Below are 144,179 nucleotides of genomic sequence, written 5' to 3' on the forward strand. Positions count from 1 at the left end.
GGGATCGAAGGAGGCAGTCTTATGGTGTGGGTGTGATAGGGGGTAGAAGGTGGCAGGCTGGTGGTGTGGGTGTGATAGGGGCTAGAATGGGTGCAGTCCATTGGTGTGGGTATGTTATGGGATAGAAGGTGGCAGGGTGGTGGTGTGGATGTGTTAAGGGGCAGAAGGTGGCAGGCTGGTGGTGTAAGATGGCAGGCTGTGGGTGTGGATGTTTTATGGGATAGAAGGTGGTAGGCTGGTGGTGTGAGTGTGATAGGGGGTAGATTGGGGCAGACTGGTGGTGTGGGTGTGATAGGGGGTAGAATGGGGAAGGCTGGTTGTGTGGATGTTATAGGGGGTAGAAGGTGGCAGGCTGGTGGTGTGGGTGTTATATGGGGGAAAAGGTGGCAGGATGGTGGTTTGGGTGTGTTATGGGATAGAAGGTGGCAGGCTGGTGGTGTGGGTGTGATAGGGGGTAGCAGGTGGTAGGCTGGTGGTGTGGATGTGATAGGGGAAAGAAGGTGGCAGACTGATGGTGTGGGTGTGTTATGGGATAAAAGGTGGCAGGCTGGTGGTGTGGGTGTGTTATCGGATAGCAGGTGGCAGGCTGGTGGTGTGGGTGAGATAGGGGGTAGAATGGGTGCAACCCGGTGGTGTGGGTGTGTTGTTGGATAGAAGGTGGCAGTCCTATGGTGTGTGTTTTATAGGGGGTAGAAGGTGGCAGGCTGGTGGTGTTTGTGTGTTAGGGGTAGAAGGTGGCAGGCTGGTGGTGTGGGTGCAATAGGGGAAATAATAGGGCAGGCTGGTGGTGTGGGTGTGCTATGGGATAGAAGGTGGCAGGCTGGTGGTGTCGGTGTGATACGGGGCAGAAGGTGGCAGGCTGGTGTTGTGGGTGTGTTAGGGGTAGAACGTGGCAGGCTGCTGGTGTGGGTGTGATAGGGGGCAGAATGGGTGCAGTCCGGTGGTGTGGTTGTGTTATGGGATAGAAGGTGGCAGTCTTGTGGTGTGGGTGTCATAGGGGGTAGAAGGTGGCAGGCTGGTGGTGTGGGTGTGATTGGGGCTAGAATGGGTACAGTCCGTTGGTGTGGGTATGTTATGGGATAGAAGATGGCAGGCTGGTGGTGTGGATGTGTTAAGGGGCAGAAGGTGGCAGGCTGGTGGTGTAAGATGGCAGGCTGTGGGTGTGGATGTTTTATGGGATAGAAGGTGGTAGGCTGGTGGTGTTGGTGTGATAGGGGGTAGATTGGGGCAGACTGGTGGTGTCGGTGTGATAAGGGGTAGAATGGGGAAGGCTGGTGGTGTGGATGTGATGGTGGTAGAAGGTGGCAGGCTGGTGGTGTGGGTGTTATATGGGGAAAAAGGTGGCAGGATGGTGGTTTGGGTGTGTTATGGGATAGAAGGTGGCAGGCTGGTGGTGTGGGTGTGATATGGGGTAGAAGGTGGCAGGCTGGTGGTGTGGGTGTGATAGGGGGTAGAAGGTGGCAGGCTGGTGGTGTGGATGTGATAGGGGAAAGATGGTGGCAGGCTGATGGTGTGGGTGTGTTATGGGATAAAAGGTGGCAGGCTGGTGGTGTGGGTGTGTTATCGGATAGAAGGTGGCAGGCTGGTGGTGTGGGTATTATAGGGGGTAGAAGGTGGCAGGCTGGTGGTGTGGGTGTGTTAGGGGTAGAAGGTGGAAGGCTGGTGATGCAGGTGTAATAGGGGAAAGAATGGGGCTGGCTGGTGGTGTGGGTGTGAAAGGGGGTTGAATGGGGCAGGCTGGTGGTGAGGGTGTAATAGGGGGTAGAAGGTGGCAGGCTGGTGGTGTAGGTGTGTTAGGGTTAGAAGGTGGCAGGCTGGTGGTGTGGGTGTGATAGGGGTTAGAATGGGGGCAGTCTTGTGTTGTGGATGTGTTATGGGATAGAAGGTGGCAGGCTGGTGGTATGGTGGTGTTAGGGGTAGAAATTGGCCGGCTAGTGTTGGGGATGTGTTAGGGGGCAGAAGGTGGCAGGCTGGTGGTGCGGGTGTGATAGGGGGTAGAAAGGGCAGGCTGGTGTTGTGGATGTGTTAGGTAGAAGAATGTGGCAGGCTGGTGCTGTGGATGTGTTAGGGGTAGAAAGTGGCAGGCTGGTGGTGTGGATGTGATAGGGGTAGAAAGGGGCAGGCTAGTGGTATGGCTGTGTTAGGTGTAGAAGGTGGAAGGCTGGTTGTGTGGATGTGTTAGGGGGCAGAAGGTGGCAGGCTGGTGGTGTAAGATGGCATGCTGTGGGTGTGGAAGTGTTAGGGAATAGAAGGTGGCAGGCTGGTGGTGTGGATGTGTTAGGGGGTAGAAGGTGGAAGGCTGGTGGTGTAAGATGGCAGGCTGTGGGTGTGGATGTGTTAGGGGATAGAATGTGGTAGGCTGGTGGTGTGATTGTTATAGGGGGTAGAATGGGGCAGGCTGGTGGAGTGGGTGTGATAGGGGTTAGGATGGGGCAGGCTGATGGTGTGGATGTGATAGGTGTAGAAGGTGGCAGGCTGGTGGTGTAGGTGTTATATGGGGTAGAAAGTGGCAGGTTGGTGTTGTGGGTGTGTTATGGTATAGAAGGTGGCAGGCTTGTGATGTGGGTGTGATAGGGGGTAGAAGGTGGCAGGCTGGTGGTGTGGGTGTGTTATGGGATAGAAGGTGGCAGGCTGGTGGTGTGGGTGTGAAAGGGAGTAGATGGTGGCAGGCTGGTGGTGTGGGTGTGATAGGGGAAATAATGGGGCAGGCTGGTGGTGTGGGTGTGTTATGGGATAGAAGGTGGCAGGCTGGTGGTGTGGGTGTTATATGGGGTAGAAGGTGGCAGGTTGGTGGTGTGGGTGTGTTATGGGATAGAAGGTGGCAGGCTGATGGTGTGGGTATGATAGGGAGTAGAAGGTGGCAGGCTGGTGGTGTGGGTGTGTTAGGGGTAGAAGGTGGCAGGCTGGTGGTGTGGGTGTGATAGGGGAAAAAAGGTGGCAGGATGGTGGTTTGGGTGTGTTATGGGATAGAAGGTGGCAGGCTTGTGGTGTGGGTGTGATAGGGGGAAGAAGGTGGCAGGCTGGTGGTGTGGATGTGATAGGGGAAAGAAGGTGGCAGGCTGATGGTGTGGGTGTGTTATGGAATAAAAGGTGGCTGGCTGGTGGTGTGGGTGTGTTATCGGATAGAAGGTGGCAGGCTGGTGGTGTGGGTGAGATAGAGGGTAGAATGGGTGCAATCCGGTGGTGTGGGTGTGTTGTTAGATAGAAGGTGGCAGTCTTATGGTGTGGGTTTTATAGGGGGTAGAAGGTCGCAGGCTGGTGGTGTGGGTGTGTTAGGGGTATAAGGTGGCAAGCTGGTGGTGTGGGTGCGATAGGGGATATAATAGGGCAGGCTGGTGGTGTGTGTGTGCTATGGGATAGAAGGTGGCAGGCTGGTGGTGTGGGTGTGATAGGGGGCAGAAGGTGGCAGGCTGGTGGTGTGGGTGTGTTAGGGGTAGAAGGTGGCAGGCTGGTGGTGTGGCTTTGATAGGGGATAGAATGGGGCAGGTTGGTGGTGTGGGTGTGTTATGGGATAGAAGGTGGCAGGCTGGTGGTGTGGGTGTGATAGGGGAAACAATGGGGCAGGCTGGTGGTGTGGGTGTTTTTTGGGAAAGAAGGTGGCAGGCTGTTGGTGTCGGTGTGTTAGGGATAGAAGGTCGCAGGCTGGTGGTGTGGGTGTGATAGTGGGTAGAATGGGTGCAGTCCGGTGGTGTGGGTGTGTTGTGGGATAGAAGGTGGCAGTCTTATGGTGTGCGTGTGATAGGGGGTAGAAGGTGGCAGGCTGGTGGTGTTGGTGTGATAGGGGGTAGAATGGGTGCAGTCCGGTGGTGTGGGTGTGTTATGGGATAGAAGGTGGCAGGCTGGTGGTGTGGGTGTGATAGGGGGTAGAAGGTGGCAGGCTGGTGGTGTGGGTATGATAGGGGGTAGAATGGGTGCAGTCCGGTGGTGTGGGTGTGTTATGGGATAGAAGGTGGCAGTCTTATGGTATGGGTGTGATAGGGGGTAGAAGGTGGCATTCCGGTGGTGTGGATGTGGTATGGGATAGAAGGTGGCAGGCTGGTGGTGTGGGTGTGATAGGGGAAATAATGGGGCAGGCTGGTGGTGTGGGTGTGTTATGGGATAGAAGGTGGCAGGCTGGTGGTCTGGGTGTGTTAGGGGTAGAAAGTGGCAGGCTGGTGGTGTGGGTGTGATAGGGGGTAGAATGGGTGCAGTCCGGTGGTGTGGGTGTGTTATGGGATAGAAGGTGGCAGTCTTATGGTATGGGTGTGATAGGGGGTAGAAGGTGGCAGTCCGGTGGTGTGGATGTGTTATGGGATAGAAGGTGGCAGGCTGGTGGTGTGGATGTGTTATGGGGTAGAAGGTGGCAGGCTGGTGGTGTAAGATGGCAGGCTGTGGGTGAGAATGTGTTAGGGTATAGAAGTTGGTAGGCTGGTGGTGTGGGTGTGGTAGGGGGTAGAATGGGTCAGGCTGTTGGTGTGGATGTGATAGGGGGTAGAAGGTGGCAGGCTGGTGGTGTGGATGTGATAGGGGAAAGAAGGTGGCAGGCTGATGGTGTGGGTGTGTTATGGGATAGAAGGTGGCAGGCTGGTGGTGTGGGTGTGATAGGGGGCAGAAGGTGGCCGGCTGGAGGAGTGGGTGTGTTAGGGGTAGAAGGTGGCAGGCTGGTGGTGTGGGTGTGATAGGGGGTAGAATGGGTGCAGTCCGGTGGTGTGGTTGTGTTATGGGATCGAAGGAGGCAGTCTTATGGTGTGGGTGTGATAGGGGGTAGAAGGTGGCAGGCTGGTGGTGTGGGTGTGATAGGGGCTAGAATGGGTGCAGTCCATTGGTGTGGGTATGTTATGGGATAGAAGGTGGCAGGGTGGTGGTGTGGATGTGTTAAGGGGCAGAAGGTGGCAGGCTGGTGGTGTAAGATGGCAGGCTGTGGGTGTGGATGTTTTATGTAATAGAAGGTGGTAGGCTGGTGGTGTGAGTGTGATAGGGGGTAGATTGGGGCAGACTGGTGGTGTGGGTGTGATAGGGGGTAGAATGGGGAAGGCTGGTTGTGTGGATGTTATAGGGGGTAGAAGGTGGCAGGCTGGTGGTGTGGGTGTTATATGGGGGAAAAGGTGGCAGGATGGTGGTTTGGGTGTGTTATGGGATAGAAGGTGGCAGGCTGGTGGTGTGGGTGTGATAGGGGGTAGCAGGTGGTAGGCTGGTGGTGTGGATGTGATAGGGGAAAGAAGGTGGCAGACTGATGGTGTGGGTGTGTTATGGGATAAAAGGTGGCAGGCTGGTGGTGTGGGTGTGTTATCGGATAGCAGGTGGCAGGCTGGTGGTGTGGGTGAGATAGGGGGTAGAATGGGTGCAACCCGGTGGTGTGGGTGTGTTGTTGGATAGAAGGTGGCAGTCCTATGGTGTGTGTTTTATAGGGGGTAGAAGGTGGCAGGCTGGTGGTGTTTGTGTGTTAGGGGTAGAAGGTGGCAGGCTGGTGGTGTGGGTGCAATAGGGGAAATAATAGGGCAGGCTGGTGGTGTGGGTGTGCTATGGGATAGAAGGTGGCAGGCTGGTGGTGTCGGTGTGATAGGGGGCAGAAGGTGGCAGGCTGGTGTTGTGGGTGTGTTAGGGGTAGAACGTGGCAGGCTGCTGGTGTGGGTGTGATAGGGGGCAGAATGGGTGCAGTCCGGTGGTGTGGTTGTGTTATGGGATAGAAGGTGGCAGTCTTGTGGTGTGGGTGTCATAGGGGGTAGAAGGTGGCAGGCTGGTGGTGTGGGTGTGATTGGGGCTAGAATGGGTACAGTCCGTTGGTGTGGGTATGTTATGGGATAGAAGATGGCAGGCTGGTGGTGTGGATGTGTTAAGGGGCAGAAGGTGGCAGGCTGGTGGTGTAAGATGGCAGGCTGTGGGTGTGGATGTTTTATGGGATAGAAGGTGGTAGGCTGGTGGTGTTGGTGTGATAGGGGGTAGATTGGGGCAGACTGGTGGTGTCGGTGTGATAAGGGGTAGAATGGGGAAGGCTGGTGGTGTGGATGTGATGGTGGTAGAAGGTGGCAGGCTGGTGGTGTGGGTGTTATATGGGGAAAAAGGTGGCAGGATGGTGGTTTGGGTGTGTTATGGGATAGAAGGTGGCAGGCTGGTGGTGTGGGTGTGATATGGGGTAGAAGGTGGCAGGCTGGTGGTGTGGGTGTGATAGGGGGTAGAAGGTGGCAGGCTGGTGGTGTGGATGTGATAGGGGAAAGATGGTGGCAGGCTGATGGTGTGGGTGTGTTATGGGATAAAAGGTGGCAAGCTGGTGGTGTGGGTGTGTTATCGGATAGAAGGTGGCAGGCTGGTGGTGTGGGTGTTATAGGGGGTAGAAGGTGGCAGGCTGGTGGTGTGGGTGTGTTAGGGGTAGAAGGTGGAAGGCTGGTGATGCAGGTGTAATAGGGGAAAGAATGGGGCTGGCTGGTGGTGTGGGTGTGAAAGGGGGTTGAATGGGGCAGGCTGGTGGTGAGGGTGTAATAGGGGGTAGAAGGTGGCAGGCTGGTGGTGTAGGTGTGTTAGGGTTAGAAGGTGGCAGGCTGGTGGTGTGGGTGTGATAGGGGTTAGAATGGGGGCAGTCTTGTGTTGTGGATGTGTTATGGGATAGAAGGTGGCAGGCTGGTGGTATGGTGGTGTTAGGGGTAGAAATTGGCCGGCTAGTGTTGGGGATGTGTTAGGGGGCAGAAGGTGGCAGGCTGGTGGTGCGGGTGTGATAGGGGGTAGAAAGGGCAGGCTGGTGTTGTGGATGTGTTAGGTAGAAGAATGTGGCAGGCTGGTGCTGTGGATGTGTTAGGGGTAGAAAGTGGCAGGCTGGTGGTGTGGATGTGATAGGGGTAGAAAGGGGCAGGCTAGTGGTATGGCTGTGTTAGGTGTAGAAGGTGGAAGGCTGGTTGTGTGGATGTGTTAGGGGGCAGAAGGTGGCAGGCTGGTGGTGTAAGATGGCATGCTGTGGTTGTGGAAGTGTTAGGGAATAGAAGGTGGCAGGCTGGTGGTGTGGATGTGTTAGGGGGTAGAAGGTGGAAGGCTGGTGGTGTAAGATGGCAGGCTGTGGGTGTGGATGTGTTAGGGGATAGAATGTGGTAGGCTGGTGGTGTGATTGTTATAGGGGGTAGAATGGGGCAGGCTGGTGGAGTGGGTGTGATAGGGGTTAGGATGGGGCAGGCTGATGGTGTGGATGTGATAGGTGTAGAAGGTGGCAGGCTGGTGGTGTAGGTGTTATATGGGGTAGAAAGTGGCAGGTTGGTGTTGTGGGTGTGTTATGGTATAGAAGGTGGCAGGCTTGTGATGTGGGTGTGATAGGGGGTAGAAGGTGGCAGGCTGGTGGTGTGGGTGTGTTATGGGATAGAAGGTGGCAGGCTGGTGGTGTGGGTGTGAAAGGGAGTAGATGGTGGCAGGCTGGTGGTGTGGGTGTGATAGGGGAAATAATGGGGCAGGCTGGTGGTGTGGGTGTGTTATGGGATAGAAGGTGGCAGGCTGGTGGTGTGGGTGTTATATGGGGTAGAAGGTGGCAGGTTGGTGGTGTGGGTGTGTTATGGGATAGAAGGTGGCAGGCTGATGGTGTGGGTATGATAGGGAGTAGAAGGTGGCAGGCTGGTGGTGTGGGTGTGTTAGGGGTAGAAGGTGGCAGGCTGGTGGTGTGGGTGTGATAGGGGAAAAAAGGTGGCAGGATGGTGGTTTGGGTGTGTTATGGGATAGAAGGTGGCAGGCTTGTGGTGTGGGTGTGATAGGGGGAAGAAGGTGGCAGGCTGGTGGTGTGGATGTGATAGGGGAAAGAAGGTGGCAGGCTGATGGTGTGGGTGTGTTATGGAATAAAAGGTGGCTGGCTGGTGGTGTGGGTGTGTTATCGGATAGAAGGTGGCAGGCTGGTGGTGTGGGTGAGATAGAGGGTAGAATGGGTGCAATCCGGTGGTGTGGGTGTGTTGTTAGATAGAAGGTGGCAGTCTTATGGTGTGGGTTTTATAGGGGGTAGAAGGTGGCAGGCTGGTGGTGTGGGTGTGTTAGGGGTATAAGGTGGCAAGCTGGTGGTGTGGGTGCGATAGGGGATATAATAGGGCAGGCTGGTGGTGTGTGTGTGCTATGGGATAGAAGGTGGCAGGCTGGTGGTGTGGGTGTGATAGGGGGCAGAAGGTGGCAGGCTGGTGGTGTGGGTGTGTTAGGGGTAGAAGGTGGCAGGCTGGTGGTGTGGCTGTGATAGGGGATAGAATGGGGCAGGTTGGTGGTGTGGGTGTGTTATGGGATAGAAGGTGGCAGGCTGGTGGTGTGGGTGTGATAGGGGAAACAATGGGGCAGGCTGGTGGTGTGGGTGTTTTTTGGGAAAGAAGGTGGCAGGCTGTTGGTGTCGGTGTGTTAGGGATAGAAGGTCGCAGGCTGGTGGTGTGGGTGTGATAGTGGGTAGAATGGGTGCAGTCCGGTGGTGTGGGTGTGTTGTGGGATAGAAGGTGGCAGTCTTATGGTGTGCGTGTGATAGGGGGTAGAAGGTGGCAGGCTGGTGGTGTTGGTGTGATAGGGGGTAGAATGGGTGCAGTCCGGTGGTGTGGGTGTGTTATGGGATAGAAGGTGGCAGGCTGGTGGTGTGGGTGTGATAGGGGGTAGAAGGTGGCAGGCTGGTGGTGTGGGTATGATAGGGGGTAGAATGGGTGCAGTCCGGTGGTGTGGGTGTGTTATGGGATAGAAGGTGGCAGTCTTATGGTATGGGTGTGATAGGGGGTAGAAGGTGGCATTCCGGTGGTGTGGATGTGGTATGGGATAGAAGGTGGCAGGCTGGTGGTGTGGATGTGTTTGTGGCAGAAGGTGGCAGGCTGGTGGTGTAAGATTGCAGGCTGTGGGTGTGGATGTATTAGGGGATAGAAAGTGGCAGGCTGTGGGTGTGGATGTGTTAAGGGGTAGAAGGTGGCAGGCTGGTGGTGTAAGATGGCAGGCTGTGGGTGTGGAGGTGTTAGGGGATAGAAGTTGGTAGGCTGGTGGTGTGGGTGTGATAGGGGGTAGAATGGGTCTGGCTGGTGGTGTGGATGTGATAGGGGGTAGAAGGTGGCAGGCTGGTGGTGTGGATGTGATAGGGGAAAGAAGGTGGCAGGCTGATGGTGTGGGTGTGTTATGGGATAGAAGGTGGCAGGCTGGTGGTGTGGGTGTGTTATGGGATAGAAGGTGGCAGGCTGGAGGTCTGGGTGTGTTAGGGGTAGAAAGTGGCAGGCTGGTGGAGTGGGTGAGATAGGGGTTATATGGGTGCAATCAGGTGGTGTGGGTGTGTTGTTGGATAGAAGGTGGCAGTCTTATGGTGTGGGTTTTATAGGGGGAAGATGGTGGCAGGCTGGTGGTGTGGGTGTGTTAGAGGTAGAAGGTGGCAGGCTGGTGGTGTGGGTGCAATAGGGGAAATAATAGGGCAGGATGGTGCTGTGGGTGTGTTATGGTATAGAAGGTGGCAGGCTGGTGGTGTGGGTGTGATAGGGGACAGAAGGTGGCAGGCTGGAGGAGTGGGTGTGTTAGGGGTAGAAGGTGGCAGGCTGGTGGTGTGGGTGTGATAGGGGGTAGAATGGGTGCAGTCCGGAGGTGTGGTTGTGTTATGGGATAGAAGGTGGCAGTCTTATGGTGTGGGTGTGATAGGGGGTAGTAGGTGGCAGGCTGGTGGTGTGGGTGTGATTGGGGCTAGAATGGGTGCAGTCCGTTGGTGTGGGTATGTTATGGGATAGAAGGTGGCAGGCTGGTGGTGTGGATGTGTTAAGGGGCAGAAGGTGGCAGGCTGGTGGTGTAAGATGGCAGGCTGTGGGTGTGGATGTTTTAAGGGATAGAAGGTGGTAGGCTGGTGGTGTGGGTGTGATAGGGGGTAGATTGGGACAGACTGGTGGTGTGGGTGTGATAGGGGGTAGAATGGGGAAGGCTGGTGGTGTGGATGTGATAGGGGGTAGAAGGTGGCAGGCTGGTGGTGTGGGTGTTATATGGGGAAAAAGGTGGCAGGATGGTGATTTGGGTGTGTTATGGGATAGAAGTTGGAAGGCTGGTGGTGTGGGTGTGATAGGGGGTAGCAGGTGGCAGGCTGGTGGTGTGGATGTGATAGGGGAAAGAAGGTGGCAGGCTGATGGTGTGGGTGTGTTATGGGATAAAAGGTGGCAGGCTGGTGGTGTGGGTGTGTTATCGGACAGTAGATGGCAGGCTGGTGGTGTGGGTGAGATAGGGGGTAGAATGGGTGCAATCCGGTGGTGTGGGTGTGTTGTTGGATAGAAGGTGGCAGTCCTATGGTGTGGGTTTTATAGGGGGTAGAAGGTGGCAGGCTGGTGGTGTTTGTGTGTTAGGGGTAGAAGGTGGCAGGCTGGTGGGGTGGGTGCAATAGGGGAAATAATAGGGCAGGCTGGTGTTGTGGGTGTGCTATGGGATAGAAGGTGGCAGGCTGGTGGTGTGGGTGTGATAGGGGGCAGAAGGTGGCAGGCTGGTGTTGTGTGTGTGTTAGGGGTAGAAGGTGGCAGGCTGCTGGTGTGGGTGTGATAGGGTGTAGAATGGGGGCAGTCCGGTGGTGTGGTTGTGTTATGGGATAGAAGGTGGCAGTCTTATGGTGTGGGTGTCATAGGGGGTAGAAGGTGGCAGGCTGGTGGTGTGGGTGTGATTGGGGCTAGAATGGGTGCAGTCCGTTGGTGTGGGTATGTTATGGGATAGAAGGTGGCAGGCTGGTGGTGTGGATGTGTTAAGGGGCAGAAGGTGGCAGGCTGGTGGTGTAAGATGGCAGGCTGTGGGTGTGGATGTTTTATGGGATAGAAGGTGGTAGGCTGGTGGTGTTGGTGTGATAGGGGGTAGATTGGGGCAGACTGGTGGTGTCGGTGTGATAGGGGGTAGAATGGGGAAGGCTGGTGGTGTGGATGTGATGGGGGTAGAAGGTGGCAGGCTGGTGGTGTGGGTGTTATATGGGGAAAAAGGTGGCAGGATGGTGGTTTGGGTGTGTTATGGGATAGAAGGTGGCAGGCTGGTGGTGTGGGTGTGATAGGGGGTAGAAGGTGGCAGGCTGGTGGTGTGGGTGTTATAGGGGGTAGAAGGTGGCAGGCTGGTGGTGTGGGTGAGTTAGGGGTAGAAGGTGGAAGGCTGGTGATGCAGGTGTTATAGGGGAAAAAATAGGGCAGGCTGGTGGTGTGGGTGTGTTATGGGATAGAAGGTGGCAGGCTGGTGGTGTGGGTGTTATATGGGGTAGAAGGTGGCAGGTTGGTGGTGTGGGTGTGTTAGGGGTAGAAGGTGGCAGGCTGGTGGTGTGGGTGTGATAGGGGATAGAATGGGTCAGGCTGGTGGTGTGGGTGTGTTATGGGATAGAAGGTGGCAAGCAGGTGGTGTGGGTGTGATAGGGGAAACAGTGGGGCTGGCTGGTGGTGTGGGTGTTTTATGGGATAGAAGGTGGCAGGCTGGTGGTGTGGGTGTTATATGGGGAAAAAGGTGGCAGGATGGTGATTTGGGTGTGTTATGGGATAGAAGGTGGAAGGCTGGTGGTGTGGGTGTGATAGGGGGTAGCAGGTGGCAGGCTGGTGGTGTGGATGTGATAGGGGAAAGAAGGTGGCAGGCTGATGGTGTGGGTGTGTTATGGGATAAAAGGTGGCAGGCTGGTGGTGTGGGTGTGTTATCGGACAGTAGATGGCAGGCTGGTGGTGTGGGTGAGATAGGGGGTAGAATGGGTGCAATCCGGTGGTGTGGGTGTGTTGTTGGATAGAAGGTGGCAGTCCTATGGTGTGGGTTTTATAGGGGGTAGAAGGTGGCAGGCTGGTGGTGTTTGTGTGTTAGGGGTAGAAGGTGGCAGGCTGGTGGTGTGGGTGCAATAGGGGAAATAATAGGGCAGGCTGGTGTTGTGGGTGTGCTATGGGATAGAAGGTGGCAGGCTGGTGGTGTGGGTGTGATAGGGGGAAGAAGGTGGCAGGCTGGTGTTGTGTGTGTGTTAGGGGTAGAAGGTGGCAGGCTGCTGGTGTGGGTGTGATAGGGTGTAGAATGGGGGAAGTCCGGTGGTGTGGTTGTGTTATGGGATAGAAGGTGGCAGTCTTATGGTGTGGGTGTCATAGGGGGTAGAAGGTGGCAGGCTGGTGGTGTGGGTGTGATTGGGGCTAGAATGGGTGCAGTCCATTGGTGTGGGTATGTTATGGGATAGAAGGTGGCAGGCTGGTGGTGTGGATGTGTTAAGGGGCAGAAGGTGGCAGGCTGGTGGTGTAAGATGGCAGGCTGTGGGTGTGGATGTTTTATGGGATAGAAGGTGGTAGGCTGGTGGTGTTGGTGTGATAGGGGGTAGATTGGGGCAGACTGGTGGTGTCGGTGTGATAGGGGGTAGAATGGGGAAGGCTGGTGGTGTGGATGTGATGGGGGTAGAAGGTGGCAGGCTGGTGGTGTGGGTGTTATATGGGGAAAAAGGTGGCAGGATGGTGGTTTGGGTGTGTTATGGGATAGAAGGTGGCAGGCTGGTGGTGTGGGTGTGATAGGGGGTAGAAGGTGGCAGGCTGGTGGTGTGGGTGTTATAGGGGGTAGAAGGTGGCAGGCTGGTGGTGTGGGTGAGTTAGGGGTAGAAGGTGGAAGGCTGGTGATGCAGGTGTTATAGGGGAAATAATAGGGCAGGCTGGTGGTGTGGGTGTGTTATGGGATAGAAGGTGGCAGGCTGGTGGTGTGGGTGTTATATGGGGTAGAAGGTGGCAGGTTGGTGGTGTGGGTGTGTTAGGGGTAGAAGGTGGCAGGCTGGTGGTGTGGGTGTGATAGGGGATAGAATGGGTCAGGCTGGTGGTGTGGGTGTGTTATGGGATAGAAGGTGGCAAGCAGGTGGTGTGGGTGTGATAGGGGAAACAGTGGGGCTGGCTAGTGGTGTGGGTGTTTTATGGGATAGAAGGTGGCAGGCTGGTGGTGTCGGTGTGTTAGGGATAGAAGGTCGCAGGCTGGTGGTGTGGGTGTGATAGTGGGTAGAATGGGTGCAGTCCGATGGTGTGGGTGTGTTATGGGATAAAAGGTGGCAGTCTTATGGTGTGCGTGTGATAGGGGGTAGAAGGTGGCAGGCTGGTGGTATGGGTGTGATAGGGGGTAGAATGGGTGCAGTCCAGTGGTGTGGGTGTGTTATGGGATAGAAGGTGGCAGGCTGGTGGTGTGGGTGTGATAGGGGGTAGAAGTTGGCAGTCCGGTGGTGTGGATGTGTTATGGGATAGAAGGTGGCAGGCTGGTGGTGTGGATGTGTTTGTGGCTGAAGGTGGCAGGCTGGTGGTGTAAGATTGCAGGCTGTGGGTGTGGATGTGTTAGGGGATAGAAATTGGCAGGATGGTTGTGTGGATGTGTTATGGGGTAGAAGGTGGCAGGCTGGTGGTGTAAGATGGCAGGCTGTGGGTGTGGATGTGTTAGGGGATAGAAGTTGGTAGGCTGGTGGTGTGGGTGTGATAGGGGGTAGAATGGGTCAGGCTGGTTGTGTGGATGTGATAGGGGGTAGAAGGTGGCAGGCTGGTAGTGTGGATGTGATAGGGGAAAGAAGGTGGCAGGCTGATGGTGTGGGTGTGTTATGGGATAGAAGGTGGCAGGCTGGTGGTGTGGGTGTGTTATGGGATAGAAGGTGGCAGGCTGGTGGTCTGGGTGTGTTAGGGGTAGAAAGTGGCAGGCTGGTGGAGTGGGTGAGATAGGGGGTAGAATGGGTGCAATCAGGTGGTGTGGGTGTGTTGTTGGATAGAAGGTGGCAGTCTTTTGGTGTGGGTTTTATAGGGGGTAGAAGGTGGCAGGCTGGTGGTGTGGGTGTGATAGAGGTAGAAGGTGGCAGGCTGGTGGTGTGGGTGCAATAGGGGAAATAATAGGGCAGGCTGGTGGTGTGGGTGTGCTATGGGATAGAAGGTGGCAGGCTGGTGGTGTGGGTGTGATAGGGGGCAGAAGGTGGCAGGCTGGAGGAGTGGGTGTGTTAGGGGTAGAAGGTGGCAGGCTGGTGGTGTGGGTGTGATAGGGGGTAGAATGGGTGCAGTCCGGTGGTGTGGTTGTGTTATGGGATCGAAGGAGGCAGTCTTATGGTGTGGGTGTGATAGGGGGTAGAAGGTGGCAGGCTGGTGGTGTGGGTGTGATAGGGGCTAGAATGGGTGCAGTCCGTTGGTGTGGGTATGTTATGGGATAGAAGGTGGCAGGGTGGTGGTGTGGATGTGTTAAGGGGCAGAAGGTGGCAGGCTGGTGGTGTAAGATGGCAGGCTGTGGGTGTGGATGTTTTATGGGATAGAAGGTGGTAGGCTGGTGGTGTGAGTGTGATAGGGGGTAGATTGGGGCAGACTGGTGGTGTGGGTGTGATAGGGGGTAGAATGGGGAAGGCTGGTTGTGTGGATGTTATAGGGGGTAGAAGGTGGCAGGCTGGTGGTGTGGGTGTTATATGGGGAAAAAGGTGGCAGGATGGTGGTTTGGGTGTGTTATGGGATAGAAGGTGGCAGGCTGGTGGTGTGGGTGTGATAGGGGGTAGCAGGTGGCAGGCTGGTGGTGTGGATGTGTTATCGGATAGCAGGTGGCAGGCTGGTGGTGTGGGTGAGATAGGGGGTAGAATGGGTGCAACCCGGTGGTGTGGGTGTGTTGTTGGATAGAAGGTGGCAGTCCTATGGTGTGTGTTTTATAGGGGGTAGAAGGTGGCAGGCTGGTGGTGTTTGTGTGTTAGGGGTAGAAGGTGGCAGGCTGGTGGTGTGGGTGCAATAGGGGAAATAATAGGGCAGGCTGGTGGTGTGGGTGTGCTATGGGATAGAAGGTGGCAGGCTGGTGGTGTCGGTGTGATAGGGGGCAGAAGGTGGCAGGCTGGTGTTGTGGGTGTGTTAGGGGTAGAACGTGGTAGGCTGCTGGTGTGGGTGTGATAGGGGGCAGAATGGGTGCAGTCCGGTGGTGTGGTTTTGTTATGGGATAGAAGGTGGCAGTCTTGTGGTGTGGGTGTCATAGGGGGTAGAAGGTGGCAGGCTGGTGGTGTGGGTGTGATTGGGGCTAGAATGGGTACAGTCCATTGGTGTGGGTATGTTATGGGATAGAAGGTGGCAGGCTGGTGGTGTGGATGTGTTAAGGGGCAGAAGGTGGCAGGCTGGTGGTGTAAGATGGCAGGCTGTGGGTGTGGATGTTTTATGGGATAGAAGGTGGTAGGCTGGTGGTGTTGGTGTGATAGGGGGTAGATTGGGGCAGACTGGTGGTGTCGGTGTGATAAGGGGTAGAATGGGGAAGGCTGGTGGTGTGGATGTGATGGTGGTAGAAGGTGGCAGGCTGGTGGTGTGGGTGTTATATGGGGAAAAAGGTGGCATGATGGTGGTTTTGGTGTGTTATGGGATAGAAGGTGGCAGGCTGGTGGTGTGGGTGTGATATGGGGTAGAAGGTGGCAGGCTGGTGGTGTGGGTGTGATAGGGGGTAGAAGGTGGCAGGCTGGTGGTGTGGATGTGATAGGGGAAAGATGGTGGCAGGCTGATGGTGTGGGTGTGTTATGGGATAAAAGGTGGCAAGCTGGTGGTGTGGGTGTGTTATCGGATAGAAGGTGGCAGGATGGTGGTGTGGGTGTTATAGGGGGTAGAAGGTGGCAGGCTGGTGGTGTGGGTGTGTTAGGGGTAGAAGGTGGAAGGCTGGTGATGCAGGTGTAATAGGGGAAAGAATGGGGCTGGCTGGTGGTGTGGGTGTGAAAGGGGGTTGAATGGGGCAGGCTGGTGGTGAGGGTGTAATAGGGGGTAGAAGGTGGCAGGCTGGTGGTGTAGGTGTGTTAGGGTTAGAAGGTGGCAGGCTGGTGGTGTTTGTGTGATAGGGGTTAGAATGGGGGCAGTCTTGTGTTGTGGATGTGTTATGGGATAGAAGGTGGCAGGCTGGTGGTATGGTGGTGTTAGGGGTAGAAATTGGCCGGCTAGTGTTGGGGATGTGTTAGGGGGCAGAAGGTGGCAGGCTGGTTGTGCGGGTGTGATAGGGGGTAGAAAGGGCAGGCTGGTGTTGTGGATGTGTTAGGTAGAAGAATGTGGCAGGCTGGTGCTGTGGATGTGTTAGGGGTAGAAAGTGGCAGGCTGGTGGTGTGGATGTGATAGGGGTAGAAAGGGGCAGGCTAGTGGTATGGCTGTGTTAGGTGTAGAAGGTGGAAGGCTGGTTGTGTGGATGTGTTAGGGGGCAGAAGGTGGCAGGCTGGTGGTGTAAGATGGCATGCTGTGGGTGTGGAAGTGTTAGGGAATAGAAGGTGGCAGGCTGGTGGTGTGGATGTGTTAGGGGGTAGAAGGTGGAAGGCTGGTGGTGTAAGATGGCAGGCTGTGGGTGTGGATGTGTTAGGGGATAGAACGTGGTAGGCTGGTGGTGTGATTGTTATAGGGGGTAGAATGGGGCAGGCTGGTGGAGTGGGTGTGATAGGGGTTAGGATGGGGCAGGCTGATGGTGTGGATGTGATAGGTGTAGAAGGTGGCAGGCTGGTGGTGTAGGTGTTATATGGGGTAGAAAGTGGCAGGTTGGTGTTGTGGGTGTGTTATGGTATAGAAGGTGGCAGGCTTGTGATGTGGGTGTGATAGGGGGTAGAAGGTGGCAGGCTGGTGGTGTGGGTGTGTTATGGGATAGAAGGTGGCAGGCTGGTGGTGTGGGTGTGAAAGGGAGTAGATGGTGGCAGGCTGGTGGTGTGGGTGTGATAGGGGAAATAATGGGGCAGGCTGGTGGTGTGGGTGTGTTATGGGATAGAAGGTGGCAGGCTGGTGGTGTGGGTGTTATATGGGGTAGAAGGTGGCAGGTTGGTGGTGTGGGTGTGTTATGGGATAGAAGGTGGCAGGCTGATGGTGTGGGTATGATAGGGAGTAGAAGGTGGCAGGCTGGTGGTGTGGGTGTGTTAGGGGTAGAAGGTGGCAGGCTGGTGGTGTGGGTGTGATAGGGGATAGAATGGGGCAGGCTGGTGGTGTGGGTGTGTTATGGGATAGAAGGTGGCAGGCTGGTGGTGTGGGTGTGATAGGGGAAACAATGGGGCAGGCTGGTGGTGTGGGTGTTTTATAGGATAGAAGGTGGCAGGCTGGTGGTGTCGGTTTGTTAGGGATAGAAGGTGGCAGGCTGGTGGTGTGGGTGTGATAGTGGGTAGAATGGGTGCAGTCCGGTGGTGTGGGTGTGTTACGGGATAGAAGGTGGCAGGCTGGTGGTGTGGGTGTGATAGGGGGTAGAATGGGTGCAGTCCGGTGGTGTGGGTGTGTTATGGGATAGAAGGTGGCAGGCTGGTGGTGTGGGTGTGATAGGCGGTAGAAGGTGGCAGGACGGTGGTGTGGGTGTGATAGGGGGTAGAATGGGTGCAGTCCGGTGGTGTGGGTGTGCTATGGGATAGAAGGTGGCAGTCTTATAGTATGGGTGTGATAGGGGGTAGAAGGTGGCAGGCTGGTGGTGTGGGTGTGATAGGGGGTTGAATGGGTGCAGTCCGGTGGTGTGGATGTGTTATGGGATAGAAGGTGGCAGGCTGATGGTGTGGATGTGTTTGTGGCAGAAGGTGGCAGGCTGGTGGTGTAAGATTGCAGGCTGTGGGTGTGGATGTGTTAGGGGATAGAAAGTGGCAGGCTGATGGTGTGGATGTGTTATGGGGTAGAAGGTGGCAGGCTGGTGGTGTAAGATGGCAGGCTATTGGTGTGGATGTGTTAGGGGATAGAAGTTGGTAGGCTGGTGGTGTGGGTGTGATAGGGGGTAGAATGGGTCAGGCTGGAGGAGTGGATGTGATAGAGGGTAGAAGGTGGCAGGCTGGTGGTGTGGATGTGATAGGGGAAAGAAGGTGGCAGGCTGATGGTGTGGGTGTGTTATGGGATAGAAGGTGGCAGGCTGGTGGTGTGGGTGTGTTATGGGATAGAAGGTGGCAGGTTGGTGGTCTGGGTGTGTTAGGGGTAGAAAGTGGCAGGCTGGTGGTGTGGGTGTGATAGGGGGTAGAATGGGTGCAGTCCGGTGGTGTGGGTGTGTTATGGGATAGAAGGAGGCAGTCTTATGGTATGGGTGTGATAGGGGGTAGAAGGTGGCAGTCCGGTGGTGTGGATGTGTTATGGGATAGAAGGTGGCAGGCTGTTGGTGTGGATGTTTTTGTGGCAGAAGGTGACATGCTGGTGGTGTAAGATTGCAGGCTGTGGGTGTGGATGTGTTAGGGGATAGAAAGTGGCAGGCTGGTGGTGTGGATGTGTTATGGGGTAGAAGGTGGCAGGCTGGTGGTGTAAGATGGCAGGCTGTGGGTGAGAATGTGTTAGGGTATAGAAGTTGGTAGGCTGGTGGTGTGGGTGTGGTAGGGGGTAGAATGGGTCAGGCTGGTGGTGTGGATGTGATAGGGGGTAGAAGGTGGCAGGCTGGTGGTGTGGATGTGATAGGGGAAAGAAGGTGGCAGGCTGATGGTGTGGGTGTGTTATGGGATAGAAGGTGGCAGGCTGGTGGTGTGGGTGTGATAGGGGGCAGAAGGTGGCCGGCTGGAGGAGTGGGTGTGTTAGGGGTAGAAGGTGGCAGGCTGGTGGTGTGGGTGTGATAGGGGGTAGAATGGGTGCAGTCCGGTGGTGTGGTTGTGTTATGGGATCGAAGGAGGCAGTCTTATGGTGTGGGTGTGATAGGGGGTAGAAGGTGGCAGGCTGGTGGTGTGGGTGTGATAGGGGCTAGAATGGGTGCAGTCCATTGGTGTGGGTATGTTATGGGATAGAAGGTGGCAGGGTGGTGGTGTGGATGTGTTAAGGGGCAGAAGGTGGCAGGCTGGTGGTGTAAGATGGCAGGCTGTGGGTGTGGATGTTTTATGGGATAGAAGGTGGTAGGCTGGTGGTGTGAGTGTGATAGGGGGTAGATTGGGGCAGACTGGTGGTGTGGGTGTGATAGGGGGTAGAATGGGGAAGGCTGGTTGTGTGGATGTTATAGGGGGTAGAAGGTGGCAGGCTGGTGGTGTGGGTGTTATATGGGGGAAAAGGTGGCAGGATGGTGGTTTGGGTGTGTTATGGGATAGAAGGTGGCAGGCTGGTGGTGTGGGTGTGATAGGGGGTAGCAGGTGGCAGGCTGGTGGTGTGGATGTGATAGGGGAAAGAAGGTGGCAGACTGATGGTGTGGGTGTGTTATGGGATAAAAGGTGGCAGGCTGGTGGTGTGGGTGTGTTATCGGATAGCAGGTGGCAGGCTGGTGGTGTGGGTGAGATAGGGGGTAGAATGGGTGCAACCCGGTGGTGTGGGTGTGTTGTTGGATAGAAGGTGGCAGTCCTATGGTGTGTGTTTTATAGGGGGTAGAAGGTGGCAGGCTGGTGGTGTTTGTGTGTTAGGGGTAGAAGGTGGCAGGCTGGTGGTGTGGGTGCAATAGGGGAAATAATAGGGCAGGCTGGTGGTGTGGGTGTGCTATGGGATAGAAGGTGGCAGGCTGGTGGTGTCGGTGTGATAGAGGGCAGAAGGTGGCAGGCTGGTGTTGTGGGTGTGTTAGGGGTAGAACGTGGCAGGCTGCTGGTGTGGGTGTGATAGGGGGCAGAATGGGTGCAGTCCGGTGGTGTGGTTGTGTTATGGGATAGAAGGTGGCAGTCTTGTGGTGAGGGTGTCATAGGGGGTAGAAGGTGGCAGGCTGGTGGTGTGGGTGTGATTGGGGCTAGAATGGGTACAGTCCGTTGGTGTGGGTATGTTATGGGATAGAAGATGGCAGGCTGGTGGTGTGGATGTGTTAAGGGGCAGAAGGTGGCAGGCTGGTGGTGTAAGATGGCAGGCTGTGGGTGTGGATGTTTTATGGGATAGAAGGTGGTAGGCTGGTGGTGTTGGTGTGATAGGGGGTAGATTGGGGCAGACTGGTGGTGTCGGTGTGATAAGGGGTAGAATGGGGAAGGCTGGTGGTGTGGATGTGATGGTGGTAGAAGGTGGCAGGCTGGTGGTGTGGGTGTTATATGGGGAAAAAGGTGGCAGGATGGTGGTTTGGGTGTGTTATGGGATAGAAGGTGGCAGGCTGGTGGTGTGGGTGTGATATGGGGTAGAAGGTGGCAGGCTGGTGGTGTGGGTGTGATAGTGGGTAGAAGGTGGCAGGCTGATGGTGTGGATGTGATAGGGGAAAGATGGTGGCAGGCTGATGGTGTGGGTGTGTTATGGGATAAAAGGTGGCAGGCTGGTGGTGTGGGTGTGTTATCGGATAGAAGGTGGCAGGCTGGTGGTGTGGGTGTTATAGGGGGTAGAAGGTGGCAGGCTGGTGGTGTGGGTGTGTTAGGGGTAGAAGGTGGAAGGCTGGTGATGCAGGTGTAATAGGGGAAAGAATGGGGCTGGCTGGTGGTGTGGGTGTGAAAGGGGGTTGAATGGGGCAGGCTGGTGGTGAGGGTGTAATAGGGGGTAGAAGGTGGCAGGCTGGTGGTGTAGGTGTGTTAGGGTTAGAAGGTGGCAGGCTGGTGGTGTGGGTGTGATAGGGGTTAGAATGGGGGCAGTCTTGTGTTGTGGATGTGTTATGGGATAGAAGGTGGCAGGCTGGTGGTATGGTGGTGTTAGGGGTAGAAATTGGCCGGCTAGTGTTGGGGATGTGTTAGGGGGCAGAAGGTGGCAGGCTGGTGGTGCGGGTGTGATAGGGGGTAGAAAGGGCAGGCTGGTGTTGTGGATGTGTTAGGTAGAAGAATGTGGCAGGCTGGTGCTGTGGATGTGTTAGGGGTAGAAAGTGGCAGGCTGGTGGTGTGGATGTGATAGGGGTAGAAAGGGGCAGGCTAGTGGTATGGCTGTGTTATGTGTAGAAGGTGGAAGGCTGGTTGTGTGGATGTGTTAGGGGGCAGAAGGTGGCAGGCTGGTGGTGTAAGATGGCATGCTGTGGGTGTGGAAGTGTTAGGGAATAGAAGGTGGCAGGCTGGTGGTGTGGATGTGTTAGGGGGTAGAAGGTGGAAGGCTGGTGGTGTAAGATGGCAGGCTGTGGGTGTGGATGTGTTAGGGGATAGAACGTGGTAGGCTGGTGGTGTGATTGTTATAGGGGGTAGAATGGGGCAGGCTGGTGGAGTGGGTGTGATAGGGGTTAGGATGGGGCAGGCTGATGGTGTGGATGTGATAGGTGTAGAAGGTGGCAGGCTGGTGGTGTAGGTGTTATATGGGGTAGAAAGTGGCAGGTTGGTGTTGTGGGTGTGTTATGGTATAGAAGGTGGCAGGCTTGTGATGTGGGTGTGATAGGGGGTAGAAGGTGGCAGGCTGGTGGTGTGGGTGTGTTATGGGATAGAAGGTGGCAGGCTGGTGGTGTGGGTGTGAAAGGGAGTAGATGGTGGCAGGCTGGTGGTGTGGGTGTGATAGGGGAAATAATGGGGCAGGCTGGTGGTGTGGGTGTGTTATGGGATAGAAGGTGGCAGGCTGGTGGTGTGGGTGTTATATGGGGTAGAAGGTGGCAGGTTGGTGGTGTGGGTGTGTTATGGGATAGAAGGTGGCAGGCTGATGGTGTGGATATGATAGGGAGTAGAAGGTGGCAGGCTGGTGGTGTGGGTGTGTTAGGGGTAGAAGGTGGCAGGCTGGTGGTGTGGGTGTGATAGGGGAAAAAATGTGGCAGGATGGTGGTTTGGGTGTGTTATGGGATAGAAGGTGGCAGGCTTGTGGTGTGGGTGTGATAGGGGGAAGAAGGTGGCAGGCTGGTGGTGTGGATGTGATAGGGGAAAGAAGGTGGCAGGCTGATGGTGTGGGTGTGTTATGGAATAAAAGGTGGCTGGCTGGTGGTGTGGGTGTGTTATCGGATAGAAGGTGGCAGGCTGGTGGTGTGGGTGAGATAGAGGGTAGAATGGGTGCAATCCGTTGGTGTGGGTGTGTTGTTAGATAGAAGGTGGCAGTCTTATGTGTGGGTTTTATAGAGGGTAGAAGGTGGCAGGCTGGTGGTGTGGGTGTGTTAGGGGTATAAGGTGGCAGGCTGGTGGTGTGGGTGCGATAGGGGATATAATAGGGCAGGCTGGTGGTGTGTGTGTGCTATGGGATAGAAGGTGGCAGGCTGGTGGTGTGGGTGTGATAGGGGGCAGAAGGTGGCAGGCTGGTGGTGTGGGTGTGTTAGGGGTAGAAGGTGGCAGGCTGGTGGTGTGGCTGTGATAGGGGATAGAATGGGGCAGGTTGGTGGTGTGGGTGTGTTATGGAATAGAAGGTGGCAGGCTGGTGGTGTGGGTGTGATAGGGGAAACAATGGGGCAGGCTGGTGGTGTGGGTGTTTTTTGGGAAAGAAGGTGGCAGGCTGTTGGTGTCGGTGTGTTAGGGATAGAAGGTCGCAGGCTGGTGGTGTCGGTGTGTTAGGGATAGAAGGTGGCAGTCTTATGGTGTGCGTGTGATAGGGGGTAGAAGGTGGCAGGCTGGTGGTGTTGGTGTGATAGGGGGTAGAATGGGTGCAGTCCGGTGGTGTGGGTGTGTTATGGGATAGAAGGTGGCAGGCTGGTGGTGTGGGTGTGATAGGGGGTAGAAGGTGGCAGGCTGGTGGTGTGGGTATGATAGGGGGTAGAATGGGTGCAGTCCGGTGGTGTGGGTGTGTTATGGGATAGAAGGTGGCAGTCTTATGGTGTGGGTGTCATAGGGGGTAGAAGGTGGCAGGCTGGTGGTGTGGGTGTGATTGGGGCTAGAATGGGTGCAGTCCGTTGGTGTGGGTATGTTATGGGATAGAAGGTGGCAGGCTGGTGGTGTGGATGTGTTAAGGGGCAGAAGGTGGCAGGCTGGTGGTGTAAGATGGCAGGCTGTGGGTGTGGATGTTTTATGGGATAGAAGGTGGTAGGCTGGTGGTGTTGGTGTGATAGGGGGTAGATTGGGGCAGACTGGTGGTGTCGGTGTGATAGGGGGTAGAATGGGGAAGGCTGGTGGTGTGGATGTGATGGGGGTAGAAGGTGGCAGGCTGGTGGTGTGGGTGTTATATGGGGAAAAAGGTGGCAGGATGGTGGTTTGGGTGTGTTATGGGATAGAAGGTGGCAGGCTGGTGGTGTGGGTGTGATAGGGGTAGAAGGTGGCAGGCTGGTGGTGTGGGTGTTATAGGGGGTAGAAGGTGGCAGGCTGGTGGTGTGGGTGAGTTAGGGGTAGAAGGTGGAAGGCTGGTGATGCAGGTGTTATAGGGGAAATAATAGGGCAGGCTGGTGGTGTGGGTGTGTTATGGGATAGAAGGTGGCAGGCTGGTGGTGTGGGTGTTATATGGGGTAGAAGGTGGCAGGTTGGTGGTGTGGGTGTGTTAGGGGTAGAAGGTGGCAGGCTGGTGGTGTGGGTGTGATAGGGGATAGAATGGGTCAGGCTGGTGGTGTGGGTGTGTTATGGGATAGAAGGTGGCAGGCAGGTGGTGTGGGTGTGATAGGGGAAACAGTGGGGCTGGCTGGTGGTGTGGGTGTTTTATGGGATAGAAGGTGGCAGGCTGGTGGTGTCGGTGTGTTAGGGATAGAAGGTCGCAGGCTGGTGGTGTGGGTGTGATAGTGGGTAGAATGGGTGCAGTCCGATGGTGTGGGTGTGTTATGGGATAAAAGGTGGCAGTCTTATGGTGTGCGTGTGATAGGGGGTAGAAGGTGGCAGGCTGGTGGTATGGGTGTGATAGGGGGTAGAATGGGTGCAGTCCAGTGGTGTGGGTGTGTTATGGGATAGAAGGTGGCAGGCTGGTGGTGTGGGTGTGATAGGGGGTAGAATGGGTGCAGTCCGATGGTGTGGGTGTGTTATGGGATAAAAGGTGGCAGTCTTATGGTGTGCGTGTGATAGGGGGTAGAAGGTGGCAGGCTGGTGGTATGGGTGTGATAGGGGGTAGAATGGGTGCAGTCCAGTGGTGTGGGTGTGTTATGGGATAGAAGGTGGCAGGCTGGTGGTGTTGGTGTGATAGGGGGTAGATTGGGGCAGACTGGTGGTGTCGGTGTGATAGGGGGTAGAATGGGGAAGGCTGGTGGTGTGGATGTGATGGGGGTAGAAGGTGGCAGGCTGGTGGTGTGGGTGTTATATGGGGAAAAAGGTGGCAGGATGGTGGTTTGGGTGTGTTATGGGATAGAAGGTGGCAGGCTGGTGGTGTGGGTGTGATAGGGGGTAGAAGGTGGCAGGCTGGTGGTGTGGGTGTTATAGGGGGTAGAAGGTGGCAGGCTGGTGGTGTGGGTGAGTTAGGGGTAGAAGGTGGAAGGCTGGTGATGCAGGTGTTATATGGGAAATAATAGGGCAGGCTGGTGGTGTGGGTGTGTTATGGGATAGAAGGTGGCAGGCTGGTGGTGTGGGTGTTATATGGGGTAGAAGGTGGCAGGTTGGTGGTGTGGGTGTGTTAGGGGTAGAAGGTGGCAGGCTGGTGGTGTGGGTGTGATAGGGGATAGAATGGGTCAGGCTGGTGGTGTGGGTGTGTTATGGGATAGAAGGTGGCAGGCAGGTGGTGTGGGTGTGATAGGGAAACAGTGGGGCTGGCTGGTGGTGTGGGTGTTTTATGGGATAGAAGGTGGCAGGCTGGTGGTGTAGGTGTGTTAGGGATAGAAGGTCGCAGGCTGGTGGTGTGGGTGTGATAGTGGGTAGAATGGGTGCAGTCCGATGGTGTGGGTGTGTTATGGGATAAAAGGTGGCAGTCTTATGGTGTGCGTGTGATAGGGGGTAGAAGGTGGCAGGCTGGTGGTATGGGTGTGATAGGGGGTAGAATGGGTGCAGTCCAGTGGTGTGGGTGTGTTATGGGATAGAAGGTGGCAGGCTGGTGGTGTGGGTGTGATAGGGGGTAAAAGGTGGCAGGCTGGTGGTGTGGGTGTGATAGGGGGTTGAATGGGTGCAGTCCGGTGGTGTGGGTGTGTTATGGGATAGAAGGTGGCAGTCTTATGGTATGGGTGTGATAGGGGGTAGAAGTTGGCAGTCCGTTGGTGTGGATGTGTTATGGGATAGAAGGTGGCAGGCTGGTGGTGTGGATGTGTTTGTGGCTGAAGGTGGCAGGCTGGTGGTGTAAGATTGCAGGCTGTGGGTGTGGATGTGTTAGGGGATAGAAATTGGCAGGATGGTGGTGTGGATGTGTTATGGGGTAGAAGGTGGCAGGCTGGTGGTGTAAGATGGCAGGCTGTGGGTGTGGATGTGTTAGGGGATAGAAGTTGGTAGGCTGGTGGTGTGGGTGTGATAGGGGGTAGAATGGGTCTGGCTGGTGGTGTGGATGTGATAGGGGGTAGAAGGTGGCAGGCTGGTGGTGTGGATGTGATAGGGGAAAGAAGGTGGCAGGCTGATGGTGTGGGTGTGTTATGGGATAGAAGGTGGCAGGCTGGTGGTGTGGGTGTGTTATGGGATAGAAGGTGGCAGGCTGGAGGTCTGGGTGTGTTAGGGGTAGAAAGTGGCAGGCTGGTGGAGTGGGTGAGATAGGGGGTAGAATGGGTGCAATCAGGTGGTGTGGGTGTGTTGTTGGATAGAAGGTGGCAGTCTTATGGTGTGGGTTTTATAGGGGGAAGATGGTGGCAGGCTGGTGGTGTGGGTGTGTTAGAGGTAGAAGGTGGCAGGCTGGTGGTGTGGGTGCAATAGGGGAAATAATAGGGCAGGATGGTGGTGTGGGTGTGTTATGGGATAGAAGGTGGCAGGCTGGTGGTGTGGGTGTGATAGGGGACAGAAGGTGGCAGGCTGGAGGAGTGGGTGTGTTAGGGGTAGAAGGTGGCAGGCTGGTGGTGTGGGTGTGATAGGGGGTAGAATGGGTGCAGTCCGGAGGTGTGGTTGTGTTATGGGATAGAAGGTGGCAGTCTTATGGTGTGGGTGTGATAGGGGGTAGTAGGTGGCAGGCTCGTGGTGTGGGTGTGATTGGGGCTAGAATGGGTGCAGTCCGTTGGTGTGGGTATGTTATGGGATAGAAGGTGGCAGGCTGGTGGTGTGGATGTGTTAAGGGGCAGAAGGTGGCAGGCTGGTGGTGTAAGATGGCAGGCTGTGGGTGTGGATGTTTTATGGGATAGAAGGTGGTAGGCTGGTGGTGTGGGTGTGATAGGGGGTAGATTGGGACAGACTGGTGGTGTGGGTGTGATAGGGGGTAGAATGGGGAAGGCTGGTGGTGTGGATGTGATAGGGGGTAGAAGGTGGCAGGCTGGTGGTGTGGGTGTTATATGGGGAAAAAGGTGGCAGGATGGTGATTTGGGTGTGTTATGGGATAGAAGGTGGAAGGCTGGTGGTGTGGGTGTGATAGGAAGTAGCAGTTGGCAGGCTGGTGGTGTGGATGTGATAGGGGAAAGAAGGTGGCAGGCTGATGGTGTGGGTGTGTTATGGGATAGAAGGTGGCAGGCTGGTGGTGTGGATGTGTTAAGGGGCAGAAGGTGGCAGGCTGGTGGTGTAAGATGGCAGGCTGTGGGTGTGGATGTTTTATGGGATAGAAGGTGGTAGGCTGGTGGTGTGGGTGTGATAGGGGGTAGATTGGGACAGACTGGTGGTGTGGGTGTGATAGGGGGTAGAATGGGGAAGGCTGGTGGTGTGGATGTGATAGGGGGTAGAATGTGGCAGGCTGGTGGTGTGGGTGTTATATGGGGAAAAAGGTGGCAGGATGGTGATTTGGGTGTGTTATGGGATAGAAGGTGGAAGGCTGGTGGTGTGGGTGTGATAGGGGGTAGCAGGTGGCAGGCTGGTGGTGTGGGTGTGTTATCGGACAGTAGATGGCAGGCTGGTGGTGTGGGTGAGATAGGGGGTAGAATGGTGCAATCCGGTGGTGTGGGTGTGTTGTTGAATAGAAGGTGGCAGTCCTATGGTGTGGGTTTTATAGGGGGTAGAAGGTGGCAGGCTGGTGGTGTTTGTGTGTTAGGGGTAGAAGGTGGCAGGCTGGTGGTGTGGGTGCAATAGGGGAAATAATAGGGCAGGCTGGTGTTGTGGGTGTGCTATGGGATAGAAGGTGGCAGGCTGGTGGTGTGGGTGTGATAGGGGGCAGAAGGTGGCAGGCTGGTGTTGTGTGTGTGTTAGGGGTAGAAGGTGGCAGGCTGCTGGTGTGGGTGTGATAGGGTGTAGAATGGGGGCAGTCCGGTGGTGTGGTTGTGTTATGGGATAGAAGGTGGCAGTCTTATGGTGTGGGTGTCATAGGGGGTAGAAGGTGGCAGGCTGGTGGTGTGGGTGTGATTGGGGCTAGAATGGGTGCAGTCCGTTGGTGTGGGTATGTTATGGGATAGAAGGTGGCAGGCTGGTGGTGTGGATGTGTTAAGGGGCAGAAGGTGGCAGGCTGGTGGTGTAAGATGGCAGGCTGTGGGTGTGGATGTTTTATGGGATAGAAGGTGGTAGGCTGGTGGTGTTGGTGTGATAGGGGGTAGATTGGGGCAGACTGGTGGTGTCGGTGTGATAGGGGGTAGAATGGGGAAGGCTGGTGGTGTGGATGTGATGGGGGTAGAAGGTGGCAGGCTGGTGGTGTGGGTGTTATATGGGGAAAAAGGTGGCAGGATGGTGGTTTGGGTGTGTTATGGGATAGAAGGTGGCAGGCTGGTGGTGTGGGTGTGATAGGGGGTAGAAGGTGGCAGGCTGGTGGTGTGGGTGTTATAGGGGGTAGAAGGTGGCAGGCTGGTGGTGTGGGTGAGTTAGGGGTAGAAGGTGGAAGGCTGGTGATGCAGGTGTTATAGGGGAAATAATAGGGCAGGCTGGTGGTGTGGGTGTGTTATGGGATAGAAGGTGGCAGGCTGGTGGTGTGGGTGTTATATGGGGTAGAAGGTGGCAGGTTGGTGGTGTGGGTGTGTTAGGGGTAGAAGGTGGCAGGCTGGTGGTGTGGGTGTGATAGGGGATAGAATGGGTCAGGCTGGTGGTGTGGGTGTGTTATGGGATAGAAGGTGGCAGGCAGGTGGTGTGGGTGTGATAGGGGAAACAGTGGGGCTGGCTGGTGGTGTGGGTGTTTTATGGGATAGAAGGTGGCAGGCTGGTGGTGTCGGTGTGTTAGGGATAGAAGGTCGCAGGCTGGTGGTGTGGGTGTGATAGTGGGTAGAATGGGTGCAGTCCGATGGTGTGGGTGTGTTATGGGATAAAAGGTGGCAGTCTTATGGTGTGCGTGTGATAGGGGGTAGAAGGTGGCAGGCTGGTGGTATGGGTGTGATAGGGGGTAGAATGGGTGCAGTCCAGTGGTGTGGGTGTGTTATGGGATAGAAGGTGGCAGGCTGGTGGTGTGGGTGTGATAGGGGGTAGAATGGGTGCAGTCCGATGGTGTGGGTGTGTTATGGGATAAAAGGTGGCAGTCTTATGGTGTGCGTGTGATAGGGGGTAGAAGGTGGCAGGCTGGTGGTATGGGTGTGATAGGGGGTAGAATGGGTGCAGTCCAGTGGTGTGGGTGTGTTATGGGATAGAAGGTGGCAGGCTGGTGGTGTTGGTGTGATAGGGGGTAGATTGGGGCAGACTGGTGGTGTCGGTGTGATAGGGGGTAGAATGGGGAAGGCTGGTGGTGTGGATGTGATGGGGGTAGAAGGTGGCAGGCTGGTGGTGTGGGTGTTATATGGGGAAAAAGGTGGCAGGATGGTGGTTTGGGTGTGTTATGGGATAGAAGGTGGCAGGCTGGTGGTGTGGGTGTGATAGGGGGTAGAAGGTGGCAGGCTGGTGGTGTGGGTGTTATAGGGGGTAGAAGGTGGCAGGCTGGTGGTGTGGGTGAGTTAGGGGTAGAAGGTGGAAGGCTGGTGATGAAGGTGTTATAGGGGAAATAATAGGGCAGGCTGGTGGTGTGGGTGTGTTATGGGATAGAAGGTGGCAGGCTGGTGGTGTGGGTGTTATATGGGGTAGAAGGTGGCAGGTTGGTGGTGTGGGTGTGTTAGGGGTAGAAGGTGGCAGGCTGGTGGTGTGGGTGTGATAGGGGATAGAATGGGTCAGGCTGGTGGTGTGGGTGTGTTATGGGATAGAAGGTGGCAGGCAGGTGGTGTGGGTGTGATAGGGGAAACAGTGGGGCTGGCTGGTGGTGTGGGTGTTTTATGGGATAGAAGGTGGCAGGCTGGTGGTGTCGGTGTGTTAGGGATAGAAGGTCGCAGGCTGGTGGTGTGGGTGTGATAGTGGGTAGAATGGGTGCAGTCCGATGGTGTGGGTGTGTTATGGGATAAAAGGTGGCAGTCTTATGGTGTGCGTGTGATAGGGGGTAGAAGGTGGCAGGCTGGTGGTATGGGTGTGATAGGGGGTAGAATGGGTGCAGTCCAGTGGTGTGGGTGTGTTATTGGATAGAAGGTGGCAGGCTGGTGGTGTGGGTGTGATAGGGGGTAGAAGGTGGCAGGCTGGTGGTGTGGGTGTGATAGGGGGTTGAATGGGTGCAGTCCGGTGGTGTGGGTGTGTTATGGGATAGAAGGTGGCAGTCTTATGGTATGGGTGTGATAGGGGGTAGAAGTTGGCAGTCCGTTGGTGTGGATGTGTTATGGGATAGAAGGTGGCAGGCTGGTGGTGTGGATGTGTTTGTGGCTGAAGGTGGCAGGCTGGTGGTGTAAGATTGCAGGCTGTGGGTGTGGATGTGTTAGGGGATAGAAATTGGCAGGATGGTGGTGTGGATGTGTTATGGGGTAGAAGGTGGCAGGCTGGTGGTGTAAGATGGCAGGCTGTGGGTGTGGATGTGTTAGGGGATAGAAGTTGGTAGGCTGGTGGTGTGGGTGTGATAGGGGGTAGAATGGGTCAGGCTGGTTGTGTGGATGTGATAGGGGGTAGAAGGTGGCAGGCTGGTAGTGTGGATGTGATAGGGGAAAGAAGGTGGCAGGCTGATGGTGTGGGTGTGTTATGGGATAGAAGGTGGCAGGCTGGTGGTGTGGGTGTGTTATGGGATAGAAGGTGGCAGGCTGGTGGTCTGGGTGTGTTAGGGGTAGAAAGTGGCAGGCTGGTGGAGTGGGTGAGATAGGGGGTAGAATGGGTGCAATCAGGTGGTGTGGGTGTGTTGTTGGATAGAAGGTGGCAGTCTTTTGGTGTGGGTTTTATAGGGGGTAGAAGGTGGCAGGCTGGTGGTGTGGGTGTGATAGAGGTAGAAGGTGGCAGGCTGGTGGTGTGGGTGCAATAGGGGAAATAATAGGGCAGGCTGGTGGTGTGGGTGTGCTATGGGATAGAAGGTGGCAGGCTGGTGGTGTGGGTGTGATAGGGGGCAAAAGGTGGCAGGCTGGAGGAGTGGGTGTGTTAGGGGTAGAAGGTGGCAGGCTGGTGGTGTGGGTGTGATAGGGGGTAGAATGGGTGCAGTCCGGTGGTGTGGTTGTGTTATGGGATCGAAGGAGGCAGTCTTATGGTGTGGGTGTGATAGGGGGTAGAAGGTGGCAGGCTGGTGGTGTGGGTGTGATAGGGGCTAGAATGGGTGCAGTCCGTTGGTGTGGGTATGTTATGGGATAGAAGGTGGCAGGGTGGTGGTGTGGATGTGTTAAGGGGCAGAAGGTGGCAGGCTGGTGGTGTAAGATGGCAGGCTGTGGGTGTGGATGTTTTATGGGATAGAAGGTGGTAGGCTGGTGGTGTTGGTGTGATAGGGGGTAGATTGGGGCAGACTGGTGGTGTCGGTGTGATAGGGGGTAGAATGGGGAAGGCTGGTGGTGTGGATGTGATGGGGGTAGAAGGTGGCAGGCTGGTGGTGTGGGTGTTATATGGGGAAAAAGGTGGCAGGATGGTGGTTTGGGTGTGTTATGGGATAGAAGGTGGCAGGCTGGTGGTGTGGGTGTGATAGGGGGTAGAAGGTGGCAGGCTGGTGGTGTGGGTGTTATAGGGGGTAGAAGGTGGCAGGCTGGTGGTGTGGGTGAGTTAGGGGTAGAAGGTGGAAGGCTGGTGATGCAGGTGTTATAGGGGAAATAATAGGGCAGGCTGGTGGTGTGGGTGTGTTATGGGATAGAAGGTGGCAGGCTGGTGGTGTGGGTGTTATATGGGGTAGAAGGTAGCAGGTTGGTGGTGTGGGTGTGTTAGGGGTAGAAGGTGGCAGGCTGGTGGTGTGGGTGTGATAGGGGATAGAATGGGTCAGGCTGGTGGTGTGGGTGTGTTATGGGATAGAAGGTGGCAGGCAGGTGGTGTGGGTGTGATAGGGGAAACAGTGGGGCTGGCTGGTGGTGTGGGTGTTTTATGGGATAGAAGGTGGCAGGCTGGTGGTGTCGGTGTGTTAGGGATAGAAGGTCGCAGGCTGGTGGTGTGGGTGTGATAGTGGGTAGAATGGTTGCAGTCCGATGGTGTGGGTGTGTTATGGGATAAAAGGTGGCAGTCTTATGGTGTGCGTGTGATAGGGGGTAGAAGGTGGCAGGCTGGTGGTATGGGTGTGATAGGGGGTAGAATGGGTGCAGTCCAGTGGTGTGGGTGTGTTATGGGATAGAAGGTGGCAGGCTGGTGGTGTGGGTGTGATAGGGGGTAGAAGGTGGCAGGCTGGTGGTGTGGGTGTGATAGGGGGTTGAATGGGTGCAGTCCGGTGGTGTGGGTGTGTTATGGGATAGAAGGTGGCAGTCTTATGGTATGGGTGTGATAGGGGGTAGAAGTTGGCAGTCCGGTGGTGTGGATGTGTTATGGGATAGAAGGTGGCAGGCTGGTGGTGTGGATGTGTTTGTGGCTGAAGGTGGCAGGCTGGTGGTGTAAGATTGCAGGCTGTGGGTGTGGATGTGTTAGGGGATAGAAATTGGCAGGATGGTGGTGTGGATGTGTTATGGGGTAGAAGGTGGCAGGCTGGTGGTGTAAGATGGCAGGCTGTGGGTGTGGATGTGTTAGGGGATAGAAGTTGGTAGGCTGGTGGTGTGGGTGTGATAGGGGGTAGAATGGGTCAGGCTGGTTGTGTGGATGTGATAGGGGGTAGAAGGTGGCAGGCTGGTAGTGTGGATGTGATAGGGGAAAGAAGGTGGCAGGCTGATGGTGTGGGTGTGTTATGGGATAGAAGGTGGCAGGCTGGTGGTGTGGGTGTGTTATGGGATAGAAGGTGGCAGGCTGGTGGTCTGGGTGTGTTAGGGGTAGAAAGTGGCAGGCTGGTGGAGTGGGTGAGATAGGGGGTAGAATGGGTGCAATCAGGTGGTGTGGGTGTGTTGTTGGATAGAAGGTGGCAGTCTTTTGGTGTGGGTTTTATAGGGGGTAGAAGTTGGCAGGCTGGTGGTGTGGGTGTGATAGAGGTAGAAGGTGGCAGGCTGGTGGTGTGGGTGCAATAGGGGAAATAATAGGGCAGGCTGGTGGTGTGGGTGTGCTATGGGATAGAAGGTGGCAGGCTGGTGGTGTGGGTGTGATAGGGGGCAGAAGGTGGCAGGCTGGAGGAGTGGGTGTGTTAGGGGTAGAAGGTGGCAGGCTGGTGGTGTGGGTGTGATAGGGGGTAGAATGGGTGCAGTCCGGTGGTGTGGTTGTGTTATGGGATCGAAGGAGGCAGTCTTATGGTGTGGGTGTGATAGGGGGTAGAAGGTGGCAGGCTGGTGGTGTGGGTGTGATAGGGGCTAGAATGGGTGCAGTCCGTTGGTGTGGGTATGTTATGGGATAGAAGGTGGCAGGGTGGTGGTGTGGATGTGTTAAGGGGCAGAAGGTGGCAGGCTGGTGGTGTAAGATGGCAGGCTGTGGGTGTGGATGTTTTATGGGATAGAAGGTGGTAGGCTGGTGGTGTGAGTGTGATAGGGGGTAGATTGGGGCAGACTGGTGGTGTGGGTGTGATAGGGGGTAGAATGGGGAAGGCTGGTTGTGTGGATGTTATAGGGGGTAGAAGGTGGCAGGCTGGTGGTGTGGGTGTTATATGGGGAAAAAGGTGGCAGGATGGTGGTTTGGGTGTGTTATGGGATAGAAGGTGGCAGGCTGGTGGTGTGGGTGTGATAGGGGGTAGCAGGTGGCAGGCTGGTGGTGTGGATGTGATAGGGGAAAGAAGGTGGCAGACTGATGGTGTGGGTGTGTTATGGGATAAAAGGTGGCAGGCTGGTGGTGTGGGTGTGTTATCGGATAGCAGGTGGCAGGCTGGTGGTGTGGGTGAGATAGGGGGTAGAATGGGTGCAACCCGGTGGTGTGGGTGTGTTGTTGGATAGAAGGTGGCAGTCCTATGGTGTGTGTTTTATAGGGGGTAGAAGGTGGCAGGCTGGTGGTGTTTGTGTGTTAGGGGTAGAAGGTGGCAGGCTGGTGGTGTGGGTGCAATAGGGGAAATAATAGGGCAGGCTGGTGGTGTGGGTGTGCTATGGGATAGAAGGTGGCAGGCTGGTGGTGTTGGTGTGATAGGGGGCAGAAGGTGGCAGGCTGGTGTTGTGGGTGTGTTAGGGGTAGAACGTGGCAGGCTGCTGGTGTGGGTGTGATAGGGGGCAGAATGGGTGCAGTCCGGTGGTGTGGTTTTGTTATGGGATAGAAGGTGGCAGTCTTGTGGTGTGGGTGTCATAGGGGGTAGAAGGTGGCAGGCTGGTGGTGTGGGTGTGATTGGGGCTAGAATGGGTACAGTCCGTTGGTGTGGGTATGTTATGGGATAGAAGGTGGCAGGCTGGTGGTGTGGATGTGTTAAGGGGCAGAAGGTGGCAGGCTGGTGGTGTAAGATGGCAGGCTGTGGGTGTGGATGTTTTATGGGATAGAAGGTGGTAGGCTGGTGGTGTTGGTGTGATAGGGGGTAGATTGGGGCAGACTGGTGGTGTCGGTGTGATAAGGGGTAGAATGGGGAAGGCTGGTGGTGTGGATGTGATGGTGGTAGAAGGTGGCAGGCTGGTGGTGTGGGTGTTATATGGGGAAAAAGGTGGCATGATGGTGGTTTTGGTGTGTTATGGGATAGAAGGTGGCAGGCTGGTGGTGTGGGTGTGATATGGGGTAGAAGGTGGCAGGCTGGTGGTGTGGGTGTGATAGGGGGTAGAAGGTGGCAGGCTGGTGGTGTGGATGTGATAGGGGAAAGATGGTGGCAGGCTGATGGTGTGGGTGTGTTATGGGATAAAAGGTGGCAGGCTGGTCGTGTCGGTGTGTTATCGGATAGAAGGTGGCAGGCTGGTGGTGTGGGTGTTATAGGGGGTAGAAGGTGGCAGGCTGGTGGTGTGGGTGTGTTAGGGGTAGAAGGTGGAAGGCTGGTGATGCAGGTGTAATAGGGGAAAGAATGGGGCTGGCTGGTGGTGTGGGTGTGAAAGGGGGTTGAATGGGGCAGGCTGGTGGTGAGGGTGTAATAGGGGGTAGAAGGTGGCAGGCTGGTGGTGTAGGTGTGTTAGGGTTAGAAGGTGGCAGGCTGGTGGTGTTTGTGTGATAGGGGTTAGAATGGGGGCAGTCTTGTGTTGTGGATGTGTTATGGGATAGAAGGTGGCAGGCTGGTGGTATGGTGGTGTTAGGGGTAGAAATTGGCCGGCTAGTGTTGGGGATGTGTTAGGGGGTAGAAGGTGGCAGGCTGGTTGTGCGGGTGTGATAGGGGGTAGAAAGGGCAGGCTGGTGTTGTGGATGTGTTAGGTAGAAGAATGTGGCAGGCTGGTGCTGTGGATGTGTTAGGGGTAGAAAGTGGCAGGCTGGTGGTGTGGATGTGATAGGGGTAGAAAGGGGCAGGCTAGTGGTATGGCTGTGTTAGGTGTAGAAGGTGGAAGGCTGGTTGTGTGGATGTGTTAGGGGGCAGAAGGTGGCAGGCTGGTGGTGTAAGATGGCATGCTGTGGGTGTGGAAGTGTTAGGGAATAGAAGGTGGCAGGCTGGTGGTGTGGATGTGTTAGGGGGTAGAAGGTGGAAGGCTGGTGGTGTAAGATGGCAGGCTGTGGGTGTGGATGTGTTAGGGGATAGAACGTGGTAGGCTGGTGGTGTGATTGTTATAGGGGGTAGAATGGGGCAGGCTGGTGGAGTGGGTGTGATAGGGGTTAGGATGGGGCAGGCTGATGGTGTGGATGTGATAGGTGTAGAAGGTGGCAGGCTGGTGGTGTAGGTGTTATATGGGGTAGAAAGTGGCAGGTTGGTGTTGTGGGTGTGTTATGGTATAGAAGGTGGCAGGCTTGTGATGTGGGTGTGATAGGGGGTAGAAGGTGGCAAGCTGGTGGTGTGGGTGTGTTATGGGATAGAAGGTGGCAGGCTGGTGGTGTGGGTGTGAAAGGGAGTAGATGGTGGCAGGCTGGTGGTGTGGGTGTGATAGGGGAAATAATGGGGCAGGCTGGTGGTGTGGGTGTGTTATGGGATAGAAGGTGGCAGGCTGGTGGTGTGGGTGTTATATGGGGTAGAAGGTGGCAGGTTGGTGGTGTGGGTGTGTTATGGGATAGAAGGTGGCAGGCTGATGGTGTGGGTATGATAGGGAGTAGAAGGTGGCAGGCTGGTGGTGTGGGTGTGTTAGGGGTAGAAGGTGGCAGGCTGGTGGTGTGGGTGTGATAGGGGATAGAATGGGGCAGGCTGGTGGTGTGGGTGTGTTATGGGATAGAAGGTGGCAGGCTGGTGGTGTGGGTGTGATAGGGGAAACAATGGGGTAGGCTGGTGGTGTGGGTGTTTTATGGGATAGAAGGTGGCAGGCTGGTGGTGTCGGTGTGTTAGGGATAGAAGGTGGCAGGCTGGTGGTGTGGGTGTGATAGTGGGTAGAATGGGTGCAGTCCGGTGGTGTGGGTGTGTTACGGGATAGAAGGTGGCAGTCTTATGGTGTGGGTGTGTTATGGGATAGAAGGTGGCAGGCTGGTGGTGTGGGTGTGATAGGGGGTAGAATGGGTGCAGTCTGGTGGTGTGGGTGTGTTATGGGATAGAAGGTGGCAGGCTGGTGGTGTGGGTGTGATAGGCGGTAGAAGGTGGCAGGACGGTGGTGTGGGTGTGATAGGGGGTAGAATGGGTGCAGTCCGGTGGTGTGGGTGTGCTATGGGATAGAAGGTGGCAGTCTTATAGTATGGGTGTGATAGGGGGTAGAAGGTGGCAGGCTGGTGGTGTGGGTGTGATAGGGGGTAGAATGGGTGCAGTCCGGTGGTGTGGATGTGTTATGGGATAGAAGGTGGCAGGCTGATGGTGTGGATGTGTTTGTGGCAGAAGGTGGCAGGCTGGTGGTGTAAGATTGCAGGCTGTGGGTGTGGATGTGTTAGGGGATAGAAAGTGGCAGGCTGATGGTGTGGATGTGTTATGGGGTAGAAGGTGGCAGGCTGGTGGTGTAAGATGGCAGGCTATTGGTGTGGATGTGTTAGGGGATAGAAGTTGGTAGGCTGGCGGTGTGGGTGTGATAGGGGGTAGAATGGGTCAGGCTGGAGGTGTGAATGTGATAGGGGGTAGAAGGTGGCAGGCTGGTGGTGTGGATGTGATAGGGGAAAGAAGGTGGCAGGCTGATGGTGTGGGTGTGTTATGGGATAGAAGGTGGCAGGCTGGTGGTGTGGGTGTGTTATGGGATAGAAGGTGGCAGGCTGGTGGTCTGGGTGTGTTAGGGGTAGAAAGTGGCAGGCTGGTGGTGTGGGTGTGATAGGGGGTAGAATGGGTGCAGTCCGGTGGTGTGGGTGTGTTATGGGATAGAAGGTGGCAGTCTTATGGTATGGGTGTGATAGGGGGTAGAAGGTGGCAGTCCGGTGGTGTGGATATGTTATGGGATAGAAGGTGGCAGGCTGTTGGTGTGGATGTTTTTGTGGCAGAAGGTGGCATGCTGGTGGTGTAAGATTGCAGGCTGTGGGTGTGGATGTGTTAGGGGATAGAAAGTGGCAGGCTGGTGGTGTGGATGTGTTATGGGGTAGAAGGTGGCAGGCTGGTGGTGTAAGATGGCAGGCTGTGGGTGTGGATGTGTTAGGGTATAGAAGTTGGTAGGCTGGTGGTGTGGGTGTGGTAGGGGGTAGAATGGGTCAGGCTGGTGGTGTGGATGTGATAGGGGAAACAATGGGGCAGGCTGGTGGTGTGGGTGTTTTATGGGATAGAAGGTGGCAGGCTGTTGGTGTGGATGTTTTTGTGGCAGAAGGTGGCATGCTGGTGGTGTAAGATTGCAGGCTGTGGGTGTGGATGTGTTAGGGGATAGAAAGTGGCAGGCTGGTGGTGTGGATGTGTTATGGGGTAGAAGGTGGCAGGCTGGTGGTGTAAGATGGCAGGCTGTGGGTGTGGATGTGTTAGGGTATAGAAGTTGGTAGGCTGGTGGTGTGGGTGTGGTAGGGGGTAGAATGGGTCAGGCTGGTGGTGTGGATGTGATAGGGGAAACAATGGGGCAGGCTGGTGGTGTGGGTGTTTTATGGGATAGAAGGTGGCAGGCTGGTGTTGTCGGTGTGTTTGGGACTAGAAGGTGGCAGGCTGGTGGTGTGGGTGTGATAGTGGGTAGAATGGGTGTAGTCCGGTGGTGTGGGTGTGTTACTGGATAGAAGGTGGCAGTCTTATGGTGTGGGTGTGTTATGGGATAGAAGGTGGCAGGCTGGTGGTGTGGGTGTGATAGGGGGTAGAATGGGTGCAGTCTGGTGGTGTGGGTGTGTTATGGGATAGAAGGTGGCAGGCTGGTGGTGTGGGTGTGATAGGCGGTAGAAGGTGGCAGGACGGTGGTGTGGGTGTGATAGGGGGTAGAATGGGTGCAGTCCGGTGGTGTGGGTGTGCTATGGGATAGAAGGTGGCAGTCTTATAGTATGGGTGTGATAGGGGGTAGAATGTGGCAGGCTGGTGGTGTGGGTGTGATAGGGGGTAGAATGGGTGCAGTCCGGTGGTGTGGATGTGTTATGGGATAGAAGGTGGCAGGCTGATGGTGTGGATGTGTTTGTGGCAGAAGGTGGCAGGCTGGTGGTGTAAGATTGCAGGCTGTGGGTGTGGATGTGTTAGGGGATAGAAAGTGGCAGGCTGATGGTGTGGATGTGTTATGGGGTAGAAGGTGGCAGGCTGCTGGTGTAAGATGGCAGGCTATTGGTGTGGATGTGTTAGGGGATAGAAGTTGGTAGGCTGGCGGTGTGGGTGTGATAGGGGGTAGAATGGGTCAGGCTGGAGGTGTGGATGTGATAGGGGGTAGAAGGTGGCAGGCTGGTGGTGTGGATGTGATAGGGGAAAGAAGGTGGCAGGCTGATGGTGTGGGTGTGTTATGGGATAGAAGGTGGCAGGCTGGTGGTGTGGGTGTGTTATGGGATAGAAGGTGGCAGGCTGGTGGTCTGGGTGTGTTAGGGGTAGAAAGTGGCAGGCTGGTGGTGTGGGTGTGATAGGGGGTAGAATGGGTGCAGTCCGGTGGTGTGGGTGTGTTATGGGATAGAAGGTGGCAGTCTTATGGTATGGGTGTGATAGGGGGTAGAAGGTGGCAGTCCGGTGGTGTGGATGTGTTATGGGATAGAAGGTGGCAGGCTGTTGGTGTGGATGTTTTTGTGGCAGAAGGTGGCATGCTGGTGGTGTAAGATTGCAGGCTGTGGGTGTGGATGTGTTAGGGGATAGAAAGTGGCAGGCTGTGGGTGTGGATGTGTTAGGGTATAGAAGTTGGTAGGCTGGTGGTGTGGGTGTGGTAGGGGGTAGAATGGGTCAGGCTGGTGGTGTGGATGTGATAGGGGGTAGAATGTGGCAGGCTGGTGGTGTGGATGTGATAGGGGAAAGAAGGTGGCAGGCTGATGGTGTGGGTGTGTTATGGGATAGAAGGTGGCAGGCTGGTGGTGTGGGTGTGATAGGGGGCAGAAGGTGGCAGGCTGGAGGAGTGGGTGTGTTAGGGGTAGAAGGTGGCAGGCTGGTGGTGTGGGTGTGATAGGGGGTAGAATGGGTGCAGTCCGGTGGTGTGGTTGTGTTATGGGATCGAAGGAGGCAGTCTTATGGTGTGGGTGTGATAGGGGGTAGAAGGTGGCAGGCTGGTGGTGTGGGTGTGATAGGGGCTAGAATGGGTGCAGTCCGTTGGTGTGGGTATGTTATGGGATAGAAGGTGGCAGGGTGGTGGTGTGGATGTGTTAAGGGGCAGAAGGTGGCAGGCTGGTGGTGTAAGATGGCAGGCTGTGGGTGTGGATGTTTTATGGGATAGAAGGTGGTAGGCTGGTGGTGTGAGTGTGATAGGGGGTAGATTGGGGCAGACTGGTGGTGTGGGTGTGATAGGGGGTAGAATGGGTCAGGCTGGTGGTGTGGATGTGATAGGGGGTCGAAGGTGGCAGGCTGGTGGTGTGGATGTGATAGGGGAAAGAAGGTGGCAGGCTGATGGTGTGGGTATGTTATGGGATAGAAGGTGGCAGGCTGGTGGTGTGGGTGTGTTATGGGATAGAAGGTGGCAGGCTTGTGGCCTGGGTGTGTTAGGGGTAGAAAGTGGCATGCTTGTTGTGTGTGTGAGATAGGGAGTAGAATGGGTGCAATCAGGTGGTGTGGGTGTGTTGTTGGATAGAAGGTGGCAGTCTTATAGTGTGGGTTTTATAAGGGGTAGAAGGTGGCAGGCTGGTGGTATGGGTGTGTTAGGGGTAGAAGGTGGCAGGCTGGTGGTGTGGGTGCAATAGGGGAAATAATAGGGCAGGCTGGTGGTGTGGGTGTGCTATGGTATAGAAGGTGGCAGGCTGGTGGTGTGGGTGTGATAGGGGGTAGAATGGGTGCAGTCCGGTGGTGTGGTTGTGTTATGGGATAGAAAGTGGCAGTCTTATGGTGTGGGTGTGATAGGGGGTAGAAGGTGGCAGGCTGGTTGTGTGGGTGTGATTGGGGCTAGAATGGGTGCAGTCCGTTGGTGTGGGTATGTTATGGGATAGAAGGTGGCAGGCTGGTGGTGTGGATGTGTTAAGGGGCAGAAGGTGGCAGGCTGGTGGTGTAAGATGGCAGGCTGTGGGTGTAGATGTTTTATGGGATAGAAGGTGGTATGCTGGTGGTGTGGGTGTGATAGGGGGTAGATTGGGGCAGACTGGTGGTGTGGGTGTGATAGGGGTTAGAATGGGGAAGGCTGGTGGTGTGGATGTGATAGGGTGTAGAAGGTGGCAGGCTGGTGGTGTGGGTGTTATATGGGAAAAAAGGTGGCAGGATGGTGGTTTGGGTGTGTTATGGGATAGAAGGTGGCAGGCTTGTGGTGTGGGTGTGATAGGGGGAAGAAGGTGGCAGGCTGGTGGTGTGGATGTGATAGGGGAAAGAAGGTGGCAGGCTGATGGTGTGGGTGTGTTATGGAATAAAAGGTGGCTGGCTGGTGGTGTGGGTGTGTTATCGGATAGAAGGTGGCAGGCTGGTGGTGTGGGTGAGATAGAGGGTAGAATGGGTGCAATCCGGTGGTGTGGGTGTGTTGTTAGATAGAAGGTGGCAGTCTTATGGTGTGGGTTTTATAGGGGGTAGAAGGTGGCAGGCTGGTGGTGTGGGTGTGTTAGGGGTATAAGGTGGCAGGCTGGTGGTGTGGGTGCGATAGGGGATATAATAGGGCAGGCTGGTGGTGTGGGTGTGTTATGGGATAGAAGGTGGCAGTCTTATGGTATGGGTGTGATAGGGGGTAGAAGGTGGCAGTCCGGTGGTGTGGATGTGTTATGGGATAGAAGGTGGCAGGCTGTTGGTGTGGATGTTTTTGTGGCAGAAGGTGGCATGCTGGTGGTGTAAGATTGCAGGCTGTGGGTGTGGATGTGTTAGGGGATAGAAAGTGGCAGGCTGGTGGTGTGGATGTGTTATGGGGTAGAAGGTGGCAGGCTGGTGGTGTAAGATGGCAGGCTGTGGGTGTGGATGTGTTAGGGTATAGAAGTTGGTAGGCTGGTGGTGTGGGTGTGGTAGGGGGTAGAATGGGTCAGGCTGGTGGTGTGGATGTGATAGGGGGTAGAAGGTGGCAGGCTGGTGGTGTGGATGTGATAGGGGAAAGAAGGTGGCAGGCTGATGGTGTGGGTGTGTTATGGGATAGAAGGTGGCAGGCTGGTGGTGTGGGTGTGATAGGGGGCAGAAGGTGGCAGGCTGGAGGAGTGGGTGTGTTAGGGGTAGAAGGTGGCAGGCTGGTGGTGTGGGTGTGATAGGGGGTAGAATGGGTGAAGTCCGGTGGTGTGGTTGTGTTATGGGATCGAAGGAGGCAGTCTTATGGTGTGGGTGTGATAGGGGGTAGAAGGTGGCAGGCTGGTGGTGTGGGTGTGATAGGGGCTAGAATGGGTGCAGTCCGTTGGTGTGGGTATGTTATGGGATAGAAGGTGGCAGGGTGGTGGTGTGGATGTGTTAAGGGGCAGAAGGTGGCAGGCTGGTGGTGTAAGATGGCAGGCTGTGGGTGTGGATGTTTTATGGGATAGAAGGTGGTAGGCTGGTGGTGTGAGTGTGATAGGGGGTAGATTGGGGCAGACTGGTGGTGTGGGTGTGATAGGGGGTAGAATGGGTCAGGCTGGTGGTGTGGATGTGATAGGGGGTCGAAGGTGGCAGGCTGGTGGTGTGGATGTGATAGGGGAAAGAAGGTGGCAGGCTGATGGTGTGGGTGTGTTATGGGATAGAAGGTGGCAGGCTGGTGGTGTGGGTGTGTTATGGGATAGAAGGTGGCAGGCTTGTGGCCTGGGTGTGTTAGGGGTAGAAAGTGGCATGCTTGTTGTGTGTGTGAGATAGGGAGTAGAATGGGTGCAATCAGGTGGTGTGGGTTTGTTGTTGGATAGAAGGTGGCAGTCTTATAGTGTGGGTTTTATAAGGGGTAGAAGGTGGCAGGCTGGTGGTATGGGTGTGTTAGGGGTAGAAGGTGGCAGGCTGGTGGTGTGGGTGCAATAGGGGAAATAATAGGGCAGGCTGGTGGTGTGGGTGTGCTATGGTATAGAAGGTGGCAGGCTGGTGGTGTGGGTGTGATAGGGGGTAGAATGGGTGCAGTCCGGTGGTGTGGTTGTGTTATGGGATAGAAAGTGGCAGTCTTATGGTGTGGGTGTGATAGGGGGTAGAAGGTGGCAGGCTGGTTGTGTGGGTGTGATTGGGGCTAGAATGGGTGCAGTCCGTTGGTGTGGGGTATGTTATGGGATAGAAGGTGGCAGGCTGGTGGTGTGGATGTGTTAAGGGGCAGAAGGTGGCAGGCTGGTGGTGTAAGATGGCAGGCTGTGGGTGTAGATGTTTTATGGGATAGAAGGTGGTAGGCTGGTGGTGTGGGTGTGATAGGGGCAGAAGGTGGCAGGCTGTGGGTGTAGATGTTTTATGGGATAGAAGGTGGCAGGCTGGTGGTGTGGGTGTGATAGGGGATACAATGGGGCAGGCTGGTGGTGTGGGTGTTTTATGGGATAGAAGGTGGCAGGCTGTTGGTGTCGGTGTGTTAGGGATAGAAGGTCGCAGGCTGGTGGTGTGGGTGTGATAGTGGGTAGAATGGGTGCAGTCCGGTGGTGTGGGTGTGTTGTGGGATAGAAGGTGGCAGTCTTATGGTGTGCGTGTGATAGGGGGTAGAAGGTGGTATGCTGGTGGTGTGGGTGTGATAGGGGGTAGATTGGGGCAGACTGGTGGTGTGGGTGTGATAGGGGTTAGAATGGGGAAGGCTGGTGGTGTGGATGTGATAGGGTGTAGAAGGTGGCAGGCTGGTGGTGTGGGTGTTATATGGGAAAAAAGGTGGCAGGATGGTGGTTTGGGTGTGTTATGGGATAGAAGGTGGCAGGCTTGTGGTGTGGGTGTGATAGGGGGAAGAAGGTGGCAGGCTGGTGGTGTGGATGTGATAGGGGAAAGAAGGTGGCAGGCTGATGGTGTGGGTGTGTGATGGAATAAAAGGTGGCTGGCTGGTGGTGTGGGTGTGTTATCGGATAGAAGGTGGCAGGCTGGTGGTGTGGGTGAGATAGAGGGTAGAATGGGTGCAATCCGGTGGTGTGGGTGTGTTGTTAGATAGAAGGTGGCAGTCTTATGGTGTGGGTTTTATAGGGGGTAGAAGGTGGCAGGCTGGTGGTGTGGGTGTGTTAGGGGTATAAGGTGGCAGGCTGGTGGTGTGGGTGCGATAGGGGATATAATAGGGCAGGCTGGTGGTGTGGGTGTGCTATGGGATAGAAGGTGGCAGGCTGGTGGTGTGGGTGTGATAGGGGGCAGAAGGTGGCAGGCTGGTGGTGTGGGTGTGTTAGGGGTAGAAGGTGGCAGGCTGGTGGTGTGGCTGTGATAGGGGATAGAATGGGGCAGGTTGGTGGTGTGGGTGTGTTATGGGATAGAAGGTGGCAGGCTGGTGGTGTGGGTGTGATAGGGGAAACAATGGGGCAGGCTGGTGGTGTGGGTGTTTTATGGGATAGAAGGTGGCAGGCTGTTGGTGTCGGTGTGTTAGGGATAGAAGGTCGCAGGCTGGTGGTGTGGGTGTGATAGTGGGTAGAATGGGTGCAGTCCGGTGGTGTGGGTGTGTTGTGGGATAGAAGGTGGCAGTCTTATGGTGTGCGTGTGATAGGGGGTAGAAGGTGGCAGGCTGGTGGTGTTGGTGTGATAGGGGGTAGAATGGGTGCAGTCCGGTGGTGTGGGTGTGTTATGGGATAGAAGGTGGCAGGCTGGTGGTGTGGGTGTGATAGGGGGTAGAAGGTGGCAGGCTGGTGGTGTGGGTATGATAGGGGGTAGAATGGGTGCAGTCCGGTGGTGTGGGTGTGTTATGGGATAGAAGGTGGCAGTCTTATGGTATGGGTGTGATAGGGGGTAGAAGGTGGCATTCCGGTGGTGTGGATGTGGTATGGGATAGAAGGTGGGAGGCTGGTGGTGTGGATGTGTTTGTGGCAGAAGGTGGCAGGCTGGTGGTGTAAGATTGCAGGCTGTGGGTGTGGATGTATTAGGGGATAGAAAGTGGCAGGCTGTGGGTGTGGATGTGTTAAGGGGTAGAAGGTGGCAGGCTGGTGGTGTAAGATGGCAGGCTGTGGGTGTGGAGGTGTTAGGGGATAGAAGTTGGTAGGCTGGTGGTGTGGGTGTGATAGGGGGTAGAATGGGTCTGGCTGGTGGTGTGGATGTGATAGGGGGTAGAAGGTGGCAGGCTGGTGGTGTGGATGTGATAGGGGAAAGAAGGTGGCAGGCTGATGGTGTGGGTGTGTTATGGGATAGAAGGTGGCAGGCAGGTGGTGTGGGTGTGTTATGGGATAGAAGGTGGCAGGCTGGAGGTCTGGGTGTGTTAGGGGTAGAAAGTGGCAGGCTGGTGGAGTGGGTGAGATAGGGGGTAGAATGGGTGCAATCAGGTGGTGTGGGTGTGTTGTTGGATAGAAGGTGGCAGTCTTATGGTGTGGGTTTTATAGGGGGAAGATGGTGGCAGGCTGGTGGTGTGGGTGTGTTAGAGGTAGAAGGTGGCAGGCTGGTGGTGTGGGTGCAATAGGGGAAATAATAGGGCAGGCTGGTGGTGTGGGTGTGTTATGGGATAGAAGGTGGCAGGCTGGTGGTGTGGGTGTGATAGGGGGCAGAAGGTGGCAGGCTGGAGGAGTGGGTGTGTTAGGGGTAGAAGGTGGCAGGCTGGTGGTGTGGGTGTGATAGGGGGTAGAATGGGTGCAGTCCGGAGGTGTGGTTGTGTTATGGGATAGAAGGTGGCAGTCTTATGGTGTGGGTGTGATAGGGGGTAGAAGGTGGCAGGCTGGTGGTGTGGGTGTGATTGGGGCTAGAATGGGTGCAGTCCGTTGGTGTTGGTATGTTATGGAATAGAAGGTGGCAGGCTGGTGGTGTGGATGTGTTAAGGGGCAGAAGGTGGCAGGCTGGTGGTGTAAGATGGCAGGCTGTGGGTGTGGATGTTTTATGGGATAGAAGGTGGTAGGCTGGTGGTGTGGGTGTGATAGGGGGTAGATTGGGACAGACTGGTGGTGTGGGTGTGATAGGGGGTAGAATGGGGAAGGCTGGTGGTGTGGATGTGATAGGGGGTAGAAGGTGGCAGGCTGGTGATGTGGGTGTTATATGGGAAAAAGGTGGCAGGATGGTGATTTGGGTGTGTTATGGGATAGAAGATGGCAGGCTGGTGGTGTGGGTGTGATAGGGGGTAGCAGGTGGCAGGCTGGTGGTGTGGATGTGATAGGGGAAAGAAGGTGGCAGGCTGATGGTGTGGGTGTGTTATGGGATAAAGGTGGCAGGCTGGTGGTGTGGGTGTGTTATCGGACAGCAGATGGCAGGCTGGTGGTGTGGGTGAGATAGGGGGTAGAATGGGTGCAATCCGGTGGTGTGGGTGTGTTGTTGGATAGAAGGTGGCAGTCCTATGGTGTGGGTTTTATAGGGGGTAGAAGGTGGCAGGCTGGTGGTGTTTGTGTGTTAGGGGTAGAAGGTGGCAGGCTGGTGGTGTGGGTGCAATAGGGGAAATAATAGGGCAGGCTGGTGTTGTGGGTGTGCTATGGGATAGAAGGTGGCAGGCTGGTGGTGTGGGTGTGATAGGGGGCAGAAGGTGGCAGGCTGGTGTTGTGTGTGTGTTAGGGGTAGAAGGTGGCAGGCTGCTGGTGTGGGTGTGATAGGGTGTAGAATGGGGGCAGTCCGGTGGTGTGGTTGTGTTATGGGATAGAAGGTGGCAGTCTTATGGTGTGGGTGTCATAGGGGGTAGAAGGTGGCAGGCTGGTGGTGTGGGTGTGATTGGGGCTAGAATGGGTGCAGTCCGTTGGTGTGGGTATGTTATGGGATAGAAGGTGGCAGGCTGGTGGTGTGGATGTGTTAAGGGGCAGAAGGTGGCAGGCTGGTGATGTAAGATGGCAGGCTGTGGGTGTGGATGTTTTATGGGATAGAAGGTGGTAGGCTGGTGGTGTTGGTGTGATAGGGGGTAGATTGGGGCAGACTGGTGGTGTCGGTGTGAAAGGGGGTAGAATGGGGAAGGCTGGTGGTGTGGATGTGATGGGGGTAGAAGGTGGCAGGCTGGTGGTGTGGGTGTTATATGGGGAAAAAGGTGGCAGGATGGTGGTTTGGGTGTGTTATGGGATAGAAGTGGCAGGCTGGTGGTGTGGGTGTGATAGGGGGTAGATGGTGGCAGGCTGGTGGTGTGGGTGTTATAGGGGGTAGAAGGTGGCAGGCTGGTGGTGTGGGTGAGTTAGGGGTAGAAGGTGGAAGGCTGGTGATGCAGGTGTTATAGGGGAAATAATAGGGCAGGCTGGTGGTGTGGGTGTGTTATGGGATAGAAGGTGGCAGGCTGGTGGTGTGGGTGTTATATGGGGTAGAAGGTGGCAGGTTGGTGGTGTGTGTGTGTTAGGGGTAGAAGGTGGCAGGCTGGTGGTGTGGGTGTGATAGGGGATAGAATGGGTCAGGCTGGTGGTGTGGGTGTGTTATGGGATAGAAGGTGGCAGGCAGGTGGTGTGGGTGTGATAGGGGAAACAGTGGGGCTTGGCTGGTGGTGTGGGTGTTTTATGGGATAGAAGGTGGCAGGCTGGTGGTGTCGGTGTGTTAGGGATAGAAGGTCGCAGGCTGGTGGTGTGGGTGTGATAGTGGGTAGAATGGGTGCAGTCCGGTGGTGTGGGTGTGTTATGGGATAAAAGGTGCAGTCTTATGGTGTGCGTGTGATAGGGGGTAGAAGGTGGCAGGCTGGTGGTATGGGTGTGATAGAGGGTAGAATGGGTGCAGTCCAGTGGTGTGGGTGTGTTATGGGATAGAAGGTGGCAGGCTGGTAGTGTGGGTGTGATAGGGGGTAGAAGGTGGCAGGCTGGTGGTGTGGGTGTGATAGGGGGTAGAATGGGTGCAGTCCGGTGGTGTGGGTGTGTTATGGGATAGAAGGTGGCAGTCTTATGGTATGGGTGTGATAGGGGGTAGAAGTTGGCAGTCCGGTGGTGTGGATGTGTTATGGGATAGAAGGTGGCAGGCTGGTGGTGTGGATGTGTTTGTGGCTGAAGGTGGCAGGCTGGTGGTGTAAGATTGCAGGCTGTGGGTGTGGATGTGTTAGGGGATAGAAATTGGCAGGATGGTGGTGTGTATGTGTTATGGGGTAGAAGGTGGCAGGCTGGTGGTGTAAGATGGCAGGCTGTGGGTGTGGATGTGTTAGGGGATAGAAGTTGGTAGGCTGGTGGTGTGGGTGTGATAGGGGGTAGAATGGGTCAGGCTGGTTGTGTGGATGTGATAGGGGGTAGAAGGTGGCAGGCTGGTAGTGTGGATGTGATAGGGGAAAGAAGGTGGCAGGCTGATGGTGTGGGTGTGTTATGGGATAGAAGGTGGCAGGCTGGTGGTGTGGGTGTGTTATGGGATAGAAGGTGGCAGGCTGGTGGTCTGGGTCTGTTAGGGGTAGAAAGTGGCAGGCTGGTGGAGTGGGTGAGATAGGGGGTAGAATGGGTGCAATCAGGTGGTGTGGGTGTGTTGTTGGATAGAAGGTGGCAGTCTTATGGTGTGGGTTTTATAGGGGGTAGAAGGTGCAGGCTGGTGGTGTGGGTGTGATAGAGGTAGAAGGTGGCAGGCTGGTGGTGTGGGTGCAATAGGGGAAATAATAGGGCAGGCTGGTGGTGTGGGTGTGCTATGGGATAGAAGGTGGCAGGCTGGTGGTGTGGGTGTGATAGGGGGCAGAAGGTGGCAGGCTGGAGGAGTGGGTGTGTTAGGGGTAGAAGGTGGCAGGCTGGTGGTGTGGGTGTGATAGGGGGTAGAATGGGTGCAGTCCGGTGGTGTGGTTGTGTTATGGGATCGAAGGAGGCAGTCTTATGGTGTGGGTGTGATAGGGGGTAGAAGGTGGCAGGCTGGTGGTGTGGGTGTGATAGGGGCTAGAATGGGTGCAGTCCGTTGGTGTGGGTATGTTATGGGATAGAAGGTGGCAGGGTGGTGGTGTGGATGTGTTAAGGGGCAGAAGGTGGCAGGCTGGTGGTGTAAGATGGCAGGCTGTGGGTGTGGATGTTTTATGGGATAGAAGGTGGTAGGCTGGTGGTGTGAGTGTGATAGGGGGTAGATTGGGGCAGACTGGTGGTGTGGGTGTGATAGGGGGTAGAATGGGGAAGGCTGGTTGTGTGGATGTTATAGGGGGTAGAAGGTGGCAGGCTGGTGGTGTGGGTGTTATATGGGGAAAAAGGTGGCAGGATGGTGGTTTGGGTGTGTTATGGGATAGAAGGTGGCAGGCTGGTGGTGTGGGTGTGATAGGGGGTAGCAGGTGGCAGGCTGGTGGTTTGGATGTGATAGGGGAAAGAAGGTGGCAGACTGATGGTGTGGGTGTGTTATGGGATAAAAGGTGGCAGGCTGGTGGTGTGGGTGTGTTATCGGATAGCAGGTGGCAGGCTGGTGGTGTGGGTGAGATAGGGGGTAGAATGGGTGCAACCCGGTGGTGTGGGTGTGTTGTTGGATAGAAGGTGGCAGTCCTATGGTGTGTGTTTTATAGGGGGTAGAAGGTGGCAGGCTGGTGGTGTTTGTGTGTTAGGGGTAGAAGGTGGCAGGCTGGTGGTGTGAGTGCAATAGGGGAAATAATAGGGCAGGCTGGTGGTGTGGGTGTGCTATGGGATAGAAGGTGGCAGGCTGGTGGTGTCGGTGTGATAGGGGGCAGAAGGTGGCAGGCTGGTGTTGTGGGTGTGTTAGGGGTAGAACGTGGCAGGCTGCTGGTGTGGGTGTGATAGGGGGCAGAATGGGTGCAGTCCGGTGGTGTGGTTGTGTTATGGGATAGAAGGTGGCAGTCTTGTGGTGTGGGTGTCATAGGGGGTAGAAGGTGGCAGGCTGGTGGTGTGGGTGTGATTGGGGCTAGAATGGGTACAGTCCGTTGGTGTGGGTATGTTAAGGGATAGAAGGTGGCAGGCTGGTGGTGTGGATGTGTTAAGGGGCAGAAGGTGGCAGGCTGGTGGTGTAAGATGGCAGGCTGTGGGTGTGGATGTTTTATGGGATAGAAGGTGGTAGGCTGGTGGTGTTGGTGTGATAGGGGGTAGATTGGGGCAGACTGGTGGTGTCGGTGTGATAAGGGGTAGAATGGGGAAGGCTGGTGGTGTGGATGTGATGGTGGTAGAAGGTGGCAGGCTGGTGGTGTGGGTGTTATATGGGGAAAAAAGTGGCAGGATGGTGGTTTGGGTGTGTTATGGGATAGAAGGTGGCAGGCTGGTGGTGTGGGTGTGATATGGGGTAGAAGGTGGCAGGCTGGTGGTGTGGGTGTGATAGGGGGTAGAAGGTGGCAGGCTGGTGGTGTGGATGTGATAGGGGAAAGATGGTGGCAGGCTGATGGTGTGGGTGTGTTATGGGATAAAAGGTGGCAGGCTGGTGGTGTGGGTGTGTTATCGGATAGAAGGTGGCAGGCTGGTGGTGTGGGTGTTATAGGGTGTAGAAGGTGGCAGGCTGGTGGTGTGGGTGTGTTAGGGGTAGAAGGTGGAAGGCTGGTGATGCAGGTGTAATAGGGGAAAGAATGGGGCTGGCTGGTGGTGTGGGTGTGAAAGGGGGTTGAATGGGGCAGGCTGGTGGTGAGGGTGTAATAGGGGGTAGAAGGTGGCAGGCTGGTGGTGTAGGTGTGTTAGGGTTAGAAGGTGGCAGGCTGGTGGTGTGGGTGTGATAGGGGTTAGAATGGGGGCAGTCTTGTGTTGTGGATGTGTTATGGGATAGAAGGAGGCAGGCTGGTGGTATGGTGGTGTTAGGGGTAGAAATTGGCCGGCTAGTGTTGGGGATGTGTTAGGGGGCAGAAGGTGGCAGGCTGGTGGTGCGGGTGTGATAGGGGGTAGAAAGTGGTAGGCTGGTGTTGTGGATGTGTTAGGTAGAAGAATGTGGCAGGCTGGTGCTGTGGATGTGTTAGGGGTAGAAAGTGGCAGGCTGGTGGTGTGGATGTGATAGGGGTAGAAAGGGGCAGGCTAGTGATATGGCTGTGTTAGGTGTAGAAGGTGGAAGGCTGGTTGTGTGGATGTGTTAGGGGGCAGAAGGTGGCAGGCTGGTGGTGTAAGATGGCATGCTGTGGGTGTGGAAGTGTTAGGGAATAGAAGGTGGCAGGATGGTGGTGTGGATGTGTTAGGGGGTAGAAGGTGGAAGGCTGGTGGTGTAAGATGGCAGGCTGTGGGTGTGGATGTGTTAGGGGATAGAACGTGGTAGGCTGGTGGTGTGATTGTTATAGGGGGTAGAATGGGGCAGGCTGGTGGAGTGGGTGTGATAGGGGTTAGGATGGGGCAGGCCGATGGTGTGGATGTGATAGGTGTAGAAGGTGGCAGACTGGTGGTGTAGGTGTTATATGGGGTAGAAAGTGGCAGGTTGGTGTTGTGGGTGTGTTAGGGCAGGCTTGTGATGTGGGTGTGATAGGGGGTAGAAGGTGGCAGGCTGGTGGTGTGGGTGTGTTATGGGATAGAAGGTGGCAGGCTGGTGGTGTGGGTGTGAAAGGGAGTAGATGGTGGCAGGCTGGTGGTGTGGGTGTGATAGGGGAAATAATGGGGCAGGCTGGTGGTGTGGGTGTGTTATGGGATAGAAGGTGGCAGGCTGGTGGTGTGGGTGTTATATGGGGTAGAAGGTGGCAGGTTGGTGGTGTGGGTGTGTTATGGGATAGAAGGTGGCAGGCTGATGGTGTGGGTATGATAGGGAGTAGAAGGTGGCAGGCTGGTGGTGTGGGTGTGTTAGGGGTAGAAGGTGGCAGGCTGGTGGTGTGGGTGTGATAGGGGATAGAATGGGGCAGGCTGGTGGTGTGGGTGTGTTATGGGATAGAAGGTGGCAGGCTGGTGGTGTGGGTGTGATAGGGGAAACAATGGGGCAGGCTGGTGGTGTGGGTGTTTTATGGGATAGAAGGTGGCAGGCTGGTGGTGTCGGTGTGTTAGGGATAGAAGGTGGCAGGCTGGTGGTGTGGGTGTGATAGTGGGTAGAATGGGTGCAGTCCGGTGGTGTGGGTGTGTTACGGGATAGAAGGTGGCAGTCTTATGGTGTGCGTGTGATAGGGGGTAGAAGGTGGCAGGCTGGTGGTGTGGGTGTGATAGGGGGTAGAATGGGTGCAGTCCGGTGGTGTGGGTGTGTTATGGGATAGAAGGTGGCAGGCTGGTGGTGTGGGTGTGATAGGCGGTAGAAGGTGGCAGGACGGTGGTGTGGGTGTGATAGGGGGTAGAATGGGTGCAGTCCGGTGGTGTGGGTGTGCTATGGGGTAGAAGGTGGCAGGTTGGTGGTGTGGGTGTGTTATGGGATAGAAGGTGGCAGGCTGATGGTGTGGGTGTGTTAGGGGTAGAAGATGGCAGGCTGGTGGTGTGGGTGTGATAGGGGATAGAATGGGGCAGGCTGGTGGTGTGGGTGTGTTATGGGATAGAAGGTGGCAGGCTGGTGTTGTGGGTGTGATAGGGGAAACAATGGGGCAGGCTGGTGGTGTGGGTGTTTTATGGGATAGAAGGTGGCAGGCTGGTGGTGTCGGTGTGTTAGGGATAGAAGGTGGCAGGCTGGTGGTGTGGGTGTGATAGTTGGTAGAATGGGTGCAGTCCGGTGGTGTGGGTGTGTTATGGGATAGAAGGTGGCAGTCTTATGGTGTGCGTGTGATAGGGGGTAGAAGGTGGCAGGCTGGTGGTGTGGGTGTGATAGGGGGTAGAATGGGTGCAGTCCGGTGGTGTGGGTGTGTTATGGGATAGAAGGTGGCAGGCTGGTGGTGTGGGTGTGATAAGCAGTAGAAGGTGGCAGGACGGTGGTGTGGGTGTGATAGGGGGTAGAATGGGTGCAGTCCGGTGGTGTGGGTGTGCTATGGGATAGAAGGTGGCAGTCTTATAGTATGGGTGTGATAGGGGGTAGAAGGTGGCAGGCTGGTGGTGTGGGTGTGATAGGGGGTAGAATGGGTGCAGTCCGGTGGTGTGGATGTGTTATGGGATAGAAGGTGGCAGGCTGGTGGTGTGGATGTGTTTGTGGCAGAAGGTGGCAGGCTGGTGGTGTAAGATTGCAGGCTGTGGGTGTGGATGTGTTAGGGGATAGAAAGTGGCAGGCTGATGGTGTGGATGTGTTATGGGGTAGAAGGTGGCAGGCTGGTGGTGTAAGATGGCAGGCTATTGGTGTGGATGTGTTAGGGGATAGAAGTTGGTAGGCTGGTGGTGTGGGTGTGATAGGGGTAGAATGGGTCAGGCTGGAGGTGTGGATGTGATAGGGGGTAGAAGGTGGCAGGCTGGTGGTGTGGATGTGATAGGGGAAAGAAGGTGGCAGGCTGATGGTGTGGGTGTGTTATGGGATAGAAGGTGGCAGGCTGGTGGTGTGGGTGTGTTATGGGATAGAAGGTGGCAGGCTGGTGGTCTGGGTGTGTTAGGGGTAGAAAGTGGCCTGCTGGTGGTGTGGGTGTGATAGGCGGTAGAATGGGTGCAGTCCGGTGGTGTGGGTGTGTTATGGGATAGAAGGTGGCAGTCTTATGGTATGGGTGTGATAGGGGGTAGAAGGTGGCAGTCCGGTGGTGTGGATGTGTTATGGGATAGAAGGTGGCAGGCTGTTGGTGTGGATGTTTTTGTGGCAGAAGGTGGCATGCTGGTGGTGTAAGATTGCAGGCTGTGGGTGTGGATGTGTTAGGGGATAGAAAGTGGCAGGCTGGTGGTGTGGATGTGTTATGGGGTAGAAGGTGGCAGGCTGGTGGTGTAAGATGGCAGGCTGTGGGTGTGGATGTGTTAGGGTATAGAAGTTGGTAGGCTGGTGGTGTGGGTGTGGTAGGGGGTAGAATGGGTCAGGCTGGTGGTGTGGATGTGATAGGGGGTAGAAGGTGGCAGGCTGGTGGTGTGGATGTGATAGGGGAAAGAAGGTGGCAGGCTGATGGTGTGGGTGTGTTATGGGATAGAAGGTGGCAAGCTGGTGGTGTGGGTGTGTTATGGGATAGAAGGTGGCAGGCTGGTGGTCTGGGTGTGTTAGGCGTAGAATGGGTGCAATCAGGTGGTGTGGGTGTGTTGTTGGATAGAAGGTGGCAGTCTTATGGTGTGGTTTTTATAGGGGGTAGAAGGTGGCAGGCTGGTGGTGTGGGTGTGTTAGGGGTAGAAGGTGGCAGGCTGGTGGTGTTGGTGCAATAGGGGAAATAATAGGGCAGGCTGGTGGTGTGGGTGTGCTATGGGATAGAAGGTGGCAGGCTGGTGGTGTGGGTGTGATTGGGGGCAGAAGGTGGCAGGCTGGTGGTGTGGGTGTGTTAGGGGATAGAAAGTGGCAGTCTTATGGTGTGGGTGTGATAGGGGGTAGAAGGTGGCAGGCTGTGGGTGTGGATGTTTTATGGGATAGAAGTTGGAAGTCTGGTGGTGTGGGTGTGATAGGGGGTAGATTGGGGCAGACTGGTGGTGTGGGTGTGATAGGGAGTAGAATGGGGAAGGCTGGTGGTGTGGATGTGATAGGTGGTAGAAGGTGGCAGGCTGGTGGTGTGGGTGTTATATGGGGAAAAAGGTGGCAGGATGGTGGTTTGGGTGTGTTATGGGATAGAAGGTGGCAGGCTGGTGGTGTGGGTGTGATAGGGGGAAGAAGGTGGCAGGCTGGTGGTGTGGATGTGATAGGGGAAAGAAGGTGGCAGGCTGATGGTGTGGGTGTGTTATGGGATAAAAGGTGGCAGGCTGGTGGTGTGGGTGTGTTATCGGATAGAATGTGGCAGGCTGGTGGTGTGGGTGAGATAGGGGGTAGAATGGGTGCAATCCGGTGGTGTGGGTGTGTTGTTGGATAGAAGGTGGCAGTCTTATGGTGTGGGTTTTATAGGGGGTAGAAGGTGGCAGGCTGGTGGTGTGGGTGTGTTAGGGGTAGAAGGTGGCAGGCTGGTGGTGTGGGTGCAATAGGGGATATAATAGGGCAGGCTGGTGGTGTGGGTGTGCTATGGGATAGAAGGTGGCAGGCTGGTGGTGTGGATGTGATAGGGGCCAGAAGGTGGCAGGCTGGTGGTGTGGTTGTGTTAGGGGTAGAAGGTGGCAGGCTGGTGGTGTGGGTGTGATAGGGGGTAGAATGGGTGCAGTCCGGTGGTGAGGTTGTGTTATGGGATAGAAGGTGGCAGTCTTATGGTGTGGGTGTGATAGGGGGTAGAAGGTGGCCGGCTGGTGGTGTGGGTGTGATTGGGGCTAGAATGGGTGCAGTCCGTTGGTGTGGGTATGTTATGGGAATATTAGGTGGCAGGCTGGTGGTGTGGATGTGTTAAGGGGCAGAAGGTGGCAGGCTGGTGGTGTAAGATGGCAGGCTGTGGGTGTGGATGTTTCAGGGGATAGAAGGTGGTAGGCTGGTGGTGTGGGTGTGATAGGGGGTAGATTGGGGAAGACTGGTGGTGTGGGTGTGATAGGGGGTAGAATGGGGAAGGCTGGTGGTGTGGATGTGATAGGGGGTAGAAGTGGCAGGCTGGTGGTGTGGGTGTTATATGGGGAAAAACGTGGCAGGATGGTGGATTGGGAGTGTTATGGGATAGAAGGTGGCAGGCTGGTGGTGTGGGTGTGATAGGGGGTAGAAGGTGGCAGGCTGGTGGTGTGGATGTGATAGGGGATAGAAAGTGGCAGGCTGGTGGTGTGGATGTGTTATGGGGTAGAAGGTGGCAGGCTGGTGGTGTAAGATGGCAGGCTGGTGGTGTGGGTGTGATAGGGGGTAGATTGGGGCAGAGTGGTGGTGTGGGTGTGATAGGGGGTAGAATGGGGAAGGCAGGTGGTGTGGATGTGATAGGGGGTAGAAGGTGGCAGGCCGGTGGTGTGGGTGATATATGGGGAAAAAGGTGGCAGGATGGTGGTTTGGGTGTGTTATGGAATAGAAGGTGGCAGGCTGGTGGTGTGGGTGTGATAGGGGGTAGAAGGTGGCAGGCTGGTGGTGTGGATGTGATAGGGGAAAGAAGGTGGCAGGCTGATGGTGTGGGTGTGTTATGGGATAAAAGGTGACAGACTGGTGGTGTGGGTGTGTTATCGGATAGAAGGTGGCAGGCTGGTGGTGTGGGTGTTATAGGGGGTAGAAGGTGGCAGGCTGGTGGTGTGGGTTTGTTAGGGGTAGAAGGTGGCAGGCTGGTGGTGTGGGTGTGTTAGGGGTAGAAGGTGGCAGGCTGGTGGTGTGGGTGTGATAGGGGATAGAATGGGGCAGGCTGGTGGTGTGGGTGTGTTATGGGATAGAAGGTGGCAGGCTGGTGGTGTGGGTGTGATAGGGGAAACAATGGGGCAGGCTGGTGGTGTGGGTGTTTTATGGGATAGAAGGTGGCAGGCTGGTGGTGTCGGTGTGTTAGGGATAGAAGGTGGCAGGCTGGTGGTGTGGGTGTGATAGTGGGTAGAATGGGTGCAGTCCGGTGGTGTGGGTGTGTTACGGGATAGAAGGTGGCAGTCTTATGGTGTGCGTGTGATAGGGGGTAGAAGGTGGCAGGCTGGTGGTGTGGGTGTGATAGGGGGTAGAATGGGTGCAGTCTGGTGGTGTGGGTGTGTTATGGGATAGAAGGTGGCAGGCTGGTGGTGTGGGTGTGATAGGCGGTAGAAGGTGGCAGGACGGTGGTGTGGGTGTGATAGGGGGTAGAATGGGTGCAGTCCGGTGGTGTGGGTGTGCTATGGGGTAGAAGGTGGCAGGTTGGTGGTGTGGGTGTGTTATGGGATAGAAGGTGGCAGGCTGATGGTGTGGGTGTGTTAGAGGTAGAAGATGGCAGGCTGGTGGTGTGGGTGTGATAGGGGATAGAATGGGGCAGGCTGGTGGTGTGGGTGTGTTATGGGATAGAAGGTGGCAGGCTGGTGGTGTGGGTGTGATAGGGGAAACAATGGGGCAGGCTGGTGGTGTGGGTGTTTTATGGGATAGAAGGTGGCAGGCTGGTGGTGTCGGTGTGTTAGGGATAGAAGGTGGCAGGCTGGTGGTGTGGGTGTGATAGTTGGTAGAATGGGTGCAGTCCGGTGGTGTGGGTGTGTTATGGGATAGAAGGTGGCAGTCTTATGGTGTGCGTGTGATAGGGGGTAGAAGGTGGCAGGCTGGTGGTGTGGGTGTGATAGGGGGTAGAATGGGTGCAGTCCGGTGGTGTGGGTGTGTTATGGGATAGAAGGTGGCAGGCTGGTGGTGTGGGTGTGATAAGCGGTAGAAGGTGGCAGGACGGTGGTGTGGGTGTGATAGGGGGTAGAATGGGTGCAGTCCGGTGGTGTGGGTGTGCTATGGGATAGAAGGTGGCAGTCTTATAGTATGGGTGTGATAGGGGGTAGAAGGTGGCAGGCTGGTGGTGTGGGTGTGATAGGGGGTAGAATGGGTGCAGTCCGGTGGTGTGGATGTGTTATGGGATAGAAGGTGGCAGGCTGGTGGTGTGGATGTGTTTGTGGCAGAAGGTGGCAGGCTGGTGGTGTAAGATTGCAGGCTGTGGGTGTGGATGTGTTAGGGGATAGAAAGTGGCAGGCTGATGGTGTGGATGTGTTATGGGGTAGAAGGTGGCAGGCTGGTGGTGTAAGATGGCAGGCTATTGGTGTGGATGTGTTAGGGGATAGAAGTTGGTAGGCTGGTGGTGTGGGTGTGATAGGGGTAGAATGGGTCAGGCTGGAGGTGTGGATGTGATAGGGGGTAGAAGGTGGCAGGCTGGTGGTGTGGATGTGATAGGGGAAAGAAGGTGGCAGGCTGATGGTTTGGGTGTGTTATGGGATAGAAGGTGGCAGGCTGGTGGTGTGGGTGTGTTATGGGATAGAAGGTGGCAGGCTGGTGGTCTGGGTGTGTTAGGGGTAGAAAGTGGCAGGCTGGTGGTGTGGGTGTGATAGGCGGTAGAATGGGTGCAGTCCGGTGGTGTGGGTGTGTTATGGGATAGAAGGTGGCAGTCTTATGGTATGGGTGTGATAGGGGGTAGAAGGTGGCAGTCCGGTGGTGTGGATGTGTTATGGGATAGAAAGTGGCAGGCTGGTGGTCTGGGTGTGTTAGGCGTAGAATGGGTGCAATCAGGTGGTGTGGGTGTGTTGTTGGATAGAAGGTGGCAGTCTTATGGTGTGGTTTTTATAGGGGGTAGAAGGTGGCAGGCTGGTGGTGTGGGTGTGTTAGGGGTAGAAGGTGGCAGGCTGGTGGTGTTGGTGCAATAGGGGAAATAATAGGGCAGGCTGGTGGTGTGGGTGTGCTATGGGATAGAAGGTGGCAGGCTGGTGGTGTGGGTGTGATTGGGGGCAGAAGGTGGCAGGCTGGTGGTGTGGGTGTGTTAGGGGATAGAAAGTGGCAGTCTTATGGTGTGGGTGTGATAGGGGGTAGAAGGTGGCAGGCTGTGGGTGTGGATGTTTTATGGGATAGAAGGTGGAAGGCTGGTGGTGTGGGTGTGATAGGGGGTAGATTGGGGCAGACTGGTGGTGTGGGTGTGATAGGGAGTAGAATGGGGAAGGCTGGTGGTGTGGATGTGATAGGTGGTAGAAGGTGGCAGGCTGGTGGTGTGGGTGTTATATGGGGAAAAAGGTGGCAGGATGGTGGTTTGGGTGTGTTATGGGATAGAAGGTGGCAGGCTGGTGGTGTGGGTGTGATAGGGGGAAGAAGGTGGCAGGCTGGTGGTGTGGATGTGATAGGGGAAAGAAGGTGGCAGGCTGATGGTGTGGGTGTGTTATGGGATAAAAGGTGGCAGGCTGGTGGTGTGGGTGTGTTATCGGATAGAATGTGGCAGGCTGGTGGTGTGGGTGAGATAGGGGGTAGAATGGGTGCAATCCGGTGGTGTGGGTGTGTTGTTGGATAGAAGGTGGCAGTCTTATGGTGTGGGTTTTATAGGGGGTAGAAGGTGGCAGGCTGGTGGTGTGGGTGTGTTAGGGGTAGAAGGTGGCAGGCTGGTGGTGTGGGTGCAATAGGGGATATAATAGGGCAGGCTGGTGGTGTGGGTGTGCTATGGGATAGAAGGTGGCAGGCTGGTGGTGTGGATGTGATAGGGGCCAGAAGGTGGCAGGCTGGTGGTGTGGTTGTGTTAGGGGTAGAAGGTGGCAGGCTGGTGGTGTGGTTGTGATAGGGGGTAGAATGGGTGCAGTCCGGTGGTGAGGTTGTGTTATGGGATAGAAGGTGGCAGTCTTATGGTGTGGGTGTGATAGGGGGTAGAAGGTGGCCGGCTGGTGGTGTGGGTGTGATTGGGGCTAGAATGGGTGCAGTCCGTTGGTGTGGGTATGTTATGGGAATATTAGGTGGCAGGCTGGTGGTGTGGATGTGTTAAGGGGCAGAAGGTGGCAGGCTGGTGGTGTAAGATGGCAGGCTGTGGGAGTGGATGTTTCAGGGGATAGAAGGTGGTAGGCTGGTGGTGTGGGTGTGATAGGGGGTAGATTGGGGAAGACTGGTGGTGTGGGTGTGATAGGGGGTAGAATGGGGAAGGCTGGTGGTGTGGATGTGATAGGGGGTAGAAGTGGCAGGCTGGTGGTGTGGGTGTTATATGGGGAAAAACGTGGCAGGATGGTGGATTGGGAGTGTTATGGGATAGAAGGTGGCAGGCTGGTGGTGTGGGTGTGATAGGGGGTAGAAGGTGGCAGGCTGGTGGTGTGGATGTGATAGGGGATAGAAAGTGGCAGGCTGGTGGTGTGGATGTGTTATGGGGTAGAAGGTGGCAGGCTGGTGGTGTAAGATGGCAGGCTGGTGGTGTGGGTGTGATAGGGGGTAGATTGGGGCAGAGTGGTGGTGTGGGTGTGATAGGGGGTAGAATGGGGAAGGCAGGTGGTGTGGATGTGATAGGGGGTAGAAGGTGGCAGGCCGGTGGTGTGGGTGATATATGGGGAAAAAGGTGGCAGGATGGTGGTTTGGGTGTGTTATGGGATAGAAGGTGGCAGGCTGGTGGTGTGGGTGTGATAGGGGGTAGAAGGTGGCAGGCTGGTGGTGTGGATGTGATAGGGGAAAGAAGGTGGCAGGCTGATGGTGTGGGTGTGTTATGGGATAAAAGGTGACAGACTGGTGGTGTGGGTGTGTTATCGGATAGAAGGTGGCAGGCTGGTGGTGTGGGTGTTATAGGGGGTAGAAGGTGGCAGGCTGGTGATGCAGGTGTAATAGGGGAAAGAATGGGGCAGGCTGGTGGTGTAGGTGTGTTAGGGTTAGAAGGTGGCAGGCTGGTGGTGTGGGTGTGATAGGGGTTAGAATGGGGGCAGTCTTGTGTTGTGGATGTGTTATGGGATAGAAGGTGGCAGGCTGGTGGTATGGGGGTGTTAGGGGTAGAAATTGGCAGGCTAGTGTAGGGGATGTGTTAGGGGGAAGAAGGTGGCAGGCTTGTGGTGCGGGTGTGATAGGGGGTAGAAAGTGGCAGGTTGGTGTTGTGGATGTGTTAGGTAGAAGAATGTGGCAGGCTGGTGCTGTGGATGTGTTAGGGGTAGAAAGTGGCAGGCTGGTGGTGTGGATGTTATAGGGGTAGAAGGAGGCAGGCTGGTGGTGTGGATGAGATAGGGGGCAGATGATGGCAGGCTGGTGGTGTAAGATAGCAGTCTTTGGGTGTGGAGGTGTCAGGGGATAGAAGGTGGCAGGCTAGTGGTATGGCTGTGTTAGGGGTAGAAGGTGTCAGCCTGGTGGTGTGGATGTGTTAGGGGTAGAAGGTGGCAGGCTGGTGGTGTCGGTGTGTTAGGGGTTGAAGGTGGGAGGCTGGTGGTGTGGGTGTGATAGGGGGTAGAATGGGTGCAGTCCGGTGGTGTGGGTGTGTTATGAGATAGAAGGTGGCAGTCTTATGGTGTGGGTGTGATAGGGGGTAGAAGGTGGCAGGCTGGTGTTGTGGGTGTGTTAGGGGTAGAAGGTGGCAGGCAGGTGGTGTGGATGTGTTAGGTGGTAGAATGTGGCAGGGTGGTGGTGTGGATGTGTTAGGGGGTAGAAGGTGGCAGGCTGGTGGTGTGGATATGTTTGGGGGCAGAAGGTGGCAGGCTGGTGGTGTAAGATGGCAGGCTTTTGGTGTGGATGTGTTAGGCGATAGAAGGTGGCTGGCTAGTGGTATGGCTGTGTTAGGTGTAGAAGGTGGAAGGCTGGTTGTATGGATGTGTTAGGGGGCAGAAGGTGGCAGGCTGGTGGTGTAAGATGGCATGCTGTGGGTGTGGAAGTGTTAGGGAATAGAAGGTGGCAGGCTGGTGGTGTGGATGTGTTAGGGGGTAGAAGGTGGAAGTCTGGTGGTGTAAGATGGCCGACTGTGGGTGTGGATGTGTTAGGGGATAGAACGTGGTAGGCTGGTGGTGTGATTGTTATAGGGGGTAGAATGGGGCAGGCTGGTGGAGTGGGTGTGATAGGGGTTAGGATGGGGCAGGCTGGTGGTGTGGATGTGATAGGGGTAGAAGGTGGCAGGCTGGTGGTGTAGATGTTATATGGGGTAGAAAGTGGCAGGTTGGTGTTGTGGGTGTGTTATGGTATAGAAGGTGGCAGGCTTGTGATGTGGGTGTGATAGGGTGTAGAAGGTGGCAGGCTGGTGGTGTGGGTGTGTTATGGGATAGAAGGTGGCAGGCTGGTGGTGTGGGTGTGAAAGGGAGTAGATGGTGGCAGGCTGGTGGTGTGAGTGTGATAGGGGAAAGAATGGGGCAGGCTGGTGGTGTGGGTGTGATAGGGGGTATAAGGTGGCAGGATGGTGGTGTGGGTGTGATATGGGAAAGAATGGAGCAGGCTGATGGTGTGGGTGTGCTATGGGATAGAAGGTGGCAGGCTGGTGGTGTGGGTGTAATAGGGGTAGAAGGTGGAAGGCTGGTGGTGTGGGTGTGACAGGCGGTAGAATGTGTACAGTCCGGTGGTGTGGGTGTGTTATGGGATAGAAGGTTTCAATCTTATGGTGTGGGTGTGATAGGGATTGAAGGTGGCAGGCTGGTGGTATGGGTGTAATAGGGGAAATAATGGGGTAGGCTGGTGGTGTGGGTGTGTTAAGGGATAGAAGGTGGCTGGCTGGTGGTGTGGGTGTTGTAGGGGGTAGAAGGTTGCAGGCTGTTGGTGCAGGTATGTTTTGGGTAGAAGGTGGCAGGCTGGTGGTGTGGGTGTGATAGGTGATAGAATAGGAGCAGTCTGGTGGTGTGGGTGTGTTATGAGATAGAAGGTGGCAGACTGGTGGAGTGGAGGTGATAGGGACAGAACATGGCAGAATGGTGGTGTGGATGTTTTAGGGGGTATAATGGGGCAGGCTGGTGGTGTGGGTGTGAAAGGGGGTAGAAGGTGGCAGGCTGGGGGTGTGGGTGTGATAGGGGGTAGTAGTTGGCCGGCTGGAGGTGCGGGTGTGATAGGGGGTAGATTGTGGCAGGCTGGTGGTGTGGATGTGTAAGGGGGTAGAATGTGGCAGGCTTGTGGTGTGGATATGTTAGGGAGTATAAGGTTGCAGACTGTTGGTGTGGATGTGATAGGGGCAGAAGGGGGCAGGCTGGTTGTGTGGATGTGTTAGGTGGCAGAAGGTGGCAGGCTGGTGGTGTAAGATGGCAGGCTGTGGTTGTGGATGTGTTATGGGATAGAAGGTGGCAGGCTGGTGGTATGGGTGGTGTAAGGGGGTAGAATGTGGCAGGCTGTTGGTGTGGATGTGATAGGGGTAGAAGGTGGCAGGCTGGTGGTGTGGATGTGTTATTGGGCAGAAGGTGGCAGGCTGGTGGTGCGGGTGTGATTGGGTATAGAAGGTGGCAGGCAGGTGGTGTGGATGTGTTAGGTGGTAGATTGTGGTGGGCTGGTGGTGTGGATGTGTTAGGGGGTAGAAGGTGGCAGGCTGGTGGAGTGGATGTGTTAGGGGGCAGAAGGTGGCAGGCTGGTGGCGTAAGATGGCATTCTTTGGATGTGAATCTGTTAGGGGATAGAAGGTGGCAGGCAAGTGTGTGGCTGTGTTAGGGGTAGAAGGTGGCAGGCTGGTGGTTTGGAAGTGTTAGGGGGTAGAAGGTGGCAGGCTGTTGGAGTAAGATGGCTAGCTGTGGGTGTGGATGTGTTAATGGATAGAAGGTGGTAGGCTGGTGGTGTGAGTGTGATAGGGGGTAGAATGGGGCTGGCTGGTGGTGTGGGTGTGAAAGGGGGTTGAATGGGGCAGGCTGGTGGTGTGGGTGTCATAGGGGGTAGAAGGTGGCAGGCTGGTGGTGTGGGTGTGTTAGGGGGTAGAAGTTGGCAGGCTGGTGGTGTGGGTGTGTTATGGGATAGAAGGTGGCATGCTGGTGGTGTGGGTGTGATAGGGGGCAGAAGGGGGCAGGCTGGTTGTGTGGATGTGTTAGGTGGCAGAAGGTGGCAGGCTGGTGGTGTAGGATGGCAGGCTGTGGTTGTGGATGTGTTATGGGATAGAAGGTGGCAGGCTGGTGGTATGGGTGGTGTAAGGGGGTAGAATGTGGCAGGCTGGTGGTGTGGATATGTTAGGGAGTGTAAGGTGGCAGGCTGTTGCTGTGGATGTGATAGGGGTAGAAGGTGGCAGGCTGGTGGTGTGGATGTGTTATGGGGCAGAAGGTGGCAGGCTGGTGGTGCGGGTGTGATAGGGGATAGAAGGTGGCAGGCAGGTGGTGTGGATGTATTAGGTGGTAGATTGTGGTGGGCTTTTGGTGTGGATGTGTTAGGGGGTAGAAGGTGGCAGGCTGGTGGAGTGGATGTGTTAGGGGGCAGAAGGTGGCAGGCTGGTGGTGTAAGATGGCATTCTTTGGGTGTGCATCTGTTAGGGGATAGAAGGTGGCAGGCAAAGTGTGTGGCTGTGTTAATGGATATAAGGTGGTAGGCTGGTGGTGTGAGTGTGATAGGGGGTAGAATGGGGCTGGCTGTTGGTGTGGGTGTGATAGGGGGTTGAATGGGGCAGGCTGGTGGTGTGGGTGTCATAGGGGGTAGAAGGTGGCAGGCTGGTAGTGTGGGTGTGTTAGGGGGTAGAAGTTGGCAGGCTGGTGGTGTGGGTGTATTATGGGATAGAAGGTGTCATGCTGGTGGTGTGGGTGTGATAGGGGGTAGAAGGTGGCAGGCTGGTGGTGTGGGTGTGTTAGGGGTAGAAGGTGGCAGGCTGGTGGTGTGGGTGTGATAGGGGAAAGAATGGGGCAGGCTGGTGGTGTGGGTGTGTTATGGGATAGAAGTTGGCAGGCTGGTGGTGTGGGTGTGATGGGGTAGAATTTGGCAGGCTAGTGGTGTGGGTGTGATAGGGGAAAGAATGGGGCAGGCTGGTGGTGTGGGTGTGTTATGGGATAGAAGGTGGCAGGCTGGTGATGTGGCTGTGTTAGGGGTAGAAGGTGGCAGGCTGGTGGTGTGGGTGTGACAGGGGGTAGAATTGGTGCTGTCTAGTGGTGTGGGTATGATAGGGGGTAGAAGGTGGCAGGCTGGGGGTGTGAGTGTGATAGGGGGTAGAAGGTGGCAGGCTGGTGGTGTGGGTGAGATAGGGGTAGAAGGTGGCAGGCTGGTGGTGTGGGTGTGATAGGGGATAGAATGGGTGCAGTCTGGTGGTGTGGGTGTGTTATGAGATAGAAGGTGGCAGGCTGGTGGTGTGGATGTGATAGGGGCAGAACGTGGCAGGATGGTGGTGTGGATGTGTTATTGGGTAGAATGGGGCAGGCTGGTGGTGTGGGTGTGAAAGGGGGTAGAAGGTGGCAGGCTGGGGGTGTGGGTGTGATAGGGGGTAGATTGTGGCAGGCTGGTGGTGCAGGTGTGATAGGATGTAGATGGTGGCAGGCTGGTGGTGTGGATGTGTAAGGGGGTAGAATGTGGCAGGCTGGTGGTGTGGATATGTTAGGGAGTATAAGGTGGCAGGCTGGTTGTGTGGATGTGATAGGGGCAGAAGGGGGTAGGCTGGTGGTGTCGCTGTGTTAGGTGGCAGAAGGTGGCAGGCTGGTGGTGTAAGATGGCACGCTGTGGTTGTGGATGTGTTACGGGATAGAAGGTCGCAGGCTGGTGGTATGGGTGTATTATGGGAAGAAGATGGTAGGCTGGTGGTGTGGAAGTGTTAGGGGGCAGATGGTGGCAGGCTGTTGGTGCAGGTGTGATAGGGGATAGAAGGTGGCAGGCTGGTGGTGTGGATGTGTTAGGTGGTAGAATGTGGCAGGGTGGTGGTGTGGATGTGTTAGGGGGTAGAAGGTGGAAGGCTGGTGGTGTGGATATGTTTGGGGGCAGAAGGTGGCATGCTGGTGGTGTAAGATGGCAGGCTTTGGGTGTGGATGTGTTAGGGGATAGAAGGTGGCAGGCTAGTGGTATGGCTGTGTTAGGTGTAGAAGGTGGAAGGCTGGTTGTGTGGATGTGTTAGGGGGTAGAAGGTGACAGGCTGGTGGTGTAAGGTGGCTAGCTGTGGGTGTGGATGTGTTTAGGGATAGAAGGTGGCAGGCTAGTGCTGTGGGTGTGATAGGGGAAAGAATGGGGCAGGCTGGTGGTGTGAGTGTGTTATGGGATAGAAAGTTTCAGGCTGGTGGTGTGGGTGGTTTAGGGATAGAAGGTGGCAGGCTGGTGGTGTGGGTGTGATAGGGGGTAGAATTGGTGCTGTCTGGTGGTGTGGGTATGATAGGGGGTAGAAGTTGGCAGGCTGGAGGTGTGAGTGTGATAGGGTGTAGAAGATGGCAGGCTGGTGGTGTGGATGTGTTAAGTGGCAGAAGGTGGCAGGCTGGTGGTGTAAGATGGCAGGCTGTGGATGTGTTATGGGATAGAAGGTGGCAGGCTGGTGGTATGGGTGTGCTAGGGGTAGAAGGTGGCAGGCTGGTGGTGTGGATGTGTTAGGGGGCAGAAGGTGGCAGGCTGGTGGTGCGGGTGTGATAGGGGATAGAAGGTGGCAGGCTGGTGGTGTGGATGTGTTAGGTGGTAGAATGTGGCAGGGTGGTGGTGTGGATGTGTTAGGGGGTAGAAGGTGGCAGGCTGGTGGTGTGGATGTGTTAGGGGGAAGAAGGTGGCAGGCTGGTGGTGTAAGATGTCAGGCTTTGGGTGTGGAAGTGTTAGGGGATATTAGGTGGCAGGCTAGTGGTATGGCTGTGTTAGGGTAGAAGGTGGATGGCTGGTTGTGTGGATGTGTTAGTGGGTAGAAGGTGGCAGGCTGGTGGTGTAAGATGGCTAGCTGTGGGTGTGGATGTGTTAAGGGATAGAAGGTGGTAGGCTGGTGGTGTGAATGTGATAGGGGGTAGAAGGTGGCAGGCTGGTGGTGTGGGTGTGATAGGGGGCAGAATGGGGCAGGCTGGTGGTGTGGATGTGATAGGGGGTAGAAGGTGGCAGGCTGGTGGTGTCGGTGTTATAGGGTGTAGAAGGTGGCAGGCTGGTGGTGTGGCTGTGTTATGGGATAGAAGGTGGCAGGCTGGTGGTATGGGTGTGATAGGGGGTAGAAGGTGGCAGGCTGGTGGTGTGGGTGTGTTATGGGATAGAAGGTGGCAGGCTGGTGGTGTGGGTGTGATACGGGGTCGAAGGTGGCTTGCTAGTGGTGTGGGTGTGATAGGGGAAAGAATGGGCAGGCTGTTGGTGTGGGTGTGTTATGGGATAGAAGGTGGCAGGCTGGTGGTGTGGGTGTGATAGGGGGTAGGATTGGGGCAGTCTGGTGGTGTGGGTATGATAGGGGTAGAAGGTGGCAGGCTGGGGTTGTGAGTGTGATAGGGGGTAGAAGGTGGCAGGCTGGTGGTATGGGTGTGTTAGGGTAGATGGTGGCAGGCTGGTGGTGTGGCTGTGTTAGGGGATTGAAGGTGGCATGCTGGTGGTGTAAGATGACAGGCTATGGGTGTGAATGTGTTAGGGGATAGAAGGTGGTAGGCTGGTGGTGTGGGTGTGATAGGGGTTAGAATGGGTCAGGCTGGTGGTGTGGATGTGATAGGGGCTAGAAGGTGGCAGGCTGGTGGTGTGGGTGTGATAGGGGAAAGAATGGGGCAGGCTGGTGGTGTGGGTGTGTTAGGGGGTAGAATGTGGCAGGCTGGTGGTGTGTATGTGTTAGGAGGTAGAAGTTGGCAGGCTGGTGGTGTGGGTGCATTATGGGATAGAAGGTGGCAGGCTGGTGGTGTGGGTGTGATAGTGGGTAGAAGGTGGCAGATTGGTATTCTGGGTGTGTTAGGGGTAGAAGGTGGCAGGCTGATGGTGTGGGTGTGATAGGGGGTAGAATGGGGCAGTCTGGTGGTGTGGGTGTGTTATGAGATAGATGGTGGCAGGCTGGTGATGTGGATGTGATAGGGGCAGAACGTGGTAGGCTGGTGGTGTGGATGTGTTAGGGGGTGGAAGGTGACAGACTGGTGGTGTGGGTGTGATAAGGGGTAGAATGGGGCAGGCTGGTGGTGTGGGTGTGTTAGGGGTAGAAGGTGGCAGGCTGGTGGTGTGGGTGTGTTAGGGGGTAGAATGTGGCAGGCTGGTGGTGTGGGTGTGTTAGGGTTTAAAAGGTGGCAGGCTGATGGTGTGAATGTGTTAGGGGGTAGAAGGTGGCAGACTGGTGGTGTGGATGTGTTAGGGGGTAGAAGGTGGCAGACTGGTGTGATTTTGCTAGGAGATACAATAGGCAAGCTTGTGGTGTGGCTTGAAAAAGTCCCTGGAACGGGACGAAACATGTTGCTGCCCGTACCTGCCAACCGTGTCCTGCCTTGTAACCAGCTCCTGCAAGTGTGCCCAGTGTCAGCAGCCTCTGATTCCAGTGCGGGGAGATCCAACAAGTCGTGGCCGCGCACACCCACCTTCCCGGCTACTCTTCTTACTTTCCCTCCTGCCGTGGTCTCCGGCAGGCAATCACCATTGTGCAGCTGGACAGAGAGCCACAGCACCAGATCCCTGCAGCCGCAAGACACTGAGGTTGCTTCTTTCTCTGGCCACCATATTCCACCATACAGCTGGATAGAGAACCACACTACTCACAGATCAGTAGCCATCTGAGACTTTGAGGTTGGTTAGTACTTTTACTCTTCTCCTTACTATTGTGCGCCCGACGGGACGACACTCTGATTTTCTCAATTCACTAACTGCCCTTTAATATACAAACCTCAGATTGCATATCATTGTGGACACCCAAATGGATACCTTAATTGCAGGCTACTGGTTACAGTGTTGCAATAATAAGCTACTAACTAGCAAGGTGTGTCAGACACCTCTACCTGATGCATTTGAACTTTCTTCCTGCAATGACTGTTATTCTACAATTCTAAACCCAGTACAATCAGTGTCATCTTTTATACACCAGCTAGTTAATTTAGTATTTATATATAAATTTACTGATGATGACGTGTTTTATATTGTTTATTATATGTCTTATTGTTTTCTATACATATTTTTATTTCTTCAATATATTGTTCTATCTATTTTTCAATCTATTCTGATATTCATTCATTAAAATTATTTTCAGAATTTCAACTTGCTCACTAGCTTGCTATACTTCTTCATTCTGGTGGTGTGGGTGTGTTAGGTGGCCACTTTAAGGAAATTTTTTCAGGGCCACTTTAAATTCCAAATCTGCCCCTGACAGGGGGTGCATGTGCAGACACTTTCTCATTGCATTTTTCCAAAAAATACAGTGAAAATAGTAGAGATGAGCAGGTTTGGTTTCCAGGAAACCTGACCCCCTCAAACACACCAAATCTGAGTGGATCTGAGCTGGGACTCGGATCTCCATGCCATTTTCAGATTCCAAAACCAGGCAAACCATAATCCTCCTGGCAATGGTTCCCATGTTTTTTGGATCCAATATACAGTAATTCCCTCCTGTGGTGATTCAGTCACCATTTGTCACAGGATTATGTTAAATGCATGTTAAAGAAGATAGGAGGAGTGAGGAGTCCCATTGGCTATCAGGCATTCTTCTGTTTGATGGGTAATGGCACCCACATGTCCCTTAGTACAGCCGTGGCCAAAGGTTATCAGAATGACACAAGTATTGGTTTTCACAAAGTTTGCTGCTCCAGTGTTGTTAGACCTTTGTGTCAGATGTTACTGTGGTATACTGAGGTAACATTACAGCATGACATAAGTGTCAGATGTTACTATGGTATACTGAGGTAACATTACAGCATGACATAAGTGTCAAAATGTTACTATGGTATACTGCAGTAACATTACAGCATGACATAAGTGTCAGATGTTACTATGGTATACTGAGGTAACATTACAGCATTACATAAGTGTCAGATGTTACTATGGTATACTGAGGTAACATTACAGCATTACATAAGTGTCAGATGTTACTATGGTATACTGAGGTAACATTACAGCATAACATAAGTGTCAGATGTTACTATGGTATACTGAGGTAACATTACAGCATGACATAAGTGTCAGATGTTACTATGGTATACTGAGGTAACATTACAGCATGACATAAGTGTCAGATGTTACTATGGTATACTGAGGAAACATTACAGCATGACATAAGTGTCAGATGTTACTATGGTATACTGCGGTAACATTACAGCATGACATAAGTGTCAGATGTTACTATGGTATACTGAGGTAACATTACAGCTTTACATAAGTGTCAGATGTTACTATGGTATACTGAGGTAACATTACAGCATAACATAAGTGTCAGATGTTACTATGGTATACTGAGGTAACATTACAGCATTACATAAGTGTCAGATGTTACTATGATTACTGAGGTAACATTACAGCATTACATAAGTGTCAGATGTTACTATGGTATACTAAGGTAACATTACAGCATAACATAAGTGTCAGATGTTACTAAGGTATACTGAGGTAACATTACAGCATTACATAAGTGTCAGATGTTACTATGGTATACTGAGGTAACATTACAGTATTACATAAGTGTCAGATGTTACTATGGTATACTGAGGTAACATTACAGCATTACATAAGTGTCAGATGTTACTATGGTTTACAGAGATAACATTACAGCATTACATGTGTCAGATGTTACTATGGTATACTGAGGTAACATTACAGCATTACATAAGTGTCAGATGTTTCTATGGTATACTGAGGTAACATTACAGCATTACATAAGTGTCAGATGTTACTATGGTATACTGAGGTAACATTACAGCATTACATAAGTGTCAGATGTTACTATGGTATACTGAGGTAACATTACAGCATTACATAAGTGTCAGATGTTACTATGGTATACTGAGGTAACATTACAGCATTACATAAGTGTCAGATGTTACTATGGTATACTGAAGTAACATTAGAGCATCACATACGTGTCAAATGCTTTTATTGACAATTACATTAAGTTTATGCAGAGAGTGAATATTTGCAGTGCTGACCCTTCTTTTTCAAGATCTCTGCAATACGCCCTGGCATGCTGTCACACACCTTCTGGGTCACATACTGACTGATGGACGCCCATTCTTACCTAATCAATGCTTGGAGTCTGTCAGAATTTGTGGGGTTTATTTGTACACCTGCCTCTTGAGGATTGACCACAAGTTCTCAATGGGATTAAGTTCTGGGGAGTTTCCTGGCCATGGATCCAAACTTTTGATGTTTGTTCCCTTGAGCCACTTAGTTATCACTGCTGCCTTATGGTAAGGTGCTCCATCATGCTGGAAAAGGCATTGTTCCTCACCAAACTGTTCTTGGATGGTTGGGAGAAGTTACTCTTGGAGGATGTGTTGGTACCATTCTTTATTCATGGCTGTGTTCTTAGGCAAAATTGTGAGTGAGCCCACTCCCTTGGCTGAGAAGCAACCCCACACATGAATGGTATAATAATACTGTAATAACAAAAACAGGCCCAAATTACATGATTTCTAGCTGTTTGTGTCAATATTCTTATATAAAATACAGATCCAAAACTAAAACCAAAACACGAAAAGTAATCTAGATCCAAAACCAAAACACAGGGGTTGGCACCCATCACTGGAGAATAGGGGATTTGCAGGGACAGAGCTTACTTGCAAACTTTGTCCCTGTCAGGGATTTTTGATACATTCAAGTGATATTTCCTAAATTCGCAATGCGAATTTAGGCTGAAAATATCACACAACAACCGCATTTTAAATGCGGACTGTAATAAATATGCACCTTAATGTTTAAACACAAAGGGCCAAATGTAATAGGTAATCAGTTTTAGTAACAGCACAAACTTGCACTTACTGAAACTCGCAAATTCAACAGCCTGCAAACTTTTCAGCTCGAGACTACTACATATGTGCTGGTTTAGGCGAGTTTAGGACTCCTGACACCTTTTAATGCGAGTAGCATTAAAAGGTGCGAGTTTTAGAGAAGCCATCACAGATCAGTGAGATTTGTGACGGCGTCTGTGTGTGTTTTTTTTTTAAATAACGTGCACCCCCTCCCCAAATGCATAACCAGCCCCGGGCTTTATAAAGCCTATCCTGGTTCTAAAAATATAGGGGACAAAATGCATAGGGGGCCCCTGTATATAAAGAACCAGCACAGGGCTTTGTGGAGCTGGTCCTGGTTCTGGAAAATCAGGGGACAAAATGAGCAACATCAGGGGACAAAATCAGCGCTAGTGGGGGGATAATGCCACAGCCAGGGAAAACCTTTCACCAAAAAAAGGGTCCCCTCTCCAGAGCACCCCAGGCCTAGACTGATAGTCCATGGGTTATCCCCGTTACTCTAGGGCGGTGGGTGCCGGGTTGATAGTGTTGGTGTTTTGTGTAAAATAAAGGGTTAAATATTGTCTTTGGTTGTAGAACCACAAGTACCAACAAGCCTCCCCCACATGCTGGTATTTGGAGAACCACAAATACCAGCAGGCGGGGCATTACTGGCCCGCTGGCACTTGTAGTTCCACAACTAAAGAAATACGTAAAAAAACAAACACACACCGTGAAAGTAAAATTTTAATAAAACATACATGCACACTCACACTCACACTCAAACATACTCACCTAGTATCCAAAGTAATCCATAGGGGTGCACCTGAAATAAAAATCCATACTCACCTCTCCTATGCGTAGTTCACGTCCGCTTCGTTCCCTGTAGACATTCAAAGGGTTAAAATAACAAACTGATAAAAAATCGTACCATGCTAGACTGAGCAAAGGTATGTGTATGTACACATACCTTTGCTCCACGTAAATGATGGGGGCACACATATGTCCCACCAATCAGCGGCATCTCCATCGGAGCAGCTCCCTGACTGGCTGAATGCAGTCAGACTGTGGGCCTGAGTCATAGCTGCTCATAAGCGGCCGCTCGTTCGCTCCGAGCGATGTTCGCAGATCTGCGCATTGGTATGGGTTTTAGTACGCATGCGCGAACCAGTCAGTGCGGCCAAAAATCGTGTGCTCGCAAAATAGTGAATGCCTGCTAATTTGAGTGACAGAATGAGGCGATTGTGGGTGGTAACGGGAAGGTGCTTGATAATGGGGAGTGAAGATCCAAATGCAGGCGTGCCAAACGGTCAAAACGGGCATTTTAAGGGTGTGCATAATTAACAAAGCAGCGTCATCCACCTTGTCAGTTGGGTGTCTTATAGCCAGAACTGCTCGCATGATTGCGGTTAGAAAATGCAACCACAAGAATAGTGAGCAGTTCATGCGCCGTTCGATGTACTCGATGACGTAGTGGCGGAGATGACGTATGATGCTAGCGGCCAGGGGGCGTTTTTTTCAAAATAGTGAGCGCATGTTTTGTACGCTCATTCAGACATAGAGACGTCAACAAACCGCAAACAGCGAGTGCTTAATTTAAATAGCCAGCCCCTTTTTTCTGAATGAGCGAGCGTAAATAGCGTCCGGCGCTGAATGAGTTCTTGTGTTCCCCATAGACATCAATGGTGAGAATTCACCATTGATGTCTATGCTGGCTCCTGCTACATCGTAACCACAAGGTTAATTGAGTTTAATTTTGTAGTTACTTCATTGATACAATGTCGCCCGGGGCTGGTTATGGTTTTGGGGAGGGGGTGTACGTAATTTTTTTTATAATTTAAAACCTTTACATAAGTACACACAGAAATATGCATGTATCTCATTGATATAAGTACACACAGAAACATGCATGTATCTCATTGATATAAGTACACACAGAAACATGCATGTATCTCATGGATATAAGTACACACAGAAACATGCATGTATCTCATGGATATAAGTACACACAGAAGCATGCATGTATCTCATGGATATAAGTACACAGAAACATGCATGTATCTCATGGATATAAGTACACACAGAAGCATGCATGTATCTCATGGACATAAGTACACACAGAAGCATGCATGTATCTCATGGATATAAGTACACAGAAACATGCATGTATCTCATGGATATAAGTACACACAGAAACATGCATGTATCTCATGGATATAAGTACACACAGAAGCATGCATGTATCTCATGGATATAAGTACACAGAAACATGCAGGTATCTCAAGGATATAAGTACACACAGAAACATGCATGTATCTCATGGATATAAGTACACACAGAAGCATGCATGTATCTCATGGATATAAGTACACACAGAAGCATGCATGTATCTCATGGATATAAGTACACACAGAAGCATGCATGTATCTCATGGATATAAGTACACACAGAAACATGCATGTATATCATGGATATAAGTACACACAGAAACATGCATGTATCTCATGGATATAAGTACACACAGAAACATGCATGTATCTCATGGATATAAGTACACACAGAAACATGCATGTATCTCATGGATATAAGTACACACAGAAGCATGCATGTATCTCATGGATATAAGTACACACAGAAGCATGCAGGTATCTCATGGATATAAGTACACACAGAAGCATGCATGTATCTCATGGATATAAGTACACACAGAAACATGCAGGTATCTCATGGATATAAGTACACACAGAAGCATGCATGTATCTCATGGATATAAGTACACACAGAAACATGCATGTATCTCATGGATATAAGTACACACAGAAGCATGCAGGTATCTCATGGATATAAGTACACACAGAAGCATGCATGTATCTCATGGATATAAGTACACACAGAAGCATGCATGTATCTCATGGATATAAGTACACACAGAAGCATGCAGGTATCTCATGGATATAAGTACACACAGAAACATGCATGTATCTCATGGATATAAGTACACACAGAAACATGCAGGTATCTCATGGATATAAGTGCACACAGAAGCATGCAGGTATCTCATGGATATAAGTACACACAGAAGCATGCATGTATCTCATGGATATAAGTACACACAGAAGCATGCATGTATTTCATTGATATAAGTACACACAGAAACATGCATGTATCTCATGGATATAAGTACACACAGAAACATGCAGGTATCTCATGGATATAAGTACACAAAGAAATATGCAGGTATCTCATGGATATAAGTACACACAGAAACATGCATGTATCTCATGGATATAAGTACACACAGAAGCATGCATGTATCTCATGGATATAAGTACACACAGAAGCATGCATGTATCTCATGGATATAAGTACACACAGAAACATGCATGTATCTCATGGATATAAGTACACACAGAAGCATGCAGGTATCTCATGGATATAAGTACACACAGAAACATGCAGGTATCTCATGGATATAAGTACACACCGAAGCATGCTGGTATCTCATGGATATAAGTACACACAGTAACATGCAGGTATCTCATGGATATAAGTACACACAGAAGCATGCAGGTATCTCATGGATATAAGTACACACAGAAACATGCATGTATCTCATGGATATAAGTACACACAGAAGCATGCATGTATCTCATGGATATAAGTACACACAGAAGCATGCAGGTATCTCATGGATATAAGTACACACAGAAACATGCATGTATCTCATGGATATAAGTACACACAGAAGCATGCATGTATCTCATGGATATAAGTACACACAGAAGCATGCATGTATCTCATGGATATAAGTACACACAGAAGCATGCAGGTATCTCATGGATATAAGTACACACAGAAACATGCATGTATCTCATGGATATAAGTACACACAGAAGCATGCATGTATCTCATGGATATAAGTACACACAGAAACATGCAGGTATCTCATGGATATAAGTACACACAGTAACATGCAGGCATCATGGATATAAGTACACACAGAAACATGCATGTATCTCATGGATATAAGTACACACAGAAGCATGCAGGTATCTCATGGATATAAGTACACACAGAAACATGCATGTATCTCATGGATATAAGTACACACAGAAACATGCAGGTATCTCATGGATATAAGTACACACAGAAGCATGCAGGTATCTCATGGATATAAGTACACACAGAAACATGCAGGTATCTCATGGATATAAGTACACACAGAAACATGCATGTATCTCATGGATATAAGTACACACAGAAACATGCATGTATCTCCGGGATATAAGTACACACAGAAACATGCATGTATCTCATGGATATAAGTACACACAGAAGCATGCATGTATCTCATGGATATAAGTACACACAGAAACATGCATGTATCTCATGGATATAAGTACACACAGAAGCATGCATGTATCTCATGGATATAAGTACACACAGAAACATGCAGGTATCTCATGGATATAAGTACAAACAGAAACATGCATGTATCTCATGGATATGAGTACACACAGAAACATGCATGTATCTCATGGATATAAGTACACACAGTAACATGCAGGTATCTCATGGATATAAGTACACACAGTAATATGCAGGTATCTCATGGATATAAGTACACACAGAAACATGCATGTATCTCATGAATATAAGTACACACAGAAAAATGCAGGTATCTCATGGATATAAGTACACACAGTAACATGCATGTATCTCATGGATATAAGTACACACAGTAAATGCAGGTATCACATAGATATAAGTACACACAGAAACATGCAGGTATCTCATAGATATAAGTACACACAGTAACATGCATGTATCTTATGGATATAAGTACACACAGAAGCATGCATCTATCTCATGGATATAAGTACACACAGAAGCATGCAGGTATCTCATCTATATAAGTACACACAGAAGCATGCAGGTATCTCATGAATATAAGTACACACAGATGCATGCAGGTATCTCATGGATATAAGTACACACAGAAACATGCATGTATCTCATGGATATAAGTACACACAGTAACATGCAGGTATCTCATGGATATAAGTACACACAGTAACATGCAGGTATCACATAGATATAAGTACACACAGTAACATACAGGTATCTCATGGATTTAAGTACACACAGTAACATGCAGGTATCTCATGGGTATAAGTACACACAGTAACATGCAGGTATCTCATGGATATAAGTACACACAGAAACATGCATGTATCTCATGGATATAAGTACACACAGAAACATACAGGTATCTCATGGATATAAGTACACACAGAAACATGCATGTATCTCATGGATATAAGTAAACACAGAAGCATGCATGTATCTCATGGATATAAGTACACACAGAAGCATGCATGTATCTCATTGATATAAGAACACACAGAAACATGCATGTATCTCATGGACATAAGTACACACAGAAGCAAGCATGTATCTCATGGATATAAGTACACACAGAAACATGCATGTATCTCATTGATATAAGTACACACAGTAACATGCAGGTATCACATAGATATAAGTACACACAGTAACATACAGGTATCTCATGGATATAAGTACACACAGTAACAATCAGGTATCTCATGGGTATAAGTACACACAGTAACATGCAGGTATCTCATGGCTATAAGTACACACAGAAACATGCATGTATCTCATGGATATAAGTACACACAGAAACATGCAGGTATCTCATGGATATAAGTACACACAGAAACATGCAGGTATCTCATGGATATAAGTACACACAGAAGCATGCATGTATCTCATGGATATAAGTACACACAGAAACATGCATGTATCTCATGGATATAAGTACACACAGAAGCATGCAGGTATCTCATGGATATAAGTACACACAGAAACATGCATGTATCTCATGGATATAAGTGCACACAGAAACATGCATGTATCTCATGGATATAAGTACACACAGAAGCATGCAGGTATCTCATGGATATAAGTAAACACAGAAACATGCAGGTATCTCATGGATATAAGTGCACACAGAAACATGCAGGTATCTCATGGATATAAGTACACACAGAAGCATGCAGGTATCTTATGGATATAAGTACACACAGAAACATGCAGGTATCTCATGGATATAAGTACACACAGAAACATGCATGTATCTCATGGATATAAGTACACACAGAAACATGGATGTATCTCCTTGATATAAGTACACACAGAAACATGCATGTATCTCATGGATATAAGTACACACAGAAACATGCATGTATCTCATGGATATAAGTACACACAGAAGCATGCATGTATCTCATACATATAAGTACACACAGAAGCATGCATGTATCTCATGGATATAAGTACACACAGAAACATGCAGGTATTTCATGGATATAAGTACACACAGAAACATGCATGTATCTCATGGATATAAGTACACACAGTAACATGCAGGTATCTCATGGATATAAGTACACACAGTAACATGTAGGTATCTCATGGATATAAGTACACACAGAAACATGCATGTATCTCATGGATATAAGTACACACAGAAACATGCAGGTATCTCATGGATATAAGTACACACAGAAACATGCAGGTATCTCATGGATATAAGTAAACACAGAAGCATGCATGTATCTCATGGATATAAGTACACACAGAAACATGCATGTATCTCATGGATATAAGTACACACAGAAACATGCATGTATCTCATGGATATAAGTACACACAGTAACATGCAGGTATCTCATGGATATAAGTACACACAGAAACATGCATGTATCTCATGGATATAAGTACACACAGAAACATGCATTTATCTCATGGATATAAGTACACACAGTAACATGCAGGTATCTCATGGATATAAGTACACACAGTAACATGCAGGTATCTCATGGATATAATACACATCAGTAACATGCAGGTATCACATAGATATAAGTACACACAGTAACATACAGGTATCTCATGGACATAAGTACACACAGAAACATGCAGGTATCTCATGGACATAAGTACACACAGAAATATGCATGTATCTCATGGATATAAGTACACACAGAAACATGCAGGTATCTCATGGACATAAGTACACACAGAAGCATGCATGTATCTCATGAATATAAGTACACACAGAAACATGCAGGTATCTCATGGACATAAGTACACACAGAAGCATGCATGTATCTCATGATTATAAGTACACACAGAAACATGCATGTATCTCATGGATATAAGTACACACAGAAGCATGCATGTATCTCATGGATATAAGTACACATAGAAACATGCATGTATCTCATGGATATAAGTACACACAGAAGCATGCATGTATCTCATGGATATAAGTACACACAGAAGCATGCATGTATCTCATGGATATAAGTACACACAGAAACATGCATGTATCTCATGGACATAAGTACACACAGAAGCATGCATGTATCTCATGGATATAAGTACACACAGAAACATGCATGTATCTCATTGATATAAGTACACACAGTAAAGTGCAGGTATCTCATGGATATAAGTACACACAGTAACATGCAGGTATCACATAGATATAAGTACACACAGTAACATACAGGTATCTCATGGATATAAGTACACACAGTAACATTCAGGTATCTCATGGGTATAAGTACACACAGTAACATGCAGGTATCTCATGGCTATAAGTACACACAGAAATATGCATGTATCTCATGGATATAAGTACACACAGAAACATGCAGGTATCTCATGGATATAAGTACACACAGAAACATGCAGGTATCTCATGGATATAAGTACACACAGAAGCATGCATGTATCTCATGGATATAAGTACACACAGAAACATGCATGTATCTCATGGATATAAGTACACACAGAAACATGCAGGTATCTCATGGATATAAGTACACACAGAAACATGCAGGTATCTTATGGATATAAGTACACACAGAAACATGCAGGTATCTCATGGATATAAGTACACACAGAAACATGCATGTATCTCAAGGATATAAGTACACACAGAAACATGCATGTATCTCCTGGATATAAGTACACACAGAAACATGCATGTATCTCATGGATATAAGTACACACAGAAACATGCATGTATCTCATGGATATAAGTACACACAGAAACATGCATGTATCTCATACATATAAGTACACACAGAAGCATGCATGTATCTCATGGATATAAGTACACACAGAAACATGCAGGTATCTCATGGATATAAGTACACACAGAAACATGCATGTATCTCATTGATATAAGTACACACAGTAACATGCAGGTATCTCATGGATATAAGTACACACAGTAACATGCAGGTATCACATAGATATAAGTACACACAGTAACATACAGGTATCTCATGGATATAAGTACACACAGTAACATTCAGGTATCTCATGGGTATAAGTACACACAGTAACATGCAGGTATCTCATGGATATAAGTACACACAGAAACATGCATGTATCTCATGGATATAAGTACACACAGAAACATGCAGGTATCTCATGGATATAAGTACACACAGAAACATGCAGGTATCTCATGGATATAAGTACACACAGAAGCATGCATGTATCTCATGGATATAAGTACACACAGAAACATGCATGTATCTCATGGATATAAGTACACACAGAAACATGCATGTATCTCATGGATATAAGTATACACAGAAGCATGCATGTATCTCATGGATATAAGTACACACAGAAACATGCATGTATCTCATGGATATAAGTACACACAGAAACATGCATGTATCTCATGGATATAAGTACACACAGAAACATGCATGTATCTCATGGATATAAGTACACACAGAAACATGCATGTATCTCATGAATATAAGTACACACTGTAACATGCATGTATCTCATGGATATAAGTACACACTGTAACATGCAGGTATCTCATGGATATAAGTACACACAGAAACATGCATGTATCTCATGGATATAAGTACACACAGAAACATGCATGTATCTCATGGATATAAGTACACACAGTAACATGCAGGTATCTCATGGATATAAGTACACACAGTAACATGCAGGTATCTCATGGATATAATACACATCAGTAACATGCAGGTATCACATAGATATAAGTACACACAGTAACATACAGGTATCTCATGGATATAAGTACACACAGAAACATGCAGGTATCTCATGGACATAAGTACACACAGAAATATGCATGTATCTCATGGATATAAGTACATAGAGAAACATGCAGGTATCTCATGGACATAAAGACACACAGAAGCATGCATGTATCTCATGAATATAAGTACACACAGAAACATGCATGTATCTCATGGATATAAGTACACACAGAAGCATGCATGTATCTCATGGATATAAGTACACACAGAAACATGCATGTATCTCATGGATATAAGTACACACAGAAGCATGCATGTATCTCATGGATATAAGTACTCACAGAAGCATGCATGTATCTCATTGATATAAGTACACAGAGAAACATGCATGTATCTCATGGACATAAGTACACACAGAAGCATGCTTGTATCTCATGGATATAAGTACACACAGAAGCATGCATGTATCTCATGGATATAAGTACACACAGAAAAATGCATGTATTTCATGGATATAAGTACACACAGAAACATGCAGGTATCTCATGGATATAAGTACACACAAAAACATGCAGGTATCTCATGGATATAAGTACACACAGAAGCATGCATGTATCTCATGGATATAAGTACACACAGAAACATGCATGTATCTCATGGATATAAGTACACACAGAAGCATGCATGTATCTCATGGATATAAGTACACACAGAAACATGCATGCATCTCATGGATATAAGTACACACAGAAACATGCAGGTATCTCATGGATATAAGTACACACAGAAACATGCATGTATCTCATGGATATAAGTACACACAGTAACATGCAGGTATTTCATGGATATAAGTACACACAGTAACATGCAGGTATCTCATGGATATAAGTACACACAGAAGCATGCAGATATCTCATGGATATAAGTACACACAGAAGCATGCAGGTATCTCATGGATATGAGTGCACACAGAAGCATGCATGTATCTCATGGATATAAGTACACACAGAAACATGCAGGTATCTCATGGATATAAGTACACACAGAAACATGCAGGTATCTCATGGATATAAGTAAACACAGAAGCATGCATGTATCTCATGGATATAAGTACACACAGAAACATGCATGTATCTCATGGATATAAGTACACACAGAAACATGCATGTATCTCATGGATATAAGTACACACAGTAACATGCAGGTATCTCATGGATATAAGTACACACAGAAACATGCATGTATCTCATGGATATAAGTACACACAGAAACATGCATGTATCTCATGGATATAAGTACACACAGTAACATGCAGGTATCTCATGGATAGAAGTACACACAGTAACATGCAGGTATCTCATGGATATAATACACATCAGTAACATGCAGGTATCACATAGATATAAGTACACACAGTAACATGCAGGTATCTCATGGACATAAGTACACACAGAAACATGCAGGTATCTCATGGACATAAGTACACACAGAAATATGCATGTATCTCATGGATATAAGTACACACAGAAACATGCAGGTATCTCGTGGACATTAGTACACACAGAAGCATGCATGTATCTCATGAATATAAGTACACACAGAAACATGCATGTATCTCATGGATATAAGTACACACAGAAGCATGCATGTATCTCATGGATATAAGTACACACAGAAGCATGCATGTATCTCATGGATATAAGTACACACAGAAGCATGCATGTATCTCATTGATATAAGTACACACAGAAACATGCATGTATCTCATGGACATAAGTACACACAGAAGCATGCATGTATCTCATGGATATAAGTACACACAGAAACATGCATGTATCTCATTGATATAAGTACACATAGTAAAGTGCAGGTATCTCATGGATATAAGTACACACAGTAACATGCAGGTATCACATAGATATAAGTACACACAGTAACATACAGGTATCTCATGGATATAAGTACACACAGTAACATTCAGGTATCTCATGGGTATAAGTACACACAGTAACATGCAGGTATCTCATGGATATAAGTACACACAGAAACATGCATGTATCTCATGGATATAAGTACACACAGAAACATGCAGGTATCTCATGGATATAAGTACACACAGAAACATGCAGGTATCTCATGGATATAAGTACACACAGAAGCATGCATGTATCTCATGGATATAAGTACACACAGAAACATGCATGTATCTCATGGATATAAGTACACACAGAAGCATGCAGGTATCTCATGGATATAAGTACACACAGAAACATGCATGTATCTAATAGATATAAGTACACACAGAAACATGCAGGTATCTCATGGATATAAGTACACACAGAAGCATGCATGTATCTCAGGGATATAAGTACACACAGAAACATGCAGGTATCTCATGGATATAAGTACACACAGAAACATGCATGTATCTCATGGATATAAGTACACACAGAAACATGCATGTATCTCCTGGATATAAGTACACACAGAAACATGCATGTATCTCATGGATATAAGTACACACAGAAACATGCATGTATCTCATGGATATAAGTACACACAGAAACATGCATGTATCTCATGGATATAAGTACACACAGTAACATGCAGGTATCTCATGGATATAAGTACACACAGTAACATGCAGGTATCTCATGGATATAATACACATCAGTAACATGCAGGTATCACATAGATATAAGTACACACAGTAACATGCAGGTATCTCATGGACATAAGTACACACAGAAACATGCAGGTATCTCATGGACATAAGTACACACAGAAATATGCATGTATCTCATGGATATAAGTACACACAGAAACATGCAGGTATCTCATGGACATAAGTACACACAGAAGCATGCATGTATCTCATGAATATAAGTACACACAGAAACATGCATGTATCTCATGGATATAAGTACACACAGAAGCATGCATGTATCTCATGGATATAAGTACACATAGAAACATGCATGTATCTCATGGATATAAGTACACACAGAAGCATGCATGTATCTCATGGATATAAGTACACACAGAAGCATGCATGTATCTCATTGATATAAGTACACACAGAAACATGCATGTATATCATGGACATAAGTACACACAGAAGCATGCATGTATCTCATGGATATAAGTACACACAGAAACATGCATGTATCTCATTGATATAAGTACACATAGTAAAGTGCAGGTATCTCATGGATATAAGTACACACAGTAACATGCAGGTATCACATAGATATAAGTACACACAGTAACATACAGGTATCTCATGGATATAAGTACACACAGTAACATTCAGGTATCTCATGGGTATAAGTACACACAGTAACATGCAGGTATCTCATGGATATAAGTACACACAGAAACATGCATGTATCTCATGGATATAAGTACACACAGAAACATGCAGGTATCTCATGGATATAAGTACACACAGAAACATGCAGGTATCTCATGGATATAAGTACACACAGAAGCATGCAGGTATCTCATGGATATAAGTACACACAGAAACATGCATGTATCTCATGGATATAAGTACACACAGAAGCATGCAGGTATCTCATGGATATAAGTACACACAGAAACATGCATGTATCTCATGGATATAAGTACACACAGAAACATGCAGGTATCTCATGGATATAAGTACACACAGAAGCATGCATGTATCTCAGGGATATAAGTACACACAGAAACATGCAGGTATCTCATGGATATAAGTACACACAGAAACATGCATGTATCTCATGGATATAAGTACACACAGAAACATGCATGTATCTCCTGGATATAAGTACACACAGAAACATGCATGTATCTCATGGATATAAGTACACACAGAAACATGCATGTATCTCATGGATATAAGTACACACAGAAACATGCATGTATCTCATACATATAAGTACACACAGAAGCATGCATGTATCTCATGGATATAAGTACACACAGAAACATGCAGGTATCTCATGGATATAAGTACACACAGAAACATGCATGTATCTCATGGATATAAGTACACACAGTAACATGCAGGTATCTCATGAATATAAGTACACACAGTAACATGCAGGTATCACATAGATATAAGTACACACAGTAACATACAGGTATCTCATGGGTATAAGTACACACAGTAACATGCAGGTATCTCATGGATATAAGTACACACAGAAACATGCATGTATCTCATGGATATAAGTACACACAGAAACATGCAGGTATCTCATGGATATAAGTACACACAGAAACATGCAGGTATCTCATGGATATAAGTACACACAGAAACATGCAGGTATCTCATGGATATAAGTACACACAGAAACATGCAGGTATCTCATGGATATAAGTACACACAGAAGCATGCATGTATCTCATGGATATAAGTACACACAGAAACATGCATGTATCTCATGGATATAAGTACACACAGAAACATGCATGTATCTCATGGATATAAGTATACACAGAAGCATGCATGTATCTCATGGATATAAGTACACACAGAAACATGCATGTATCTCATGGATATAAGTACACACAGAAACATGCATGTATCTCATGGATATAAGTACACACAGAAACATGCATGTATCTCATGGATATAAGTACACACAGTAACATGCATGTATCTCATGGATATAAGTACACACAGTGACATGCAGGTATCTCATGGATATAATACACATCAGTAACATGCAGGTATCACATAGATATAAGTACACACAGTAACATACAGGTATCTCATGGATATAAGTACACACAGAAACATGCAGGTATCTCATTGACATAAGTACACACAGAAATATGCATATAACTCATGGCTATAAGTACATACAGAAACATGCAGGTATCTCATGGACATAAAGACACACAGAAGCATGCAGGTATCTCATGAATATAAGTACACACAGAAACATGCAGGTATCTCATGGATATAAGTACACACAGAAGCATGCATGTATCTCATGGATATAAGTACACACAGAAACATGCATGTATCTCATGGATATAAGTACACACAGAAGCATGCATGTATCTCATGGATATAAGTACTCACAGAAGCATGCACGTATCTCATTGATATAAGTACACATAGAAACATGCAGGTATCTCATGGATATAAGTACACACAGAAACATGCATGTATCTCATGGATATAAGTACACACAGTAACATGCAGGTATCTCATGGATATAAGTACACACAGTAACATGCAGGTATCTCATGGATATAAGTACACACAGAAGCATGCAGATATCTCATGGATAAAAGTACACACAGAAGCATGCAGGTATCTCATGGATATGAGTGCACACAGAAGCATGCATGTATCTCATGGATATAAGTACACACAGAAACATGCAGGTATCTCATGGACATAAGTACACACAGAAGCATGTATGTATCTCGTGGATATAAGTACACACGGAAGCATGCATGTATCTCGTGGATATAAGTACACACGGAAACATGCATGTATCTCATGGATATAAGTACACACAGAAACATGCAAGTATCTCATGGATATAAGTACACACAGAAGCATGCATGTATCTCATGGATATAAGTACACACAGAAACATGCATGTATCTCATGGATATAAGTACACACAGAAACATGTAGGTATCTCATGGATATAAGTACACACAGAAGCATGCATGTATCTCATGGATATAAGTACACAGAGGAACACGCAGGTATCTCATGGACATAAGTACACACAGAAACATGCATGTATCTCATGGATATAAGTACACAGAGGAACATGCAGGTATCTCATGGACATAAGTACACACAGAAACATGCATGTATCTCATGGATATAAGTACACATAGAAACATGCATGTATCTCATGGATATAAGTACACAGAGAAACATGCAGGTATCTCATGGACATAAGTACACACAGAAACATGCATGTATCTCATGGATATAAGTACACACAGAAACATGCAGGTATCTCATGGATATAAGTACACACAGAAGCATGCAGGTATCTCATGGATATAAGTACACAGAGAAACATGCAGGTATCTCATGGACATAAGTACACACAGAAACATGCATGTATCTCATGGATATAAGTACACATATAAACATGCATGTATCTCATGGATATAAGTCCACAGAGAAACATGCAGTTATCTCATGGACATAAGTGCACACAGAAACATGCATGTATCTCATGGATATAAGTACACACAGAAACATGCATGTATCTCATGGATATAAGTACACACAGAAACATTCATGTATCTCATGGATATAAGTACACACAGAAACATGCATGTATCTCATGGATATAAGTACACACAGAAACATTCATGTATCTCATGGATATAAGTACACACAGAAGCATGCATGTATCTCAGGGATATAAGTACACACAGAAGCATGCATGTATCTCATGGATATAAGTACACACAGAAACATGCATGTATCTCATGGATATAAGTACACACAGAAGCATGCATGTATCTCAGGGATATAAGTACACACAGAAGCTTGCATGTATCTCATGAAAATAAGTATACACAGAAGCATGCACGTATCTCATGGATATAAGAACACACAGAAGCATGCATGTATCTCATGGATATAAGTACACACAGAAGCATGCATGTATCTCATGGACATAAGTACACACAGAAACATGCATGTATCTCATGGATATAAGTACACACAGAAACATGCATGTATCTCATGGATATAAGTACACACAGAAGCATGCATGTATCTCATGGATATAAGTACACACAGAAACATGCATGTGTCTCATGGATATAAGTACACACAGAAACATGCAGGTATCTCATGGATATAAGTACACACAGAAATATGCAGGTATCTCATGGACATAAGTACACACAGAAACATGCATGTATCTCATGGACATAAGTACACACAGAAGCATGCATGTATCTAATGGACATAAGGACACAGAAACATGCATGTATCTCATGTATATAAGTACACAGAGAAACATGCAGGTATCTCATGGACATAAGTACACTCAGAAACATGCATGTATCTCATGGATATAAGTACACACAGAAGCATGGATGTATCTCATGGATATAAGTACACACAGAAACATGCATGTATATCATGGATATAAGTACACACAGAAACATGCATGTATCTCATGGATATAAGTACACACAGAAGAATGCATGTATCTCATGGATATAAGTACACACAGAAACATGCATGTATCTCATGGATATAAGTACACACAGAAACATGCAGGTATCTCATGGATATAAGTACACACAGAAGCATGCATGTATCTCATGGATATAAGTACACACAGATGCATGCATGTATCTCATGGATATAAGTACACAGAGAAACATGCTGGTATCTCATGGATATAAGTACACACAGAAACATGCATGTATCTCATGGATATAAGTACCCAGAGAAACATGCATGTATCTCATGGATATAAGTACACACAGAAACAAGCAGGTATCTCATAGTTATACGTACACACAGAAACATGCATGTATCTCATGGATATAAGTACACACAGAAACATGCAGGTATCTCATGGATATGAGTACACACAGAAACATGCATGTATCTCATGGATATAAGTACACACAGAAACATGCATGTATCTCATGGATATAAGTACACACAGAAGCATGCATGTATCTCATGGATATAAGTACACAGAGAAACATGCTGGTATCTCATGGATATAAGTACACACAGAAACATGCATGTATCTCATGGATATAAGTACCCAGAGAAACATGCATGTATCTCATGGATATAAGTACCCAGAGAAACATGCATGTATCTCATGGATATAAGTACACACAGAAACAAGCAGGTATCTCATGGTTATACGTACACACAGAAACATGCATGTATCTCATGGATATAAGTACACACAGAAACATGCAGGTATCTCAGGGATATAAGTACACACAGAAACATGCATGTATCTCAGGGATATAAGTACACACAGAAGCATGCATGTATCTCATGGATATAAGTGCACACAGAAACATGCATGTATCTCATGGATATAAGTACACACAGAAACATGCAGGTATCTCATGGACATAAGTACACACAGAAGCATGCATGTATCTCATGGACATAAGTACACACAGAAGCATGCATGTATCTCAGGGATATAAGTACACACAGAAGCTTGCATGTATCTCATGAAAATAAGTATACACAGAAGCATGCATGTATCTCATGGATATAAGAACACACAGAAGCATGCATGTATCTCATGGATATAAGTACACACAGTAACATGCATGTATCACATGGATATAAGTACACACAGAAACATGCAGGTATCTCATGGATATAAGTACACACGGTAACATGCATGTATCTCATGGATATAAGTATACACAGAAACACGCAGGTACAGTATATTAGGGATATAAGTACACACAGTAACATGCATGTATCTCATGGATATAAGTACACACAGTAACATGCAGGTATCTCATAGATATAAGTAGACACAGTAACATGCAGGTATCTCATGGATATAAGTACACACAGAAGCATGTATGTATCTCGTGGATATAAGTACACACAGAAGCATGCATGTATCTCATGGACATAAGTACACACAGAAACATGCATGTATCTCATGGATATAAGTACACACAGAAACATGCATGTATCTCATGGATATAAGTACACACAGAAGCATGCATGTATCTCATGGATATAAGTACACACAGAAACATGCATGTGTCTCATGGATATAAGTACACACAGAAACATGCAGGTATCTCATGGATATAAGTACACACAGAAATATGCAGGTATCTCATGGACATAAGTACACACAGAAACATGCATGTATCTCATGGACATAAGTACACACAGAAGCATGCATGCATCTAATGGACATAAGGACACAGAAACATGCATGTATCTCATGTATATAAGTACACAGAGAAACATGCAGGTATCTCATGGACATAAGTACACTCAGAAACATGCATGTATCTCATGGATATAAGTACACACAGAAGCATGGATGTATCTCATGGATATAAGTACACACAGAAACATGCATGTATATCATGGATATAAGTACACACAGAAACATGCATGTATCTCATGGATATAAGTACACACAGAAGAATGCATGTATCTCATGGATATAAGTACACACAGAAACATGCATGTATCTCATGGATATAAGTACACACAGAAACATGCAGGTATCTCATGGATATAAGTACACACAGAAGCATGCATGTATCTCATGGATATAAGTACACACAGATGCATGCATGTATCTCATGGATATAAGTACACAGAGAAACATGCTGGTATCTCATGGATATAAGTACACACAGAAACATGCATGTATCTCATGGATATAAGTACCCAGAGAAACATGCATGTATCTCATGGATATAAGTACACACAGAAACAAGCAGGTATCTCATAGTTATACGTACACACAGAAACATGCATGTATCTCATGGATATAAGTACACACAGAAACATACAGGTATCTCATGGATATAAGTACACACAGAAACATGCATGTATCTCATGGATATAAGTACACACAGAAACATGCATGTATCTCATGGATATAAGTACACACAGAAGCATGCATGTATCTCATGGATATAAGTACACAGAGAAACATGCTGGTATCTCATGGATATAAGTACACACAGAAACATGCATGTATCTCATGGATATAGGTACCCAGAGAAACATGCATGTATCTCATGGATATAAGTACCCAGAGAAACATGCATGTATCTCATGGATATAAGTACACACAGAAACAAGCAGGTATCTCATGGTTATACGTACACACAGAAACATGCATGTATCTCATGGATATAAGTACACACAGAAACATGCAGGTATCTCAGGGATATAAGTACACACAGAAACATGCATGTATCTCAGGGATATAAGTACACACAGAAGCATGCATGTATCTCATGGATATAAGTGCACACAGAAACATGCATGTATCTCATGGATATAAGTACACACAGAAACATGCAGGTATCTCATGGACATAAGTACACACAGAAGCATGCATGTATCTCATGGACATAAGTACACACAGAAGCATGCATGTATCTCATGGATATAAGTACACACAGAAGCATGCATGTATCTCATGGATATAAGTACACACAGAAACATGCATGTATCTCATGGATATAAGTACACACAGAAGCATGCATGTATCTCATGGATATAAGTAAACACAGAAACATGCATGTATCTCATGGATATAAGTACACACAGAAACATGCAGGTATCTCAGGGATATAAGTACACACAGAAGCATGCATGTATATCATGGATATAAGTACACACAGAAACATGCATGTATCTCATGGATATAAGTACACACAGAAGCATGCATGTATCTCATGCATATAAGTACACACAGAAGCATGCATGTATCTCATGGATATAAGTACACACAGAAGCATGCATGTATCTCATGGATATAAGTACACACAGAAACATGCATGTATCTCATGGATTTAAGAACACAGAAACATGCATGTATCTCATTGATATAAGTGCACACAGAAGCATGCATGTATCTCATGGATATAAGTACACACAGAAGCATGCATGTATCTCATGGATATAAGTACACACAGAAATATGCAGGTATCTCATGGATATAAGTACACACAGAAACATGCATGTATCTCATGGATATAAGTACACACAAAAGCATGCATGTATCTCATGAATATAAGTACACACAGAAGCATGCATGTATCTCATGGATATAAGTACACACAGAAACATGCATGTATCTCATGGACATAAGTACACACAGAAACATGCAGGTATCTCATGGATATAAGTACACACAGAAACATGCATGTATCTCATGGATATAAGTACACACAGAAACATGCATGTATCTCATGGATATAAGTACACACAGAAGCATGCATGTATCTCATGGATATAAGTACACAGAGAAACATGCTGGTATCTCATGGATATAAGTACACACAGAAACATGCATGTATCTCATGGATATAAGTACCCAGAGAAACATGCATGTATCTCATGGATATAAGTACCCAGAGAAACATGCATGTATCTCATGGATATAAGTACACACAGAAACAAGCAGGTATCTCATGGTTATACGTACACACAGAAACATGCATGTATCTCATGGATATAAGTACACACAGAAACATGCAGGTATCTCAGGGATATAAGTACACACAGAAACATGCATGTATCTCAGGGATATAAGTACACACAGAAGCATGCATGTATCTCATGGATATAAGTGCACACAGAAACATGCATGTATCTCATGGATATAAGTACACACAGAAACATGCAGGTATCTCATGGACATAAGTACACACAGAAGCATGCATGTATCTCATGGACATAAGTACACACAGAAGCATGCATGTATCTCATGGATATAAGTACACACAGAAGCATGCATGTATCTCATGGATATAAGTACACACAGAAACATGCATGTATCTCATGGATATAAGTACACACAGAAGCATGCATGTATCTCATGGATATAAGTAAACACAGAAACATGCATGTATCTCATGGATATAAGTACACACAGAAACATGCAGGTATCTCAGGGATATAAGTACACACAGAAGCATGCATGTATATCATGGATATAAGTACACACAGAAACATGCATGTATCTCATGGATATAAGTACACACAGAAGCATGCATGTATCTCATGCATATAAGTACACACAGAAGCATGCATGTATCTCATGGATATAAGTACACACAGAAGCATGCATGTATCTCATTGATATAAGTACACACAGAAACATGCATGTATCTCATGGATTTAAGAACACAGAAACATGCATGTATCTCATTGATATAAGTGCACACAGAAGCATGCATGTATCTCATGGATATAAGTACACACAGAAGCATGCATGTATCTCATGGATATAAGTACACACAGAAATATGCAGGTATCTCATGGATATAAGTACACACAGAAACATGCATGTATCTCATGGATATAAGTACACACAAAAGCATGCATGTATCTCATGAATATAAGTACACACAGAAGCATGCATGTATCTCATGGATATAAGTACACACAGAAACATGCATGTATCTCATGGATATAAGTACACACAGAAGCATGCATGTATCTCATGGATATAAGTACACACAGAAGCATGCATGTATCTCATGGATATAAGTACACACAGAAGCATGCAGGTATCTCATTGATATAAGTACACACAGAAGCATGCATGTATCTCATGGATATAAGTTCACACAGAAGCATGCAGGTATCTCAGAGATATAAGTACACACAGAAGCATGCATGTATCTCATGGACATAAGTACACACAGAAACATGCATGTATCTCATGGATATAAGTACACACAGAAGCATGCATGTATCTCATGGATATAAGTACACACAGAAGCATGCATGTATCTCATGGATATAAGTACACACAGAAGCATGCAGGTATCTCATTGATATAAGTACACACAGAAGCATGCATGTATCTCATGGATATAAGTTCACACAGAAGCATGCAGGTATCTCAGAGATATAAGTACACACAGAAGCATGCATGTATCTCATGCATATAAGTACACACAGAAGCATGCAGGTATCTCATTGATATAAGTACACACAGAAGCATGCATGTATCTCATGGATATAAGTTCACACAGAAGCATGCAGGTATCTCAGAGATATAAGTACACACAGAAGCATGCATGTATCTCATGGACATAAGTACACACAGAAGCATGCATGTATCTCATGGATATAAGTATACACAGAAACATGCATGTATCTCATGGATATAAGTACACACAGAAGCATGCATGTATCTCATGGATATAAGTACACACAGAAGCATGCATGTATCTCATGGATATAAGTACACACAGAAGCATGCATGTATCTCATGGATATAAGTACACACAGATACATGCATGTATCTCATGGATATAAGTACACAGAGAAACATGCTGGTATCTCATGGATATAAGTACACACAGAATCATGCATGTATCTCATGGATATAAGTACACAGAGGAACATGCATGTATCTCATGGATATAAGTACACACAGAAACATGCAGGTATCTCATGGATATAAGTACACACAGAAACATGCATGTATCTCATGGATATAAGTACACACAGAAGCATGCATGTATCTCATGGATATAAGTACACACAGAAGCATGCATGTATCTCATGGATATAAGTACACACAGAAGCATGCATGTATCTCATGGATATAAGTACACACAGAAACATGCATACATCTCATGGATATAAGTACACACAGAAACATGCATGTATCTCAGGGATATAAGTACACACAGAAACATGCATGTATCTCAGGGATATAACTACACACAGAAGCATGCATGTATCTCAGGGACATAAGTACATACAGAAACATGCATGCATCTCATGGATATAAGTACACACAGAAACATGCATGTATCTCATGGATATAAGTACACACAGAAGCATGCATGTATCTCAGGGATATAAGTACACACAGAAGCATGCATGTATCTCATGGATATAAGTACACACAGAAGCATGCAGGTATCTCATGGATATTAGTACACACAGAAGCATGCATGTATCTCATGGATATAAGTTCACACAGAAGCATGCATGTATCTCATGGATATAAGTACACACAGAAGCATGCATGTATCTCATGGATATAAGTACACACAGAAGCATGCAGGTATCTCATTGATATAAGTACACACAGAAGCATGCATGTATCTCATGGATATAAGTACACACAGAAGCATGCATGTATCTCATGGATATAAGTACACACAGAAGCATGCATGTATCTCATGGATATAAGTACACACAGAAGCATGCATGTATCTCATGGATATAAGTACACACAGAAACATTCATGCATCTCATGGATATAAGTACACACAGAAACATGCATGTATCTCAGGGATATAAGTACACACAGAAACATGCATGTATCTCAGGGATATAAGTACACACAGAAGCATGCATGTATCTCAGGGACATAAGTACACACAGAAGCATGCATGTATCTCTTGGATATAAGTACACACAGAAACATGTAGGTATCTCATGGATATAAGTACACACAGAAGCATGCATGTATCTCATGGATATAAGTACACACAGAAGCATGCAGGTATCTCATGGATATAAATACACACAGAAGCATGCATGTATCTCATGGATATAAGTACACACAGAAATATGCAGGTTTCTCATGGATATAAGTACACACAGAAACATGCATGTATCTCATGAATATAAGTACACACAGAAACATGCATGTATCTCATGGATATACGTACACACAGAAACATGCAGGTATCTCATGGATATAAGTACACACAGAAACATGCAGGTATCTCATGGATATAAGTACACACAGAAACATGCAGGTATCTCATGGATATAAGTACACACAGAAACATGCAGGTATCTCATGGATATAAGTACACACAGAAACATGCATGTATCTCATGGATATACGTACACACAGAAACATGCAGGTATCTCATGGATATAAGTACACACAGAAACATGCATGTATCTCATGGATATAAGTACACACAGAAGCATGCATGTATCTCATGGATATAAGTACACACAGAAGCATGCATGTATCTCATGGATATAAGTACACACAGAAACATGCATGCATCTCATGGATATAAGTACACACAGAAGCATGCATGTATCTCATGGATATAAGTACACACAGAAACATGCATGCATCTCATGGATATAAGTACACACAGAAACATGCATGTATCTCAGGGATATAAGTACACACAGAAACATGCATGTATCTCAGGGATATAAGTACACACAGAAGCATGCATGTATCTCAGGGACATAAGTACACACAGAAACATGCATGCATCTCATGGATATAAGTACACACAGAAACATGCATGTATCTCAGGGATATAAGTACACACAGAAGCATGCATGTATATCAGGGATATAAGTACACACAGAAGCATGCATGTATCTCATGGACATAAGTACACAGAGCAACATGCTGGTATCTCATGGATATAAGTACACACAAAATCATGCATGTATCTCATGGATATAAGTACACACAGAAGCATGCATGTATCTCAGGGATATAAGTACACACAGAAACATGCATGTATCTCAGGGATATAAGTACACACAGAAGCATGCATGTATCTCAGGGACATAAGTACACATAGAAGCATGCATGTATCTCATGGATATAAGTATACACAGAAACATGCATGTATCTCATGGATATAAGTACACACAGAAGCTTGCATGTATCTCATGGATATAAGTACACACAGAAGCATGCATGTATCTCATGGATATAAGTACACACATAAGCATGCATGTATCTCATGGATATAAGTACACACAGAAGCATGCTTGTATCTCATGGATATAAGTACACACAGAAGCATGCATGTATCTCATGGATATAAGTACACACAGAAGCATGCATGTATCTCATGGATATAAGTGCACACAGATGCATGCATGTATCTCATGGATATAAGTACACAGAGAAACATGCAGGTATCTCATGGATATAAGTACACACAGAATCATGCATGTATCTCATGGATATAAGTACACAGAGAAACATGCATGTATCTCATGGATATAAGTACACACAGAAACATGCAGGTATCTCATGGATATAAGTACACACAGAAACATGCAGGGATATCATGGATATAAGTACACACAGAAACATGCATGTATCTCATGGTTATACGTACACACAGAAACATGCATGTATCTCATGGATATAAGTACACACAGAAACATGCAGGTATCTCATGGATATAAGTACACACAGAAACATGCATGTATTTCATGGATATAAGTACACACAGAAACATGCATGTATCTCATGGATATAAGTACACACAGAAACATGCAGGTATCTCATGGATATAAGTACACACAGAAACATGCATGTATCTCATGGATATAAGTACACACAGAAGCATGCATGTATCTCATGGATATAAGTACACACAGAAGCATGCATGTATCTCATGGATATAAGTACACACAGAAACATGCATGCATCTCATGGATATAAGTACACACAGAAACATGCATGTATCTCAGGGATATAAGTACACACAGAAACATGCATGTATCTCAGGGATATAAGTACACACAGAAGCATGCATGCATCTCAGGGACATAAGTACACACAGAAACATGCATGCATCTCAAGGATATAAGTACACACAGAAACATGCATGTATCTCAGGGATATAAGTACACACAGAAACATGCATGTATCTCAGGGATATAAGTACACACAGAAGCATGCTTGTATCTCATGGATATAAGTACACACAGAAGCATGCATGTATCTCATGGATATAAGTACACACAGAAGCATGCATGTATCTCATGGATATAAGTACACACAGATGCATGCATGTATCTCATGGATATAAGTACACAGAGAAACATGCATGTATCTCATGGATATAAGTACACACAGAATCATGCATGTATCTCATGGATATAAGTACACAGAGAAACATGCATGTATCTCATGGATATAAGTACACACAGAAACATGCAGGTATCTCATGGATATAAGTACACACAGAAACATGCAGGGATATCATGGATATAAGTACACACAGAAACATGCATGTATCTCATGGATATAAGTACACACAGAAACATGCATGTATCTCATGAATATAAGTACACACAGAAACATGCATGTATCTCAGGGACATAAGTACACACAGAAACATGCATGCATCTCATGGATATAATTACACACAGAAACATGCATGTATCTCATGGATATAAGTACACACAGAAGCATGCATGTATCTCAGAGATATAAGTACACACAGAAACATGCATGCATCTCAAGGATATAAGTACACACAGAAACATGCATGTATCTCAGGGATATAAGTACACACAGAAACATGCATGTATCTCAGGGATATAAGTACACACAGAAATATGCATGTATCTCATGGATATAAGTACACACAGAAACATGCAGGTATCTCAGGGATATAAGTACACACAGAAGCATGCATGTATATCATGGATATAAGTACACACAGAAACATGCATGTATCTCATGGATATAAGTACACACAGAAGCATGCATGTATCTCATGGATATAAGTACACACAGAAGCATGCATGTATCTCATGGATATAAGTACACACAGAAGCATGCATGTATCTCATTCATATAAGTACACACAGAAACATGCATGTATCTCATTGATATAAGTACACACAGAAACATGCATGTATCTCATGGATTTAAGAACACAGAAACATGCATGTATCTCATTGATATAAGTGCACACAGAAGCATGCATGTATCTCATGGATATAAGTACACACAGAAGCATGCATGTATCTCATGGATATAAGTAAACACAGAAACATGCATGTATCTCATGGATATAAGTACACACAGAAACATGCAGGTATCTCAGGGATATAAGTACACACAGAAGCATGCATGTATATCATGGATATAAGTACACACAGAAACATGCATGTATCTCATGGATATAAGTACACACAGAAGCATGCATGTATCTCATGGATATAAGTACACACAGAAGCATGCATGTATCTCATGGATATAAGTACACACAGAAGCATGCATGTATCTCATTGATATAAGTACACACAGAAACATGCATGTATCTCATGGATTTAAGAACACAGAAACATGCATGTATCTCATTGATATAAGTCACACAGAAGCATGCATGTATCTCATGGATATAAGTACACACAGAAGCATGCATGTATCTCATGGATATAAGTACACACAGAAATATGCAGGTATCTCATGGATATAAGTACACACAGAAACATGCATGTATCTCATGGATATAAGTACACACAAAAGCATGCATGTATCTCATGGATATAAGTACACACAGAAGCATGCATGTATCTCATGGATATAAGTACACACAGAAACATGCATGTATCTCATGGATATAAGTACACACAGAAGCATGCATGTATCTCATGGATATAAGTACACACAGAAGCATGCATGTATCTCATGGATATAAGTACACACAGAAGCATGCAGGTATCTCATTGATATAAGTACACACAGAAGCATGCATGTATCTCATGGATATAAGTTCACACAGAAGCATGCAGGTATCTCAGAGATATAAGTACACACAGAAGCATGCATGTATCTCATGGACATAAGTACACACAGAAACATGCATGTATCTCATGGATATAAGTACACACAGAAGCATGCATGTATCTCATGGATATAAGTACACACAGAAGCATGCATGTATCTCATGGATATAAGTACACACAGAAGCATGCAGGTATCTCATTGATATAAGTACACACAGAAGCATGCATGTATCTCATGGATATAAGTTCACACAGAAGCATGCAGGTATCTCAGAGATATAAGTACACACAGAAGCATGCATGTATCTCATGCATATAAGTACACACAGAAGCATGCAGGTATCTCATTGATATAAGTACACACAGAAGCATGCATGTATCTCATGGATATAAGTTCACACAGAAGCATGCAGGTATCTCAGAGATATAAGTACACACAGAAGCATGCATGTATCTCATGGACATAAGTACACACAGAAGCATGCATGTATCTCATGGATATATGTATACACAGAAACATGCATGTATCTCATGGATATAAGTACACACAGAAGCATGCATGTATCTCATGGATATAAGTACACACAGAAGCATGCATGTATCTCATGGATATAAGTACACACAGAAGCATGCATGTATCTCATGGATATAAGTACACACAGATACATGCATGTATCTCATGGATATAAGTACACAGAGAAACATGCTGGTATCTCATGGATATAAGTACACACAGAATCATGCATGTATCTCATGGATATAAGTACACAGAGGAACATGCATGTATCTCATGGATATAAGTACACACAGAAACATGCATGTATCTCATGGATATAAGTACACACAGAAGCATGCATGTATCTCATGGATATAAGTACACACAGAAGCATGCATGTATCTCATGGATATAAGTACACACAGAAGCATGCATGTATCTCATGGATATAAGTACACACAGAAACATGAATACATCTCATGGATATAAGTACACACAGAAACATGCATGTATCTCAGGGATATAAGTACACACAGATACATGCATGTATCTCAGGGATATAACTACACACAGAAGCATACATGTATCTCAGGGACATAAGTACACACAGAAACATGCATGCATCTCATGGATATAAGTACACACAGAAACATGCATGTATCTCATGGATATAAGTACACACAGAAGCATGCATGTATCTCAGAGATATAAGTACACACAGAAGCATGCATGTATCTCATGGATATAAGTACACACAGAAGCATGCAGGTATCTCATGGATATAAGTACACACAGAAGCATGCATGTATCTCATGGATATAAGTTCACACAGAAGCATGCAGGTATCTCAGAGATATAAGTACACACAGAAGCATGCATGTATCTCATGGACATAAGTACATACAGAAGCATGCATGTATCTCATGGATATAAGTATACACAGAAACATGCATGTATCTCATGGATATAAGTACACACAGAAGCATGCATGTATCTCATGGATATAAGTACACACAGAAGCATGCATGTATCTCATGGATATAAGTACACACAGAAGCATGCTTGTATCTCATGGATATAAGTACACACAGAAGCATGCATGTATCTCATGGATATAAGTACACACAGAAGCATGCATGTATCTCATGGATATAAGTACACACAGATGCATGCATGTATCTCATGGATATAAGTACACAGAGAAACATGCTGGTATCTCATGGATTTAAGTACACACAGAATCATGCATGTATCTCATGGATATAAGTACACAGAGGAACATGCATGTATCTTATGGATATAAGTACACACAGAAACATGCAGGTATCTCATGGATATAAGTACACACAGAAGCATGCATGTATCTCAGGGACATAAGTACACACAGAAACATGCATGCATCTCATGGATATAAGTACACACAGAAACATGCATGTATCTCATGGATATAAGTACACACAGAAGCATGCATGTATCTCAGAGATATAAGTACACACAGAAGCATGCATGTATCTCATGGATATAAGTACACACAGAAGCATGCAGGTATCTCATGGATATAAGTACACACAGAAGCATGCATGTATCTCATGGATATAAGTTCACACAGAAGCATGCAGGTATCTCAGAGATATAAGTACACACAGAAGCATGCATGTATCTCATGGACATAAGTACATACAGAAGCATGCATGTATCTCATGGATATAAGTATACACAGAAACATGCATGTATCTCATGGATATAAGTACACACAGAAGCATGCATGTATCTCATGGATATAAGTACACACAGAAGCATGCATGTATCTCATGGATATAAGTACACACAGAAGCATGCATGTATCTCATGGATATAAGTACACACAGATGCATGCATGTATCTCATGGATATAAGTACACAGAGAAACATGCTGGTATCTCATGGATTTAAGTACACACAGAATCATGCATGTATCTCATGGATATAAGTACACAGAGGAACATGCATGTATCTTATGGATATAAGTACACACAGAAACATGCAGGTATCTCATGGATATAAGTACACACAGAAACATGCATGTATCTCATGGATATAAGTACACACAGAAGCATGCATGTATCTCATGGATATAAGTACACACAGAAGCATGCATGTATCTCATGGATATAAGTACACACAGAAGCATGCATGTATCTCATGGATATAAGTACACACAGAAACATTCATGCATCTCATGGATATAAGTACACACAGAAACATGCATGTATCTCAGGGTTATAAGTACACACAGAAACATGCATGTATCTCAGGGATATAACTACACACAGAAGCATGCATGTATCTCAGGGACATAAGTACACACAGAAGCATGCATGTATCTCATGGATATAAGTATACACAGAAACATGCATGTATCTCACGGATATAAGTACACACAGAAGCATGCATGTATCTCATGGATATAAGTACACACAGAAGCATGCATGTATCTCATGGATATAAGTACACACATAAGCATGCATGTATCTCATGGATATAAGTACACACAGAAGCATGCTTGTATCTCATGGATATAAGAACACAGAAACATGCATGTATCTCATTGATATAAGTGCACACAGAAGCATGCATGTATCTCTTGGATATAAGTATACACAGAAACATGTAGGTATCTCATGGATATAAGTACACACAGAAACATGCATGTATCTCATGGATATAAGTACACACAGAAGCATGCAGGTATCTCATGGACATAAGTACACACAGAAGCATGCATGTATCTCATGGATATAAGTACACACATAAATATGCAGGTATCTCATGGATATAAGTACACACAGAAACATGCATGTATCTCATGGATATACGTACACACAGACACATGCAGGTATCTCATGGATATAAGTACACACAGAAACATGCATGTATCTCATGGATATAAGTACACACAGAAGCATGCATGTATCTCATGGATATAAGTACACACAGAAGCATGCATGTATCTCATGGATATAAGTACACACAGAAACATGCATGCATCTCATGGATATAAGTACACACAGAAGCATGCATGTATCTCATGGATATAAGTACACACAGAAACATGCATGCATCTCATGGATATAAGTACACACAGAAACATGCATGTATCTCAGGGATATAAGTACACACAGAAACATGCATGTATCTCAGGGATATAAGTACACACAGAAGCATGCATGTATCTCAGGGACATAAGTACACACAGAAACATGCATGCATCTCATGGATATAAGTACACACAGAAACATGCATGTATCTCAGGGATATAAGTACACACAGAAGCATGCATGTATATCAGGGATATAAGTACACACAGAAGCATGCATGTATCTCATGGACATAAGTACACACAGAAGCATGCATGTATCTCATGGATATAAGTACACACAGAAGCATGCATGTATCTCATGGATATAAGTACACACAGAAGCATGCTTGTATCTCATGGATATAAGTACACACAGAAGCATGCATGTATCTCATGGATATAAGTACACACAGAAGCATGCATGTATCTCATGGATATAAGTACACACAGATGCATGCATGTATCTCATGGATATAAGTACACAGAGCAACATGCTGGTATCTCATGGATATAAGTACACACAGAATCATGCATGTATCTCATGGATATAAGTACACAGAGGAACATGCATGTATCTTATGGATATAAGTACACACAGAAACATGCAGGTATCTCATGGATATAAGTACACACAGAAACATGCATGTATCTCATGGATATAAGTACACACAGAAGCATGCATGTATCTCATGGATATAAGTACACACAGAAGCATGCATGTATCTCAATGATATAAGTACACACAGAAGCATGCATGTATCTCATGGATATAAGTACACACAGAAACATTCATGCATCTCATGGATATAAGTACACACAGAAACATGCATGTATCTCAGGGATATAAGTACACACAGAAACATGCATGTATCTCAGGGATATAAGTACACACAGAAGCATGCATGTATCTCAGGGACATAAGTACACACAGAAGCATGCATGTATCTCATGGATATAAGTATACACAGAAACATGCATGTATCTCATGGATATAAGTACACACAGAAGCATGCATGTATCTCATGGATATAAGTACACACAGAAGCATGCATGTATCTCATGGATATAAGTACACACATAAGCATGCATGTATCTCATGGATATAAGTACACACAGAAGCATGCTTGTATCTCATGGATATATGTACACACAGAAGCATGCATGTATCTCATGGATATAAGTACACACAGAAGCATGCATGTATCTCATGGATATAAGTGCACACAGATGCATGCATGTATCTCATGGATATAAGTACACAGAGAAACATGCAGGTATCTCATGGATATAAGTACACACATAATCATGCATGTATCTCATGGATATAAGTACACAGAGAAACATGCATGTATCTCATGGATATAAGTACACACAGAAACATGCAGGTATCTCATGGATATAAGTACACACAGAAACATGCAGGGATATCATGGATATAAGTACACACAGAAACATGCATGTATCTCATGGTTATACGTACACACAGAAACATGCATGTATCTCATGGATATAAGTACACACAGAAACATGCAGGTATCTCATGGATATAAGTACACACAGAAACATGCATGTATTTCATGGATATAAGTACACACAGAAACATGCATGTATCTCATGGATATAAGTACACACAGAAACATGCAGGTATCTCATGGATATAAGTACACACAGAAACATGCATGTATCTCATGGATATAAGTACACACAGAAGCATGCATGTATCTCATGGATATAAGTACACACAGAAACATGCATGCATCTCATGGATATAAGTACACACAGAAACATGCATGTATCTCAGGGATATAAGTACACACAGAAACATGCATGTATCTCAGGGATATAAGTACACACAGAAGCATGCATGCATCTCAGGGACATAAGTACACACAGAAACATGCATGCATCTCAAGGATATAAGTACACACAGAAACATGCATGTATCTCAGGGATATAAGTACACACAGAAACATGCATGTATCTCAGGGATATAAGTACACACAGAAGCATGCTTGTATCTCATGGATATAAGTACACACAGAAGCATGCATGTATCTCATGGATATAAGTACACACAGAAGCATGCATGTATCTCAAGGATATAAGTACACACAGATGCATGCATGTATCTCATGGATATAATTACACAGAGAAACATGCATGTATCTCATGGATATAAGTACACACAGAATCATGCATGTATCTCATGGATATAAGTACACAGAGAAACATGCATGTATCTCATGGATATAAGTAGACACAGAAACATGCAGGTATCTCATGGATATAAGTACACACAGAAACATGCAGGGATATCATGGATATAAGTACACACAGAAACATGCATGTATCTCATGGTTATACGTACACACAGAAACATGCATGTATCTTATGGATATAAGTACACACAGAAACATGCAGGTATCTCATGGATATAAGTACACACAGAAACATGCATGTATCTCATGGATATAAGTACACACAGAAACATGCATGTATCTCATGGATTTAAGTACACACAGAAGCATGCATGTATCTCATGGATATAAGAACACACAGAAGCATGCATGTATGTCATGGACATAAGTACACACAGAAGCATGCATGTATCTCATGGATATAAGTACACACAGAAACATGCATGTATCTCAGGGATATAAGTACACACAGAAGCATGCATGTATATCAGGGATATAAGTACACACAGAAGCATGCATGTATCTCATGGACATAAGTACACACAGAAGCATGCATGTATCTCATGGATATAAGTATACACAGAAACATGCATGTATCTCATGGATATAAGTACACACAGAAGCATGCATGTATCTCATGGATATAAGTACACAGAGAAACATGCATGTATCTCATGGATATAAGTACACACAGAAACATGCAGGTATCTCATGGATATAAGTACACACAGAAACATGCAGGGATATCATGGATATAAGTACACACAGAAACATGCATGTATCTCATGGTTATACGTACACACAGAAACATGCATGTATCTCATGGATATAAGTACACACAGAAACATGCAGGTATCTCATGGATATAAGTACACACAGAAACATGCATGTATCTCATGGATATAAGTACACACAGAAACATGCATGTATCTCATGGATTTAAGTACACACAGAAGCATGCATGTATCTCATGGATATAAGAACACACAGAAGCATGCATGTATGTCATGGATATAAGTACACACAGAAGCATGCATGTATCTCATGGATATAAGTACACACAGAAACATGCATGCATCTCATGGATATAAGTACACACAGAAACATGCATGTATCTCAGGGATATAAGTACACACAGAAACATGCATGTATCTCAGGGATATCAGTACACACAGAAGCATGCATGTATCTCATGGATATAAGAACACAGAAACATGCATGTATCTCATTGATATAAGTGCACACAGAAGCATGCATGTATCTCTTGGATATAAGTACACACAGAAATATGTAGGTATCTCATGGATATAAGTACACACAGAAGCATGCATGTATCTCATGGATATAAGTACACACAGAAGCATGCAGGTATCTCATGGACATAAGTACACACAGATGCATGCATGTATCTCATGGATATAAGTACACACAGAAATATGCAGGTATCTCATGGATATAAGTACACACAGAAACATGCATGTATCTCATGAATATAAGTACACACAGAAACATGCATGTATCTCATGGATATACGTACACACAGAAACATGCAGGTATCTCATGGATATAAGTACACACAGATACATGCAGGTATCTCATGGATATAAGTACACACAGAAACATGCAGGTATCTCATGGATATAAGTACACACAGAAACATGCAGGTATCTCATGGATATAAGTACACACAGAAACATGCATGTATCTCATGGATATACGTACACACAGAAACATGCAGGTATCTCATGGATATAAGTACACACAGAAACATGCATGTATCTCATGGATATAAGTACACACAGAAGCATGCATGTATCTCATGGATATAAGTACACACAGAAGCATGCATGTATCTCATGGATATAAGTACACACAGAAACATGCATGCATCTCATGGATATAAGTACACACAGAAGCATGCATGTATCTCATGGATATAAGTACACACAGAAACATGCATGCATCTCATGGATATAAGTACACACAGAAACATGCATGTATCTCAGGGATATAAGTACACACAGAAACATGCATGTATCTCAGGGATATAAGTACACACAGAAGCATGCATGTATCTCAGGGACATAAGTACACACAGAAACATGCATGCATCTCATGGATATAAGTACACACAGAAACATGCATGTATCTCAGGTATATAAGTACACACAGAAGCATGCATGTATATCAGGGATATAAGTACACACAGAAGCATGCATGTATCTCATGGACATAAGTACACACAGAAGCATGCATGTATCTCATGGATATAAGTATACACAGAAACATGCATGTATCTCATGGATATAAGTACACACAGAAGCATGCATGTATCTCATGGATATAAGTACACACAGATGCATGCATGTATCTCATGGATATAAGTACACAGAGCAACATGCTGGTATCTCATGGATATAAGTACACACAGAATCATGCATGTATCTCATGGATATAAGTACACAGAGGAACATGCATGTATCTTATGGATATAAGTACACACAGAAACATGCAGGTATCTCATGGATATAAGTACACACAGAAACATGCATGTATCTCATGGCTATAAGTACACACAGAAGCATGCATGTATCTCATGGATATAAGTACACACAGAAGCATGCATGTATCTCATGGATATAAGTACACACAGAAGCATGCATGTATCTCATGGATATAAGTACACACAGAAATATGCAGGTATCTCATGGATATAAGTACACACAGAAACATGCATGTATCTCATGGATATAAGTACACACAAAAGCATGCATGTATCTCATGGATATAAGTACACACAGAAGCATGCATGTATCTCATGGATATAAGTACACACAGAAACATGCATGTATCTCATGGATATAAGTACACACAGAAGCATGCATGTATCTCATGGATATAAGTACACACAGAAGCATGCATGTATCTCATGGATATAAGTACACACAGAAGCATGCAGGTATCTCATTGATATAAGTACACACAGAAGCATGCATGTATCTCATGGATATAAGTTCACACAGAAGCATGCAGGTATCTCAGAGATATAAGTACACACAGAAGCATGCATGTATCTCATGGACATAAGTACACACAGAAACATGCATGTATCTCATGGATATAAGTACACACAGAAGCATGCATGTATCTCATGGATATAAGTACACACAGAAGCATGCATGTATCTCATGGATATAAGTACACACAGAAGCATGCAGGTATCTCATTGATATAAGTACACACAGAAGCATGCATGTATCTCATGGATATAAGTTCACACAGAAGCATGCAGGTATCTCAGAGATATAAGTACACACAGAAGCATGCATGTATCTCATGCATATAAGTACACACAGAAGCATGCAGGTATCTCATTGATATAAGTACACACAGAAGCATGCATGTATCTCATGGATATAAGTTCACACAGAAGCATGCAGGTATCTCAGAGATATAAGTACACACAGAAGCATGCATGTATCTCATGGACATAAGTACACACAGAAGCATGCATGTATCTCATGGATATATGTATACACAGAAACATGCATGTATCTCATGGATATAAGTACACACAGAAGCATGCATGTATCTCATGGATATAAGTACACACAGAAGCATGCATGTATCTCATGGATATAAGTACACACAGAAGCATGCATGTATCTCATGGATATAAGTACACACAGATACATGCATGTATCTCATGGATATAAGTACACAGAGAAACATGCTGGTATCTCATGGATATAAGTACACACAGAATCATGCATGTATCTCATGGATATAAGTACACAGAGGAACATGCATGTATCTCATGGATATAAGTACACACAGAAACATGCAGGTATCTCATGGATATAAGTACACACAGAAACATGCATGTATCTCATGGATATAAGTACACACAGAAGCATGCATGTATCTCATGGATATAAGTACACACAGAAACATGAATACATCTCATGGATATAAGTACACACAGAAACATGCATGTATCTCAGGGATATAAGTACACACAGAAACATGCATGTATCTCAGGGATATAACTACACACAGAAGCATGCATGTATCTCAGGGACATAAGTACACACAGAAACATGCATGCATCTCATGGATATAAGTACACACAGAAACATGCATGTATCTCATGGATATAAGTACACACAGAAGCATGCATGTATCTCAGAGATATAAGTACACACAGAAGCATGCATGTATCTCATGGATATAAGTACACACAGAAGCATGCAGGTATCTCATGGATATAAGTACACACAGAAGCATGCATGTATCTCATGGATATAAGTTCACACAGAAGCATGCAGGTATCTCAGAGATATAAGTACACACAGAAGCATGCATGTATCTCATGGACATAAGTACATACAGATGCATGCATGTATCTCATGGATATAAGTACACAGAGAAACATGCTGGTATCTCATGGATTTAAGTACACACAGAATCATGCATGTATCTCATGGATATAAGTCCACAGAGGAACATGCATGTATCTTATGGATATAAGTACACACAGAAACATGCAGGTATCTCATGGATATAAGTACACACAGAAACATGCATGTATCTCATGGATATAAGTACACACAGAAGCATGCATGTATCTCATGGATATAAGTACACACAGAAGCATGCATGTATCTCATGGATATAAGTACACACAGAAGCATGCATGTATCTCATGGATATAAGTACACACAGAAACATTCATGCATCTCATGGATATAAGTACACACAGAAACATGCATGTATCTCAGGGATATAAGTACACACAGAAACATGCATGTATCTCAGGGATATAACTACACACAGAAGCATGCATGTATCTCAGGGACATAAGTACACACAGAAGCATGCATGTATCTCATGGATATAAGTATACACAGAAACATGCATGTATCTCATGGATATAAGTACACACAGAAGCATGCATGTATCTCATGGATATAAGTACACACAGAAGCATGCATGTATCTCATGGATATAAGTACACACATAAGCATGCATGTATCTCATGGATATAAGTACACACAGAAGCATGCTTGTATCTCATGGATATAAGAACACAGAAACATGCATGTATCTCATTGATATAAGTGCACACAGAAGCATGCATGTATCTCTTGGATATAAGTATACACAGAAACATGTAGGTATCTCATGGATATAAGTACACACAGAAGCATGCATGTATCTCATGGATATAAGTACACACAGAAGCATGCAGGTATCTCATGGACATAAGTACACACAGAAGCATGCATGTATCTCATGGATATAAGTACACACATAAATATGCAGGTATCTCATGGATATAAGTACACACAGAAACATGCATGTATCTCATGAATATAAGTACACACAGAAACATGCATGTATCTCATGGATATACGTACACACAGAAACATGCAGGTATCTCATGGATATAAGTACACACAGAAACATGCAGGTATCTCATGGATATAAGTACACACAGAAACATGCAGGTATCTCATGGATATAAGTACACACAGAAACATGCAGGTATCTCATGGATATAAGTACACACAGAAACATGCATGTATCTCATGGATATACGTACACACAGAAACATGCAGGTATCTCATGGATATAAGTACACACAGAAACATGCATGTATCTCATGGATATAAGTACACACAGAAGCATGCATGTATCTCATGGATATAAGTACACACAGAAGCATGCATGTATCTCATGGATATAAGTACACACAGAAACATGCATGCATCTCATGGATATAAGTACACACAGAAGCATGCATGTATCTCATGGATATAAGTACACACAGAAACATGCATGCATCTCATGGATATAAGTACACACAAAAACATGCATGTATCTCAGGGATATAAGTACACACAGAAACATGCATGTATCTCAGGGATATAAGTACACACAGAAGCATGCATGTATCTCAGGGACATAAGTACACACAGAAACATGCATGCATCTCATGGATATAAGTACACACAGAAACATGCATGTATCTCAGGGATATAAGTACACACAGAAGCATGCATGTATATCAGGGATATAAGTACACACAGAAGCATGCATGTATCTCATGGACATAAGTACACACAGAAGCATGCATGTATCTCATGGATATAAGTACACACAGAAGCATGCATGTATCTCATGGATATAAGTACACACAGAAGCATGCTTGTATCTCATGGATATAAGTACACACAGAAGCATGCATGTATCTCATGGATATAAGTACACACAGAAGCATGCATGTATCTCATGGATATAAGTACACACAGATGCATGCATGTATCTCATGGATATAAGTACACAGAGCAACATGCTGGTATCTCATGGATATAAGTACACACAGAATCATGCATGTATCTCATGGATATAAGTACACAGAGGAACATGCATGTATCTTATGGATATAAGTACACACAGAAACATGCAGGTATCTCATGGATATAAGTACACACAGAAACATGCATGTATCTCATGGATATAAGTACACACAGAAGCATGCATGTATCTCATGGATATAAGTACACACAGAAGCATGCATGTATCTCATGGATATAAGTACACACAGAAGCATGCATGTATCTCATGGATATAAGTACACACAGAAACATTCATGCATCTCATGGATATAAGTACACACAGAAACATGCATGTATCTCAGGGATATAAGTACACACAGAAACATGCATGTATCTCAGGGATATAAGTACACACAGAAGCATGCATGTATCTCAGGGACATAAGTACACACAGAAGCATGCATGTATCTCATGGATATAAGTATACACAGAAACATGCATGTATCTCATGGATATAAGTACACACAGAAGCATGCATGTATCTCATGGATATAAGTACACACAGAAGCATGCATGTATCTCATGGATATAAGTACACACATAAGCATGCATGTATCTCATGGATATAAGTACACACAGAAGCATGCTTGTATCTCATGGATATATGTACACACAGAAGCATGCATGTATCTCATGGATATAAGTACACACAGAAGCATGCATGTATCTCATGGATATAAGTGCACACAGATGCATGCATGTATCTCATGGATATAAGTACACAGAGAAACATGCAGGTATCTCATGGATATAAGTACACACAGAATCATGCATGTATCTCATGGATATAAGTACACACAGAAACATGCAGGTATCTCATGGATATAAGTACACACAGAAACATGCATGTAGTTCATGGATATAAGTACACACAGAAACATGCATGTATCTCATGGATATAAGTACACACAGAAACATGCAGGTATCTCATGGATATAAGTACACACAGAAACATGCATGTATCTCATGGATATAAGTACACACAGAAGCATGCATGTATCTCATGGATATAAGTACACACAGAAGCATGCATGTATCTCATGGATATAAGTACACACAGAAACATGCATGCATCTCATGGATATAAGTACACACAGAAACATGCATGTATCTCAGGGATATAAGTACACACAGAAACATGCATGTATCTCAGGGATATAAGTACACACAGAAGCATGCATGCATCTCAGGGACATAAGTACACACAGAAACATGCATGCATCTCAAGGATATAAGTACACACAGAAACATGCATGTATCTCAGGGATATAAGTACACACAGAAACATGCATGTATCTCAGGGATATAAGTACACACAGAAGCATGCTTGTATCTCATGGATATAAGTACACACAGAAGCATGCATGTATCTCATGGATATAAGTACACACAGAAGCATGCATGTATCTCAAGGATATAAGTACACACAGATGCATGCATGTATCTCATGGATATAAGTACACAGAGAAACATGCATGTATCTCATGGATATAAGTACACACAGAATCATGCATGTATCTCATGGATATAAGTACACAGAGAAACATGCATGTATCTCATGGATATAAGTACACACAGAAACATGCAGGTATCTCATGGATATAAGTACACACAGAAACATGCAGGGATATCATGGATATAAGTACACACAGAAACATGCATGTATCTCATGGTTATACGTACACACAGAAACATGCATGTATCTCATGGATATAAGTACACACAGAAACATGCAGGTATCTCATGGATATAAGTACACACAGAAACATGCATGTATCTCATGGATATAAGTACACACAGAAACATGCATGTATCTCATGGATTTAAGTACACACAGAAGCATGCATGTATCTCATGGATATAAGAACACACAGAAGCATGCATGTATGTCATGGACATAAGTACACACAGAAGCATGCATGTATCTCATGGATATAAGTACACACAGAAACATGCATGTATCTCAGGGATATAAGTACACACAGAAGCATGCATGTATATCAGGGATATAAGTACACACAGAAGCATGCATGTATCTCATGGACATAAGTACACACAGAAGCATGCATGTATCTCATGGATATAAGTATACACAGAAACATGCATGTATCTCATGGATATAAGTACACACAGAAGCATGCATGTATCTCATGGATATAAGTACACAGAGAAACATGCATGTATCTCATGGATATAAGTACACACAGAAACATGCAGGTATCTCATGGATATAAGTACACACAGAAACATGCAGGGATATCATGGATATAAGTACACACAGAAACATGCATGTATCTCATGGTTATACGTACACACAGAAACATGCATGTATCTCATGGATATAAGTATACACAGAAACATGCAGGTATCTCATGGATATAAGTACACACAGAAACATGCATGTATCTCATTTATATAAGTACACACAGAAACATGCATGTATCTCATGGATTTAAGTACACACAGAAGCATGCATGTATCTCATGGATATAAGAACACACAGAAGCATGCATGTATGTCATGGATATAAGTACACACAGAAGCATGCATGTATCTCATGGATATAAGTACACACAGAAACATGCATGCATCTCATGGATATAAGTACACACAGAAACATGCATGTATCTCAGGGATATAAGTACACACAGAAACATGCATGTATCTCAGGGATATAAGTACACACAGAAGCATGCATGTATCTCATGGATATAAGAACACAGAAACATGCATGTATCTCATTGATATAAGTGCACACAGAAGCATGCATGTATCTCTTGGATATAAGTACACACAGAAACATGTAGGTATCTCATGGATATAAGTACACACAGAAGCATGCATGTATCTCATGGATATAAGTACACACAGAAGCATGCAGGTATCTCATGGACATAAGTACACACAGAAGCATGCATGTATCTCATGGATATAAGTACACACAGAAATATGCAGGTATCTCATGGATATAAGTACACACAGAAACATGCATGTATCTCATGAATATAAGTACACACAGAAACATGCATGTATCTCATGGATATACGTACACACAGAAACATGCAGGTATCTCATGGATATAAGTACACACAGAAACATGCAGGTATCTCATGGATATAAGTACACACAGAAACATGCAGGTATCTCATGGATATAAGTACACACAGAAACATGCAGGTATCTCATGGATATAAGTACACACAGAAACATGCATGTATCTCATGGATATACGTACACACAGAAACATGCAGGTATCTCATGGATATAAGTACACACAGAAACATGCATGTATCTCATGGATATAAGTACACACAGAAGCATGCATGTATCTCATGGATATAAGTACACACAGAAGCATGCATGTATCTCATGGATATAAGTACACACAGAAACATGCATGCATCTCATGGATATAAGTACACACAGAAGCATGCATGTATCTCATGGATATAAGTACACACAGAAACATGCATGCATCTCATGGATATAAGTACACACAGAAACATGCATGTATCTCAGGGATATAAGTACACACAGAAACATGCATGTATCTCAGGGATATAAGTACACACAGAAGCATGCATGTATCTCAGGGACATAAGTACACACAGAAACATGCATGCATCTCATGGATATAAGTACACACAGAAACATGCATGTATCTCAGGGATATAAGTACACACAGAAGCATGCATGTATATCAGGGATATAAGTACACACAGAAGCATGCATGTATCTCATGGACATAAGTACACACAGAAGCATGCATGTATCTCATGGATATAAGTATACACAGAAACATGCATGTATCTCATGGATATAAGTACACACAGAAGCATGCATGTATCTCATGGATATAAGTACACACAGAAACATGCAGGTATCTCATGGATATAAGTACACACAGAAACATGCATGTATCTCATGGATATAAGTACACACAGAAGCATGCATGTATCTCATGGATATAAGTACACACAGATGCATGCATGTATCTCATGGATATAAGTACACAGAGAAACATGCTGGTATCTCATGGATATAAGTACACACAGAAACATGCATGTATCTCATGGATATAAGTACCCAGAGAAACATGCATGTATCTCATGGATATAAGTATACACAGAAACAAGCAGGTATCTCATGGTTATACGTACACACAGAAACATGCATGTATCTCATGGATATAAGTACACACAGAAACATGCAGGTATCTCATGGATATAAGTACACACAGAAACATGCATGTATCTCATGGATATAAGTACACACAGAAACATGCATGTATCTCATGGATATAAGTACACACAGAAGCATGCATGTATCTCATGGATATAAGTACACAGAGAAACATGCAGGTATTTCATGGATATAAGTACACACAGAAACATGCATGTATCTCATGGATATAAGTACCCAGAGAAACATGCATGTATCTCATCGATATAAGTACCCAGAGAAACATGCATGTATCTCATGGATATAAGTACACACAGAAACAAGCAGGTATATCATGGTTATACGTACACACAGAAACATGCATGTATCTCATGGATATAAGTACACACAGAAACAAGCAGGTATCTCAGGGATATAAGTACACACAGAAACATGCATGTATCTCAGGGATATAAGTACACACATAAGCATGCATGTATCTCATGGATATAAGTGCACACAGAAACATGCATGTATCTCATGGATATAAGTACACACAGAAACATGCAGGTATCTCATGGACATAAGTACACACAGAAGCATGCATGTATCTCATGGACATAAGTACACACAGAAGCATGCATGTATCTCATGGATATAAGTACACACAGAAGCATGCATGTATCTCATGGATATAAGTACACACAGAAACATGCATGTATCTCATGGATATAAGTACACACAGAAGCATGCATGTATCTCATGGATATAAGTACACACAGAAACATGCATGTATCTCATGGATATAAGTACACACAGAAACATGCAGGTATCTCAGGGATATAAGTACACACAGAAGCATGCATGTATATCATGGATATAAGTACACACAGAAACATGCATGTATCTCATGGATATAAGTACACACAGAAGCATGCATGTATCTCATGGATATAAGTACACACAGAAGCATGCATGTATCTCATGGATATAAGTACACACAGAAGCATGCATGTATCTCATTCATATAAGTACACACAGAAACATGCATGTATCTCATTGATATAAGTACACACAGAAACATGCATGTATCTCATGGATTTAAGAACACAGAAACATGCATGTATATCATTGATATAAGTGCACACAGAAGCATGCATGTATCTCATGGATATAAGTACACACAGAAGCATGCATGTATCTCATGGATATAAGTACACACAGAAGCATGCAGGTATCTCATTGATATAAGTACACACAGAAGCATGCATGTATCTCATGGATATAAGTTCACACAGAAGCATGCAGGTATCTCAGAGATATAAGTACACACAGAAGCATGCATGTATCTCATGGACATAAGTACACACAGAAGCATGCATGTATCTCATGGATATAAGTATACACAGAAACATGCATGTATCTCATGGATATAAGTACACACAGAAGCATGCATGTATCTCATGGATATAAGTACACACAGAAACATGCATGTATCTCATGGATATAAGTACACACAGAAGCATGCATGTATCTCATGGATATAAGTACACACAGAAGCATGCATGTATCTCATGGATATAAGTACACACAGAAGCATGCATGTATCTCATGGATATAAGTACACACAGATACATGCATGTATCTCATGGATATAAGTACACAGAGAAATATGCTGGTATCTCATGGATATAAGTACACACAGAATCATGCATGTATCTCATGGATATAAGTACACAGAGGAACATGCATGTATCTCATGGATATAAGTACACACAGAAACATGCAGGTATCTCATGGATATAAGTACACACAGAAACATGCATGTATCTCATGGATATAAGTACACACAGAAGCATGCATGTATCTCATGGATATAAGTACACACAGAAACATGAATACATCTCATGGATATAAGTACACACAGAAACATGCATGTATCTCAGGGATATAAGTACACACAGAAACATGCATGTATCTCAGGGATATAACTACACACAGAAGCATGCATGTATCTCAGGGACATAAGTACACACAGAAACATGCATGCATCTCATGGATATAAGTACACACAGAAACATGCATGTATCTCATGGATATAAGTACACACAGAAGCATGCATGTATCTCAGAGATATAAGTACACACAGAAGCATGCATGTATCTCATGGATATAAGTACACACAGAAGCATGCAGGTATCTCATGGATATAAGTACACACAGAAGCATGCATGTATCTCATGGATATAAGTTCACACAGAAGCATGCAGGTATCTCAGAGATATAAGTACACACAGAAGCATGCATGTATCTCATGGACATAAGTACATACAGAAGCATGCATGTATCTCATGGATATAAGTATACACAGAAACATGCATGTATCTCATGGATATAAGTACACACAGAAGCATGCATGTATCTCATGGATATAAGTACACACAGAAGCATGCATGTATCTCATGGATATAAGTACACACAGAAGCATGCTTGTATCTCATGGATATAAGTACACACAGAAGCATGCATGTATCTCATGGATATAAGTACACACAGCAGCATGCATGTATCTCATGGATATAAGTACACACAGATGCATGCATGTATCTCATGGATATAAGTACACAGAGAAACATGCTGGTATCTCATGGATTTAAGTACACACAGAATCATGCATGTATCTCATGGATATAAGTCCACAGAGGAACATGCATGTATCTTATGGATATAAGTACACACAGAAACATGCAGGTATCTCATGGATATAAGTACACACAGAAACATGCATGTATCTCATGGATATAAGTACACACAGAAGCATGCATGTATCTCATGGATATAAGTACACACAGAAGCATGCATGTATCTCATGGATATAAGTACACACAGAAGCATGCATGTATCTCATGGATATAAGTACACACAGAAACATTCATGCATCTCATGGATATAAGTACACACAGAAACATGCATGTATCTCAGGGATATAAGTACACACAGAAACATGCATGTATCTCAGGGATATAACTACACACAGAAGCATGCATGTATCTCAGGGACATAAGTACACACAGAAGCATGCATGTATCTCATGGATATAAGTATACACAGAAACATGCATGTATCTCATGGATATAAGTACACACAGAAGCATGCATGTATCTCATGGATATAAGTACACACAGAAGCATGCATGTATCTCATGGATATAAGTACACACATAAGCATGCATGTATCTCATGGATATAAGTACACACAGAAGCATGCTTGTATCTCATGGATATAAGAACACAGAAACATGCATGTATCTCATTGATATAAGTGCACACAGAAGCATGCATGTATCTCTTGGATATAAGTATACACAGAAACATGTAGGTATCTCATGGATATAAGTACACACAGAAGCATGCATGTATCTCATGGATATAAGTACACACAGAAGCATGCAGGTATCTCATGGACATAAGTACACACAGAAGCATGCATGTATCTCATGGATATAAGTACACACATAAATATGCAGGTATCTCATGGATATAAGTACACACAGAAACATGCATGTATCTCATGAATATAAGTACACACAGAAACATGCATGTATCTCATGGATATACGTACACACAGAAACATGCAGGTATCTCATGGATATAAGTACACACAGAAACATGCAGGTATCTCATTGATATAAGTACACACAGAAACATGCAGGTATCTCATGGATATAAGTACACACAGAAACATGCAGGTATCTCATGGATATAAGTACACACAGAAACATGCATGTATCTCATGGATATACGTACACACAGAAACATGCAGGTATCTCATGGATATAAGTACACACAGAAACATGCATGTATCTCATGGATATAAGTACACACAGAAGCATGCATGTATCTCATGAATATAAGTACACACAGAAGCATGCATGTATCTCATGGATATAAGTACACACAGAAACATGCATGCATCTCATGGATATAAGTACACACAGAAGCATGCATGTATCTCATGGATATAAGTACACACAGAAACATGCATGCATCTCATGGATATAAGTACACACAAAAACATGCATGTATCTCAGGGATATAAGTACACACAGAAACATGCATGTATCTCAGGGATATAAGTACACACAGAAGCATGCATGTATCTCAGGGACATAAGTACACACAGAAACATGCATGCATCTCATGGATATAAGTACACACAGAAACATGCATGTATCTCAGGGATATAAGTACACACAGAAGCATGCATGTATATCAGGGATATAAGTACACACAGAAGCATGCATGTATCTCATGGACATAAGTACACACAGAAGCATGCATGTATCTCATGGATATAAGTACACACAGAAGCATGCATGTATCTCATGGATATAAGTACACACAGAAGCATGCTTGTATCTCATGGATATAAGTACACACAGAAGCATGCATGTATCTCATGGATATAAGTACACACAGAAGCATGCATGTATCTCATGGATATAAGTACACACAGATGCATGCATGTATCTCATGGATATAAGTAAAACAGAGCAACATGCTGGTATCTCATGGATATAAGTACACACAGAATCATGCATGTATCTCATGGATATAAGTACACAGAGGAACATGCATGTATCTTATGGATATAAGTACACACAGAAACATGCAGGTATCTCATGGATATAAGTACACACAGAAACATGCATGTATCTCATGGATATAAGTACACACAGAAGCATGCATGTATCTCATGGATATAAGTACACACAGAAGCATGCATGTATCTCATGGATATAAGTACACACAGAAGCATGCATGTATCTCATGGATATAAGTACACACAGAAACATTCATGCATCTCATGGATATAAGTACACACAGAAACATGCATGTATCTCAGGGATATAAGTACACACAGAAACATGCATGTATCTCAGGGATATAAGTACACACAGAAGCATGCATGTATCTCAGGGACATAAGTACACACAGAAGCATGCATGTATCTCATGGATATAAGTATACACAGAAACATGCATGTATCTCATGGATATAAGTACACACAGAAGCATGCATGTATCTCATGGATATAAGTACACACAGAAGCATGCATGTATCTCATGGATATAAGTACACACATAAGCATGCATGTATCTCATGGATATAAGTACACACAGAAGCATGCTTGTATCTCATGGATATATGTACACACAGAAGCATGCATGTATCTCATGGATATAAGTACACACAGAAGCATGCATGTATCTCATGGATATAAGTGCACACAGATGCATGCATGTATCTCATGGATATAAGTACACAGAGAAACATGCAGGTATCTCATGGATATAAGTACACACAGAATCATGCATGTATCTCATGGATATAAGTACACAGAGAAACATGCATGTATCTTATGGATATAAGTACACACAGAAACATGCAGGTATCTCATGGATATAAGTACACACAGAAACATGCAGGGATATCATGGATATAAGTACACACAGAAACATGCATGTATCTCATGGTTATACGTACACACAGAAACATGCATGTATCTCATGGATATAAGTACACACAGAAACATGCAGGTATCTCATGGATATAAGTACACACAGAAACATGCATGTATTTCATGGATATAAGTACACACAGAAACATGCATGTATCTCATGGATATAAGTACACACAGAAACATGCAGGTATCTCATGGATATAAGTACACACAGAAACATGCATGTATCTCATGGATATAAGTACACACAGAAGCATGCATGTATCTCATGGATATAAGTACACACAGAAGCATGCATGTATCTCATGGATATAAGTACACACAGAAACATGCATGCATCTCATGGATATAAGTACACACAGAAACATGCATGTATCTCAGGGATATAAGTACACACAGAAACATGCATGTATCTCAGGGATATAAGTACACACAGAAGCATGCATGTATCTCAGGGATATAAGTACACACAGAAGCATGCTTGTATCTCAAGGATATAAGTACACACAGATGCATGCATGTATCTCATGGATATAAGTACACAGAGAAACATGCATGTATCTCATGGATATAAGTACACACAGAATCATGCATGTATCTCATGGATATAAGTACACAGAGAAACATGCATGTATCTCATGGATATAAGTACACACAGAAACATGCAGGTATCTCATGGATATAAGTACACACAGAAACATGCAGGGATATCATGGATATAGGTACACACAGAAACATGCATGTATCTCATGGTTATACGTACACACAGAAACATGCATGTATCTCATGGATATAAGTACACACAGAAACATGCAGGTATCTCATGGATATAAGTACACACAGAAACATGCATGTATCTCATGGATATAAGTACACACAGAAACATGCATGTATCTCATGGATTTAAGTACACACAGAAGCATGCATGTATCTCATGGATATAAGAACACACAGAAGCATGCATGTATGTCATGGACATAAGTACACACAGAAGCATGCATGTATCTCATGGATATAAGTACACACAGAAACATGCATGTATCTCAGGGATATAAGTACACACAGAAGCATGCATGTATATCAGGGATATAAGTACACACAGAAGCATGCATGTATCTCATGGACATAAGTACACACAGAAGCATGCATGTATCTCATGGATATAAGTATACACAGAAACATGCATGTATCTCATGGATATAAGTACACACAGAAGCATGCATGTATCTCATGGATATAAGTACACAGAGAAACATGCATGTATCTCATGGATATAAGTACACACAGAAACATGCAGGTATCTCATGGATATAAGTACACACAGAAACATGCAGGGATATCATGGATATAAGTACACACAGAAACATGCATGTATCTCATGGTTATACGTACACACAGAAACATGCATGTATCTCATGGATATAAGTATACACAGAAACATGCAGGTATCTCATGGATATAAGTACACACAGAAACATGCATGTATCTCATTTATATAAGTACACACAGAAACATGCATGTATCTCATGGATTTAAGTACACACAGAAGCATGCATGTATCTCATGGATATAAGAACACACAGAAGCATGCATGTATGTCATGGATATAAGTACACACAGAAGCATGCATGTATCTCATGGATATAAGTACACACAGAAACATGCATGCATCTCATGGATATAAGTACACACAGAAACATGCATGTATCTCAGGGATATAAGTACACACAGAAACATGCATGTATCTCAGGGATATAAGTACACACAGAAGCATGCATGTATCTCATGGATATAAGAACACAGAAACATGCATGTATCTCATTGATATAAGTGCACACAGAAGCATGCATGTATCTCTTGGATATAAGTACACACAGAAACATGTAGGTATCTCATGGATATAAGTACACACAGAAGCATGCATGTATCTCATGGATATAAGTACACACAGAAGCATGCAGGTATCTCATGGACATAAGTACACACAGAAGCATGCATGTATCTCATGGATATAAGTACACACAGAAATATGCAGGTATCTCATGGATATAAGTACACACAGAAACATGCATGTATCTCATGAATATAAGTACACACAGAAACATGCATGTATCTCATGGATATACGTACACACAGAAACATGCAGGTATCTCATGGATATAAGTACACACAGAAACATGCAGGTATCTCATGGATATAAGTACACACAGAAACATGCAGGTATCTCATGGATATAAGTACACACAGAAACATGCAGGTATCTCATGGATATAAGTACACACAGAAACATGCATGTATCTCATGGATATACGTACACACAGAAACATGCAGGTATCTCATGGATATAAGTACACACAGAAACATGCATGTATCTCATGGATATAAGTACACACAGAAGCATGCATGTATCTCATGGATATAAGTACACACAGATGCATGCATGTATCTCATGGATATAAGTACACAGAGAAACATGCTGGTATCTCATGGATATAAGTACACACAGAAACATGCATGTATCTCATGGATATAAGTACCCAGAGAAACATGCATGTATCTCATGGATATAAGTACACACAGAAACAAGCAGGTATCTCATGGTTATACGTACACACAGAAACATGCATGTATCTCATGGATATAAGTACACACAGAAACATGCAGGTATCTCATGGATATAAGTACACACAGAAACATGCATGTATCTCATGGATATAAGTACACACAGAAACATGCATGTATCTCATGGATATAAGTACACACAGAAGCATGCATGTATCTCATGGATATAAGTACACAGAGAAACATGCTGGTATTTCATGGATATAAGTACACACAGAAACATGCATGTATCTCATGGATATAAGTACCCAGAGAAACATGCATGTATCTCATGGATATAAGTACCCAGAGAAACATGCATGTATCTCATGGATATAAGTACACACAGAAACAAGCAGGTATATCATGGTTATACGTACACACAGAAACATGCATGTATCTCATGGATATAAGTACACACAGAAACAAGCAGGTATCTCAGGGATATAAGTACACACAGAAACATGCATGTATCTCAGGGATATAAGTACACACATAAGCATGCATGTATCTCATGGATATAAGTGCACACAGAAACATGCATGTATCTCATGGATATAAGTACACACAGAAACATGCAGGTATCTCATGGACATAAGTACACACAGAAGCATGCATGTATCTCATGGACATAAGTACACACAGAAGCATGCATGTATCTCATGGATATAAGTACACACAGAAGCATGCATGTATCTCATGGATATAAGTACACACAGAAACATGCATGTATCTCATGGATATAAGTACACACAGAAGCATGCATGTATCTCATGGATATAAGTACACACAGAAACATGCATGTATCTCATGGATATAAGTACACACAGAAACATGCAGGTATCTCAGGGATATAAGTACACACAGAAGCATGCATGTATATCATGGATATAAGTACACACAGAAACATGCATGTATCTCATGGATATAAGTACACACAGAAGCATGCATGTATCTCATGGATATAAGTACACACAGAAGCATGCATGTATCTCATGGATATAAGTACACACAGAAGCATGCATGTATCTCATTCATATAAGTACACACAGAAACATGCATGTATCTCATTGATATAAGTACACACAGAAACATGCATGTATCTCATGGATTTAAGAACACAGAAACATGCATGTATATCATTGATATAAGTGCACACAGAAGCATGCATGTATCTCATGGATATAAGTACACACAGAAGCATGCATGTATCTCATGGATATAAGTACACACAGAAGCATGCATGTATCTCATGGATATAAGTACACACAGAAGCATGCAGGTATCTCAGAGATATAAGTACACACTGAAGCATGCATGTATCTCATGGATATAAGTACACACAGAAGCATGCAGGTATCTCATTGATATAAGTACACACAGAAGCATGCATGTATCTCATGGATATAAGTTCACACAGAAGCATGCAGGTATCTCAGAGATATAAGTACACACAGAAGCATGCATGTATCTCATGGACATAAGTACACACAGAAGCATGCATGTATCTCATGGATATAAGTATACACAGAAACATGCATGTATCTCATGTATATAAGTACACACAGAAGCATGCATATATCTCATGGATATAAGTACACACAGAAGCATGCATGTATCTCATGGATATAAGTACACACAGAAGCATGCTTGTATCTCATGGATATTAGTACACACAGAAGCATGCATGTATCTCATGGATATAAGTACACACAGAAGCATGCATGTATCTCATGGATATAAGTACACACAGATACATGCATGTATCTCATGGATATAAGTACACAGAGAAACATGCTGGTATCTCATGGATATAAGTACACACAGAATCATGCATGTATCTCATGGATATAAGTACACAGAGGAACATGCATGTATCTCATGGATATAAGTACACACAGAAACATGCAGGTATCTCATGGATATAAGTACACACAGAAACATGCATGTATCTCATGGATATAAGTACACACAGAAGCATGCATGTATCTCATGGATATAAGTACACACAGAAGCATGCATGTATCTCATGGATATAAGTACACACAGAAGCATGCATGTATCTCATGGATATAAGTACACACAGAAACATGCATACATCTCATGGATATAAGTACACACAGAAACATGCATGTATCTCAGGGATATAAGTACACACAGAAACATGCATGTATCTCAGGGATATAACTACACACAGAAGCATGCATGTATCTTAGGGACATAAGTACACACAGAAACATGCATGCATCTCATGGATATAAGTACACACAGAAACATGCATGTATCTCAGGGATATAAGTACACACAGAAACATGCATGTATCTCAGGGATAAAAGTACACACAGAAGCATGCATGTAACTCATGGACATAAGTACACACAGAAGCATGCATGTATCTCATGGATATAAGTACACACAGAAACATGCATGTATCTCATGGATATAAGTACACACAGAAGCATGCATGTATCTCATGGATATAAGTACACACAGAAGCATGCATGTATCTCATGGATATAAGTACACACAGAAACATTCATGCATCTCATGGATATAAGTACACACAGAAACATGCATGTATCTCAGGGATATAAGTACACACAGAAACATGCATGTATCTCAGGGATATAACTACACACAGAAGCATGCATGTATCTCAGGGACATAAGTACACACAGAAGCATGCATGTATCTCATGGATATAAGTATACACAGAAACATGCATGTATCTCATGGATATAAGTACACACAGAAGCATGCATGTATCTCATGGATATAAGTACACACAGAAGCATGCATGTATCTCATGGATATAAGTACACACAGAAGCATGCATGTATCTCATGGATATAAGTACACACAGAAGCATGCTTGTATCTCATGGATATAAGAACACAGAAACATGCATGTATCTCATTGATATAAGTGCACACAGAAGCATGCATGTATCTCTTGGATATAAGTACACACAGAATCATGCATGTATCTCATGGATATAAGTACACACAGAAGCATGCATGTATCTCATGGATATAAGTACACACAGAAGCATGCAGGTATCTCATGGACATAAGTACACACAGAAGCATGCATGTATCTCATGGATATAAGTACACACAGAAATATGCAGGTATCTCATGGATATAAGTACACACAGAAACATGCATGTATCTCATGAATATAAGTACACACAGAAACATGCATGTATCTCATGGATATACGTACACACAGAAACATGCAGGTATCTCATGGATATAAGTACACACAGAAACATGCAGGTATCTCATGGATATAAGTACACACAGAAACATGCAGGTATCTCATGGATATAAGTACACACAGAAACATGCAGGTATCTCATGGATATAAGTACACACAGAAACATGCATGTATCTCATGGATATACGTACACACAGAAACATGCAGGTATCTCATGGATATAAGTACACACAGAAACATGCATGTATCTCATGGATATAAGTACACACAGAAGCATGCATGTATCTCATGGATATAAGTACACACAGAAGCATGCATGTATCTCATGGATATAAGTACACACAGAAACATGCATGCATCTCATGGATATAAGTACACACAGAAGCATGCATGTATCTCATGGATATAAGTACACACAGAAACATGCATGCATCTCATGGATATAAGTACACACAGAAACATGCATGTATCTCAGGGATATAAGTACACACAGAAACATGCATGTATCTCAGGGATATAAGTACACACAGAAGCATGCATGTATCTCAGGGACATAAGTACACACAGAAACATGCATGCATCTCATGGATATAAGTACACACAGAAACATGCATGTATCTCAGGGATATAAGTACACACAGAAGCATGCATGTATATCAGGGATATAAGTACACACAGAAGCATGCATGTATCTCATGGACATAAGTACACACAGAAGCATGCATGTATCTCATGGATATAAGTACACACAGAAGCATGCATGTATCTCATGGATATAAGTACATACAGAAGCATGCTTGTATCTCATGGATATAAGTACACACAGAAGCATGCATGTATCTCATGGATATAAGTACACACAGAAGCATGCATGTATCTCATGGAAATAAGTACACACAGATGCATGCATGTATCTCATGGATATAAGTACACAGAGCAACATGCTGGTATCTCATGGATATAAGTACACACAGAATCATGCATGTATCTCATGGATATAAGTACACAGAGGAACATGCATGTATCTTATGGATATAAGTACACACAGAAACATGCAGGTATCTCATGGATATAAGTACACACAGAAACATGCATGTATCTCATGGATATAAGTACACACAGAAGCATGCATGTATCTCATGGATATAAGTACACACAGAAGCATGCATGTATCTCATGGATATAAGTACACACAGAAGCATGCATGTATCTCATGGATATAAGTACACACAGAAACATTCATGCATCTCATGGATATAAGTACACACAGAAACATGCATGTATCTCAGGGATATAAGTACACACAGAAACATGCATGTATCTCAGGGATATAAGTACACACAGAAGCATGCATGTATCTCAGGGACATAAGTACACACAGAAGCATGCATGTATCTCATGGATATAAGTATACACAGAAACATGCATGTATCTCATGGATATAAGTACACACAGAAGCATGCATGTATCTCATGGATATAAGTACACACAGAAGCATGCATGTATCTCATGGATATAAGTACACACAGAAGCATGCATGTATCTCATGGATATAAGTACACACAGAAGCATGCTTGTATCTCATGGATATATGTACACACAGAAGCATGCATGTATCTCATGGATATAAGTACACACAGAAGCATGCATGTATCTCATGGATATAAGTGCACACAGATGCATGCAAGTATCTCATGGATATAAGTACACAGAGAAACATGCAGGTATCTCATGGATATAAGTACACACAGAATCATGCATGTATCTCATGGATATAAGTACACAGAGAAACATGCATGTATCTCATGGATATAAGTACACACAGAAACATGCAGGTATCTCATGGATATAAGTACACACAGAAACATGCAGGGATATCATGGATATAAGTACACACAGAAACATGCATGTATCTCATGGTTATACGTACACACAGAAACATGCATGTATCTCATGGATATAAGTACACACAGAAACATGCAGGTATCTCATGGATATAAGTACACACAGAAACATGCATGTATTTCATGGATATAAGTACACACAGAAACATGCATGTATCTCATGGATATAAGTACACACAGAAACATGCAGGTATCTCATGGATATAAGTACACACAGAAACATGCATGTATCTCATGGATATAAGTACACACAGAAGCATGCATGTATCTCATGGATATAAGTACACACAGAAGCATGCATGTATCTCATGGATATAAGTACACACAGAAACATGCATGCATCTCATGGATATAAGTACACACAGAAACATGCATGTATCTCAGGGATATAAGTACACACAGAAACATGCATGTATCTCAGGGATATAAGTACACACAGAAGCATGCATGCATCTCAGGGACATAAGTACACACAGAAACATGCATGCATCTCAAGGATATAAGTACACACAGAAACATGCATGTATCTCAGGGATATAAGTACACACAGAAACATGCATGTATCTCAGGGATATAAGTACACACAGAAGCATGCTTGTATCTCATGGATATAAGTACACACAGAAGCATGCATGTATCTCATGGATATAAGTACACACAGAAGCATGCATGTATCTCAAAGATATAAGTACACACAGATGCATGCATGTATCTCATGGATATAAGTACACAGAGAAACATGCATGTATCTCATGGATATAAGTACACACAGAATCATGCAGGTATCTCATGGATATAAGTACACAGAGAAACATGCATGTATCTCATGGATATAAGTACACACAGAAACATGCAGGTATCTCATGGATATAAGTACACACAGAAACATGCAGGGATATCATGGATATAAGTACACACAGAAACATGCATGTATCTCATGGTTATACGTACACACAGAAACATGCATGTATCTCATGGATATAAGTACACACAGAAACATGCAGGTATCTCATGGATATAAGTACACACAGAAACATGCATGTATCTCATGGATATAAGTACACACAGAAACATGCATGTATCTCATGGATTTAAGTACACACAGAAGCATGCATGTATCTCATGGATATAAGAACACACAGAAGCATGCATGTATGTCATGGACATAAGTACACACAGAAGCATGCATGTATCTCATGGATATAAGTACACACAGAAACATGCATGTATCTCAGGGATATAAGTACACACAGAAGCATGCATGTATATCAGGGATATAAGTACACACAGAAGCATGCATGTATCCCATGGACATAAGTACACACAGAAGCATGCATGTATCTCATGGATATAAGTATACACAGAAACATGCATGTATCTCATGGATATAAGTACACACAGAAGCATGCATGTATCTCATGGATATAAGTACACAGAGAAACATGCATGTATCTCATGGATATAAGTACACACAGAAACATGCAGGTATCTCATGGATATAAGTACACACAGAAACATGCAGGGATATCATGGATATAAGTACACACAGAAACATGCATGTATCTCATGGTTATACGTACACACAGAATCATGCATGTATCTCATGGATATAAGTATACACAGAAACATGCAGGTATCTCATGGATATAAGTACACACAGAAACATGCATGTATCTCATGGATATAAGTACACACAGAAACATGCATGTATCTCATGGATTTAAGTACACACAGAAGCATGCATGTATCTCATGGATATAAGAACACACAGAAGCATGCATGTATGTCATGGATATAAGTACACACAGAAGCATGCATGTATCTCATGGATATAAGTACACACAGAAACATGCATGCATCTCATGGATATAAGTACACACAGAAACATGCATGTATCTCAGGGATATAAGTACACACAGAAACATGCATGTATCTCAGGGATATAAGTACACACAGTAGCATGCATGTATCTCATGGATATAAGAACACAGAAACATGCATGTATCTCATTGATATAAGTGCACACAGAAGCATGCATGTATCTCTTGGATATAAGTACACACAGAAACATGTAGGTATCTCATGGATATAAGTACACACAGAAGCATGCATGTATCTCATGGATATAAGTACACACAGAAGCATGCAGGTATCTCATGGACATAAGTACACACAGAAGCATGCATGTATCTCATGGATATAAGTACACACAGAAATATGCAGTTATCTCATGGATATAAGTACACACAGAAACATGCATGTATCTCATGAATATAAGTACACACAGAAACATGCATGTATCTCATGGATATACGTACACACAGAAACATGCAGGTATCTCATGGATATAAGTACACACAGAAACATGCAGGTATCTCATGGATATAAGTACACACAGAAACATGCAGGTATCTCATGGATATAAGTACACACAGAAACATGCAGGTATCTCATGGATATAAGTACACACAGAAACATGCATGTATCTCATGGATATACGTACACACAGAAACATGCAGGTATCTCATGGATATAAGTACACACAGAAACATGCATGTATCTCATGGATATAAGTACACACAGAAGCATGCATGTATCTCATGGATATAAGTACACACAGAAGCATGCATGTATCTCATGGATATAAGTACACACAGAAACATGCATGCATCTCATGGATATAAGTACACACAGAAGCATGCATGTATCTCATGGATATAAGTACACACAGAAACATGCATGCATCTCATGGATATAAGTACACACAGAAACATGCATGTATCTCAGGGATATAAGTACACACAGAAACATGCATGTATCTCAGGGATATAAGTACACACAGAAGCATGCATGTATCTCAGGGACATAAGTACACACAGAAACATGCATGCATCTCATGGATATAAGTACACACAGAAACATGCATGTATCTCAGGGATATAAGTACACACAGAAGCATGCATGTATATCAGGGATATAAGTACACACAGAAGCATGCATGTATCTCATGGACATAAGTACACACAGAAGCATGCATGTATCTCATGGATATAAGTATACACAGAAACATGCATGTATCTCATGGATATAAGTACACACAGAAGCATGCATGTATCTCATGGATATAAGTACACACAGAAACATGCAGGTATCTCATGGATATAAGTACACACAGAAACATGCATGTATCTCATGGATATAAGTACACACAGAAGCATGCATGTATCTCATGGATATAAGTACACACAGATGCATGCATGTATCTCATGGATATAAGTACACAGAGAAACATGCTGGTATCTCATGGATATAAGTACACACAGAAACATGCATGTATCTCATGGATATAAGTACCCAGAGAAACATGCATGTATCTCATGGATATAAGTACACACAGAAACAAGCAGGTATCTCATGGTTATACGTACACACAGAAACATGCATGTATCTCATGGATATAAGTACACACAGAAACATGCAGGTATCTCATGGATATAAGTACACACAGAAACATGCATGTATCTCATGGATATAAGTACACACAGAAACATGCATGTATCTCATGGATATAAGTACACACAGAAGCATGCATGTATCTCATGGATATAAGTACACAGAGAAACATGCTGGTATTTCATGGATATAAGTACACACAGAAACATGCATGTATCTCATGGATATAAGTACCCAGAGAAACATGCATGTATCTCATGGATATAAGTACCCAGAGAAACATGCATGTATCTCATGGATATAAGTACACACAGAAACAAGCAGGTATATCATGGTTATACGTACACACAGAAACATGCATGTATCTCATGGATATAAGTACACACAGAAACAAGCAGGTATCTCAGGGATATAAGTACACACAGAAACATGCATGTATCTCAGGGATATAAGTACACACAGAAGCATGCATGTATCTCATGGATATAAGTGCACACAGAAACATGCATGTATCTCATGGATATAAGTACACACAGAAACATGCAGGTATCTCATGGACATAAGTACACACAGAAGCATGCATGTATCTCATGGACATAAGTACACACAGAAGCATGCATGTATCTCATGGATATAAGTACACACAGAAGCATGCATGTATCTCATGGATATAAGTACACACAGAAACATGCATGTATCTCATGGATATAAGTACACACAGAAGCATGCATGTATCTCATGGATATAAGTACACACAGAAACATGCATGTATCTCATGGATATAAGTACACACAGAAACATGCAGGTATCTCAGGGATATAAGTACACACAGAAGCATGCATGTATATCATGGATATAAGTACACACAGAAACATGCATGTATCTCATGGATATAAGTACACACAGGAGCATGCATGTATCTCATGGATATAAGTACACACAGAAGCATGCATGTATCTCATGGATATAAGTACACACAGAAGCATGCATGTATCTCATTCATATAAGTACACACAGAAACATGCATGTATCTCATTGATATAAGTACACACAGAAACATGCATGTATCTCATGGATTTAAGAACACAGAAACATGCATGTATATCATTGATATAAGTGCACACAGAAGCATGCATGTATCTCATGGATATAAGTACACACAGAAGCATGCATGTATCTCATGGATATAAGTACACACAGAAACATGCATGTATCTCATGGATATAAGTACACACAGAAGCATGCATGTATCTCATGGATATAAGTACACACAGAAGCATGCATGTATCTCATGGATATAAGTACACACAGAAGCATGCAGGTATCTCATTGATATAAGTACACACAGAAGCATGCATGTATCTCATGGATATAAGTTCACACAGAAGCATGCAGGTATCTCAGAGATATAAGTACACACAGAAGCATGCATGTATCTCATGGATATAAGTACACACAGAAGCATGCAGGTATCTCATTGATATAAGTACACACAGAAGCATGCATGTATCTCATGGATATAAGTTCACACAGAAGCATGCAGGTATCTCAGAGATATAAGTACACACAGAAGCATGCATGTATCTCATGGACATAAGTACACACAGAAGCATGCATGTATCTCATGGATATAAGTATACACAGAAACATGCATGTATCTCATGGATATAAGAACACACAGAAGCATGCATGTATCTCATGGATATAAGTACACACAGAAGCATGCATGTATCTCATGGATATAAGTACACACAGAAGCATGCTTGTATCTCATGGATATAAGTACACACAGAAGCATGCATGTATCTCATGGATATAAGTACACACAGAAGCATGCATGTATCTCATGGATATAAGTACACACAGATACATGCATGTATCTCATGGATATAAGTACACAGAGAAACATGCTGGTATCTCATGGATATAAGTACACACAGAATCATGCATGTATCTCATGGATATAAGTACACAGAGGAACATGCATGTATCTCATGGATATAAGTACACACAGAAACATGCAGGTATCTCATGGATATAAGTACACACAGAGACATGCATGTATCTCATGGATATAAGTACACACAGAAGCATGCATGTATCTCATGGATATAAGTACACACAGAAGCATGCATGTATCTCATGGATATAAGTACACACAGAAGCATGCATGTATCTCATGGATATAAGTACACACAGAAACATGCATACATCTCATGGATATAAGTACACACAGAAACATGCATGTATCTCAGGGATATAAGTACACACAGAAACATGCATGTATCTCAGGGATATAACTACACACAGAAGCATGCATGTATCTCAGGGACATAAGTACACACAGAAACATGCATGCATCTCATGGATATAAGTACACACAGAAACATGCATGTATCTCAGGGATATAAGTACACACAGAAACATGCATGTATCTCAGGGATAAAAGTACACACAGAAGCATGCATGTAACTCATGGACATAAGTACACACAGAAGCATGCATGTATCTCATGGATATAAGTACACACAGAAACATGCATGTATCTCATGGATATAAGTACACACAGAAGCATGCATGTATCTCATGGATATAAGTACACACAGAAGCATGCATGTATCTCATGGATATAAGTACACACAGAAGCATGCTTGTATCTCATGGATATAAGTACACACAGAAGCATGCATGTATCTCATGGATATAAGTACACACAGAAACATGCAGGTATCTCATGGATATAAGTACACACAGAAACATGCATGTATCTCATGGATATAAGTACACACAGAAGCATGCATGTATCTCATGGATATAAGTACACACAGAAGCATGCATGTATCTCATGGATATAAGTACACACAGAAGCATGCATGTATCTCATGTAAATAAGTACACACAGAAACATGCATGCATCTCATGGATATAAGTACACACAGAAACATGCATGTATCTCAGGGATATAAGTACACACAGAAACATGCATGTATCTCAGGGATATAAGTACACACAGAAGCATGCATGTATCTCAGGGACATAAGTACACACAGAAACATGCATGCATCTCATGGATATAAGTACACACAGAAACATGCATGTATCTCAGGGATATAAGTACACACAGAAACATGCATGTATCTCAGGGATATAAGTACACACAGAAGCATGCATGTATCTCATGGACATAAGTACACACAGAAGAATGCATGTATCTCATGGATATAAGTACACACAGAAACATGCATGTATCTCATGGATATAAGTACACACAGAAGCATGCAAGTATCTCATGGATATAAGTACACACAGAAGCATGCATGTATCTCATGGATATAAGTACACACAGAAGCATGCATGTATCTCATGGATATAAGTACACACATAAGCATGCAGGTATCTCATGGATATAAGTACACACAGAAGCATGCATGTATCTCATGGATATAAGTACACACAGAAACATGCATGTATCTCATGGATATAAGAACACACAGAAGCATGCATGTATCTCATGGATATAAGTACACACAGAAGCATGCAGGTATCTCATTGATATAAGTACACACAGAAGCATGCATGTATCTCATGGATATAAGTTCACACAGAAGCATGCAGGTATCTCAGAGATATAAGTACACACAGAAGCATGCATTTATATCATGGACATAAGTACACACAGAAGCATGCATGTATCTCATGATAATAAGTATACACAGAAACATGCATGTATCTCAAGGATATAAGTACACACAGAAGCATGCATGTATCTCATGGATATAAGTACACACATAAGCATGCAGGTATCTCATGGATATAAGTACACACAGAAGCATGCATGTATCTCATGGATATAAGTACACACAGAAACATGCATGTATCTCATGGATATAAGTACACACAGAAGCATGCATGTATCTCATGTATATAAGTACACACAGAAGCATGCTTGTATCTCATGGATATAAGTACACACAGAAGCATGCATGTATCTCATGGATATAAGTACACACAGAAGCATGCATGTATCTCATGGATATAAGTACACACAGAAACATGCATGTATCTCATGTATATAAGTACACACAGAAGCATGCATGTATCTCATGGATATAAGTACACACAGAAGCATGCATGTATCTCATGGATATAAGTACACACAGAAACATGCATGCATCTCATGGATATAAGTACACACAGAAACATGCATGTATCTCAGGGATATAAGTACACACAGAAACATGCATGTATCTCAGGGATATAAGTACACACAGAAGCATGCATGTATCTCAGGGACATAAGTACACACAGAAACATGCATGCATCTCATGGATATAAGTACACACAGAAACATGCATGTATCTCAGGGATATAAGTACACACAGAAACATGCATGTATCTCATGGACATAAGTACACACAGAAGCATGCATGTATCTCATGGATATAAGTATACACAGAAACATGCATGTATCTCATGGATATAAGTACACACAGAAGCATGCATGTATCTCATGGATATAAGTACACACAGAAGCATGCATGTATCTCATGGATATAAGTACACACAGAAGCATGCTTGTATCTCATGGATATAAGTACACACAGAAGCATGCATGTATCTCATGGATATAAGTACACACAGAAGCATGCATGTATCTCAGAGATATAAGTACACACAGAAGCATGCATGTATCTCATGGATATAAGTACACACAGAAGCATGCAGGTATCTCATTGATATAAGTACACACAGAAGCATGCATGTATCTCATGGATATAAGTTCACACAGAAGCATGCAGGTATCTCAGAGATATAAGTACACACAGAAGCATGCATGTATCTCATGGACATAAGTACATACAGAAGCATGCATGTATCTCATGGATATAAGTATACACAGAAACATGCATGTATCTCATGGATATAAGTACACACAGAAGCATGCATGTATCTCATGGATATAAGTACACACAGAAGCATGCATGTATATCATGGATATAAGTACACACAGAAGCATGCTTGTATCTCATGGATATAAGTACACACAGAAGCATGCATGTATCTCATGGATATAAGTACACACAGAAGCATGCATGTATCTCATGGATATAAGTACACACAGAAGCATGCATGTATCTCATGGATATAAGTACACACAGAAGCATGCTTGTATCTCATGGATATAAGTACACACAGAAGCATGCATGTATCTCATGGATATAAGTACACACAGAAGCATGCATGTATCTCATGGATATAAGTACACACAGAAGCATGCATGTATCTCATGGATATAAGTACACACAGAAGCATGCTTGTATCTCATGGATATAAGTACACACAGAAGCATGCATGTATCTCATGGATATAAGTACACACAGAAGCATGCATGTATCTCATGGATATAAGTACACACAGATGCATGCATGTATCTCATGGATATAAGTACACAGAGAAACATGCTGGTATCTCATGGATATAAGTACACACAGAAACATGCATGTATCTCAGGGATATAAGTACACACAGAAGCATGCATGTATCTCATGGATATAAGTGCACACAGAAACATGCATGTATCTCATGGATATAAGTACACACAGAAACATGCAGGTATCTCATGGACATAAGTACACACAGAAGCATGCATGTATCTCATGGACATAAGTACACACAGAAGCATGCATGTATCTCATGGATATAAGTACACACAGAAGCATGCATGTATCTCATGGATATAAGTACACACAGAAACATGCATGTATCTCATGGACATAAGTACACACAGAAGCATGCATGTATCTCATGGATATAAGTACACACAGAAACATGCATGTATCTCATGGATATAAGTACACACAGAAACATGCAGGTATCTCAGGGATATAAGTACACACAGAAGCATGCATGTATCTCATGGATATAAGTACACACAGAAGCATGCAGGTATCTCATTGATATAAGTACACACAGAAGCATGCATGTATCTCATGGATATAAGTTCACACAGAAGCATGCAGGTATCTCAGAGATATAAGTACACACAGATGCATGCATGTATCTCATGGATATAAGTACACACAGAAGCATGCAGGTATCTCATTGATATAAGTACACACAGAAGCATGCATGTATCTCATGGATATAAGTTCACACAGAAGCATGCAGGTATCTCAGAGATATAAGTACACACAGAAGCATGCATGTATCTCATGGACATAAGTACACACAGAAGCATGCATGTATCTCATGGATATAAGTATACACAGAAACATGCATGTATCTCATGGATATAAGTACACACAGAAGCATGCATGTATCTCATGGATATAAGTACACACAGAAGCATGCATGTATCTCATGGATATAAGTACACACAGAAGCATGCTTGTATCTCATGGATATAAGTACACACAGAAGCATGCATGTATCTCATGGAAATAAGTACACACAGAAACATGCATACATCTCATGGATATAAGTACACACAGAAACATGCATGTATCTCAGGGATATAAGTACACACAGAAACATGCATGTATCTCATGGATATAAGTACACACAGAAGCATGCTTGTATCTCATGGATATAAGTACACACAGAAGCATGCATGTATCTCATGGATATAAGTACACACAGAAACATGCAGGTATCTCATGGATATAAGTACACACAGAAACATGCATGTATCTCATGGATATAAGTACACACAGAAGCATGCATGTATCTCATGGATATAAGTACACACAGAAGCATGCATGTATCTCATGGATATAAGTACACACAGAAGCATGCATGTATCTCATGTATATAAGTACACACAGAAACATGCATGCATCTCATGGATATAAGTACACACAGAAACATGCATGTATCTCAGGGATATAAGTACACACAGAAACATGCATGTATCTCAGGGTTATAAGTACACACAGAAGCATGCATGTATCTCAGGGACATAAGTACACACAGAAACATGCATGCATCTCATGGATATAAGTACACACAGAAACATGCATGTATCTCAGGGATATAAGTACACACAGAAACATGCATGTATCTCAGGGATATAAGTACACACAGAAGCATGCATGTATCTCATGGACATAAGTACACACAGAAGAATGCATGTATCTCATGGATATAAGTACACACAGAAACATGCATGTATCTCATGGATATAAGTACACACAGAAGCATGCATGTATCTCATGGATATAAGTACACACAGAAGCATGCATGTATCTCATGGATATAAGTACACACAGAAGCATGCATGTATCTCATGGATATAAGTACACACATAAGCATGCAGGTATCTCATGGATATAAGTACACACAGAAGCATGCATGTATCTCATGGATATAAGTACACACCGAAACATGCATGTATCTCATGGATATAAGAACACACAGAAGCATGCATGTATCTCATGGATATAAGTACACACAGAAGCATGCAGGTATCTCATTGATATAAGTACACACAGAAGCATGCATGTATCTCATGGATATAAGTTCACACAGAAGCATGCAGGTATCTCAGAGATATAAGTACACACAGAAGCATGCATTTATATCATGGACATAAGTACACACAGAAGCATGCATGTATCTCATGATAATAAGTATACACAGAAACATGCATGTATCTCAAGGATATAAGTACACACAGAAGCATGCATGTATCTCATGGATATAAGTACACACATAAGCATGCAGGTATCTCATGGATATAAGTACACACAGAAGCATGCATGTATCTCATGGATATAAGTACACACAGAAACATGCATGTATCTCATGGATATAAGTACACACAGAAGCATGCATGTATCTCATGGATATAAGTACACACAGAAGCATGCTTGTATCTCATGGATATAAGTACACACAGAAGCATGCATGTATCTCATGGATATAAGTACACACAGAAGCATGCATGTATCTCATGGATATAAGTACACACAGAAACATGCATGTATCTCATGGATATAAGTACACACAGAAACATGCATGTATCTCATGGATATAAGTACACACAGAAGCATGCTTGTATCTCATGGATATAAGTACACACAGAAGCATGCATGTATCTCATGGATATAAGTACACACAGAAGCATGCATTTATCTCATGGATATAAGTGCACACAGATGCATGCATGTATCTCATGGATATAAGTACACAGAGGAACATGCATGTATCTCATGGATATAAGTACACACAGAAACATGCATGTATCTCATGGATATAAGTACACACAGAAACATGCAGGTATCTCATGGATATAAGTACACACAGAAACATGCATGTATCTCATGGATATAAGTACACACAGAAGCATGCATGTATCTCATGGATATAAGTACACACAGAAGCATGCATGTATCTCATGGATATAAGTACACACAGAAACATGCATGCATCTCATGGATATAAGTACACACAGAAACATGCATGTATCTCAGGGATATAAGTACACACAGAAACATGCATGTATCTCAGGGATATAAGTACACACAGAAGCATGCATGTATCTCAGGGACATAAGTACACACAGAAACATGCATGCATCTCATGGATATAAGTACACACAGAAACATGCATGTATCTCAGGGATATAAGTACACACAGAAACATGCATGTATCTCAGGGATATAAGTACACACAGAAGCATGCATGTATCTCATGGACATAAGTACACACAGAAGCATGCATGTATCTCATGGATATAAGTATACACAGAAACATGCATGTATCTCATGGATATAAGTACACACAGAAGCATGCATGTATCTCATGGATATAAGTACACACAGAAGCATGCATGTATCTCATGGATATAAGTACACACAGAAGCATGCTTGTATCTCATGGATATAAGTACACACAGAAGCATGCATGTATCTCATGGATATAAGTACACACAGAAGCATGCATGTATCTCAGAGATATAAGTACACACAGAAGCATGCATGTATCTCATGGATATAAGTACACACAGAAGCATGCAGGTATCTCATTGATATAAGTACACACAGAAGCATGCATGTATCTCATGGATATAAGTTCACACAGAAGCATGCAGGTATCTCAGAGATATAAGTACACACAGAAGCATGCATGTATCTCATGGACATAAGTACATACAGAAGCATGCATGTATCTCATGGATATAAGTATACACAGAAACATGCATGTATCTCATGGATATAAGTACACACAGAAGCATGCATGTATCTCATGGATATAAGTACACACAGAAGCATGCATGTATCTCATGGATATAAGTACACACAGAAGCATGCTTGTATCTCATGGATATAAGTACACACAGAAGCATGCATGTATCTCATGGATATAAGTACACACAGAAGCATGCATGTATCTCATGGATATAAGTACACACAGATGCATGCATGTATCTCATGGATATAAGTACACAGAGAAACATGCTGGTATCTCATGGATATAAGTACACACAGAATCATGCATGTATCTCATGGATATAAGTACACAGAGGAACATGCATGTATCTCATGGATATAAGTACACACAGAAACATGCAGGTATCTCATGGATATAAGTACACACAGAAACATGCATGTATCTCATGGATATAAGTACACACAGAAGCATGCATGTATCTCATGGATATAAGTACACACAGAAGCATGCATGTATCTCATGGATATAAGTACACACAGAAGCATGCATGTATCTCATGGATATAAGTACACACAGAAACAAGCAGGTATCTCAGGGATATAAGTACACACAGAAACATGCATGTATCTCAGGGATATAAGTACACACAGAAGCATGAATGTATCTCATGGATATAAGTGCACACAGAAACATGCATGTATCTCATGGATATAAGTACACACAGAAACATGCAGGTATCTCATGGACATAAGTACACACAGAAGCATGCATGTATCTCATGGACATAAGTACACACAGAAGCATGCATGTATCTCATGGATATAAGTACACACAGAAGCATGCATGTATCTCATGGATATAAGTACACACAGAAACATGCATGTATCTCATGGACATAAGTACACACAGAAGCATGCATGTATCTCATGGATATAAGTACACACAGAAACATGCATGTATCTCATGGATATAAGTACACACAGAAACATGCAGGTATCTCAGGGATATAAGTACACACAGAAGCATGCATGTATATCATGGATATAAGTACACACAGAAACATGCATGTATCTCATGGATATAAGTACACACAGAAGCATGCATGTATCTCATGGATATAAGTACACACAGAAGCATGCATGTATCTCATGGATATAAGTACACACAGAAGCATGCATGTATCTCATTCATATAAGTACACACAGAAACATGCATGTATCTCATTGATATAAGTACACACAGAAACATGCATGTATCTCATGGATTTAAGAACACAGAAACATGCATGTATCTCATTGATATAAGTGCACACAGAAGCATGCATGTTTCTCATGGATATAAGTACACACAGAAGCATGCATGTATCTCATGGATATAAGTACACACAGAAATATGCAAGTATCTCATGGATATAAGTACACACAAAAGCATGCATGTATCTCATGGATATAAGTACACACAGAAGCATGCATGTATCTCATGGATATAAGTACACACAGAAACATGCATGTATCTCATGGATATAAGTACACACAGAAGCATGCATGTATCTCATGGATATAAGTACACACAGAAGCATGCATGTATCTCATGGATATAAGTACACACAGAAGCATGCAGGTATCTCATTGATATAAGTACACACAGAAACATGCATGTATCTCATGGATATAAGTTCACACAGAAGCATGCAGGTATCTCAGAGATATAAGTACACACAGAAGCATGCATGTATCTCATGGACATAAGTACACACAGAAACATGCATGTATCTCATGGATATAAGTACACACAGAAGCATGCATGTATCTCATGGATATAAGTACACACAGAAGCATGCATGTATCTCATGGATATAAGTACACACAGAAGCATGCAGGTATCTCATTGATATAAGTACACACAGAAGCATGCATGTATCTCATGGATATAAGTTCACACAGAAGCATGCAGGTATCTCAGAGATATAAGTACACACAGAAGCATGCATGTATCTCATGGATATAAGTACACACAGAAGCATGCAGGTATCTCATTGATATAAGTACACACAGAAGCATGCATGTATCTCATGGATATAAGTTCACACAGAAGCATGCAGGTATCTCAGAGATATAAGTACACACAGAAGCATGCATGTATCTCATGGACATAAGTACACACAGAAGCATGCATGTATCTCATGGATATAAGTATACACAGAAACATGCATGTATCTCATGGATATAAGTACACACAGAAGCATGCATGTATCTCATGGATATAAGTACACACAGAAGCATGCATGTATCTCATGGATATAAGTACACACAGAAGCATGCTTGTATCTCATGGATATAAGTACACACAGAAGCATGCATGTATCTCATGGATATAAGTACACACAGAAGCATGCATGTATCTCATGGATATAAGTACACACAGATACATGCATGTATCTCATGGATATAAGTACACAGAGAAACATGCTGGTATCTCATGGATATAAGTACACACAGAATCATGCATGTATCTCATGGATATAAGTACACAGAGGAACATTCATGTATCTCATGGATATAAGTACACACAGAAACATGCAGGTATCTCATGGATATAAGTACACACAGAAACATGCATGTATCTCATGGATATAAGTACACACAGAAGCATGCATGTATCTCATGGATATAAGTACACACAGAAGCATGCATGTATCTCATGGATATAAGTACACACAGAAGCATGCATGTATCTCATGGATATAAGTACACACAGAAACATGCATACATCTCATGGATATAAGTACACACAGAAACATGCATGTATCTCAGGGATATAAGTACACACAGAAACATGCATGTATCTCAGGGATATAACTACACACAGAAGCATGCATGTATCTCAGGGACATAAGTACACACAGAAACATGCATGCATCTCATGGATATAAGTACACACAGAAACATGCATGTATCTCAGGGATATAAGTACACACAGAAACATGCATGTATCTCAGGGATATAAGTACACACAGAAGCATGCATGTATCTCATGGATATAAGTGCACACAGAAACATGCATGTATCTCATGGATATAAGTACACACAGAAACATGCAGGTATCTCATGGACATAAGTACACACAGAAGCATGCATGTATCTCATGGACATAAGTACACACAGAAGCATGCATGTATCTCATGGATATAAGTACACACAGAAGCATGCATGTATCTCATGGATATAAGTACACACAGAAACATGCATGTATCTCATGGACATAAGTACACACAGAAGCATGCATGTATCTCATGGATATAAGTACACACAGAAACATGCATGTATCTCATGGATATAAGTACACACAGAAACATGCAGGTATCTCAGGGATATAAGTACACACAGAAGCATGCATGTATATCATGGATATAAGTACACACAGAAACATGCATGTATCTCATGGATATAAGTACACACAGAAGCATGCATGTATCTCATGGATATAAGTACACACAGAAGCATGCATGTATCTCATGGATATAAGTACACACAGAAGCATGCATGTATCTCATTCATATAAGTACACACAGAAACATGCATGTATCTCATTGATATAAGTACACACAGAAACATGCATGTATCTCATGGATTTATGAACACAGAAACATGCATGTATCTCATTGATATAAGTGCACACAGAAGCATGCATGTATCTCATGGATATAAGTACACACAGAAGCATGCATGTATCTCATGGATATAAGTACACACTGAAATATGCAGGTATCTCATGGATATAAGTACACACAGAAACATGCATGTATCTCATGGATATAAGTACACACAAAAGCATGCATGTATCTCATGGATATAAGTACACACAGAAGCATGCATGTATCTCATGGATATAAGTACACACAGAAACATGCATGTATCTCATGGATATAAGTACACACAGAAGCATGCATGTATCTCATGGATATAAGTACACACAGAAGCATGCATGTATCTCATGGATATAAGTACACACAGAAACAAGCAGGTATCTCAGGGATATAAGTACACACAGAAACATGCATGTATCTCAGGGATATAAGTACACACATAAGCATGCAGGTATCTCATGGATATAAGTACACACAGAAACATGCATGTATCTCATGGATATAAGTACACACAGAAGCATGCATGTATCTCATGGATATAAGTACACACAGAAGCATGCATGTATCTCATGGATATAAGTACACACATAAGCATGCAGGTATCTCATGGATATAAGTACACACAGAAACATGCATGTATCTCATGGATATAAGTACACACAGAAGCATGCATGTATCTCATGGATATAAGTACACACAGAAACATGCAGGTATCTCATGGATATAAGTACACACAGAAACATGCATGTATCTCATGGATATAAGTACACACAGAAGCATGCAGGTATCTCATTGATATAAGTACACACAGAAGCATGCATGTATATCATGGATATAAGTTCACACAGAAGCATGCAGGTATCTCAGATATATAAGTACACACAGAAGCATGCATGTATCTCATGGATATAAGTACACACAGAAGCATGCATGTATCTCATGGATATAAGTACACACAGAAGCATGCATGTATCTCATGGATATAAGTACACACAGAAGCATGCATGTATCTCATGGATATAAGTACACACAGAAGCATGCATGTATCTCATGGATATAAGTACACACAGAAACATGCATGTATCTCATGGATATAAGTACACACAGAAGCATGCATGTATCTCATGGATATAAGTACACATATAAGCATGCAGGTATCTCATGGATATAAGTACACACAGAAGCATGCATGTATCTCATGGATATAAGTACACACAGAAACATGCATGTATCTCATGGATATAAGAACACACAGAAGCATGCATGTATCTCATGGATATAAGTACACACAGAAGCATGCAGGTATCTCATTGATATAAGTACACACAGAAGCATGCATGTATCTCATGGATATAAGTTCACACAGAAGCATGCAGGTATCTCAGAGATATAAGTACACACAGAAGCATGCATTTATATCATGGACATAAGTACACACAGAAGCATGCATGTATCTCATGATAATAAGTATACACAGAAACATGCATGTATCTCAAGGATATAAGTACACACAGAAGCATGCATGTATCTCATGGATATAAGTACACACATAAGCATGCAGGTATCTCATGGATATAAGTACACACAGAAGCATGCATGTATCTCATGGATATAAGTACACACAGAAGCATGCATTTATCTCATGGATATAAGTGCACACAGATGCATGCATGTATCTCATGGATATAAGTACACAGAGGAACATGCATGTATCTCATGGATATAAGTACACACAGAAACATGCATGTATCTCATGGATATAAGTACACACAGAAACATGCAGGTATCTCATGGATATAAGTACACACAGAAACATGCATGTATCTCATGGATATAAGTATACACAGAAGCATGCATGTATCTCATGGATATAAGTACACACAGAAGCATGCATGTATCTCATGGATATAAGTACACACAGAAACATGCATGCATCTCATGGATATAAGTACACACAGAAACATGCATGTATCTCAGGGATATAAGTACACACAGAAACATGCATGTATCTCAGGGATATAAGTACACACAGAAGCATGCATGTATCTCAGGGACATAAGTACACACAGAAACATGCATGCATCTCATGGAT

The sequence above is a fragment of the Taudactylus pleione genome, unplaced genomic scaffold, assembly GCF_031769625.1.
Source record: "Taudactylus pleione unplaced genomic scaffold, aTauple2 ptg000862l, whole genome shotgun sequence".
Lineage (NCBI taxonomy): Eukaryota > Metazoa > Chordata > Amphibia > Anura > Myobatrachidae > Taudactylus > Taudactylus pleione.